The 133,968-nt window shown below is 48.6% G+C and overlaps 37 protein-coding genes across 37 annotated transcripts; 23 read left to right on the top strand and 14 right to left on the bottom strand.

The window, feature by feature from the left end:
• Positions 1-23,042: 23,042 nt before the first annotated feature.
• MYCFIDRAFT_2363 (glycoside hydrolase family 76 protein) lies at positions 23,043-24,405 on the top strand (the record flags this gene model as incomplete). Its single annotated transcript, XM_007929681.1, has 2 exons — positions 23,043-23,136; positions 23,306-24,405. Coding segments are annotated over 2 exons (1,194 nt in total), but the record flags the coding sequence as incomplete, so codon positions are not given.
• Positions 24,406-25,855: 1,450 nt separating this feature from the next.
• Positions 25,856-27,817, bottom strand: MYCFIDRAFT_204223 (uncharacterized protein; the record flags this gene model as incomplete). The annotated part of the gene is made up of 6 exons (XM_007930251.1): positions 27,653-27,817; positions 27,208-27,515; positions 26,727-27,051; positions 26,492-26,639; positions 26,249-26,337; positions 25,856-25,949 (listed from the first exon to the last, which is right to left on the bottom strand). Exons 1-6 carry the CDS (start codon positions 27,736-27,738, stop codon positions 25,856-25,858), a joined length of 1,050 nt encoding a protein of 349 aa, XP_007928442.1. The 5' UTR covers positions 27,739-27,817.
• Positions 27,818-28,678: 861 nt separating this feature from the next.
• MYCFIDRAFT_197978 (uncharacterized protein) lies at positions 28,679-29,395 on the top strand (the record flags this gene model as incomplete). The annotated part of the gene is made up of 2 exons (XM_007930250.1): positions 28,679-28,801; positions 28,859-29,395. The coding sequence occupies 2 exons, from the start codon at positions 28,679-28,681 to the stop codon at positions 29,393-29,395; spliced, it is 660 nt and encodes a 219-aa protein (XP_007928441.1).
• Positions 29,396-29,621: 226 nt separating this feature from the next.
• On the bottom strand, positions 29,622-31,008 carry MYCFIDRAFT_155406 (uncharacterized protein; the record flags this gene model as incomplete). Its single annotated transcript, XM_007930249.1, has 1 exon — positions 29,622-31,008. The coding sequence occupies one exon, from the start codon at positions 31,006-31,008 to the stop codon at positions 29,725-29,727; it is 1,284 nt and encodes a 427-aa protein (XP_007928440.1). The 3' UTR covers positions 29,622-29,724.
• Positions 31,009-31,193: 185 nt separating this feature from the next.
• On the top strand, positions 31,194-34,410 carry MYCFIDRAFT_155403 (uncharacterized protein; the record flags this gene model as incomplete). Its single annotated transcript, XM_007930248.1, has 1 exon — positions 31,194-34,410. The coding sequence occupies exon 1, from the start codon at positions 31,297-31,299 to the stop codon at positions 34,408-34,410; it is 3,114 nt and encodes a 1,037-aa protein (XP_007928439.1). The 5' UTR covers positions 31,194-31,296.
• Positions 34,411-34,956: 546 nt separating this feature from the next.
• Positions 34,957-36,078, top strand: MYCFIDRAFT_77101 (uncharacterized protein; the record flags this gene model as incomplete). The annotated part of the gene is made up of 1 exon (XM_007929903.1): positions 34,957-36,078. One exon carries the CDS (start codon positions 34,957-34,959, stop codon positions 36,076-36,078), a length of 1,122 nt encoding a protein of 373 aa, XP_007928094.1.
• A 3,873-nt stretch (positions 36,079-39,951) lies between these two features.
• MYCFIDRAFT_176482 (uncharacterized protein) lies at positions 39,952-40,338 on the top strand (the record flags this gene model as incomplete). Its single annotated transcript, XM_007930247.1, has 5 exons — positions 39,952-40,009; positions 40,045-40,104; positions 40,140-40,171; positions 40,193-40,269; positions 40,311-40,338. The coding sequence occupies 5 exons, from the start codon at positions 39,952-39,954 to the stop codon at positions 40,336-40,338; spliced, it is 255 nt and encodes an 84-aa protein (XP_007928438.1).
• A 114-nt stretch (positions 40,339-40,452) lies between these two features.
• MYCFIDRAFT_155401 (uncharacterized protein) lies at positions 40,453-42,476 on the top strand (the record flags this gene model as incomplete). The annotated part of the gene is made up of 1 exon (XM_007930246.1): positions 40,453-42,476. The coding sequence occupies one exon, from the start codon at positions 40,453-40,455 to the stop codon at positions 42,178-42,180; it is 1,728 nt and encodes a 575-aa protein (XP_007928437.1). The 3' UTR covers positions 42,181-42,476.
• Positions 42,477-43,566: 1,090 nt separating this feature from the next.
• MYCFIDRAFT_197973 (glycoside hydrolase family 28 protein) lies at positions 43,567-44,729 on the top strand (the record flags this gene model as incomplete). The annotated part of the gene is made up of 3 exons (XM_007930245.1): positions 43,567-44,397; positions 44,452-44,673; positions 44,727-44,729. 3 exons carry the CDS (start codon positions 43,567-43,569, stop codon positions 44,727-44,729), a joined length of 1,056 nt encoding a protein of 351 aa, XP_007928436.1.
• Positions 44,730-47,963: 3,234 nt separating this feature from the next.
• On the bottom strand, positions 47,964-48,677 carry MYCFIDRAFT_140675 (uncharacterized protein; the record flags this gene model as incomplete). The annotated part of the gene is made up of 2 exons (XM_007930244.1): positions 47,964-48,046; positions 48,131-48,677. Coding segments are annotated over 2 exons (630 nt in total), but the record flags the coding sequence as incomplete, so codon positions are not given.
• A 417-nt stretch (positions 48,678-49,094) lies between these two features.
• Positions 49,095-51,822, top strand: MYCFIDRAFT_49286 (uncharacterized protein). Its single transcript, XM_007929799.1, has 5 exons — positions 49,095-49,359; positions 49,426-49,831; positions 49,925-50,185; positions 50,342-51,025; positions 51,155-51,822. Exons 1-5 carry the CDS (start codon positions 49,157-49,159, stop codon positions 51,692-51,694), a joined length of 2,094 nt encoding a protein of 697 aa, XP_007927990.1. The 5' UTR covers positions 49,095-49,156; the 3' UTR covers positions 51,695-51,822.
• MYCFIDRAFT_208278 (uncharacterized protein) lies at positions 51,127-53,677 on the top strand (the record flags this gene model as incomplete). The annotated part of the gene is made up of 10 exons (XM_007930243.1): positions 51,127-51,758; positions 51,790-52,260; positions 52,287-52,300; positions 52,324-52,335; positions 52,377-52,402; positions 52,427-52,508; positions 52,546-53,048; positions 53,086-53,140; positions 53,179-53,249; positions 53,279-53,677. The coding sequence occupies exons 1-10, from the start codon at positions 51,739-51,741 to the stop codon at positions 53,675-53,677; spliced, it is 1,653 nt and encodes a 550-aa protein (XP_007928434.1). The 5' UTR covers positions 51,127-51,738.
• A 925-nt stretch (positions 53,678-54,602) lies between these two features.
• MYCFIDRAFT_49283 (uncharacterized protein) lies at positions 54,603-56,110 on the bottom strand. Its single transcript, XM_007929798.1, has 2 exons — positions 55,376-56,110; positions 54,603-55,329 (listed from the first exon to the last, which is right to left on the bottom strand). The coding sequence occupies exons 1-2, from the start codon at positions 56,102-56,104 to the stop codon at positions 54,790-54,792; spliced, it is 1,269 nt and encodes a 422-aa protein (XP_007927989.1). The 5' UTR covers positions 56,105-56,110; the 3' UTR covers positions 54,603-54,789.
• Positions 56,111-57,502: 1,392 nt separating this feature from the next.
• Positions 57,503-59,763, bottom strand: MYCFIDRAFT_197969 (uncharacterized protein; the record flags this gene model as incomplete). The annotated part of the gene is made up of 4 exons (XM_007930242.1): positions 57,503-57,988; positions 58,147-58,328; positions 58,443-59,604; positions 59,674-59,763. The coding sequence occupies 4 exons, from the start codon at positions 59,761-59,763 to the stop codon at positions 57,503-57,505; spliced, it is 1,920 nt and encodes a 639-aa protein (XP_007928433.1).
• A 628-nt stretch (positions 59,764-60,391) lies between these two features.
• MYCFIDRAFT_189405 (uncharacterized protein) lies at positions 60,392-61,629 on the bottom strand (the record flags this gene model as incomplete). The annotated part of the gene is made up of 2 exons (XM_007930241.1): positions 60,392-61,560; positions 61,617-61,629. The coding sequence occupies 2 exons, from the start codon at positions 61,627-61,629 to the stop codon at positions 60,392-60,394; spliced, it is 1,182 nt and encodes a 393-aa protein (XP_007928432.1).
• A 420-nt stretch (positions 61,630-62,049) lies between these two features.
• On the top strand, positions 62,050-63,879 carry MYCFIDRAFT_86485 (uncharacterized protein). Its single transcript, XM_007930240.1, has 3 exons — positions 62,050-62,277; positions 62,331-63,356; positions 63,419-63,879. Exons 1-3 carry the CDS (start codon positions 62,082-62,084, stop codon positions 63,463-63,465), a joined length of 1,269 nt encoding a protein of 422 aa, XP_007928431.1. The 5' UTR covers positions 62,050-62,081; the 3' UTR covers positions 63,466-63,879.
• Positions 63,841-65,217, top strand: MYCFIDRAFT_86484 (uncharacterized protein). Its single transcript, XM_007930239.1, has 5 exons — positions 63,841-64,142; positions 64,195-64,216; positions 64,277-64,322; positions 64,420-64,633; positions 64,725-65,217. Exons 1-5 carry the CDS (start codon positions 64,121-64,123, stop codon positions 64,862-64,864), a joined length of 444 nt encoding a protein of 147 aa, XP_007928430.1. The 5' UTR covers positions 63,841-64,120; the 3' UTR covers positions 64,865-65,217.
• Positions 65,218-65,974: 757 nt separating this feature from the next.
• On the top strand, positions 65,975-66,711 carry MYCFIDRAFT_211775 (uncharacterized protein). The gene has a single exon (XM_007930238.1). It carries the CDS (start codon positions 65,992-65,994, stop codon positions 66,415-66,417), a length of 426 nt encoding a protein of 141 aa, XP_007928429.1. The 5' UTR covers positions 65,975-65,991; the 3' UTR covers positions 66,418-66,711.
• Positions 66,712-69,017: 2,306 nt separating this feature from the next.
• MYCFIDRAFT_139739 (uncharacterized protein) lies at positions 69,018-70,575 on the top strand (the record flags this gene model as incomplete). Its single annotated transcript, XM_007930237.1, has 4 exons — positions 69,018-69,344; positions 69,405-69,917; positions 69,966-70,208; positions 70,273-70,575. 4 exons carry the CDS (start codon positions 69,018-69,020, stop codon positions 70,573-70,575), a joined length of 1,386 nt encoding a protein of 461 aa, XP_007928428.1.
• A 349-nt stretch (positions 70,576-70,924) lies between these two features.
• MYCFIDRAFT_63138 (uncharacterized protein) lies at positions 70,925-72,982 on the bottom strand (the record flags this gene model as incomplete). Its single annotated transcript, XM_007929857.1, has 1 exon — positions 70,925-72,982. One exon carries the CDS (start codon positions 72,980-72,982, stop codon positions 70,925-70,927), a length of 2,058 nt encoding a protein of 685 aa, XP_007928048.1.
• A 429-nt stretch (positions 72,983-73,411) lies between these two features.
• On the top strand, positions 73,412-75,221 carry MYCFIDRAFT_211774 (calcium-binding EF-hand). Its single transcript, XM_007930236.1, has 4 exons — positions 73,412-73,611; positions 74,192-74,277; positions 74,336-74,748; positions 74,804-75,221. The coding sequence occupies exons 1-4, from the start codon at positions 73,601-73,603 to the stop codon at positions 74,864-74,866; spliced, it is 573 nt and encodes a 190-aa protein (XP_007928427.1). The 5' UTR covers positions 73,412-73,600; the 3' UTR covers positions 74,867-75,221.
• A 1,602-nt stretch (positions 75,222-76,823) lies between these two features.
• MYCFIDRAFT_189399 (uncharacterized protein) lies at positions 76,824-78,509 on the bottom strand (the record flags this gene model as incomplete). Its single annotated transcript, XM_007930235.1, has 2 exons — positions 76,824-78,444; positions 78,496-78,509. The coding sequence occupies 2 exons, from the start codon at positions 78,507-78,509 to the stop codon at positions 76,824-76,826; spliced, it is 1,635 nt and encodes a 544-aa protein (XP_007928426.1).
• A 364-nt stretch (positions 78,510-78,873) lies between these two features.
• On the top strand, positions 78,874-86,634 carry MYCFIDRAFT_204211 (uncharacterized protein; the record flags this gene model as incomplete). The annotated part of the gene is made up of 1 exon (XM_007930234.1): positions 78,874-86,634. The coding sequence occupies one exon, from the start codon at positions 78,874-78,876 to the stop codon at positions 86,482-86,484; it is 7,611 nt and encodes a 2,536-aa protein (XP_007928425.1). The 3' UTR covers positions 86,485-86,634.
• Positions 86,635-86,958: 324 nt separating this feature from the next.
• Positions 86,959-88,544, bottom strand: MYCFIDRAFT_63137 (uncharacterized protein; the record flags this gene model as incomplete). The annotated part of the gene is made up of 3 exons (XM_007929856.1): positions 86,959-87,238; positions 87,289-88,152; positions 88,207-88,544. The coding sequence occupies 3 exons, from the start codon at positions 88,542-88,544 to the stop codon at positions 86,959-86,961; spliced, it is 1,482 nt and encodes a 493-aa protein (XP_007928047.1).
• Positions 88,545-88,739: 195 nt separating this feature from the next.
• Positions 88,740-89,586, top strand: MYCFIDRAFT_56080 (uncharacterized protein). The gene is made up of 2 exons (XM_007929831.1): positions 88,740-89,112; positions 89,167-89,586. Exons 1-2 carry the CDS (start codon positions 88,754-88,756, stop codon positions 89,408-89,410), a joined length of 603 nt encoding a protein of 200 aa, XP_007928022.1. The 5' UTR covers positions 88,740-88,753; the 3' UTR covers positions 89,411-89,586.
• A 534-nt stretch (positions 89,587-90,120) lies between these two features.
• MYCFIDRAFT_197960 (uncharacterized protein) lies at positions 90,121-90,978 on the top strand (the record flags this gene model as incomplete). The annotated part of the gene is made up of 3 exons (XM_007930233.1): positions 90,121-90,182; positions 90,232-90,526; positions 90,619-90,978. 3 exons carry the CDS (start codon positions 90,121-90,123, stop codon positions 90,976-90,978), a joined length of 717 nt encoding a protein of 238 aa, XP_007928424.1.
• Positions 90,979-93,278: 2,300 nt separating this feature from the next.
• On the bottom strand, positions 93,279-94,834 carry MYCFIDRAFT_56076 (uncharacterized protein). The gene is made up of 2 exons (XM_007929830.1): positions 94,511-94,834; positions 93,279-94,417 (listed from the first exon to the last, which is right to left on the bottom strand). Exons 1-2 carry the CDS (start codon positions 94,809-94,811, stop codon positions 93,348-93,350), a joined length of 1,371 nt encoding a protein of 456 aa, XP_007928021.1. The 5' UTR covers positions 94,812-94,834; the 3' UTR covers positions 93,279-93,347.
• Positions 94,835-95,322: 488 nt separating this feature from the next.
• Positions 95,323-96,318, top strand: MYCFIDRAFT_99679 (glycoside hydrolase family 16 protein; the record flags this gene model as incomplete). Its single annotated transcript, XM_007930232.1, has 1 exon — positions 95,323-96,318. A coding segment is annotated over one exon (996 nt), but the record flags the coding sequence as incomplete, so codon positions are not given.
• Positions 96,319-97,292: 974 nt separating this feature from the next.
• Positions 97,293-101,293, top strand: MYCFIDRAFT_56074 (uncharacterized protein). The gene is made up of 4 exons (XM_007929829.1): positions 97,293-97,482; positions 97,692-98,280; positions 98,330-100,910; positions 100,969-101,293. Exons 2-4 carry the CDS (start codon positions 97,814-97,816, stop codon positions 101,107-101,109), a joined length of 3,189 nt encoding a protein of 1,062 aa, XP_007928020.1. The 5' UTR covers positions 97,293-97,482; positions 97,692-97,813; the 3' UTR covers positions 101,110-101,293.
• Positions 101,294-102,282: 989 nt separating this feature from the next.
• MYCFIDRAFT_183253 (uncharacterized protein) lies at positions 102,283-103,993 on the bottom strand (the record flags this gene model as incomplete). The annotated part of the gene is made up of 5 exons (XM_007930231.1): positions 102,283-102,426; positions 102,486-102,597; positions 102,663-103,368; positions 103,425-103,862; positions 103,915-103,993. The coding sequence occupies 5 exons, from the start codon at positions 103,991-103,993 to the stop codon at positions 102,283-102,285; spliced, it is 1,479 nt and encodes a 492-aa protein (XP_007928422.1).
• Positions 103,994-104,660: 667 nt separating this feature from the next.
• Positions 104,661-107,603, bottom strand: MYCFIDRAFT_77075 (uncharacterized protein; the record flags this gene model as incomplete). The annotated part of the gene is made up of 1 exon (XM_007929902.1): positions 104,661-107,603. One exon carries the CDS (start codon positions 107,601-107,603, stop codon positions 104,661-104,663), a length of 2,943 nt encoding a protein of 980 aa, XP_007928093.1.
• Positions 107,604-123,152: 15,549 nt separating this feature from the next.
• On the top strand, positions 123,153-124,064 carry MYCFIDRAFT_77074 (uncharacterized protein; the record flags this gene model as incomplete). Its single annotated transcript, XM_007929901.1, has 1 exon — positions 123,153-124,064. The coding sequence occupies one exon, from the start codon at positions 123,153-123,155 to the stop codon at positions 124,062-124,064; it is 912 nt and encodes a 303-aa protein (XP_007928092.1).
• Positions 124,065-125,187: 1,123 nt separating this feature from the next.
• MYCFIDRAFT_211768 (uncharacterized protein) lies at positions 125,188-128,864 on the top strand. Its single transcript, XM_007930229.1, has 2 exons — positions 125,188-126,946; positions 127,004-128,864. The coding sequence occupies exons 1-2, from the start codon at positions 125,294-125,296 to the stop codon at positions 127,274-127,276; spliced, it is 1,926 nt and encodes a 641-aa protein (XP_007928420.1). The 5' UTR covers positions 125,188-125,293; the 3' UTR covers positions 127,277-128,864.
• On the bottom strand, positions 127,459-128,864 carry MYCFIDRAFT_211767 (uncharacterized protein). The gene has a single exon (XM_007930230.1). The coding sequence runs from the start codon at positions 128,857-128,859 to the stop codon at positions 127,780-127,782; it is 1,080 nt and encodes a 359-aa protein (XP_007928421.1). The 5' UTR covers positions 128,860-128,864; the 3' UTR covers positions 127,459-127,779.
• Positions 128,865-129,159: 295 nt separating this feature from the next.
• Positions 129,160-129,492, bottom strand: MYCFIDRAFT_25868 (uncharacterized protein; the record flags this gene model as incomplete). Its single annotated transcript, XM_007929705.1, has 1 exon — positions 129,160-129,492. A coding segment is annotated over one exon (333 nt), but the record flags the coding sequence as incomplete, so codon positions are not given.
• A 518-nt stretch (positions 129,493-130,010) lies between these two features.
• On the top strand, positions 130,011-132,191 carry MYCFIDRAFT_204204 (uncharacterized protein; the record flags this gene model as incomplete). The annotated part of the gene is made up of 1 exon (XM_007930228.1): positions 130,011-132,191. The coding sequence occupies one exon, from the start codon at positions 130,011-130,013 to the stop codon at positions 131,796-131,798; it is 1,788 nt and encodes a 595-aa protein (XP_007928419.1). The 3' UTR covers positions 131,799-132,191.
• Positions 132,192-132,218: 27 nt separating this feature from the next.
• On the top strand, positions 132,219-133,595 carry MYCFIDRAFT_197951 (uncharacterized protein; the record flags this gene model as incomplete). The annotated part of the gene is made up of 1 exon (XM_007930227.1): positions 132,219-133,595. The coding sequence occupies one exon, from the start codon at positions 132,219-132,221 to the stop codon at positions 133,593-133,595; it is 1,377 nt and encodes a 458-aa protein (XP_007928418.1).
• Between the last annotated feature and the right edge of the window lie 373 nt (positions 133,596-133,968).

Here is a 133,968-nt window from a genome sequence, read left to right as displayed (position 1 = left end):
ACGAAGAGGGAGTTAAGGAGATAGGCCGAGGGGATAGTAATAATCCCGACCCTACTCTAGTTTTAGTCTCTATTAAGGCTGTCCGGTTTACTAGCTAATAAATCGGTCGAGTAGGACCTCCTCGACCTAAGGAACTTTATTCTATCCCTAATAATATAGACCTTTCCGCAGTTACCCGTTCCTTCGCCGTCGTTCCCGCTATCTATATTTAAGTTACTATCGGGAGCTATAGTTAATAGATGCTAGCAATGCTTAATAATAGTTCGGAGTTACTTATTATAAGTAAGCGTTAGGCTAAACAACTTAGGCTGCTAATAAACAGAGACATTTCCCTAAGTATATAGGGAGTAAATAGGGAGGTTGCGCTAGTAGATGCTTGCTATAATATTATAGTAGACGCCTTCGGCATATACTTTTCCTTTACCTTCTAGATTGCCGCCGACCTAAATACGCTAATTATTCTAGGTCGACTATAGTCTCGTATAATCCGAGGTATTTAGCGCAACTGCTACGATAGCTCCTAGGAGGGAACTATTACTAACTAGAAGGGCAACCGAGTCGTATTTACTAGTTATATCGGCAATACTAGCTACAAGTCCTACGAGGATATCCTTACTACTTCTAGACGGTCTTCGGGAAACGCTACGGCGCGGTTATAAGACCGGCAATCTACGCTATAAGTTAGTATAGCTTAAATAGGTTATTTCTAGAAGTGCGCCCCTCCGTACGTTAAGGCAAGTTTCTAGGTTCTATACTAAGAAGGCGAATGCTCGAAGCGATAGCGAGTATAATACAACGACTACCTAATATACGAGTTAAGGTAATAATGCTATCGCAAGTATTACTACTAGACGCGGGTCTACCCGAACTAACTAATTAGAGCGCGAGTCTAATACTACCCCGGGGGTATTATTACGAATCTAACGTTTTCGCCGGCGTTATAAATTAGGACTACTAGCTATATATCTATCGACTTAAGGAAACTTCTAAAGAAGTTTACGCGCTGTTTTATTGCGCTAATCTCTAAGCCTAGCGGCAAAGAGAGCGAGCTCGGGTTCGATAATCGATTAGTATATATACCCTATATAAGAGGGTAGCTAATAAGATTAAGCCCGTAAAGGGTAGCGTATATATTACCGATAGGTCTAATCCTAGCGGAAATCCTAACTAGCGATAAAAGTGCCTTAATTAGAAGGCGATACTACTACCTAGGGATAGTCCGTACGATTAGAAATACATTACTAAAAAGTTTTCTACTATCCCTAGGGGGTTAAGGCTAATAGAGGAGAGGCTTGCGAAAATCAAACCTAGTATCGAGCTTTCGGATCGTAAACTAGAGTTGCTATACGAGCTTCTATACAATCGCGAGGCCGTATTAGTATATAACTTTACTTACCTAGGTAGAATAAATCCGGAGGTTGCCCCTCCGTAGAGGATCCGAACGATCGAATATAAGCCTTAGGCCTACCTAGGTTTTAAGCTAAACCTAAGCCTACGAGGTATAGTTAAGGATATAATACGACAGCGTATAAAGGCTAGCACCTTAGAACCTTCCTATACCTCGTATCGCAATCTATACTTCCTAGTTTAGAAGAAGACAGCTCCTAGGGAACTAAAGAAGTACCGCCTAATTAACGCTATATAAAAGTTTAATATAGTTACGATTAGAGATGCTAACCTTCCTCTAGAGACTAATAGGTTCTCGGAAGCCTTTACTAACTGTATTGTAGCCTTACTAGTTAACGTTTTCTCGGGCTACGACTAAATTCCTCTCTACCTTAATAGTCGGGACCTTACTAGTTTCGAGACACCTCTTAGGCTATATAGACAAACTACCCTTCCCTAAGGGGCAACTAACTCCGTAGCCTAGTTCGTTCGCATTATAAACTAAGTCCTCGCGGCCTATATCTCTTATATAGCGATGCCTTTCCTCGACGACATCGGCATTAAGGGCCCTAAAACTAGGTACGATAATAAAGAAGTAGAGCCTAGTATCCGTAGGTTCTTTCTCGAATATATTTAGAACCTCGATAGTGTCTTCTACGACCTAGAGCGAGCTAACCTAACGGTATATAGGGAGAAGCTTTAGCTCCTATATAAACGAATAAACATTATCGGGTTTATAACTAATAGGAACGGCCGCTATCCTAATAATATACGGGTCCTAAAGATAGTATCCTAGCCGGATCCTACCTATTAGAAGGATGTCCGAACCTAGCTTAGAGTAGTCTCCTACTTCCGTATCTAGGTCGAGAACTTTGTATTAGTATATAAGCCCTTATACGCCTTACTTAAGAAGGATGCTAAATTCGAATAGACCCCTATATACTAAGCGGCTAAGGACAAGGTAACTAAGGCACTCGTTAGCGTACCTATACTAATATCTATTAACTACTTAGAGGGTACGGGTTTAATAATTGTTGCTATTAACTCGAGCGGGGAAGGCTATAGCGAGATACTAATATAGTATAATCGTAAAGAACTATCTTTGCGACACCCTATCCGGTACGACTTAGGGCTATAGAAACCGATCGAGGCCCGGTACGATACTAGCAAGCGAGAATGCCTTAGAGTCTATAAGGCTCTAAAGAAGTTCCGACTATAGCTCTTTAGTGTATTCTTTCGCTTAGAAATCGATACTTAGACGCTAGTCTATTAGCTTAACCGTATAGCCTCTAACCTGCTAAACTCTACGATAGCTCGGTAGGTTGCCTAGATCTATTTGTTTAATTTCGACGTCTTCTACGTTCCTAGCAAGAAGCATACTAGACCGGATAGCCTTTCTAGAAGGCCTGCTATAGAAGAGGATATCGCCGAGATAATAGAAGAAGAGGATATCGATACGGTAATTAACCGCACTTTCTTCGCTACCTTCTATATTAATGCTATACTAGCGATTACTAGGCCTGCTACCGACGACTAACCTAGCGACTAACCTAGTAACTAGCCCGACGAGAGCCCTACTACTAACGATAACGACTAGGCTAAAGCTAAGGCGGATAAACTAGAGAGCGATAATATCCTTAATAGGGTCTACTCCGACGACTCCTATTATATCGCCTACTTCCTAACCTATACGAGGAAAGCGCCTAGCCTATTAAAGAGTTAATACCGTCGGGTTATTCGCTATTCTCGGCGATTCCTAGTTAAAGATCGAATCCTTTAGCGATAAGCGATAGTTAATGTACCTCTCTAGCGTATTATTAACGACCTAGTAGCCCGATAAGAGATCCTTCGTTCTGTTTACGATAAGCTCGGCTACTAGGCGGCGGAGGGTACCTTCGATATCCTTCGTTAGCGCTACTAGTAGGACGGCGTATAGGCTAATATCTCCCGCTACTATAAGAGCTGTCCTAAGTATAACTTTAGGAATAGCTACCGACGTCTAGGAGAGCTACGTATTCCTACTACCTAATTAGTCGGAGAGCGATAGTATAGCGATAGAGTCTATCTTAGTCGTAATAATAGCTTATATATTATTCGAGAGGGTCTTTCTCGATAGCCGGAGGCCTATTATTTCTATAAGGGCTACGGCGCTATTAATACTCGTAATATAGCTACCTTCCTATTTAAGGATCTATTTTGCCGCTAGGGAACACCTTACGAGATTATCTTAGACAACGCTACGAATAATATAGCTAAAGAAGTTTAAGCGCTACTTGTTTCGTATAGGGCGAAAAACGTTCGTATCTCCCCGTACTATTCCTAGTCGAATGCTATTATTAAGCGTAGTTATCGGTCTTTAATTAATGCCCTATCTAAGATAACTAGTAGAGGGGACAGGTCCGTTCCTATCTCTACCCGCGTTCCGGCCCTTCTCTAGGCGGATCGAACTACTATTGTCGATACGACTAGACTTACGCTAGTAGAGCTTATAATTAGGAGGGACGCCGTTCTTCCTATTAAGTTGTCCTATCGTACGCATAGCGTTTACGATTAGGGGTCTGTTCGTACTAGAGTAGATCTCCTTATCCTACGGGCTAAGGCTCTTAAGGATATAACTACGACTTCTTAAGAGGGTCTTACTCGACAACGGCGCCTTCGTAAAGAGGCTAAGCAGTATTTTAATAACTATAACACTATTAATTAGGAGCCTCGAAAGGTTAGCGATATAGTTCTCCTATACCGGTCGGAGCTAGAGTATAGTTACTCCTATAAGCTAGCCTTTAAATAGAAAGGGCCTTATAGAGTATAGGAGGTCCTTTACGATAGTTCTACGTACCGTCTTTAGGAACTTAATAGTACTACCTTAAAGCACTCGTACCCCCGGGCTAACCTAAAGAAGATCGTCGAATTAAGAGAGCCTACCTATCCTCCCCCGACCGAGGAGGAAGTTAATACCTCTATAGACCCTCTGCCGACCTTAGATGCCTATCGAAAGGAGGATCCTACCGCGATTATAGATCCTATTCTACCTAAAAACTATACGTATCCCTAGATACGTCTTAGTAAGCTATTAGGAATAACTTATAAACAAAGGGAGGGTTATATATATATTAATTGCGCGTAGAGCATTTCCGATATTAATTCCGATAGTAAACTAGACTTCTAGCTATCTAACTCTAACTCCGAGGAGAAGCTCGACTAGTCTAGCGACGAAGACCGCCTAGAATTATAGCTAGATCCCGAGACTAAATAATTGCTTGTCTTTCCCTACCTCTACTACGTTACTTTCCTTACCTTCTCCGCGCTGTTAATATAGTGCCGCCCTATAGCTTTAGTCCTTACTACTTGTTCCTACGGTATTAATACTTATAGTTATTGCCCTCTTTTGCTTTTACTTTATCTATTGTTTTGCTCTTTAGCCTTCGAGATATTGCTATAACTTTATTCCTTTACTCTTGTTTCCTTAGATAGAACTATACGAGGCGTGTTTTCCTAATAATACCCCGGGGGTAGTATTAGGAAAATAGCCGAACCTAACCCTCTACCCTTCTAGGACTACTTCCCTCTAGATTCCTAGACTCTAGCGACTACCCTTAAGTAACAACGATAACAAGATACTCTACTAGAGGATGTTCCTACTATAATTAGCACTAGTTACGTAGGATACTAAGAAAGGGAGGATCCCTCTCCCTTCCTAGCTCTTAGATAGATATAGTAACCTAGGCCTATAGCCTCTAAGAATAGGGACCTTAGGCTATTAAGCTTAGTGTTTAGAAGAAGGAAGAAGGAAGAAGGTAAACGTATAGACTACCTTTACGTGCTTGCTAATGTAAAAGGTAATACTATATCTATAACGGTAGTACTATAGGCTAACGTACTAACGAGTTAGCTACGCTAGGCCTAGGCGACTTACTCCTCGTTACCGAGTATCTCTAGAGAGAAGCTAATACTACCCCGAGGGTGTTATTAGTCCCGCTAGCTTTACTACTATAGATTTCTACTAAGGACTCGAACTAACTAGTTATATTTCGAGTGCGCGAGAATCTACGATAGCTAAAGGTTAATAAAGGCGCGTAGTCGCTACTAGCAATTAGCTAGATCGATTGTTAAACTTTAGCCTGCCCTAATAATAAAGAAGTCTCGTATATAGCTTTACTTTTATATATAGCCGTTATCCGTTTGCTTTACTAGCGCGGAATATACGGACTACGTTACCTTCGTACTATATTTAAAGCGAGCTTCCTAAGCTCCTTCTTCTACTCGATTACTAACTAACTCGCCGCCGCCTAACTACCCCCCCTCTTCTACCTAAACCCTTTAATTATTATTATTAAGCAACGAATACACTTGTAAACTCGTTTACAACCTACTTCCGCTTCGGTCGACTATATCTTCTAGCGCCCCGAATCCGTTAGGCGCTAGTAGTAGCAACGACCTACCTACCCCTATTAACCTAAGCCTAGCCGCCCTAGTTCCGATCGAAGCCCTATCCGATAGCGCCTTAGCTACTATAACTAGCCTCAAACACTGCTTCTAGATCGTTACCGCCCTTAAAGACCCTTAAGAGAGGATCTAGAACGCTCGTACCCTACTACGCGTTATTAATAGGAATATTAAGAAGGCTACTGTCTTAGTTACGTACGGTATAAACAACTTGCGTTAGTCTATCGGTAAGCGTATCTTTAAGCGCGAGGTTTTTAACGATATAGATATCGAACAAGCCTTTCCTATCGTCTATAGCCTCGAGACGGCCGGCACCTAGATTCGTTTACGCTTTAAGACCCTCGACTAGGCCTTCGAATATTAGGGAGGACTAAGTAGTCTTCCTAAGAGCCTTATTAACTTCGCCTACGGTAGATAAGAGCGTACTAAGTAGGTCTCTTCGTTCGTTAATAAGTATAAGGTCCGTCGTTAAGGCGCCGAGTATCTTTCCTATACTATAATCTATCGTATATCTACCGCTAGCAAGAAAGTAGGCAAGTAGTTGCTTAATTTGTCCTTTGCGCTTAACGACTTTACGATAGCCTATTAGAAGAAGCACTACGATGCGATTGTCTAGGTCGATCTTAACGTATAGATAACTAAGGATCTACTAAAAGAGAAGGGCTATCGTATTAATAGTATAGGCTTTATTATTAAAGGTTAAGAGGCTCCTATCGTTAATGTCCTTAAACGTAAGGCTCTTCGCCTAGAAACCGAGGCCGATACGGCTACTAGTCTTACGCTCGCTATAGAAATGTAGGCTAAAGATCGTCGCTCGACCCGTAACCGTAAGGTCTCTTAAGAAGTTCAAGACGAGCGCGCTAAGGCCGAAGCAGCGCGTAAGAAGGCATTGTATACTCGCTAGGCCCTCCGTAAGGCTACTAAGAAGTATAGCACTCCTTCTAGTACCGACTATAGTACTAACTATAGTACTAACTATAGTAACTCGGATGTTAATATACTAGATACACTACTAGAAGATGTCTCCTCCGAAGGCTCCTTTAGCGAGCGTAGAGATAGAGGCCTCTCGCCGATCCTATTAACTAAGAATATCTACAGTTCTTATAAGGGCGACTCTATTACGTACCTTATTACTAATATCGATATAGTTCCTAAAGCCGATATAGGTAAAGCTCCTACCGCCCTATCTATCTATTAATAGCTCGACGACCTTAGCAAGCTAGGTAAAGAGCGGTTTACTATATATACTAACTATATTAAGAAGGCTGCTAAGGTCTGTAGTCTCTATACTAGTGCTAAGGCGAGTATCCTCGTCGGTCGCCTATTAAAAATTATTTGCGAGGTTACTAATTAGGATGCCTTTACTGCCCTTAAGACTAGTTGTACTAACTAGTTTCCTAGACGTCCTACTACCGCCCCGACCTCCCTAGGACTCTACGTATTTAACCCTACTAGTACTGTTACTTGCGATCTTACGCTAACTAAGCGTCGGTATAAGTTAATTACTAGCATTCTCGGCTAAGGCACCTCCTTCGACCGCTTTCGTTAGACTAGTAACGCTATCTTCCCTCGGGTCTTCGGTTAGATATAGTCGCCTCGTAGAGCGTACCTTCCTCTTATCGTCGACCTAATATAGGAGGAGTTTCGTGTATTCTTTTAGATATATAAACTGCCTAAGTCTAAGTAGGAAGGCCGTAATGCCTTTTAAACCTATAGAGTAAGCAACTAAATCGTCCGTTAGTATCCCGCCTTATAGCTCTTAGCCGTTACCCTTCGACCTAATTATATATACGAGCTTATCTCTATCCCTAAGCCTGCTAAGTACTTTAAGGTAGGTAATAGCGGTTATAAGAACTGCCCTACTAAGGAGACTTCTCGTCTCGGATAAGATATAGTTAAGCTCGTAGCTAGTAAGGGTGCTAGCTATCTACGTATTAAGGTTTCTCTTATATCTAAAGATAAGACCGCCTATTTAACTATTATCGAGGGCATATACGAACTAGAGGTCTTCGAGAACTAGGTTAAGAAGCTTAATGCCCGTAGCCTAGTTCTACTAAACAAGATTAGCAAGCTTACTAATAAGCACCTTACTAACGACGACCTCGGCTATATGTTCGATAGTTAGCCTAACGAAGGCGAGGTAGCTTAGTAGATCCTTAACCCTCTAAAGGAATACGAAGTCTCTATTTAGATACTATACCTTCCGTATAGCGATCTAAAGCCCGAGAGCGACCGTATATTAATCGACCTAGGCTACTCTCGTATTATCGACAGCACTAAGATTAAGGGCTACGATAACTTAACCGTCGCTAAGGTTGCTAAGGCGCACCGCAATCTAACCGCCCTTCTAGGTTCTAACACCTTCGTACTGTTCGCCTTCCCTACCGCTATCTTAGTCGAAGGCCTTAGTTATATTTCTAATGCCCTAGTCGGTAGAATTCCTTACTTAAGTTACGTTGTTTAGAACGAAGTTAAACAAATCCTCTAGTTTAGTAAGGAGGAGCTTAAGGACTATCTACGAGAGTAGGAGAAGGCTGTATAGGACAAGGCTACTAACCTCCTCGTTAATTAAGCTTACTTCGAGGTAGAGTACTTTAGCGCTAATAGCTTTAATACCTACGGAGGAGTTTAGGAGAATCGACTAGCTAATAAGGTTATTACTAGTAAGGATTATAGTATATTAAAGCAACAGTAAGGCGTAGTAGATTAATTGCTTAGGAAGTTGTTTTTGTATGTTAATAGAATCTAGGAACAATGCTACCCCGGGGGTATTATTACGGAGTCTCTAAAAGATAGCCTTAGCTAAGATGCCTAAGGTTACTGCATAACTGTTTGTTTTAAGCGTACAATGTAAAGCGTGTCTAGTTAGATACGAAGAAAGGGAGGGATATTAGCTAGTAACCGGCCCTATACCTACAGGCTGAGTTTAAGCCTACACAAGAGGCCTCCTTCGGCATAGTAGACAGATTACTAACCTCGTATAGCATATTGTTTATGTTACACTTCTACAATGCCTATATTTCAGGGCTCTAGTTATTAGCCTAAGCAACCGTCTTGTTATCCTATTATACTAAACATGTCTGCCTATATTGCTATAGGTTATGTTACCCTCGGTAGCCTATACTATTACTGCCGGTAGTAGTAGTAGTATTAGTTTCCGTCCTTTACTATATAGGTTTGTATATACTCCTTTATATACCGTTTACTATTTAGCTAGTAGTATATACGCGATAGTAGCTCGTACGACCTCTCTATACTATAGTAACTAGTAAGCTTACCGTTATAGTGTCGCTTTAAAAGCTCTTATCTAATCGATTGTTTAGCGGGGATATAGTATCTGCTCTTGAACTTTAAGTAACCTTTATCGTCGATTAACTAACTATTACTCTTACTAGATCGAGTCGCCTGTCTACTTATAAGCCTATTAATACGTTTAACAGCGAAGGCGTCCCTCTGCTAAGTACGTAATAGCTTATCTATAAACGATTAACTATCCCTATTTATAAGGTTATTTAATAGCACCCTTACTATCGAACGAGGTACGTATTATATATATCTAATAGTACTAGTAGCCGGAACTACTACAACCTCTTCTATAGTGCTGTCGCTATAGATAGCAATATCTTTAATCGAGTCGTTATAGCTCGAGCGATCTACGTCCTTTCTAACGTATACTAGAAGAACGACAACTCCGCTATAGTATTTATTACTACCGCGGGGTCCGGAAGTCCGCTTATCCTACGCTTGCTTATTAACGATACGGGCTATAGCAATCTTATACTATAGGGTTAGAAACAAAGAATTAATGTGTTAGGTCTCGCTATCGTAATTAGGCTGCCTCGATAGGCTATCGGTAGGGTTACTTACGCCTAGCCGGTATAGTATATTAAAATCGAACCTAGCGAGGTAGACGGCCTATCTAGCCTATCGACCTATAACCCTAGTAACCTTAGTAATACTACGGAGGTTATTATAGTCTGTATAGACCTATATTGTATATTAAGCCCTATCGAGGTAGTGCCTCTAATACTTAAAGGCCTCGACGATAGCTAAGAGCTCCTACTCGTAGGTCTCGTAGCGACGCTTAGTATTAATTATCTTCCTTAAAAAGAAGGCAATCGGGTGCTAGTAATAGTTATTATCTAATTGCTATAATATAATAGCCGATATAGCGAACTATAAAGCGTTAGTCTCAATTCGGATCTGCTTACTTAGTACGAAATAGTGCAATAAAGGGACTTTAGTAAAGCGTTGCTTTAGACCGTTAAAAGCGGCTTATGCCCTATTAGTCTATTTAAACTCTCTAGATAGATTAGCCTTAGTTTTAGTAAGCTTAGTTAATAGCATTATATACCTCGAATAGCCCTTAATAAAGCGGCGGTAGAAGTTAGCAAAACCGAGGAATAATTAAAGCTCTTTAATAGACGTAGGAATAGGCTATTCGGTAATTGTTTTAATCCGATTAGGATCGGCCTTAACACTATTAGTTAATACGATAAAGCTAAGGAAGGCCACCTCCTTAGCGGCAAAGGTGCATTTAGAAGGCTTGCAATATAGGCTATAGGCCTATAGGCGATCGAGTACCTTACGTACTATAGCCTAGTATTCTATAATGTTAGGCGAATAGATGTAGACTAGGATGTTATCTAGGTAAACTATATAGAGATAGTCTAATAGGCCCGAAAGGGCCCGATTAATATAGGACTAGAATGTTATAGGGGCATTAGCTAGGCTAAATAGCATAACTAAGTATTCGAAATAGCTATAACGAGTGCGGAAGGCTGTTTTCTATTTATTACCCTTACGGATACGGATACGATAGTACGCATCCTTAATGTCTAGTATAGTATAGTAGTAAGCGCTAGAAAGGCGATTAAGGGTCTCGCTAATAAGCGGAAGTAGATAGCAGTCCTTAATAGTAATAGCATTAAGCCTACGATAATCGATATATAGACGTAGGCTACTATCCTTCTTTAGTACAAATAGGATTAGTGCACTAGCAGGGCTATTACTATACCGAATACGACTATTAGCTAGGTTTTCCTCTAGGTACTTACGCAATATAGCAAGCTCGCGCTTACTAAGGTTATAGAGGGGACTAAAAGGAACCTCTTTGCCTTCTATTATATTAATATTATAATCCGTCTCTTTAAACATAGGCAATATCGATGCTAAGTAGTGTTTAAACACCTTAATATAGGTTTCTTAAATAGGCTAAGGTATACGAGTAAGCTAATCGGGATCTATGCCGTTAGAGGGTACTAGTTTATCGTTATTACTACCGAGTAGGTCGGCAGTCGGGTTAGCTAAGGCGGAGGCTAGTATTAGGTTGCTAATAAATAGGACCCTAATATCGTTAGGGCACTCGCTAGTATTAATGTATTTAATATCCTCTTTCCTAGCGATTCTAAATCGCTATTATTAGCTGCCTAAGTCTATAGCTATAGCGTAGTGTTTAAGGACAGGGTTGCTAATAACAATATCGGATAGAAGGTTGTCTATATCTACTACGTAGGTAGTAAAATCTAGTAAGCGTTCGTTGCCGAGGTCGTCCCTTAGAACTATAGGAATATAGTAAGCTCTATAGGTTAAGTGCCGAGCGTTATTAAACTAAGCAAGGGTTAGCAGGTTAGTTCTAGGCAATTGTCGAAGGTCTAATTGCTTAGCTAGGCGATAGCTAATAAGGGTACTAACTAAATTCCCTAGATCTAGTATAACCTTAGTCTTATAATTAGTGCTATACGAGTCCGATACGAGATAGGTACGTATAATAGCTTGTACAATGTCGATAGTCTTACGCCGTACAAGGCTAATAGTTAGTACGGCGCTTATTCTTTTTTCGACTAATTAGAAGGACCGATAGGGGCGGTATTAGTAGCTAAAAGGTGCTTCTAGTACTTAGTAGTAGTACGGTCGATTCGGGCCTAATCCTTAGGTTTGTCGTATTAGCCTAGTAGATAGCTAGTACTATCGTAGTTAAAGCATTTTAATCCGGTTAGGAGGTTGCTATAGCTACTACTATTATTAGTCGAGCGGTTAGCATTATAGGGATACGAGCCCCTTCTACGATCCCTATCGTAGCCTCCTCTATATAGCCGCCGGCTACGGCCTCTTCTACGGTCGTTGTTACTATTCCCGTTGTTAGTATTATTATCTTAGTAGGAACCTTAGTTTCCTCCGTAGCTACGGTTGCTACGATTAGTACTAGTAGGTCGGATCCTTAATTCTAGTCGTTACTAGAGCTAGACAGCTCGTTTAGCTGTTTCTACCTCGACTATAAATTGAATGCGTATTAGGTTAGCCTATTCAAATATACGGCGGCGGTCTAATTCGAGAATAAGCTCCTACCTAAGCTTAGGGCGTATTTTAGAGATCTATATAGAATTAGTCTTAGCCGGAAGGTTATCCTTAAGGGTCTTTAAATAGGCCTCGAATAAGCGAGCCGATTAATTAGTCTTTTGTTTAGCTCGAAGATATAGGTCCTAAGTATATTATTGCCTTAGTATAGGGTTTCTAAGGGTGTCTAGTATAATTGTTTTATAGGTTTGCTATTAAATAGCGGTCTAATTATCGAGGGAATTAAAATAGTTATCCTAGGTACGCTTTAGGTCTCTATTAATATACTATATAGCATAGACGACTAACAAATAGTCGTTATAAGAACCTAAGCAAGTAAAGTCTCCTATCCTACCTTAGTAATCCTATATAACAATTATATAATATAATTATATATACTACGATACTAGACCGCTAGCGTAGAGCCTACTTAGCGCAGATTTAGAGATGCCCGGCTACTTATATAGATTTGCTCGGTCGACCGGCTTAGCGGATATACTATTCGTACGTAGCCTAGTTAATAGTAGATGCTCGGCCCTATTCTTAGAAAGGCATAGTTTAGTTCTACTTTCTACTATAGCGATTAGTAGAGGGTATTCTATATATTACTATATACCTATTTTCTTATAGTTCTAAACTATCTACCCTTCGTAGCGGCCTATAGAACCCCGAAAGATAAACGCAAGCGATCCGAATACGCCGGGCGCGGGAAACGCGTAGAATAATACTTTAGAAGCGACGATAGCATTAGAAAACGATGTAGCGATATAATAAGACGAAGCCGAATATTAGGCGCGCCGAGAAGCGACTCGCCTATAGCTCGAACGATTTCTAGCTAAGTAGGAAGTGCTTAGGCTAGAAGTATAGGCTTAAGAAGCTAAGCGAGAGAATACGCGTCTTCGTACCCTTAGGGACGCCGGCGATACGCTAGCTCCGAGTAGCGGTACTACCGGCGAGGGTCCTATAAGGACCCTACCTCTAGGCGACGATAAGGACGAGGACGAGGAAGAATTAGCTAACGAGTCGATTTAGAGGCCTAAATCTTAGAGAGCTAAATCTATCTCGTATCGACTACCTCTTTCCGGAAGTGCGCTAAGCGTAGCTACTATACCTAGTATAAGCTATATAGTCGCTAGTCTTGCGGCTATTAAGCCTCGCCTAAAAGAACCTAAGCCCTTTAAAGGCGATACGATTAAGGAGTCGAGGCGATTCCTTCGAGAACTTTCTATTACTTTTATACTATCCGGAGCTACCTATTATACGGACGAAAGCAAGGTGCTTTATAGTATTATATACCTCGTAGGCGATACGTAGAAGCGATAGTATAATAAAAATAGCCTTAAGGACCTATAGAATTATACCTACTAGGACTTTAAAACCTTCTATCGGGACTATATCGGGGACCCTATAAACCGTATACTAGACGTAACTCTCGAGTAAAAGGCGGCTCGTTAGCGTAAGAGACAGTTAGTCTAAAGCTTTGCCCTTAAGCTCGTAGTACTCGAAGATTAACTTAGCGACTATAGCGAGGAGTATAGGATCCGCTATTTCCTCGTTAAACTCTAGCCGGCGATTTGTAGCGCGATTATTAAATACTATATAGTACTAACGACGCGTTACAAACTCGTAGAGCTTGCGACGCGTATCGAGACCCCTAATAAGCCGTCTAGTAAACGCAAGGATCGTAACTACGATAAAACCGGAGGTAGTAAAGGTAAGAAGCGTCGATCTAATAGTTAGGCCTATAAGTAGTAGTTAAATCGCGACCGTAGCGTAGGCGGAAAGTATATAAAGGGCGATAACTCGTAAGGCGGATATAATATTAGTAAGGTCGAATGTTATAGCTATCGCTAGAAAGGCTATTATAAGAACGCGTACCCGAACTGCTATCTCTAGAAAGACGACAATCCTATAGTACGCAAGGTAGCTACTAACGCTAAGGAAAAGAAGAACGACCCGAAGGCTAAGGGAAAAGATAAGGTACCTCCTAAGAGCTAGGGATAGGTACGGAATCTTAACTAAGTAGCTTAGTAGTAGTAGTACCTACGGGACGCGTACGCGGAGCAATCGTTACGTAAGAAGAGGAAGTAGCTATCGAATGCTTATTAGATAATGCCGCTAACATTAATATAGTATCTTAAGAATTCGTTCTACGATACTAGCCTTAGCGGATTGTTAATGCTATACTACCTAGTACCGATAGTTTCTAGGGCAACCGAGAATACTACTATAGAGCGTATTATCTGCGCTTACGGATCGCCGACTCTATAGGCTAAGAACGTATTACTACTAGAGTGTTCTACGCTTTCGAGATGCTACTCCCTAATATTATCCTTAGTAGGCCTTAGAGGCGCGATTAAAAGGTAATCGTCGATAGCTCGATAGATACCTAGACCTATAGGAACGAAGCCGCAGCGTATATAATACGCGTACGGGAACTATAGGAATTCTAGAAGGATATACGTAACGCTCTATACGTATATACGATTAGCGTTCGCTAACTTCGCGATATCGCTAAGGGTTCCTCCTTACTAGAAGAATTTAAAGACTTCGAAGACGTCTTTACTATAACGCCCGAAGCGCGATATAAGCTCCCCGAAGACGTAGAGTATACGATCGACCTAATCCCTAGAACGAAGCCGCCTTATAAACCTCTCTACTATTCTTTAGGAAGAGAGCTTAGCGACCTTCGTAATTACCTAAGCTTAGCTTTAGAGAACGATTAGATCTAGCTTAGTATAAGCGAGGTAGGTACGCCGATCCTATTCGTACTAAAGAAGGATAGTAGTCTAAGACTCTCTATCGATTATAGGGGGCTAAACGAGATTACTATTAAAAATCGTTATCCCCTACCTCTTATTAGCGAAACGCTTAATAGGCTTAAGGACGCCGAATAGTATACGTCCTTAGACCTATAGGATACGTATTATCGTATCTATATTAAGCGAGGCGACGAGTAGAAGACTACGTTCCGTACGCGGTATAGGCACTTCGAGTATAAGGTAATGCCTTTTAGGCTTACTAATGCTTCTACTACGTTCTAAGGATATATTAATAGGGCATTAGCTAGCCTTATTAATATTTGCTATATCGTCTACCTTAACGATATTCTTATCTATAGCAAAACGCGAGAGAACTACGTACGGGAGATACGCGCTATCCTTACGCGGCTCCGGAAGTTCGCCTTATATACGAATAGAAAGAAATGTTCCTTCTAGAAGAAAGAAGTTAAATTCCTCGGGTTTATCGTTAGTACCGAAGGCGTATCGATAGATTAGCGTAGAGTGAACGCTATTACCGAGTAGCCTCGCCTATTAACGCTAAAGGAGGGTTAATCCTTCCTTAGATTCTATAACTTCTATTAGAGGTTTATTCTAAATTACTCCCGAATCGTTATACCGCTAACCGCCCTATTAAAAGGCGCCGTAAATAGCCGTAAGCTAGGGCAGGTCTAGTAGGGCGAAAGCGAGAAGTAAGCTTTCCGCTAGCTAAAGGCTGCCTTTAGCTCGGCCTCGATATTGCGATACTATAATCCTACGAAGCCCCTACGTATCGAAACCGATACCTCTACGTTCGCCTTAGTAGGGATTATATTATAATAGAGCGAAGATAGGAATTAGTACCCTATTACCTTCTAGTTACAGAAAATAGTCCTAGCTAAGATAAATTATAAGACCTATAACTAGGAGCTCCTAGCGGTTGTCGAGTCCTTTAAGTATTAGCGCCTATACCTCGATAGCGCCTAGTATACGACCCGCGTAGTTGTCGACTACGCTAATCTTAAGAGCTTTATAAAGATAAAGCAGCTTGTTAGAAGGTAGGTAAGATAGGCAACCTTTCTTATACCTTTTAACTTTACTATTAAATATCGGGCTAGTAAGCGAAATCTAGCCGATATACCTTCGCGACGTAGCGACTATAAGAGCGAGTCGTAGGCAGCAAACAACCTTCTCCCTATATTATAGTCGAAACTAGCTCTATAGTTAGATCTGCCCGATAATATCGAGCCGATCGTAAATCGCATCTCGATTATATATATTAGGATACGAGACGCTACTATAATACTAGCGGAACGTAAGGGCTTTATTAGCAGTCCCGTAAGAGTAGCGGCTACTATCGTTAGTAACGACGGACCCTACTACGCGACGCCTAATATTATCCTTAGTTTCGTATATACCTTATAATAGTTAGAGTAAGCGAGAGGAAGAGGCTTAGACGAGACAAGCTCGCCGTCGGGTAGCTTAGGCTCTTTAAGTAGTTCTAACCTCCCGCTTAGCTATTTACGTCGTAGTAACCTTATTTACTATAGCGATGCGCTATATATCCCTAAGGACTACGTATTACGTATATAACTAATATATATACACTACGACGACCTCTTAGCTAGACACTTCGGTATAGCTAAAACTATAGACCTAATACGCTAAAAGTACTTCTAGCCGAAAATAGCTAAGGATATTGCGGCCTATATCCGCACCTATAGAATCTATTAATAGTCGAAGGCGAAACGCTATCGTCTATACGGCGAGCTCGCTACTCTACCTATACCGACCCGACCTTAGTAAGAATTAATAATAGACTTTATTACTAATCTCCCGCCGAGTAAGCTCGGTGCCTACGTATATACTACGATCCTCGTAATAGTCGACCGCTATACGAAAATAAGCCTCTTTATTCTAACGACGAAGAAGTATATAGCGGTAGAACTCGTAGATATCCTTTAAAGGGAGGTAATTAGGCGTTTTAGAGTACTATTAGGCATTATTAGCGATCGTAGATTGTTATTTACTAGCTAGTTTTAGAGCGACTTCTGCTTCGAAGCGTATATAAAGCGTAGGCTTAGTACGGCCTTCTATCCTTAGACCGACGGGCAAACTAAACGCGCGAATTAGACCCTCGAGTAATACCTTCGATACTATTGCTTAGAGAATTAGGATAATTAGGCTAAACTGTTGCCTTAGGCGGGAGTCGGCTATAATAATAGCGTATATCCTACGTTACGTATAAGCCCCTTTTAGATGCTCTATAGTTTTAATCCTAATTTAATACTAAGCGTAAATAAGCTACTAGCTCGGGACGAGCTAACTAAGGGAAGGGTACTAGTAGCTATCGACGCTACGGAGCGACTACGACAAGTATATAAAACGCTTATAGAACGCTAGTAGAAAGTAGGAGAATACTAGGCTAAGCAATACAATACATACTATACTACTAAGATATATAGTATAGGTAACCTAGTCTTACTATCGACAAAGAATATTAGCTTAGATGTCCTAAAGAAGAAACTTAGCCCGAAGTATATAGGGCCTTTCTATATTATTAATATAGTCGGAGCGTAGGCGTACCGCCTAGTACTACCGTCGAGTATAAAGATCTATAATGTTTTCTATATTTCCCTCCTTAAGCCTTAGTATAGGCGCGATAGCGAGGAGTATAAGATAAGCATACCCGTCGCTAAAGGCGACAAGTAGTAGGTAGAAACAATCGTAGTAAAGAAGATAAAGAAGCGGAAGGCGTACTACCTTATTAAGTAGCGAGGTTAGCCTAAAGAATATAATACTTAGGAGCTAGCTATTTATATTAAAGATTTTGTAGCATTAGACGAGTTCGAAGCTTAAGCGAAGCGTAAGCGTAGGCAGTAATTATAATAAAAGAAAATAAAACTTAAGAAAAATAGTAGATACGTGCTCGTTTCGCTACTAAAAAAGGCCTATTAGCCTAGTATATATAAAGAAGGCGCCGCGTAGGCGCGGCGACTACGGGCCGCCTACTCTACTCCTTCTTAGACTCCTCCTCTTCTGCCTCGACGCCTATAGCGGCGTCGATAGCAGCGACGGCGTTAGCGCCGACGCACTAAGCGAGGTTCTAGTATAGTTAGTATACGAAGCGTAAGTAAAACGAGGCTATAGGAAAAACTACATCTAACGACTAATCTCGACTAATCTAGCTAAGTTAGCACTAATGTTCTTAAGGGCACCTAATAGGTTAACGTTCGTAAGGGACCCGCTAGCGGCCCCCTTATAGGCTAGGGCTTTGCTACCGAGGGTTACCTTGTTCTTGTTAGTATAGAAAGTAGAGAGTGTAGATAGGATAACTAGTATCGAGGTTAGCAGGCGAAGCGCAAGCGGAGCGTATAGGTAACCTACGTGTAATTAGGGCGTCTAGGTTAGCCTAGAGGGCTACTAAGGCCTCGTCTAATTCCTTCTCGTAATCGCAACTATCTAGGCCGTACGAGTCGCGCGCTACGCGCGCGGTACGAATGCGTAACAGCAGCGACACTAATAAGCGGGCCGTAAGAGGCATATAGAGGTAGTAACTATCGCGGTAGCGATCGTAGTTACGCTTAGTAGTAGGGTCTATATTGCTACCTATATAAACCTTAGTTAGGTCTACTAAGGCGAGTTAGTTACGAAGCGTAAGCGCGTAGCAAAGGGCGAGAATACGTACCGTTAGCTGTAATATACTTAAAGTAGCGGATATAGCCCTCTAGGACTTTTAGTAGGCGCTATATCGGCGTAGTAGGTATCGAGGGCAGTGCGCCTATAGCGCGCTTACCCGAAATACGTAAAGGAGTAGCTATACTAGTAATGTTCTTTTTAATAGATAATTAAAGAAGAAAAAACTTTTAAGTAATACTAGGGAGGCGCAAGATACGAGTAGGTAGGGCATAGGCGGATAGTATTCGGAGCGCTTAGAAAAAGAAGAAGTTATTAAGCGAACTTCGAATGCTTTAAATACTCGCCTCGCTTTCGGACAGCTTACGTTCTCGCGTAGCTACCGCGTTCTTAGAAATTTAGGCAACCTCTAGTTAGTACTAGAAGTAGCCGCGCTTTAAATCTGTAAGACAAATAGCAACTACAAGACAAATATAACGTATATAGCAACCGCAGTACCGTAGTAGGTACGCGAGAGATACGCATATAAAGCGTAGGGCGTAAGAATAGTATAATTTACTATATTGCCCTATAGCTAGGATAGCTATACCGGAGGAAGGAGATAATTATAAGAACCTAAGTAAGTAAAGTCTCCTATCCTACCTTAGCAATCCTATATAACAATTATATAATGTAATTACGTATACTACGATACTAGACCGCTAGCGTAGAGCCTACTTAGCGCAGGTTCGGAGATGCCCGGCTACTCGTATAGATTTGCTCGGTCGACCGGCTTAGCGGATATACTATCTATACATAGCCTAGTTAATAGTAGATGCTCGGCCCTGTTCTTAGAAAGGCATAGTTTAGTTCTACTTTCTACTACGGCGATTAGTAGAGGGTGTTCTATACGTTGCTATATACCTATTTTCTTATAGTCGTTTAAAAGAGCCCTTAGTACGTTCCGCTAGTTAAGCTTATAGTTACAGATATAGTCGTTGTATTGCTTTCGACTAGAGCTATTAAACACGGTATAGTCCTTAAGTTTAGCATCCTTCTTTTAGACTAGTAGTAAGGAAGGCCCTACTACTAGTTTAGTTATCGGGGCTTCCTAAAGGCGGCGAAGTTCGAGGAGGTCGTCCTTTAGCTATTATTCTTAGCGTAGGGCAGTAAGCCTGTTTTAAGTAGCTTCTTAAAGTCTCCCTACTAGTTAAGGCCTAAAGGCTAGTTAGCTATATCGTCGATTAATAATATTATTAAGAATGTCGTTAATAGGCAATTCTAGATCGTTACCTAGAATTATAGGTTCTTTATTAATAGGCTCTATACTACTAGTGTTATTATTACTAGCGCTGCTAGCGGCGCCGCGGGTATTGTTTCGTAATAAACCGGCTATTATAAGGGGCGATACTAATAATATATTATTAGCCCCTAAGATACAGATATAGCGGAATTAGTAGATATCGGTCCGGTGCGGTTAACTCGGTATAATAGGCCGTATAGAAGGCCTTGCTTAATAATTAGTACGGTTGTTTTAATAGAGTAGTACGTATAGGTCCCGTTCTTCGGGCGTAATATAGTTAGATTAGCGATTTTCGTAGCTATACCGCTAAAAGCTTAAAATAAGGACTATCTAGCTACTACCCTTAAAGGGTAGATCGAATACTATATAAGAAGGGTTATATTAGCAGGTAGATAGGGTAGTAGTAAATTAGTATAGTATTCGATAGAGGTCTAAAAGGAGAGGGAGGAAGGCAGGCTAGTTAGCCTAACGCTAAGCGCTAAGCCCTACCTAAGGCACTAAGACCCTAGCTTTACTCGGCCTAGTTATATACTAATTACGTATAACCTCTTTAGTCCTAACATTATCTTATAACTATTATAAAGTCGAGGATTAAGTATTAACTAGCGTTAATATAGGCTCCTTAACTATTATAGAAATAGGCTCCTTAGCTAGCGTAGAAGCGGCTATATTAATTACTCTATAGCCTTAACTAGCTATTAAGCTATTTAGTAAGGGCATTAGACTATATAGTAATAGTAAAGATTAACTATAATAGTCTCTAAAGGCAGCAATTAGTATATATAGACCTAAGCGAGGGTATAGATTACTCTACGAGAAGTCGAAGGCTAGACTTCTAACTAAGATAGGTAGTAGTACTAGGTAGGGTATATAATAGGGTAACTAGAGTCGCTATAATATCTACTAGAAGGTCTAGTTTGCTTATAAATCTAATAGTCTAGGCATCTATAGTACTCTTAGAAGCCTACTATATACCTCTCTTAAGGGATAGACCTAGTTCTAATTATAATCGCTCCCTACCGAGATCTCTATAGCTATTCCTATAACGGCTCTTAGAGTAATTATATATAGGCCCCTAGACCTATATAACCTTTAGTAGCCGCCTAGCGACCTTTACGTTACGAAAACTTTTTTTCCGATCGCGACGATCCTATCGATAGGATCCTTAGGATCCTTAGGATCGCACGTTAAAGATCTTGTCTAATAGGATCGTTAGGATCGAAATTTCGGGACGGGCCGTCCCGAAATTCGAGGCCGAGGGTCGCAAAGGACGCGGGATAAGTTAGGCTACTACTTAGGCTACTCCCGGCCGGATACTACTACTACTACGAGGTATCTAGAGATATTACGCACTATTATAGGTTAAATTTAGCGGTTTGGTAGGTTTTTTTTAAAAATAAATTTTTTTCGTTGAGGTTTCGTTAAATGCAGCCGATATTTCGTTAAGGTTTCTTTCAAAAGCCGACGCTTAATAAGCAGAACTTCGGAAAAAAAAGTATACTCGAAACACTCGAGATTCTTTTCTAGATTCTAAGATAACTACTAGGTATTAAGACTTCAAAATTTATAATACTCTTATTAGTATATAGAACTTTAAGTTCTATTTTTTAGATTTCTAAAAATAGTAAAGTATAACTTAAAAGCTAAAATACTATATTGCTTACTTCTGTTCCCTAGCTTTAGTTTCGTAGAAAATCTATAAATTTTATATTTTTTTCTAATAATATACTAAAAATAGAGTAACTTTCTACTATATTACTAAGCTATAAACCTACTAGAAAAAAAGATAAATTAGAAGTAAAATGTCTAGAAAACGATTTTCTTTCCTTTATATCTTTTTATCTAGAAGGTTTACGGCTTAGTAATATATAACAAAAATATTCTATTTTTAGTATAGTTCTAGGCAGAAGTCTAACTTTTATAAGTTACCTCTTTATCGTTCTAGGATCGCTTAGGATCGCTTAGGATCGCTCGCGATCGCTAGGATCGATAGGATCGTCGCGATCGGTAAAGAAGTTTCCGTAACGTACCTATCTCCTACTAGACTCTCCGTCTTTATATATATAAGGGGTATATAGTAGCTAGTAGGAGATAGCTACTATACTACTAGAAGACTAAATTTAATAGAAGATAGAGATAGTGTTTAGGCTATTTAGCTAAGAATTTAGTATACTCCTTTACTTAACTACTAGCGGCCTAGCGTAGAGTCTAATTAGCGTATTTTCTATTATTCGAGCGGAGCGATAGATCTAATAGGTACCTAGAGTAACCTAAGCGAGCGAAGCGAGTAAATAGTTATAGAAGGTATCTAGTAGATCTAGCGTAGAGCTCGAGAACAAATTAGATTAGTACTATATAACGTATATATATAATACGATTAGTTAGTAAATAGGTAGTCGTAGTATAGGGAGGCTAAATTTTAAAGATACGCCCGTAAAGTTAAGAGCGCGCTATAATTAGTCTAAAATCGAATCTAGGTTACGTATTAGTACCTTAGGCAAGAATAAGTCTGCTTTATATTACTAATAACTAAAATAGTATAAGTATAGATATAAGCGCTCTATAGGCGCTAATCTAACTTTGTTCTTAAGCTCTACGCCGTCGCTCCGCTCGAATAGAATAAGTACTATAGGGCTTAAACGATACTTTATATAAGTATATATAGGTAATAGGTCGAGACTAAGGTATTACCTATACTTTTATTTACTTAATTCTTTACGTACGGATAACTAGCTAGAGCTTATTTATACAATATTGCATTAGCGCGAGCCACTGCCGCGTACACGGAGCGCAACTGCTAATTAAAACCTACTGCGCAAGGTGCCTATTTCTAGCTCACCTGAGCATCGGCATGACTGCATACGTCTGATCGACCACCGGCTTTCCGGGTTCCCCATCCACCAAGTGTTCCTGCATATGGTTGCTTCGGAATACACTTTACCCTCTGCCACACATCTCATATGATGGCCATCATATTGCCTATAGGTCGCCGTGATGGCCTCCTCCTGGCTGCAATCGAGTTCTTTCTCCTCTGCACTGCCTGTGTCGCTCTTTTCATCATGCTTAATTCGTGGCTTGTGGGTACAGTATTGCTCAAAACATCTATAGCGACAACGCAAAATCCTTACTGGACGGCATGGCACGGCAATGGTCCAGCGTGGAAGTGGGCAGGCCCGAATACAACAGGTGGCTTTTGGTTTGAGAAAACGCAAGATGCTATAGCTACATTGCAGAGCACATTCTTTAATGGAACTTACTACCCTGGCACTCTGCAGTGGATCAATGCATTGGTGAGTCACTTGGGCACTTGAAATAACGATGCTGGAACATTGGACCACTGTGTTCCTTGAGTGGCCTTGGTCGGTGGTTTTCGAACAACATCGTTCTGGTCGGCTTTCAATTTGGGTGCATGCTAACGTCGATTCTGTTGGCTTGCAGATAGACACTGTAGTCGCGTCTACAGAAGGCACTTTCACAACCGGACTGGCAACTTACAACGGAAATATTCCAGGAGCACAAACTACAGCTGCGGAGATACAGAACAACATCCAGAAATACTATTCCCAGATAGAAGCATACTACGGTGGCGAGGACACGATACAGATTTTCGACGCGGCATACGATGATGCGCAGTGGGTTGTGCTCGAGTGGCTGGAAGTGATCAGATTTCTCGCACAATACAATGCCGACACACAGTCAAATCTTGGGCAGTCCAACATTGCCAACTACGCCCACAGAGCACATATCTTCTACAACATTGTGCAAGATAAATTCGACACATCGCAGTGCGATGGCGGCCTGACCTGGAACCCAACTCTCGCGACCTACAAAAATGCAATCACGAACGAGTTGTTTGTTTCATCGTCGATTGCCATGTATTTCTTCTTCCCCGGAGACAGCAACACCGATCCATATCCACATCCTGATTACCAGGCTCAGACAAACAACACCTTGCCTCCACTCCCTTACCTTGCACCGCACGACCCATTGCTACTCCAGCACGCCGAAGAAACTTGGACTTGGATGAAGACACATAACTTTACAAATTCGCAAGGCTTGATTGTTGATGGCTTTCATGTCTCGGATGGCCAAAGTAGTTGCGATGAACGCAACGAAATGGTCTATACGTACAATCAAGGTGTCATGCTCTCAGGTCTTCGGTACTTATGGGAAGCCACAGGGGATACAACATATCTTAACGACGGTTACAACCTCATCGACACTGTCATACGCGCGACCGGCTGGAGTGCGCATGGCTATGCCCAAGCAGGGGAATGGGCAGGCCTCGGAAGAAACGGGATTCTAGAGGACTACTGTGACGCTCCAGCAAATTGCTCGCAAGATAATCTGATTTTCAAGGGAGCATACTTCGAGAGCATGGACATCTTCTGTAACGCTTTACCTACAGCAACCCCGATGGTAGCGGGCATCAGTAAGCTCGCCTCTTCCGACCTCGCAGAACAGCACTACACGAAATGTAGCTCTTACAGTCCATGGGTACAGCATAATGCCTGGGCCGCCTTAAGTACCAGGAACAATTCTGGTGTTTTCGGAGAGTGGTGGGGCGCACCTTTCTACAACAAGACCCAGGCACCTTGGCCTCAATACGCTGAACAAAAACCGCAAGGGAGCTCGGATATTTGGAATGATCCTGAATTATTGAGTCAAAGTCCTTGGAAATGTGAGGGAGTGCAGTATGGATGTGATTGTGATGGGCGAGAGAGGAGAAGAAGAATCAGGAAGAGGCAGAGTACTGGTGAGGATGGACAGGTGAGAGATGTGGCTACGCAAGCGCAGGGCTTATCTGTGGTCAAGGCTGCTGCGGATTGGACATTGTTCAAGAGTAGGAAGTAGTATATACACCAAAGGTCAAAGAGCCATGAAGACCTGGTCATGTCATGCGTCAGATCTTCAAGCGTCAAGGTGATGAGTCACAAAAGGCACAAATTCGGCGGCAGTGAGGCAGAAGTCGGGCAAACAGTACGTACCTGCTGCACTTTTTTTTGTGCAATCTTTCATCATGCCATCCTAAGAACTGTCCTGTGGCGTCGCGACACTTGGCCCCGGATGATCCTCTATCATTATTGTCTCTTGTAGGTCCTGTCGTAGCCTGCACGCACAGCGCCTCAATCAAATACGAGGTTGCGAGTGTAATAAAGGCCGTGACCGCCTGCTTTGCTAGAAGAACAACATGATGGTGATGGGCACCACCTCTTCCATCGTGTCGATGTTGTCGCAAGCATCCAATAATCGCCCAAGCCAAGTCTGGACTCTGAGGGAAAGGCCTGTTGAGACGTATTGTACAAGGCTGAACAGTTTTGTTCCTGGTTGCAACGCAGGCTACGCAGCGAATCATCGGTGACCGGATGCGTCACGAGACACCTCGTGCAGCGGCAGCAGCGCAAGGATGCGAGTACTTAATCTTTCAAATATGCTTAATTCCCGTCTTGGGTGTTGCGATCTCTTACAGTAGCGGTAGTCTAGATCCTTTCTTGTCGTTGTTACTACTACCCCTCAGGAATGCACATCTTTCATCATCAACGCTTCATCAATGCCGCTAGAGATCCACAATGTTTGCGGTACCATTGCTGTTAGCAAGTTTGAGTGCGGCCATCGTTGCTGCAGACAATACATTCGCTGTTCTCGGCATGCAAATCCAGTCTTTCCGTGACTCTACGTGTACGACGAAGGTGGCCTCGCAGGACCTGGACAGTTCGTGCCATTCGACTCAGGAGGGATTCAATAGTTACAGTCTGAGCCACGGAGGAGCAGGACGAAGGAGGGATATATCGGCTAGAGGCGAGGGGCTAGAGATCAATGGAAATGGTACGACCCGTGCGGGAGAATTTGAAAGCCCTTTCAGTGCTGACCGATCTCGCAGAGTGCAACATCGAGTTTTGGGCCAACGAAGGATGCTCGGGTGACGCGTTACTTGCTGCAACACCTCTGGAGATGATGTCGAGCTGTAAGGAGGTGAAGCATTCGGAACATCAGGACATCAAACACAGAGGACTTAGTATGGACGATGCGGCAAGGAGCTGGAAGGTCTCATGTACGAAAGCTTGAGCTGGATGTCATCGGGTACATTACACATACATTGATGCGATCTGGATATCGGTCAGTGTTAACGAATCGGGAAATGATGAATGAGGACGTACTTTAGGGCAGAGAAAGGCAGCGGAGTCGCACCCATCGGTTTAAGCTACTGTTACAATTTGCTTACTTTCGAAGGCTCAGCGCACAAAATGCTTGATGCTTTGCTCTGATGCCAACTCCTCATAGGGGTTGCACTCCTTGATCCATAGTGTTTATGGCGAGCTGGTATGTTGGAAGCTTGTCCACCCAGTGGGCACCGAATGATGTCAAGATGGCCTGCATATCTGCATTGGATGGTGATTTGCCAGACCCTACACGCTGGCGTATCATTGCCTGCATTTCGCGCACTTCATCGAGTCTTGCTCTCTCTTGTGGGGTTGCTGGACGCGGAGACCACGTCTGGAAAGGGGGAATCATTAGTAAAAGCTGTAGAGAGAACGCGACGTGCTTCGACAAAACTAGATGCTGTGAGGGCTACGATCACAACGGTCGCGCAATCACAAGGTTGAGGAACGAAACAACTGAGGGCGGAGGGACAGTGCTGTTCACTTACTGGGCCACCAGCATCGAGTTGTGCACTTATGGCGTATGAGGGAGAGCCTCTTGGAGGATTGAGCAGGACTTCGAGACGAATCTCGTCACGGTCTCTCTGTATGCTCTCTTGCCAAGATGGACCGAAAAGCATCGCCATGTTCTCCGCACTGTCGTTGCCGGTCACGATCAGACGCCGCAGTGGTTTGCTGATCCGCGTTAGAAGGTGCCTTGGTAAGCGAGAATTCTTCACTCACCGTGTGCCTTGTCTCTGAGCTGGAGATAGAGAGCTGGGCAAGACGAGATTCAGCGTCCTTGCCAGTGCTTGGGCTTCCGGGATAGTATGCGCTACAGTGTTGAAATAGGTGTGCGCGTCGACAACTTCTCGTGCCTGCGCAGCACTTGCCGAGGAATTAGAGTCGGAACGGTTGGCCAAGCAGTCGGGCTTCTTGTGTCGCTTCCAGTCCGCTTTCTGACAGTCCCGATTGCAATAGTACGCCTTACCACAAGCGGAGCATCTCTTGGGTGATGTGGAAAAGGTCTTGCGGCAGTGGTGGCACTGGGAGGCATCACCAAGCTGCACTGTGCTCGTGGAGGTAGCGGATGACGACGAGACCTCTGTGGTTTGAGCCGCAGCTCGAGCCTTCTTAGTCTTTGCATCCCGGCCCATCAGGGTCATCATCATGCCAACGAGCCTTGACCATTGTTCGTCGACGATGCCCTTCTCCTGCTGCGTACACAAGCCCACGTTACAAAGCGCCTCCTGAACGCCGTGGTCTCTCAGCTTCAGCTGTATTGCCTCTGCCAGCTCCTGGTCGTCGGTTGCCCAGGTCCAAGGTGCGAAAGCTGGAGCTTCCTGCCTGCCAGTGGGATCGCGACTACCCTTGATGAATGCATCCAGGAGCAAGCTCACGATTGCAGTTGCCTTGTCGGGCAGAGAAGGCAGATTCAGGATTTGCGCCGGTCCCGCGTGCAAGGCGAAGGTGCTGGGTGGGTGGACGGCGATCAGAAGGTCACCGGGTGGCTGTAACGGCACATGACGAGTCCTGCCCCAAAGCGTCAGCTGCGGTAGCGCAGATAATCAGCAAGAGCGAATGGCATGTCGTCTGAGGAGACCCGAATCATCGCTTGATTAGGGGAGAATGCTGTATGCAGTGATCGAAAGAGCAGGCAGAAGACCGACCGGAACACCCAATGGTTGGGCAAGCCTGTTGGAGTAGTTTGTGGGCGTGGAAGGCTGTTGAATTCGCGGACCAGATCTTCCATCATCGGCAAGGTGCACAGTATGCGAGGCGAGGATTGTAGAAGACAAACCAACCTCAGGCACCACTGAGTGGAAGTACAAGAGGTAGAAGACAAAGTTGAAAAAGTGGACCACTTTGCAGGAAGCTACGATGCATCGCATTTTCCTATGCTTGGCATCCGATGACTTTCTACACTCTTGTCCCAGGCCCTCAATCAATCTGCGCATGGCAACATCTTACTAAGTAAGTTGTGCCTTTTTTAGGCAAACGCTTTTTAGTCTCCTAGGGTAAATACTTTAATAAAGATATATCCCGGTACTAATACTATTCTTCTAGCGAAGTAGAAGGCATCTAGAATAACTCGAGGAGCTTACGACGAGAGTTATAGAAGGTATCTAGAGCGAGTATAAAATAACGATTAGAATTCTGCCTTAGGTTATATAGGATACTAGGCGAGGGTTTAATTGTTAAAGGGCGCTCTCTAATAAAATCTAGCTCGGCCTCTAATTAGTAGAAATTAAAAAGAAACGTTACGTACTAAGCTACTATTAGTAGAAATTAAAAACACAAATTACGTACCGACTGCGATAATACAACGACGATAGCAAATACGGCGGCGGCACGCCGTACAATATATAGTAGCGATAGAATATATAGCGGCGATAGAATATACGGCGACGCGATAGTAATACTTTAGAGCTACGCGACAATTCGTACTCTTCGCTAGACCTTATAAGTAAATTCTACTAGCTCCAAGAATATCCTTATATACTCAATTCGACATTCTACAAGTATACAATTACGCTTATCTGCGGGTTGGCCTCATCCCCGGCCCTTCACTCACAGCATCTTTCACGTGCCGAATGTTAAAGTGCACGGCCCGCTGCCAGAGCCGCAAGCGTACCTGTAACCTTATTTTGCTTCGATATTGAGTTGAAGCTTAAATTTTTTTGCTACCACTCTTGATGGGAACACCAACCTCCCAGGGCACCGTGCCAAAGCGCAAAGCAGTCAACGCTGCCGACTTACCGCCTTCGATCCGGTCGAGGCGATTGAAAGACAAGATGGGCTGTGTCGAGGAGACCAAAGTATGTAAATTCATCTACCACTGTCGACCTGTTCAGAGTCTGACATTTTTTTTGAAGCGCAAAGGACGTCCGACTTACCCACGCGCCTCTCTCCTTGGTCTCCCAGCAGAGCTACTCAACCGCATCTATCGCGACGTCCTAGTCGAAGATTTCAAGATCGCAATTATTGAGACAAACAAACCGCAATATCCTGGTCTCGTCGCAGTCTGTCGCAAGACCTACATGGAGTCCCGCCTCATCTTCCTCGAGGAGAACACTTTCAGCGTCTACTGCTATGATTTGAAAAATCCATTGCCGCGCCAGCCGACCTCCCACTGGATCTGCCACCCCACAGCGACCCGATTCGGGGTCTACGAGGGTTCGTTGAATTGGAGGAATCTCATGGAGTGGGTCAAGCTGTGGCATGAGGGGAAGGCTATGAGAGCCCCGAAGCCCAGTCTGCTGAGTGGCGGTAGGTTGATGCCGAAATTGGCGTCGGGGAGTTTTAGTACTGTGGAGGCAATGGGCAAGGTCGAGTGGAGTACGATGGAGCGGGTTCTTGAGGGGGTCAGGATGGCATTGGAGGATGTTGGAGTCGCTTTTGGTTACATGTAGTAAGGCCTCGGAAGGGAGATGTAATGATTGGCGACTCTTGGCTGAGGTGCCTCGAACGGAGCCCCTTTGGCGTTGATGTTATCTAGCAGCTAGGCGTACTCTAGAGATACTGTTGCGCACTCGAGTGCTGGATAGTGTGTGCCCTCAGAGATTCCCGAGTCCACTTGAAGAGGTCGCACGAGTTATTCGCATGCACAATGGGAGCAATTGCTGAGAGGAAAGCCGTGGATCATAAATGTAGACTTCGTTTGTAACTGCATCAGACGTTCAGCATGACACAGAATGAACACAGTTTCTATTGCCCTGAACAGGAACAGCTCACTGAATTGCTACGCCTTTTCAGTCTCCGCGACACTCAGCTTGCTCATCGCATCTTCGGTAGTCCTGCCGACGCTTGCCTCGTGTGCACCAGGGCCTTCAATGCTGCCATCCGGCTTCACTTCGATCGCTCCATTCTCCTTCTTTGCGCCGGGAAACCGCGAGCCAAGGTTTTTCTCCTTCTTCTTTTTCTTCTCGGGAGCAGGTGGCGGAGGGTAAGCTTTCTGCTCGATCTCCTGCCACTCTTTGCTTTGAGCGAAGTCCTTCTGGATTGGCTCAAGAATCTCCAAGAGCGCTTCGGTGACGGCAGGCTTGAGTGACTGAGGTTGCAGTACGTCTGCCAGATAGTCATCGTGCATTTGCTTGATGTTGGCGTATTCGAGTGGCTGTGCGTCGCGACGTGGCACAACAAATTTGGGCGTGCCGTTGTTCTTGAGCGCCGATGCTGGAAGGAGCACATACTCGACAAAGCTGAGAACGCCGTTGCCCTCCACTTGCTTTGGTGGACAGAAGGCTTTCTTCAGCTTCTTCTTGACAACTTCTGGTGGGTCGATCAGGTCGATCTTGGAATCTGGATCGGAGCTAGACATCTTGCCGCCTTCTTGCAGACCAGGAATGAGAGGATTCATCAAGTGCGCGCGCTTCGCAAATCCAACACGAGGTAATGCTTCGACTGCAAGCGTGAAGATCTTCCGCTGATCGACGCCGCCAAACTGTGCATCCACACCAAGGTACTCCTCATCGAGTGCCTGCATGAGTGGGTAGATCTGAGATGAAAGCGGAGGAGCCTCGACTTGCTTGACGACTTCTGAGCCAGCTTTGCTGGCGTCGTGGCCAGAAACAGAAGTGCTGAGTCGAAGCAGATCCATGAAGTACTTGGCCCCGCTCTCGCCCGTCGTCTGGTAAGATGAGCCAAGCACGAACTTCAGCCGCGACACATCAATGTTGACGGCCTTGAGGGCGGCGGTGATGCAGTGTCGGTAGTAGTCGGCGCGGAAGTTGACGAGCTCGATTGGTGCCTTGAGGTTGTCGAGGAAGCCATGCACGTCCGCCAAGAGCACCTTCACTTCGCAGCCGGCAGCCAGGAACTCGGCGATCTTGAGCATAGGAACGAAGTAGCCGCAGTGAGGCTTGCCGGTCGTTGCGGTGCCCCAGTAGATGCGGAGAGGGCGCTCATTCTTCGTCAGAACTTCTTCAATGATTTCGGGATTGAGCACTTCTTGCAGATTGTTCTTGATCAATGCAAACTTCTCGTCGGCGGACTGTGCCAATTGGCCGTCTGCGGTTGCCGCCATGGTGTGCCAGACTCTCTCTCGCCGCGGTGGTGGTGCTGTCGTGACCAGACATGGATTGCTTCAGAGTCATTGAAGTCGAAATGTTTACCTCAAACGCCACACCACACCACAGTGGCTGAAGCGTGGCTGGTGCGAACTTCCCACTTCCCACCCACGCATCCGTGCACACAGTCAGTCTGACACGTCTGCTCTTGCTGCTTGTATACCGTAAGCCCGTGAATACGGCTCTGCATGGCGGGACATATGCTACGTATGGGATCATGACCATATACTCAATACTACGCGACAATGGATAGACCAGACTCTGCGGAGGCCGCTGCTAATGAAGCCCCAATGCCCGTCCAGGACGATGCTGCTATTGAGGAGCCGTCCTCTCCCACTTCTGCGCCGTCGAGCCCGCACGAAAGCACAATAGCGTCCACGCTGCAGTCATTCACCGATCGAGCCCTCCACTTCCTATCACATGCAACTAATGAGACTCTTGGCGCATGTTTAGTTGGTCTGGGAGCGACTACGTATCTGGTCCTGGGACGAGTTGGGCTGGTCATTATTGGCGTCGCGGGCGGCGTAGTATTGCATGCGACATGGGAAGGAGTACGAGCTGACCATCGAGACGAAGCCACGAAGAAGATAGACGAAGAACGGAAGCGCGAAGCAAGTATCGAGGTGGCCAGAAGACTGCTCGAATTGCGGTCGAGCAGGCCACATTCGAGGACTGCAGAGGATACCAGAATATTCGCGAGCCACGCGCTTGACTACTCCTCCTTCGGCCCAGAGACTGCAGCGGCTTTGGATGCGTTTACGACTGCAGTCATTAGGGACTATGTTCATTATTGGTACGATACCACGATTCCCGGCGAACAGAGCTTTCCAGCAACATGTCGAAGAACATTCACCGCATTTGTCCTGTCTCTTTCCGGGCACCTTCAGCGTAAGAGGCCTGCCGATGCTTTTCTCGACTTTGTTATGAACGCCAGCTCTATGATCATCGTGTTTCTACAGGAGCTGGCCGCAGCTTTGAACGCGTCGCCGAATGCGACCGCCGAGGAAGCCATTTCGACATACCTGCTTATGAAGCCTGAAAGTCACCTAGCTCATCTCTTGGACCGAGACTCGCAGGCATTAAAGATGGGAGACAGCGCCGAAGACGTCTTGCAGTCATACCTTGATCCGAAGCACACCAACTGTCCGCCTGTATACGTTTTCTTGAAAGAAGTTTTCGCAAAGCTTGTGCTTGGATATACCGTTGACCATTGTTCCCAACCAGCATGGATCAATGACTGGATCGTGTATGGATTGGAAAAGTCGGAAACCGCAAAAGAAGTCATGGATATTGTTGACGCTGGCATGGAAGGCAGGAAGCAGGTCGACGCGCCAAAGGTGGAACAACAGATAGCTCAAAAGCAGCCTCCAAACGATAGTGGATCTGTAGCGGCGAAAGAGCATAGAAGGAGAATGAGTCGAGCGGAAGAAGCTATGGACGAAGCGATGCAGGAAGCACGAAGATTGACTGAGCTCATGATCGCCGAGGACGAGCGACGTGCGGCCGAAGAGCGTGCAAAAGGCACAGAGACTCCTCCAATCGCGGGAGATAGCTCAGATGCAACGACGCAAGGAGCACCTACTCCCACATCAAGCCAGAGCGACCGCGACCGTCAGACTGACGATACATCATCTATCAGCGAAACTGCAGTGGCTTCAGAGGAACAACTTGCTTCGCCCAGTAAACAATTCACCAGTTTCGATCAGATGTTGCCAAGGACCCAAGCAACCGCGCTGTCGATGGACAGTCCCTCGAAGGAGCAACCGGCAGCGGTCTTGACACTGCACAATGCGAATATCTCCATCTTTGATGATAGTGTGCCTGGCGAAAAGGCGTCGCTCAAAGCGAAGCCAACTACAGATTATATGGTTCAGATCGAACCCGTCTCTTCTGCATTTCCCGGCTGGATGATAGTTCGGAAGTATGCTGACTTTGAGACTCTGCACGAAGTGTTGCGTCGGCTCTCCACTATCACTGGCGTGCCCTTCGCAAATGTGCATCCGGAACTGCCAAAGTGGAGGGTTCATACCAAGGCGTCTTTACGCACCGAACTGGAGCGCTACCTGACTGACGCGGTGCGGTACCAACCATTGGCCGAGAGCGAAGGCATGAAACGATTTCTAGAAAAGGAACAGGGCATGAGCAAATCACCAAATGGTCCAGGCAAGGGCTTTGGCTGGCCGACTCCAGATGCATTTGGCAAGATCGGAGACAACATGTTCAATGCCCTCACAAAGGCACCAAAACAAGTCGGCGGTGGCGTTGCTGCAGGTGGCAAAGCTGTTTTCGGAGGAGTTGCGGGACTCGTGGGAGGCACCAAAAAGGCCAGTCAATCCCAGTCCAATCTTGCTAGATCGATAACCAGCTCGAGTGTCGACAGCAATGGTTCCAGGCACAGGTCAAGCATGCAAAGTGCCGGGCAGTCATTCATGACTGACAGCTATCTTGGATCTATGGAAGGTCCTAGGCAAAGTCAGGACTTGCCCAGATCACCCGCTGCCGAGACATTAGAAAGGCGTGGCAGCTCATTCTCATCCAGGAGTGTCGAATCCCTTAGATCTGCCAGGCTTCCACCTAGCAGCTCTCCAAGTCGTCCGACAAGCGTCATTAGCCATCCCGAGCTCGGGCTCACCTCAGAATCTGTCACCGAGCTTCCAGAAGCTGACGAGGAGCCGGAGGAAAGCATCAGTCTGCCTCCACCACCCTCAGAAATGCCAGCGGATTACGATGCACCTCCTTCTCCAGTCCGGAGGAGCACTGAAGTACTACGAGCGCGAGCTACCGATTTTCCTGCACCACCTGCAGAGGAACCTCCGAAGCTACCCAAGCGACCTGTGAAGACAGAGAGCAAGCCTCCTTTGACTGAGCGCGAGACTTCCACAGCCATTGAGCTGATGTTCGCTGTCATAACACAACTGTACACACTCTCGGGTGCTTGGCAGATTAGGCGGACCTTGCTAGGCGCTGCAAAAGCATACCTGCTTCGACCTGGCAACCCACAGTTGTTGACAATCAGAGACCTCCTTCAGAAATCCATGCTTGATTCAAACCTTTCGGATGCCGGTGTAGCTTATCACGTCTACGAGTTACGGAAGAACACTCTGCCCACTGCCGAAGAGATGGAGATCTGGAAGCGCGACTATCCAGAAAAGACAGACGAACAAAAAGAAGAGCTACGCATCAAAGCCAGGAAGCTGCTCGTCACGAAAGGCATGCCACAAGCCCTCACGAGTGTCATGGGTGCTGCGGCAAGCGGAGAAGCCCTTGGCAAGGTGTTTGACTGCCTGCAGATACCCAGCGTCAGCAGAGGCCTCATCTTTGGATTAATGCTCCAGGCGCTGCGTGTAGTGACACATTAGTGCAGCTGAGACATGCAAGTTTTGCTGCTATCAACAGGACTTTTCTGAGTACCATCGACGCAGATTAGGATATGCTCACACCCGCAGGCGCACTGCTGCCGCTGTCCCGACGTAATGGCGAGGCACTGGGAAATGAGATAAAGAACAACTTACGAATGCTCATCCAGGTGGCGTCCAGACTTCTGTGTTCAACAAAGACATCTCATATCTCAGACAAAGACACTCAGGTGAGTCCGACATCCCTTCCGCGTCTGTCTTTGTAAGTCAAATTGACCTCAGTGCATTGTGGTCATGCGTAATTTACCATGCCATTCCTCACCATAGTGCACAATTTCCTGACTTTTTTCACGACTTGATCTCCTCGACGTTGTCGAATTCCGCTCTCTACGCACTATTGACTAGTGTATTGTCAGCACATAGATACAGTTCGCGCAGGATCTTGAACACGGCATCATCAATAGCACGCATTCGAAGCAGGTCTTCGTTCTTACAAAGCGACAACACTATCCTTCTAGGCACGACAAGAAATAAACACCGACCAACAAAATGCCGCGCCAACTTACCATTACCCCAGCATCCTACAAATCTTCCCTCCTCTCCATTCCTCCCACGCCATTCTCGCCTCTTCTTCCGATCACGCCTCCCGCCTCACCACCAAAATACAACCAAGGCACTGGTTCCCGCGCGGCTAAGCTGAAAGCCAGTGCCGAGCTCCTTCCACCGCCACCAGAAAGTCTTCACTGGCTTTGGCAATGCCACAAGTGTAATCGCGTCTATCAACTCGGCGTCACTCGCCGCTGCCTCGATGATGGCCATTTCTTCTGCGCTGGCACCACTGTCGTCAAGCGAGGCAAAAAAGGTAATGGTGGGAAAAGAGTTGTACGTCACGCAGCTTGCGCGAGCGAGTTTGACTACCAAGGCTGGAAAGCGTGGGGCAACTGGAGAAGAGCTGTGGTAGAGCGTGTGGAAGCTGCTGATGCATTGATGGTCGCCGAGGAGATTTTCGAGAGGGAGATGAATGGAAAATTAATGGTACCCGAAGGGAGATGGTTCCAAGGACGCTGGACTACGAAGCGCGAAGCACGAGACGTAGTAGCTGGAGCACAGAAGAAAGATTGCTGGATGAAATGCGACTACCCCAGCGAATGCAGATGGGGCAAGCAATTCGGGGTTCAAAGCACAACTACTCCCAAAGTTGCCAACGCGACTGTCCCCAGCAGTCCGATCAAGGCAGAGGAAGCAAAGCACGAAATCAAAGCCAAAACGTCATTCGAAGAAATCCTAGGAATCTCCCTCGCCTCCTCAGATATCACCGACGAAACGGCCTCCGCAGCGGTCGACTTCCTCGAACCTCTCAGCCCTACCAGATCCTCAAGCCAGAAAGCCGTGGCGGAAGGCGAAACGAAAAGCGTGAGTATGGATGACCTCTTGGAGAGTGCGAAGCGACGCAAGAGAAGGAGTTCGGGACAGATCCCTTCTCCACTTGGTGCTAATCCTCCGGAGGAAGTGAAGGGAGAGATTCGGATTGGGATGAGTGGGAGTGAGATTCTGCAGAAGGCTTTTGATGACATTGAGTTGGATTTGAAGAAAGGGCTGGGATCTTTGTTGGCGCTCGAGGAGAAGGCGGATGCTTTTGTTAAGGGGTTGAATGTTGGGAAGAAGAGGTGATTTATATAAGGGGGTGGCTGCATTGTGTGTGTGGAGTGCTGTGTGTATGTTGTTTGGCGAGTTCAGAAGCTTGACTGTGCTTATTGCTGTATTCATAAGTCCGCGCCATACGCGGAGATCTCGTAACTTCCGCGTACCCTCGGTTTTTCCGTAGACCCACTCTCTCTATATAAAATAGGAGGCAAACTAGGGTCGGAACGAAAGCCTTTCTTACCTCTGCCTACTTAGGTCCTCTAGTAACGATCCGGATTAAGAACGAGGCCTATTCGGAAGCTATTATCGAGCCGTCGATATACTAAGAGCCTCTAAGCGAGCGTAGAAGCCTTCCTCGAAGAAGAAGGAGGCTCTTGCTACGCAATAACTAGCCGCTAATGTTAATCGAGCTACTAAGAGACTACGCCGAGAGCCGACTGTTAAGATAAGTAAAGGATCTAGCGATATAGACGACGAGTTGCTAGCAACTTAGCTAACCTAGCAACCGGGTGTCGACGATAAGGACAATATATCGGCTAAAGAAGAAGATAAAGCTATAGAATAAGAGCGAGAAGTCTTCGAGTACGTCGTATAGTAGACAATTGCTAATTTAGCTAATCTACGGTTGCTACTATCGAGTAAGTGCTATCCTCGCGAGATTAATAGCGATAGCGACTACTACGAAGAGGTCTACGATTAGTACGCTAACTAGCTTATAACTGGCTCTAACAACGACGACTATAAGTTAGCTAGCTTAGAGATTGTTGCCTTAGCGGACAAGATTAAAGCTAAATACTACTTCCGCAGTACTAGTATATAGAAGGGCAATTTCTAACGTACGTACGACATGCTAGCTTCTTAGCACTTGTAGGGCAAGAAGGGCTTAAGATTAGACTTTAAATTAACTATCGAGCGGCGGAAGACAGCAACCGTAGAAGAGCTAGTGTCTCGTAACCTAAGTAGAGCCTCGTAGGGTCGTCGTAACTATAGAACTAGCACCGTTCGTAACATAGCAACTTAATAACAATTAGACGCTTTGCACGCTAGTTAAGCTAAGGTTAAGGGTTAATCTAATAGCTTAGAAGCTAAAGCCGACGACAATAACACTACCTTAATCGGCTCGTTAACTAACGCTCGCTACGAGTTAGCAAAGCGCTAGCCTTGTAAGAACAGGTACTACCTTAATAAGGGCGGGTTGTATTAGTTTAGCGGTCCGGACAGAGGTAAAGATTACTGCAAGATCTACCCTAACGTTGTAAGCCGCTAGATTAAGGGTATTAAAGAAGGGCGCCTAACTATAGGTAATCTAGGCTCTATACTAGCTTTAAAGATATAGAAGAACCGTAGTAGGCAGCTTGCTAATCTATTTAAGACTCTACGGACTGCTAGACTAGCCGCTAATAGCTCTTTAACCCCTATAGTAATCTATAATTACTATAATAACGGCTAGGCTCCGTAGAAGCGTTCTCGTAGGTCTAGTCCGCTAGCGGCTTCTAGTCTAACAGTTGGACTACTATTAAGTCTAATTCTAGGCTTAATCGCTTCCTATTAATCGCATATAGCGGACATAGAATTAATAGGCTTCTTTAGCTAGTTGCGTAAAGAATTAAGTAGTAGCTAGAGTGAACGGCACGCTAATATATCTAATATTAAGCGTATATTCGCTAAAGAGGGTGACTTCTTACTTAAGCAGCTAAGAAGGGTCAAATTGAAGCGCTAGATCGATGCTAGACTTAAAGAAGGGCAATACGATCGATTTGTTACTACAGTAAAGTGATATATATATACTTAAGTCCGTAAGCAGCGTCTTAGTCGCATTAATAAGTCGTCTAACGGCCTGTTCTATAGTTAGCTATAGAAGCGCTGTTTTAGTACGGAAGCGAGTTCTCGGTTATAGATCGGTAGTTTAATAGCTAAACTTTAGCTTAACTGTTGTCGCTTGTTATTCTACTAATACTACGTATTTTTGTATAGTATAAATTAGAGGTGCATTAGATAGATATAGTCTCGGCTCTCTATACTTGTAAGAATAAAAAATAATGCGTTATAGTATTGCGCTAGTATCGAGTTGAAGTCGTTAAATTTAGCTCTTCAAATCCGGACCCGCAAAGCTAAGCCGAAATTTCGGCTATCTCGGCATAGAGTAAGCGCTAGAAAGTCGCGAACTTCTAATATATTACTAGCGCTATATCTTTATAACAACTGCATATTTTTTAAAACGGATAACGGGAGATTGTTTAGCGGCATCGATAGTATTGTTTCCTACCGAAGAGATAATATAGATGTGTTGTAGTAGTGTTATAGTAATGCCCTGTTAGTCGTTATAGATTCGGGCTTTATAAGCGGGTACTCTCCGGATCGCGACTCGATCGCGCTACGAATATAGCGATATACTAACGGCGCCGATTCAAATAGCCTCGAGGTGCCGCTAGCGATCAAAATAATTCCGAAACCACTAAATTCTAGGCTCTTCTATCGCAATAGCTACCCGTAGCGTATTAGAGGTATGCCGATTAGGTATCTTTATAAATTTAACTAATTTCGAGTAGATTGTAGACAGTTAAGGCGACGAGGAGATTGTTACTATACTACCGCCGAGAGGTATAGAAGGGCATATCGACACTTCTACTATATCGCCTTCGTTAGCTTATTCGAGAAGCTTATCGCCGTAGCTAGCATTGCCTAATCTATAGCATATTGAAGCCATTATAAAGGACTATACTACTAATACTGCGCGTACTATAGTAGAAGAAATAAGACAAGAAATAGAAGACTTAAAGAGCCGTATTGCTAAGCTAGAGATAGTCGTTAGTATAAGCGAGTCTTTGAAAACCTAAGAGTGTTATAATTAGTGTCTCTAACCTGCCTTCTAAAACTACGCTTCTGCGTTATATTATATATCTAACTCGCTTACTACGTGTCTTATAAAGTGTCCGAAGTCTAAGAAGCAATTAGCCTCGTATATGTTCTTCTTAACCTATGCCTTTAACGATAAGAACGATAGCTCAATAGGATTGAAGTCTAGTAAGTACGGCGGCAGCATCTTTAAGTAGACACCTACTTGTCGATATGCCTCTTTTACGCCGTCGGTCCGGTAGACTAACGCGTTATCTATTACTAACACTATACCTAGCTCTATTTGCGGAAGCACTGTATGCCTTAACTAGTGCTTAAACATCAATCCGGTAATAGAGCCTTAATGAATAAGCGTGCCTAGAAGGTATCCGTTAACACTAATTGCAGGTAGAATACTCTACCTCTTCGACCGTATAGTACTACCCTCTTCGTAGACAGGACGGTTAACTAGACCGTAGCCATATTTCCGCTATCTAGTGCGCTTATTTGAGGCACTTTCATCGACAGTAACGATCTTGTCCGCCGACATACCTATTTGCTATATTCTAAAGTTATCGCGCAACTCGCTATTCTGCTCCTACGCGATATAGAAGGCCTTCTTTCTCGTCTACCGGCGGTCCTTTAATACACGCGATATCGTCGGTTAGCTTACGATAACGCCAAATTCGTCGTACAGGTACTAGATTACCTTATCTTGGTATGCGGTCGGTCGATCTATAAGGAACTCGAGGATACGCTATAGTAAGAGCCGGATTAGTTACAGGCGCTAGAAAGAGCCGGAAATACACATATCTTAATATATTGGCAATAGCTTCCGTAGACGGCCTTGCGCGACAAGATCTACCATATAGAACACACTAAACAACTCGTAATTGTTATAGAGCTTGTCGACAGTGCGCCTAGCGATATTTATCAAGTCGGAGATAGCATTATTAGACAGATCACCCTTGTCGAAGAGGCGCTTAAGCTTATTAAGTTAATCGTCTAGTAGGCGCGCCATTAACAACACCTCCGAGGGCTCTATACCATTGAAAATGCGACAACATGGTTTACACGGTGTTTGGACATAGTGGTGGAGATCTACGAATGCCAAGAACACCGGGTTGCTAACTAATTATAGTGACACCTGGTGCTGAGCGGAAACTCGGCTCTCCGACCCCATGGCGCGCACTTATGAATACCACAATACCTTTGCGTGTGTTTTTCTTCCAATGGCGCATCACCTTTACCAGCAATGTTGACCCATTCATATCATGATGCCTCTGTCAGCTTGCTTTCCAGATAGCATGCCACTTTTAGTCTGCTTTGTTTTGGTTTCCTTGGCATCGCCAATCTCGAACCTCAATGGATCCCTGCTCCACCGTAACCGTAACCGTAACCGTAACCGTAACCCGAACCACGAGTCCACGACATTGTATTGTCATCTGGTAATCATTGTGTATCTGGGCCACGCCCGCCTTCATGATGCGTTTCCTCACCTGGCTCTCCAAAGCCGGCGACGCGAATTCGTCAGATCGCGGAGAATATCAGCTGGTTGAGAGGAACATGGCTGTCAATCCCCATCAGTATCCGCTGGCTGGAAGCTCGGGTCATGAAGTGGTGTGCAATACAGACTCTGTGGACGGTCGAGAGCACCCGACCGAAGCCGACAGAAAGGTACTGCGGAAAGTGCCTGACACGCTGCCATGGTCTGCCTTCCTGGTCGCAGTCGTCGAGCTGTGTGAACGATTCACTTACTACGGGCTATCTGGGCCGTTTCAGAACTACATCGAGAACTCCTATCACGATATCAATGGACTTCCAGGAGCCATCGGACTTGGTCAGAGCGGTGCTACTGCACTGACCGACTTCTTCCAATTTTGGTGTTATGTCACTCCTGTGCTTGGTGCCATTGTCGCCGATCAGTACTTGGGAAAGTACTGGACTATATTCTATTCCAGCATCATATACATCATCGGCATTCTGGTCCTGTTCCTGACTTCGCTACCGGCCGCCATCGAGAATGGTGCTGCTTTGGGAGGCTTGATCGTCGCCATGATCGTCATTGGCTTGGGAACTGGCGGAATCAAGAGCAATGTGAGTCCTCTTATCGCCGAGCAGTACCAGAATACGAGGCCCTTCGTCAAGATCTTGAAGAGTGGTGAAAGAGTAATCGTGGATCCGGCCGTCACTATTCAGCGCATCTACATGATCTTTTACATGTGCATCAATTTAGGATCGCTCTCGGCCGTAGCAACGACCACGATGGAAGCACATGCTGGTTTCTGGCCTGCCTACCTACTCTGCTTGCTGGCATTCTTTGTCGGCTTTGGATGCCTGGTTGTTGGCAAGAAGAAATACGTTCTTCGACCACCAAAGGGCTCTGTCATCCCCCACGCCTTCAAAGTCTGTCTGATCGGCCTGCGAAAGCGCAATCTGGATGCTGCCAAGCCCGAGTATTATCAGCAGAGCACTGGAAGACGTGAGATGTTACCGTGGGACAGTCTCTTTGTCGAAGAAGTACGTCGAGCGGTAGTCGCGTGCAAAGTCTTCTTGTTCTTCCCGATTTACTGGTTGGTCTACTCGCAAATGTTGAACAACTTCATCAGTCAAGCGGGACAGATGCAGCTCCATGGTATCCCGAACGATATCATGCAAAATATTGATCCCATCACGATCATCACCTTCATCCCGATTGTCGACACATTTCTCTATCCGGGACTGCGAAGATTCGGCATCGAGTTCAAGCCGATCACCAGGATCACCTGGGGCTTCTTGCTCGGCTCTGGTGCTATGGCGTACGCCGCTGGAGTACAGAAATTGATCTACAGTTCCGGACCATGTTACGAAGCGCCCGGAGCCTGCAAGGCTGGACTTCGGCCAGATGGGAGCTATGCTCCAAACAGCGTTCACGTTGCCGTACAAACTCCAGCTTATCTCTTGATTGGATTGTCTGAGATTTTTGCTTCGATCACTGGTCTGGAATATGCATATACAAAAGCACCGCCCAACCTGAAGTCCTTCATCATGTCTCTATTCCTTCTCACAAGTGCGTTCGGATCAGCTTTGGGAGCCGCTCTGAGTCCGGTTGCTGTCGATCCAAAATTGCTCGGGATGTATATTGGGCTAGCTGTGGCTTGCTTGGTCGCTGGAATTGTCTTCTGGATATTGTTCCGCAAATTGAACGATGCAGAGGATAGCATGAATGAGCTTGAGCAGTATAAGGACAAGGAACTGCCAGCAAGTGAGAGGCAGATGATCGATGGAGACCGCAGTACAGAGAGCAAGGCGTAGTCGGCATATTCCACTTGTTGATGTGACGCGACCTTGGAGATCTCGAACCAATGTATTCTCGCGCACAGAGATGGCCGAGAGCGCTGGAGCTTGGCAGCCGATGCGGAAGTGCAGACATGCGAAGCTCCAAATGTCACTATCCGCTCTCCAAACAGCGCATATAACGCGGGTGTAACAGAGATCATGCAGGTAGCCAAGCGCTTTGCAGAGAGCATCGCTCGGCGAAATTGAGCAGCCAAGTCGTCGTCCGCGACCGCCAATCATTGAGGACGAGGGCAAAGACACCGCCGCCTACTTTTCGAGCCTTTTGAGAAGTGAATTAGCGAGTTTTTGGGATGTCTGAAGGAGGATTGGATTGGCCTTCCACAGACCACATGCGGATCCGAAGATCCATCACCACGGCTGCAAGACAAGTTTGGCTGGGGCGAGGAGTCCTTCCGGACCGATTGCGGCCATGATTGCAACTGCAGCCCTTTGGCATGTCAAGAAGTCCGAGTCTGAACGATGGATGGCAGAGAGAAATGATTGTTGTATACCTGACAACAATGGCCGTGGCAGGGTCGAAGAAGATTGAATTTCTTGTTCCAAACCCCCTCCAGGAGTTTCTTGGTCGTGGCTCATTCATTGTACCATGGTAGCAGTACAGTGCGGAAAAGTAGGAATGGGATGGAGGAAACGGCGGCTGCGAAGGTTTCACCGCGCCAACGCAAGCCCCGCCCCCCGCTCCCGCCCCCCGCCCCCCGCCCTCACGTCTCTTCACACCATCTCCACGACAACCATGTCACGGCATGAACCCCCATGACCCTGTTCCCGCATTGCGCAATACCACCACGACTTCTTAATGCCGCTATACACGCAGGCATATATGCCGTGACTTGATCTCTTCGCCCGTCAAGTCGAACAGTCTCTCTTTACGACGGCACTGCAGACGACATGTCTCGTCTATTTGCAAGCGCACTCGCCCTCTCTCATGTGCAGCAAGTGCCCCTAAAATCAGTACGATATGAGAGCCGTTGTTGGAGGAACTTAGCAAACTGACTGCTGCTGAGCTAGAGCTTAAATGGTCTGTCCTCGTCAGTAAATCCGACGGTCGCTCCAGAAACAGTGCTGCCCGTACAAACGCCAAGCCCTCAATGGGAACCAGATCGATATGACCCATATGTCTGTGAATATCTGGGCCAGAATGGGTGCTGGTTTCCATCCGAGATCCAGGAAGGTCCACCATATATGGGAAGCGAATTTCCGAAAAGGTCCAAGACCTGCATCGTTCCGGCAGGAGGAGATCCTAATGGCGACGATGCTCCCCAGATCCTGGAGGCCTTCAGAGTTTGTGGCAACGATGGCCACATCGTTTTCGAGAATATCACTTATTATATTGGCACTATAATGAACACCACCGGACTTAAAGATGTTGATGTGGAGGTCAAAGGGACTCTGCTCTGGGATACGAACATTCCCTACTGGCTCGCAAACTCGATGCCGATCGGATTTCAGAACCAAACTGCAGCTTGGCACCTCGGTGGCGAGAATCTTCACTTCTACGGCCATGGCTATGGCACTCTGAACGGGAATGGTGATACATGGTACAAATTCAACGATGGCGTCAGTAACCGACACGGCAGACCCCACGCATTGCTCATCACCAATACCAAGAACGCCGTGATCGAAGGCTTGAGATTCATCAAATCGCAAATGTGGACCATGACAGTGGCTCGATCGGAGAAAGTCTTGCTTCAAGACATTTATGTCAATAACTCGGCGCCTGATTCTTCGCCTAGATCAAATGTGAACACAGACGCAGCCGATACTGTCTACGCAAACAACATCACATTCCTCCGCTGGACGACGGATAACGGAGACGATGCCATAAGTCCCAAGCAGAATAGTACCAACATCTACATCGCCAACTGCACATTCGTTAATGGTATGGGTATTGCTGTTGGCAGTATCGGACAATATCCGGGTCAGATCGAGGTCATCGAGAATATCACTGCTGTTGATATTCGATGCATCAACAGTGGCTATGGTGCAAGAATCAAGACGTGGACAGGGGAGACTAAAGGCTATCCACCAAATGGAGGCGGCGGCGGCATCGGTCACGCCAAGAATCTCACGTTCAAGAATTTCGACCTTGACAATGTCAACGTCGCTTGGGCTCTTGCCCAATGCACGAATTACGAAGGCCAGTCAGGTAGTTGCGATACTAGCAAGTTCCAAGTGAGTGCTTTTGAGTGCATGCATCATGAAGCTCAATTCTGACATACGAACCAGATTTCCGATATCCATTGGGGCAATGCGCATGGTTCACTCAAAGGAGACCGTGTGGCAACGCTCCAATGCTCCGCGGCAGCGCCTTGCTACAACATCGAGCTTTTCAATAATAATCTGTGGGCGCTCGATCAGGATGTTCAGGCAACTTCGTATCTTTGCGAGGCAGTTGAAAACACGATCGGTTTCAACTGCACGGGCGCCTGCAATGGACAATGTCCACATGTATGTGCCGCTTGCGCACCAATCGAACGAACTGCCGATGCTGACTTTGGTAGTAGGATTAAATGATCTGATGTATATGCTAATGACCGTAATGCAAGGGAAGTGTAAGGAGTTCACGACTAGAATTGCATGATGTGAAACGACATCTCGGGTGCGGCAAAGCTGCAGCATACCGCTTCCCAGGACGAATCTGCGGACTACCAAAATCAGTCTGCTATGCACTCCCAGGTCGAGTTCATTTGTACGGGACTTTGCAGGACCCGCAATATTTCCAGATGCAGAAATGGATCGTCACAGCACTTCAGTCCTTCGCGAAATGATCGAGCACCTGTGCTCGTCACGTCGATACCGGGTCGTGAGCTTTTTGGAAAGCAGTTATAGAACGCATCAAGGTCTTGAAAGTAGTACCTAGTCCGAGAGTATCTGATATGCATATTCTGCCTTGTATGCCAAAAAGACTACGTTTCGCCCTCAGGGCGCCGAGGCAGTCTTAAGACCGCCAACCATACCTGATCCTTGCCGCTCGTATGTTTACATCTCACGGAAGGAAGCCGATCTGATATCAATTGCTCTGGCAGTTTCAAGCTGAGATGTGCGCTCTCGGCTGATACGTTTGACAGCGATGCCGAAGATCTGAAGTTGCCTTTCTCCGAGACTGCATGAGGGTGTGATGTCGGAGCCATGTTTTAAGGCGTTCGTCGTTGGATGATGTTGGGTCAGGATCGTGAGATTGTTGTGTGGCGCGCAATTCCTCTCCTTCTCGAACGATGTTACAGTGCTAGTGAAGAAGATGTCCTTTTAAATGCCCAGTTGGCTGCGCGTGCTAGCAGCGGGCGGGTGAAGTTCGGCGACAAGTGAATGTACGCTACCCGCATTGACCTGTCACTTCTTTGCGCATGGACCAGCACCTGCAGCCCACGTATTTAAAGTCGCCTTTTGGAAATTCTTCTTTCTTGTTCTTCTTCCCACCCCATCTCGCCAGCATCACAATCACAACACTTCACACCACTTACCATCATGCTGTGCCAAATGTCCGCCCACCAGCCACGGCACACCTCATCGCTCGGTCAGCAGCATGTCGTTCGGTCAACTGCGCTTTCGCCTCGAGACGTACATCAGTTCCCCTTGCGACCCGGCAAGGCATTGCTCTGAGTACGCGACTCTCGAGATCACGTCCGCAGTCCTGCAAACCGCTTGCTGGCGCTGGAGAGATGCGAGGTACAACATCCGGAGGTTTCCTCTGCCTTGTCCAACCTGCGCTTACGCTGGAGAGATGCGAGGTACAACCTTCTTGGTGTTTCCTTTGCCTTGTCCAACCAGCCCTGACCCTTCATCAACCCGCATCGCTGGATAGAGTTGGTTCGCCTGGGAATGTTCTGTAGCTCTTGAAGATCGGGCCGAAGCAGCAGAGAGATGCCATTGGTCCTGAATACCAGTGTATGAAGCCTTCCTGAGATTTTGGCAGGCCGTGAGGGCGGCCTGCTCTATCATGCTAACATTCGCAGGCCATCAGACCTTCGGCATTCATGCTGGGATCTGGAGGCCACAATCAATCCTCGAGTCTGATCCACTAAACGCCACGATCAAACTCTTGCATCGATCCCAGGGGCAGGTGCCGAGCCATGCGCCTGATTCATGCTACGAATCCAGCCTTCGTGGACTTGCTCATCACCTTCTGTCACGCCTCCCAACGTCTGTGGTAGAGCGCGTGACCCTTAAACTTCGACCACTTGTAGCTATCGCAGGATGTGACATATACACTCCCCGTGTCGTCATGAAGCGCCCATCGGCTCCATGACGGAGAGGACTGTGGTTGAGCGGTCTGTGGAACTGGTTTGATAGCCAATTGGGCCGTGGATGGGGCATCTCGTGTGCCTTTCATTTGGGTCGTAGTAAAATGGCCCAGCAAACGAGCGTACTGGCAAGGTATCCGCCATAGCCACAAAGCCAGTCTGCGTGCGATTCCGCAACCATGCAGCCTTTTCTTCGAGCCGTCCAGGCGTCCTAGTAGCACTGCCAAAGGCACAGGCAACGTGCATGGCGTGATATGCTTGAAACTCTGTACAATTCGTCACCATTCGAGCTCCGCAGGCTGAGGAGAGGGTCACAGCTGTTGTTAGACGGCGGAAACGTGCTTCGATGCAGAGCTTCCTTCCGACATGACGAGGCTTTCTTGGTTCGATACCCCCAATCCATGCTTCTTTGCCAGTGAGGTAGTCCTGTGCTGCGAGGATTACCATGTCTTCTGCCGTGAGTGTAAGCTCAAATATTGGTCCTGATGGCATTGGAAAATGTGTCGGCTGTGAGGCTTGTGTTGCCTCTGCAATTTCTGAGAAAGTGGGTAGCTCGATATCAGGTTCGTAATGAGCAAAGATTAAAGCTTGGCCGATGACCTCGCAGGCTTCAGTAGGTTTGCAATGTCGTAAGACTACGTAGACCTGTGCGACACGCTCAGCAGCTGCTTGCCACGCGGCCCAGGGATATAGGTAATCTCCAGGTCGTGCACCATTGCAAGCTATGCCGGCAATCTCTTGGTTAGCGAATAGACGCTGAGGCAATCGATCCTGGAAAAAGTCATTAAAAGGTCTAGAATCGGAGTGAGCATTTTCCAGCATGCAAAGCATGTCTGTTGCCTCTTCTGAATGATCGTCTCGAACTTGGTGATATGCCACAGCCAGCTCGCCATTTTGGCCGCTTTCTATGCATGCGAAAGAGTATGAATACTCCTTTTTCAAATCTGAATTTTCACCAACAGTTTCTTCCATCCTGCTTGACTGCAGCGAACGCCTAGAGCTTACACCAGAGCGCACCTGAGGAAGCGATGAGGTGATCTCCAAAGCTGTTAGCACGCCGTATTGTACCATTTCACCAAGACTTTCAAAGTCTTGGAATGATGGATTCGGGTCTTGCTCGTCCTTTCTGATATGTTTGATGGCCTGGACCAGTACGTCGAAGTTCGATTTATCGTAATTTGGCTTGAGACGTGGCTGGCCTGGTCCCCAATTGATCATTGCATTAAGCGCGTAGACACGATCACGAGCATGCCGACATTCTAGGTTCTTCATCTTATTGAGGATGTTGCCAAAAGGCCGCTTCGTTTCAGCACTTGTCGTGAAAGCGTTGCTCATAGCGCCCTCATCATAGCGGGCCCAAGAAGCCTCAATGCTGTAGCGCCAATCCCGTGGCAAAGGATGTTCCAGCAGCTCTTCAAATGCTGCCTCAAATTGCATAAGGAAGACCATGTCAAAAGTATAGCGCCCACAATGAACCTGGATGTTCTCTCCCATACAGATCTCCTGCACGATCCACATGCGGCCCCAGTACGAGCGATGGGCCAGGTTCGCGAACGCCTCGCACATGGCGACGATGTCGTCTTCACCCCTAGACAATAGCCACTCCGTAGCGATCGCGTTGCCGGCTTCACAAGCAGGCAGCTCGCAGTGTTGGTCAGGTCTACGTATTGCGAAGCTATAGCTTCTAGCTTCGTCCAAAGCTGAGCATGCTTCGAGGAGCATCTCGATATCATCCTCTGCAGGACCTATACATGCATATACCAGTGATGCTGCGCGGTAAATGTCCGCCATCATTTCCACTTGCGCGCTCTTTTCCTCCAAGTCTTCCTGGTTGATACAGATCGAGTCCATCCAAATGTACCATTCCAGGTCGTCTCGACATGTCTGCTGGAGTGCTTCACGAGCATTGCTACGGACGTCGAAGTATTTTTCGTTGATCACAATTTTATGCCGTTCGCTATCTGGGCCCCAGGCGTAAGAGATGGCAGTGTATGGTGGCAGATCATCGATCGGGTGCTCCGCCAGTTCGAATACCAGAACATCTGCATCATGTCTTGACCTTGCTCGCAGAAGCCGAATGTACTTCGCAGCATGGGGCAACGGAGTATGAGTGAATTGCTCGGCTGGTAGGGATAGGGAAATGGTACACGTCTCTCCTTGCTCTTGTGCGCATCTATAATGCTCGTGCAGGCAGTGAGGATCCCTACACATTGTCATCTTACTCTATTGCTGAAGCGGACGTCTGAGCGCGGCTGAAGACGTGGAGCGATGCATCGAGAACGAGCAGGAGTCGACGCTGGTCGACGACTGCTAGCCGGTATCTTCGATCGATCTTTCCTCAGTTGATTAGACTTTTGATAGCGCGTGTCTGTCGCGATGGACAAGGGTGTCACGGCCCCGCCCCCAAGTCCAGCCCCGCACTCCCGCTGCAGGAACAAGTCAGGCCGTGCAGCGCAGTACAACTCTCATGCGCATGCGACCTTGAACGAGATGAGATGCGAGTCTCGTGACTGGTCGGACAACGAACGTAGCCAGCGTGACTAGGGATATGAGTCGGACGTCCTTGCAACAACATCTCCTATACTCCCACTCCACCTCCGTCGTCTCATTGTAGCCTCTTACGAACAACAACAACCCCTCACCCAGCGCACTCCATTCCATCCTGCTTGCCCTGACCGAGCTCCATCACGATGCTGCAAGCGCTGCAGTATGCGCCGTGGACCTCCGACATCGAGCTCGCCTTCTACTCGGCCTTGGCATCGCTGAAGATCAATCATGACAAGCTCGACTCGTCCGCGCGTAAGGTGCGCGGCCTCTACGAGATCAACCACAAGGATGCTCCAGAACGATCGATGCGCATGCAGATTCACGGCACTGCGCTGACCACAGATGAGTAAGTAGGAGTAGACATTGTTTCCTGCTCATCCATCTCTTTGTGTATTGACTCGCGCCTGCTCAGAACACCACAGAATTACTACCGCGCAGAGGGAACGATCAAGAACTTCAACACCATCGAGGAGTTCAGGCAGGTCGACAAGAGCGCGCATATCGAGAAGGCGGGGCGTATGATATGGGACGCCATATGCGACGGCACCATCTACTCGTGTCCCTCCTTGCTTGCCCACTTCTCCGCCGTCTGCTATGCAGACCTCAAGAAGTACAAGTTCACCTACCACTTTGCCTACCCCGCAGTACATTCAGATCCACCATGGAGGTTGCTTGCGCCGTACAACAACCCGGACGCGGCTATCAAGAAGCTGGAAAGCAAAGAAACGACATTACTCGTGGATGCTGTGCAGACTTGGAGATACGGCGTCGATGCACGTCAGCACGGCTTCTTCCTTGCGAAGAGGTTGCGAAAGGAGGTGCTGGAGGCAGAATGGAAGAAGGCACCTTTCATGGGTGAGATTGAGGAAGAAGAGGAGGACGGCAATCTGTGCTCCAAGAACAAGCCGAAGCAGACCCGCTCATCCAGTCTCAGTGAGCTGGGCTTCCTCTGGTGGGTAGGCTCGCTTTCTAGCTACGAGACAGGCTTCTTCGACAATGCGCGACCCGAAGATCGGTTCGTGTGCTTTGCCGATCCTTCAACCTTTCCTTCAAATCCTGGCTGGATGCTGCGGAATCTGCTGGTGCTTGTACGGCAGCGATGGCATTTGGACAGCGTACAGGTCATCTGTTATCGGGACACGCATATCCGAAGAGACACTCCAACTTCTCTGGTCATGCAATTGCAGTCAGCGGAGCCAGTGTACGACTTTTCGGCACAGACTGCACTCGAAGACACGGTCAAGATGAGCGAATCAGCTGCTCTTACCCCCGGGCAAGTGGACGCTTTTGGTGAGCTCATAATACCTAAAGCCCCTGAACAGAAGAAGGACTTGCCCATACGGCCGCCACCTGCGAAAGCATTACAATTTCCAAAAGTCACGGGGTGGGAAAGAGGCGAGCAGAACAAGGTCACATCAAGAACAGTCGACCTGGCTGCATATATGGATCCATCTAGACTTGCCGACCAAGCCGTGGATCTCAATTTGAAGCTCATCAAGTGGCGGATATCACCTTCAATAGATCTCGACACAATCAAGAACACCAAGTGCCTTCTTCTGGGAGCTGGTACACTGGGCGCATACGTGGCGCGAAACCTGATGGGCTGGGGCGTGCGAAAGATCACGTTTGTCGACAACGGTCGCGTCAGCTACTCCAATCCCGTGCGGCAACCTCTATACGACTTCAAGGACTGCCAGAATGGGGGAGTATGGAAAGCGCAGCGAGCGGCAGACGTTTTGTCAGAAATCTATCCTGGCGTCGACTCGGAAGGCGTAGTGATCAACGTCCCTATGGCTGGTCATCCAATTGTGGGAGACGAATCGAAGATCGAGCGGCAATATGAGCACTTGAAGCGACTGATCAATGCACATGATGCAATATTTCTGCTCATGGACAGCAGAGAGTCAAGATGGCTACCGACAGTCATGGGCAAGGCAACCGGCAAGATCGTCATCAACGCAGCGCTCGGCTTCGACACTTATATGGTAATGCGACATGGCATGCGAGCGCCGGTGCCTGCACGGCCACGATCGCAAGAGACACGAGAGGCAAGCATCGTGGTGCACCCTAAGGATGAAAAGGACCCCTTGAAGCGAGCTGCCGAGATGCCTATACCGAACGGTGATGGCACAAAGACCGAGCCGGAAGAGCTCAGCTGCTATTTCTGCTCAGATGTCGTCGCACCTGCAGATAGTCAGAAGTCAGCGACGCTGGATCAGCAATGTACGGTCACAAGACCTGGCGCTGCACCCATCGCATCTGCATTGGCGGTAGAGATGCTGGTCTCAATAACGCAGCATAAATTGAAAGGCCGCGCCCCTGCACCACAGCCGCCAACATCAACAGCAATCGCTCCCGCCCCGCCAACAGATCCGACGGTGCCCAACTCACATCCTCTTGGCACTGTTCCACATCAACTGCGCGGTTACATGTCGACATGGCAGACACTGCAGATCAAGGGTAGAGCATATGACTGCTGTTCTGCTTGCTCGCCGAAAGTGCTGCACGCATATGAACGTGATGGGTGGGACTTTGTCAGGAAGGCACTCAATGAAAAGGGCTTCGTGGAGGAGATATCAGGTCTGGCAGAAGTGCAAAGACAAGCTGAAGCTGCCGCACAAGCGATGCAAGATGAGGAAGGTGACTGGCCTGATGAAGATGAAGAAGGCGAGCTGATATGATATGATGGGAGCGGTACATCAATAGTAGACCCCCAGTCCACTCCATGCAAAGCATCCGAGAGCTGTATCCGGCTAGGCATCTGCTTCCAAGCAAGCACACCGGTCTCCATCATTCACGTCTCCTCTTCCTCGTTGCGCCATTCTCTATTCAGAACTCGCCGCATTCACTGCAGCTTCCATCCTCGTACTATTGCTCACGCCTCTCGAGCCTCTCAATCCTCGCTTGCTCCATCGCCTCAATATCATGATCATCTTCACCCATATCAATCCAACCTCCATCTACGGGCCTGTATTCAATCCGAAACACATTCTCCACGACCCCATAACCCTCCAATCCCAACTCCGCGAACACTTTCGACTTATTCAAAACAAAACCTAATGCGAAGCTCGATACCATTAGTTTCGATTTCGCGTCCTCCCGATAATAACATTGCGTTAATTGCCATTCTTGGGGAGAACAAGTTCACCGCAATATCTAGGACGCTGGAAGCCTGCAATTTCAGCAAGATTCTTTTGATTTGGGATGCGGGCTTCTTTGCCACTGTGATCGAGGAAAAAGCTCTTGAGTCGTTTGATTTCCGGTAGTGTGGAGAATTTCTGACATCTGTATGCTGTTTCGATGATGAAAGTCTTCGTACTGAGTGCAGCTTCGTTTCGGATTTGGCGACATAGGAGGAGCTAGTTGATGTTGGCTTTGGGAGGGCCACTGTGGGCGCGCGTGTGCTGGGCTAGGAGATGGTCTATGGAGTCTCTCGTCTTGCGAGTTTGATCTGGCCGCTTTCTTCGCGGCTTCGTGAGTGGGACTTTGTGATTCGTGCTCCGAGGACGAGGTGGTAGATCTTGTCTCTTAGCTCGCGCGGTAGAGTGGGTGACTTGCATACCACGGGAGCACTGTCGAATTCAAGGTGAAGTGGAAGTGGAAATGGAGGCGGAAGTGAAAAATGACGCCAGCAGAGAGAGCAGGAGCGTGAACACAATAACTGATAAATTTCTCAGAGAAAAAGAAAAAGCCATGATCGCCTCCCACGACAGCATCCCAGCCGTACAAGGTCCGTTCATGGCATTGCTGCCATCGACTTTCTTCTATTCTAGTGCACCTGCTGCTCATTCGACTCTCGAGAGAACAAAGAAAAATGACCGCGCAAACCCACCACGCATACGTTCCAGGCTACAAGCCCGAGCACATCAGACCTCACGCATTGGCGGACAGTGGAGAACAGTGCAGCCTACTTATCTCCTGCCCAAAATACAAGAAATCTCAAGCAAGAAACCCGACATAAAGCGACTCGATTGCGGCGCAGGACCAGGCCTACTCTCAGCATCCTTGGCCAAACTCATCCCCCAAGGAACAGTCGTTGCAATAGACTTGTCCGAAGAAATAATCCGCAGAGCCAAAAATTTTCGCCTCGTCAGAAGGAATTTCCAATATGAAATTCCAGGCCGCAAGTATTTACGAGTTGCCTTTTGACGACAACACGTTCGAGATGGTGCACGCACATCAAGTCCTCCTCCACCTGGACGAACCATCAGCGGCTCTCAAAAAAAAATGCCGAGAGTTTGCAAGCCAGGCGGCATTGTCGCTAGTCGCGATTTCACAGGTTCGACAACCTACGATCCCCCAAGTCAGACTTGATCGAGGAATATCTAAAGTTGAGCAAAGCCGTCGCGAAATCTTCTGGTCGACTCGAGGGTTTGGGTGTGAGACTCGTATCTCTTGCGATGGAAGCTGGGGTCCCTCGCGCACATATTCAGGCCTCGATGAGTAGTTGGTGTTACTCGACTCCAGAAGAACGAGATATGTGGGGAGGCAGTACGCGAGATCGGTTGAGGTCGGGCGGTATTCGAGAGACTGTGCTTGAGCGGAAACTTGGATGGACGGAGAAGGATATGGATGATATGGCGGATGCTTGGCAGGAGTGGATTAAAGCAGAGGATGGCGTTTGGGGTCTTATGAATGGCGAGGTGATTATCACGAAACCTTGATGTTTTAAGCGTGGGAAGCTTTGATTCTTCTGGTGCCATCGTAGACTATTCCGTCAAGACGACATGCTCAGGAAAACACACTTCTCCTTTCTGCATCACTCGTGCTTTTGTCCAGGGTTCAATCATCCAAGCAGCTTGATGCACATCGAGTGTGGGCAGATCATAGCGCTCAACAAACTGCATCACGGCGTTCTAGTCGCAGAAGTCACGCTTCTCGATCCTCTTTCGGGACTGCTGATCCCAAGGGGGAACAAAGAACTTGAGCTCCTTGATCATACCCGCTTGATGCGCACCGATTGCGCCGACATATGATTTAAGCAGCCGTTGCGTGGGTTCATCGGGTCTCAACATGGAAAATCCTTGAGAGCTGATAAAGTAAAAGCCCAGTGTGGTGCTGTAGTAGATCGAAAGCGCTTCAGATGGTACCTTCCTGCTTACAGGTAGTAGAGCAGGGCGGCGGCCAGAGACTGAACGGTATTGCAGCCATTTGGCATCGTAGGGCTTGAAGCGTGGGTGCGTGGTGGCTTCCATAGTCAGAGCCAGTTCGTAGATAGCATTACGAAGCTCGGCGGACAAGGAGAAGAACCAGACGCGTGATTTCGTGCGGCGATGCTCAGGCTTCTTCAAATATCAGCTTCAATCCATCATAGCTAGAACACGAGTAGCACTCACTGGTCCAGCAGCCCTTGCTTGCAGTCTGCTTCGAGCTTACCGAGCAGCTGCTCCATCGTTCGCGTCTTCGTCCAGGGTTATGCGATTCGAAGTTTCTGCACAGCATGTTGCCGAATGTCGCGTACCGCTTCGAGAGCGGACTTGGGAAGCCGGTCTAACATGAGAGCGTGTACGGTCGCTGACCGTTGTCGCGAAGAGTCGAGTCGAAGAAATTTCAAAGTAGAAATACTTCTGCTTGAGGAGCTTGGGCGCGCTCGAAAGCAAAGCTCGGATATCATGGGAAGTATGAAGTCTGCATCTTTCGCAAGCTCGCCCGCCTCCTGAGAAAGCAGCAACAAAGGGCACGTCATCCGAGAGGAACCCGGTGCTGAAACAGTGGTCATGCCAAAAGTCTTTTCCTCGATAATGTGCTTCGATCGGTCACAAGCCATGAATGAAGTCTAGATTCGACCCTTCGGATCCCAGCCGACCAATGACACTCTGGTTGCCACCAGTAAAGTGGCGCCTGTGAAGAAGCTGATTCCTCCCCATAGCTGTGCTCCTAGATAGTTTCCTCCCATCTGCTGCACAATTGCTCCAGCAAGGGGTGGTCCTGTAAGACTCGCAAAGCTGACGACAGTGAATGCCATGCCCATCCTCACTCCCGCCTTCTTCAGGTCCGGTACTTTGTTCAGACTGCCTATCACAGCCGGCCAAAGAGCCTGTATGCAGGCAGACCCAGATCCGTAGATGGCTGCAAACACGAAGAGGCCGGCTTCCGAATGGATTCCGATCCAGCCGAACATCATAATACCGCAGAGGTAGGCAAACGGTATGAGGGTGTTGAGAGAACCAATCTTATCAGCGAAGTAATTAGGCACAAGTCGAAAGACGAATCCAACCGAAACCACGGTCAGAAGAAGGTTGATGGACTGCTGATAGCTTACGCCGAGAACGTTTCGACCATACGCACCGATGTAGAAGAAGACAAAGTACAGTCCCTGCAAGTCATGAGCGAAAATTCAGCGAGCAGGAGTTGAGGCATACCCAGAAATTGAAGAACATTGCCACGCAATACAGGACAAAGGGCGTCTCCTTGAATGACGCCCAGTCAACCAGAGGCCCGGACTTTCTCGGTGGTAAGCGTGTCTTGAGCAGAGAGATAGTAATAATATTGATGGCGACCATAATGAAGCCAATCACTCTGATAGTCCAAGCATAACCGACCTTTGGAAGCAGCTGCTGAACAACGACAGGAAAGATGACTCCTCCCGTGCAAGAGCCGACGGCAGTAATGCCCACAGCGAGCGCTCGCTTCTTGGCAAAGTATGTGGTGATCAAAGACATAACCGGACAGAATTGAAGGCCATTCGCGATACCGATACACAAAGCTTGAGCAAGAAAGAGTTGCCAAAACGTCTTGCATTGCGCTTGACAAAATATCCCAACGATCTGGAACACAGCGCCGGAGATGTATACGGGCCTGAAGAGTCCAGCATCAGTAGCTCGGCCAGTAAAGGTGCCAATTCCGAAGAGAAGGAAAATCTGGATGGATCCAATCCAGGATATGGCGGATGGGCTTACACCGAGAGTGTTCTGATAGTACGTCTGGAATACGCCAAAACTGGTGATGTAGCCAAAGGTGGAGAAGATGGTGAGATGCACACATGCACATTGAACCCATGCTTGCAGACCTCCATCGGGCGGTGGTCCTGGATCTTGGCAGGAAGATGCGGCAGATGTTCTTGATATCGCTCTTGCCAAGGTGGTTCCCATTCCGGAGGGCTTTCCTGCGTGGAATTGATGAGGTGGCTGTTCGGCTTCTTCGATTGCTCGTTCCATATCGTCGTCGTCTGGATTCGGCCACGCGCGCATGCCTGGCTCTTCAGCTTGTGCGGATTGGCCGCAGTCATATTTTCCCGACTCGTTGTCAATAGTTCGTGCCATGGTCGGTCATTGAGCAAACAGCTCAGAACGAACGAACGTGACTGTCAGGAATGTGTTGAAATATCAGGAATGGGGATGAGATGTCGAAAAGATTATGTAAAAAGAACACAAGGCCGCAATGGCAAATACATTAGTGATGAGGAGTTTGCGGTGACAAAGCGATTCAATGGCAACACAGCACATCCTGGACTCTACCTCGGGCTGGGGCGAATCAGAATCCTTCGAATTATCAGATAGAAGGAAATGTGCTGTGCTTTGGCATGATGCAGCAGCACACCGACATCGCTGTCACGACATCTGCAGCTGCTTGGTCTCCTCCGTCGCTCTTGCCTTGCCTTGCCTTGCCTTGTCTTGCCTTCTGGCTGCAGCGAACATCTCCTACTCAAAAGTTCCCCGGGCTCTTGCAACACCCGCAGCGCTATTCACACGACTCTTCCGGCACGCGTCTGATGGAAGGTGCTGTCGTCCATCTCGTCGAGTGTCTCGCCGCTCGTGACATCTCCGAGTCGTCCGAGGAGGGCAGTTCCATGTGCTCTGCCTGGATCGTGATGTTGTGCGTTGGTATGATAGAATTTCCCCTCTGACAGCTCCAGAAAGAGACGGCGGAGGATGTTCTCAAGTCTCTCGCAGAACTATAGAGTAGTAGAATACACGAACTTCTCACGCCTGCTGAGGACTGACTCGCGCCTGCCCCGGCCCCTGAACCTGTCTAAACCTTATTGGTGACAGCAGCAACCACCTGCCTTGTGTATTTTCCTCTTCCTCATCATCATCGCACTTCGTGTGTTTCCCGTGAGAATGTCTACGGCACGAGGAAGCACACTGATTACAAGCACAGTACATACTCGCGACACCTGCTCGCCCATCGATTGCCCTACCACAACCCATATCGCTACCCGCATCTCGTCACCATGATTCCTTGTCGGCGTCTGTTCGAAATATGCGGGGATACCAGATTGCTCTGCTCTGGCTATCTCTCCCGCCACATGAGGAGAACCTCATGACCTCGGATCCGCATATCAGACAAGTCACTCATGAGCTTTCGGGTACTCTTGGGCTGGATGCATGGGTTACGCTTGCTTCTATTTCCCATCCGACTCGCCTCACCCTACCTTTGCGTGGAGCTTCCTCCAAGTTCGAAGATGTGGCAGCTTAGCTTTCAGCTAGCGTAGATGGCAAATTGATTGAAAAAGACGTATCTTCATCGGAGTTGCTCGTCCATCAATTTCACGTATCAGCCAGCACGCTTGTGTCGAGCATGCCGTGACCATCGAAAAGTGCCCAATCAATTTCAGGCGTTAGGAAAGACGCTGGGTCTTGATCCATATCCATGACCCAGTTTTCTTCCAAGATCGGAGTGTTGCCACGATCAAGGTCGAGCTCGCTGTGCACCGAGAGCCCAGGGATTTGTTGTTCGGGTGTGACAACATCTTGTGGACGCTCTGATTGTCCACTTTCGGAGTCTTTGGGCGAATCACGAAGGTCGGAGCTGGCTTTGGTCTTCGGTAGAGAATGCGAGTGGCAAGCCGCTGAAGGCTGCATTTTAGCGAAGGGTCGTAGGTCGCCTGCTTCCTTGGTGGCGTGCTGGACCTGAAGCAGCCACCAGCGTTCCATGCGTCGGATGATAGCCCAGAATTTGGAAGGAGTCCTTCGAGCCTCACTGTCGGTCGCTCCTTGAAGCATTTGATGGAAGGCCTGGAAGTAGTACGAGACCTTTAAGGTGTTTTCATCAAGTATCTTACCGATCTCGTTCTTGGGCCGCCGTGATGCCATATCGAGCATAAGAAGAATAGTGAAAGAATGCAATGTGCGAATGTAGTACACCTTTTGCACATCAGTAAACGATTCTGATGGGGTTTGAATGTACCTACAATTGGTGCTGCCAACAAGTTCACAGCATCGAACTGCAGAAATGCCTCGAGTGCGGAGTGGACGGTCTCAACCAGCGCCATGAATGTACGGGTCACGAATGGAGTCAGTCTTGCGGAGGGAGGTGCTGGAGCGTCAAGCGGGCGAACACGAAATGGTGGCCGAAAGTCTTCCAGGTCGTGGTCTACGTATAGTACAACGCAAAGTACCATTGCTCGCGAATAATGGTAGTGAATCTCCAAAGCACCTGGCGCTCGTTAGTTTGACTGATCAAGACCCACACGAACATGACACAAACCATTTAGGTGCAATCCATGATCATCTCTCCAGAAATCGAGCTTTTTGCAGAAATCGTTCACGAGGATCTGATTCTTGGGATCTGAGAGATCCATGGCCTTAGTGAAGAAAATGTCAGCGCCAACCTCCGAAATCCTCTGAAGTTCGACCCATGCGATGAACCACCTATCTTGGTACGATAGGTCTCTCCGAGCTTTGAATAGGTCAATGCACTTCTGTTTGTACGGGGTGAACCTCAGCATCTTTGGTCTCCCTGTTGTAACAGAAATACCGGTGCATAAATGATATATGCCCAGAAGCGTTCTCCTTCGATCCCAACCTTCTTCGTCAATGTCTTCCTCCCCACTGTCTTGGCTCTCGTCACCCAAGCCAATGTCCATGGCGATGGTTGCTGCCAAATGCGCAAATTGATAATGGCGAAGACTTTCAAACTTGTCAAGCGGCGCATACCAGATGGTGACCACAGTAATGGCCTGGACCAGGTCAAGCGTATGTTCTCCGTCTAGCATGATGCGCCGAGCCAGAAGAGCCAACAACTCATGGTTCAATGCGGTATTCAAGTCATGTCCTGCTGTGACACTCGCTGCAGCCAATATCGCCAGGAAGGTAACAGGTCGTTCAGTTCGAAGCTTTTCTGTAGATCTGTACGCCGGCAAAGTAACAAAGGGATAGTGAATAGCCAAGCCGTCGAAATAGACCTCCACCAGTCGATCAGCTTCTTCCCAGCTTAAAACGTGTCTTTCGACAACATCATCGCTGCTAGCAGCTATACTTCTCACGACCCGCTCTGGGTTCGGTGATGCTCGGGTAGGACTGTGGCCTACTGCCTCAACATGAAGAATGAGGTCCTCGTTCACAGTAGCGCTTTTCCGTGGCCAAGATGCCGGGGTGACTGGGGCTTCAAACCTTAGACCACCAGCATCAGGTGGTGTCAAGGACGAGATATTCGTGGGACCAGAGTGCTGGGCCTGGTGCAACTGCATTCGAAGCGCTCGCAGTTGCCGCTCTAGCTCCGCCACTCGAGCATCGACATGGAGTTTGCGTCTTTGCCTGACACGCGGAGCCTTGAAGACGCACAATCGACTCGTATCTCGACATCGTTTACAGATTCCGTCTGGCGAGTCTTCCTCCACTATGCACCTCAGCTTACTGCTTCGGCAAGTCTATACAACGAAGGTATCAGTTCTCGCGGCAAGCCGCATCTTCCGTATATCTATCCGTCGGGTACTGACCTCGCAAGCTTTGTTGATCTTGTCGTTCCCTTGCGGCTGCTCATTTGCCTCCGAGGCGATCTCGTTTGGCGGCGAGGAATGCTCCGTCATGATAGCATCGGATCTGGAATAATAATGTCGGAGTTTGGTGTCGATCCTGTTTTGTTGGTGAACGTCTGACAAGGCGTGCGTGCTTGCGTGCGTCTCCAGCTCGGTCTCGGATTACTACTTGCTAGGGTAGGGATTTCGGCATGTGCACGTTCCGAAACCCTCAACTCGGGAAAGGCGGACCGGTTTATGTACAGCGTCTACGCACATCGGAGTGAAAGTGCTAAATTCCCCAATCCTGGACTTCATGGTTCGTAACAAATCAGAAATCTCACATTCTACGGGCCGCTGGTATCCCATTTCACTCTGCGTCAAGACGCTGGCTCCAACCCTTCCCCTTCTTTTCATCAACATGGCAGCGAACATTCTTAGTCTCTCGCTTGAAGGATGAGCACCAGTCACGGGCCCGTTTCTGGAGCAGATACTCATGTCACGCCATGTCCGGAGTCGTCCAATGTACTTGGTCTTGCAAGCACAGCAGACGCCGACAGAAGCATTGAGAGCAGTTCCGCGAAGGATGTCGGGGACAAATGCTGATCTGGGACGTGGCAGCAAACTCATTCACATACTTCAGCAAGAACTCCAGACCAACGCCTTCGCTTGTCCCAATCAACCCACTTTTGCAGTGCATTTACGAATTCATCTTCGGTTTCGCTTTTGCGTCCTTCTTAGCCTTGGCCTCCTCCTTTTTCTTCTTCTTGTTGGCCTCCAGCTTCTCCTCGTTTTTCCTCTTCAGACTCGCCTTCTCCTCTTCTGTCTTGGGTACAGCCTTGAAGAAGCCCTCTAGTCTGGACTGCTGACTCGACTTGAGGTTCTTCTGCAAGCGTGCTGCACCACTTCGTACACGGTCTTCGGAGAAGCCCTTCTCCTCAACCAAGAATTTGACTAGTCCATCAACGTCTGGGTTCTCCCACTTGAAGTCGCATTCGGGATGGTCTGCTTGACGGACATCTGGCTCCTGGAAGAGCACACGGGCATCTTGATACGGCCAGTCCTCTGGTAGCGTGTATTTGCCAGTCTTTTCGATCATTGCGACCACTCCTTCCAGGTTCTTGTGCTCCTTGATGAGGGCAAGAGCATTCTTTGGACCGATCCCCTTGACCGGATCCAGGTAATCGCAGCCCAGTAGAATGCACAGATCGATGAATTGGTTCTGGTCCATGTCCAAGCCTTCAAGCACGCGGTCAAGATGGATTTCCTGAATGGGCTCTTTCCTCTGCTCGGAGAATGTTAGCTTTCGCAGCAAGACCGGCGAAGCGAATGTCAGCGTATCCATATCCTCGCTCGCAGCTGCGTACACTTTTCCAGCTCGTGCGATCACTGCACACTGTGCCTCGGCTTCCGTTGGCGCAATGATATACGGCACACCCATGAGCTTCAGCAGTCTCTGTGCCTCTTGATTGTGCTCTCTCGTCACTCGGACCGTTCTCCGACTGAATTTCTCGACTTCCTCTGCTGTGCCAATTTCCTTCGCATCCTCGTGCGCCTCTTGTGCTTCCGATTTGCGCTGGAATCGCTTAGCCAGCTCGCCAGATTTGAGCTTTGGCGGAGCCCCGTCGAAAACATAGACAGGCTTGATGCCATTATCTACGATTCGTAATGTGCGGTAGAACATGCCCATGAGATGTGATGTTGTCTCGCCCGATTCGTTCATGAGCTGCTCGCCACCGCTTCGGACTGCGACGAGGAAGGAGTATAGTGACATAGATGCATCGATGGCGACTTTACGGCCGAATTGGTTCTTGATCTCGCCTTCTTTGATCGCGTCGGGACAGTTCTCCTTGATAACTTGGTAAAGGTCTATACATGTCAGCGAGCGAGCTCACGTATGAATGATCAATTGAGACGCGGCTCACTTTTGATACCCATCTTGGCGGTTGCTGGTATATTATGTCGTCGCTACCAGAAGTGGATGCTCATGTGAGAGAAACGCGACATGTCGGAATACCGCGTTTCGCGTCAGGATGATGACGTAATAGTCCGTGCGCCGTGCGGATCCATTCACCTACCTTGCTACCTTCTCCCTGGCCGTGTTCTCGCACTTGTCGGCCTAGAGTTCATCGCTGTTACGGCTCTCTATCTGCTATGCCGAATGTTGCCAGCATTCTTATGGTGAAGCCGACTCCAATACCTTCCCGTTTGGTCTTGTCAGCGGCGAAGTGAATCTTGACGCCGGCCTCGGCATGCGGCTCGCGGCCAATCTCCCCTGATTCTCCCGAGGTCTTTGACGTCTCGACTTGCATGTATATACAGCTAAATAGATCTGCAACCCTCATCTTCTGGTGACACAAGATTTCTTATTGTCTGCCATATCTGTCAAGATGTTCAAGTCATTAACAACGCGTGCCGCCAGGCAATACACAGCATCAGTCATTGGCCGCCGCTATGCATCAACGCCCACCGCATTCGATTGGAAGGATCCGCTCAACTCGGCCATAAATTTCACAGAGGAAGAGCTTGCGATTGCAGAGACTGCAGAGTCATATTGCCAAGAGCGGATGCTTCCTAGAGTACTTGGTGTGCGAGCGTGAACTACCTCATTCTCCAACCATTACTGACCTTTTGCATAGAGGCATATCGAAATGAAGACTACGATAGGAAGATCTTAGAAGAGATGGGCGAGCTTGGCCTGCTTGGGGCCACAATAAAAGGATATGGGTGCGCTGGCGTGTCCTCGGTAGCTTCTGGCTTGATCACGCGTGCCGTAGAAAGAGTCGACTCTGGATACCGATCAGGAATGAGCGTGCAATCGTCACTGGCTATGGGCGGTATCGAAGAATTTGGCACGCAGGAACAGAAGGACATGTTCTTGCCCGAGATGGCCAGGGGCAAGATGTTGGGCTGCTTTGGCCTGACAGAGCCCAACCACGGCTCAGATCCTGGAAGCATGGAAAGTGTGGCGAAGCCGCATCCAACCAAGGAAGGATACTACAGCTTGTCGGGTGCAAAGACTTGGATCACCAACTCACCGATTGCAGATGTATTCCTTGTCTGGGCGAAGCTGCAGGAGACTGGCAAGATTCGAGGCTTTACGATCAAACGATCAGACTGTCCACCTGGTACCTTGGAGACTCCTCCTTTGAAGCACAAGAATGGTCTTCGAGCATCGATCACCGGTATGATCCAGATGGATGATCTGCCAGTGCCGAAGGAGATGATGTTCCCAGAAGTTGAGGGCTTGCGAGGACCATTTTCCTGCTTGAACAGTGCACGATATGGTATTGCGTGGGGTGTTATGGGTGCACTAGAAGACTGCATTGCTCGAGCACGAGAATATGCTCTCGAGCGGAAGCAGTTTAAGGGCAATCCTATCGCAAAATATCAGCTTGTGCAGAAGAAGCTCGCAGATGCCACAACTGATGCCGCATACGGCATTCTCGCAGCATATCAGGTCGGTAGACTGAAGGACGAGGGCAAGGCCGCACCAGAGATGATCTCTATGATCAAGCGACAGAATTGTGATCGAGCACTTATCGGAGCACGAAATCTGCAGGAAATATTTGGCGGCAACGCTGCTTCAGATGAGTACCATATTGGACGACATGTTTCCAATCTGTTCGTGACACAGACGTACGAGGGACAAAGTGATATTCACTGTAAGTTGCACCAGATCGCGTCAGCATGCATGTGGAACTGATCGCTGACCATGCTCCGCCAGCATTGATTCTAGGTCGGGCTATTACCGGCATTCAAGCCTTTGTTTAGAACCGTCGGACGTTTCGGCCAGGTCTCACTTGGCAGGCTTCCGTCATCATGCAGCATTGTTCGTGCTTGGTGGTTTATACAAAATAGGAGAGGGCTGCAGACAGACCTTATACAGTACTGTCGGGAGGCAAATTCGCGGACAGGCAAGCGACCACAGCGGTGTGTTCCAGCCGCAGAGGCTCTAACTAGTGTATGTTGCATCGAAAGGAGGCTGTGGTTGCCGCGCGCCTGCAGCAGAGTCGAAGACTCGAAGTCTAAAAGCGCAACCCTGCATTGCATTTGGCCGCTGAGAATATGTCGTGGAACCGGACCGCCACCTGATGTGTTGCCATTCCTGTCCATGTCCCTTGTTCTCTACACTTCCAACCCGCTTCTAAAGATTCTCCTTCACTGAAACAAGAACATTTTTAACTCAGACATTCACGAGCGGCGTGGTCTTGCGACTTCGAGTGCCTGTGACGTTTCTCAACTAAGCGGGATTAGCCTTAAAACGGCTTAGTGACGCTTGGCTTGGCTGAACAACGGCGACTGCAGCGCCCAAAGTCGTCACTCTTCTTCGTGCAATAACTCTCTCTGCCAACAAAACCACACCCCACGACCACCGACACTCGACTGAACACGGAACAACACCGGACACACACATCACACAGCTGCCATGGCTCTCAAGCGAATCAACAGTACGTATCGCGTTTGCAGTTATCCTGCATGACTCTCACTGACGCCGCGCAGAGGAACTCACAGACTTGGGCCGGTACGATGGCAACCTGCGCTCCGATAAGTCTCCAACGGCGATATACTGATTGCGATACAGTGACCCTCCCTCATCATGCAGCGCTGGCCCCATCGGTGACGACCTGGTATGTCCGCTACCGCTCCGCCCGCACCCCGCGGCACTGCCACTTTTGCGAGGCAAGGCAAGGCTGAGGGACATCTACGGCTAACACACCTACACAGTTCCACTGGCAAGCGACCATCATGGGCCCTGGCGACTCTCCATACTCCGGCGGCGTCTTCTTCCTCGCGATCCATTTCCCCACAGACTACCCATTCAAGCCACCGAAGGTCAACTTCACCACCCGTATCTACCACCCGAACATCAACAGCAACGGCAGCATTTGCTTGGACATTCTCAGAGATCAGTGGAGCCCAGCTCTGACCATCTCGAAAGGTTCGTTGATATGGACGAGTCCTCGAGGGAATATGAACCTTGATGGACGAGGTGGAATAAGATATGAACAAAGCTGACAGTACAACTACAGTCCTGCTCTCGATCTGCTCCATGCTCACAGACCCGAACCCAGACGACCCGCTGGTGCCCGAAATCGCACACGTCTACAAGACCGACCGTTCTCGATACGAGGCTACCGCGAGGGAGTGGACTAGGAAGTACGCCATCTAGGGGTCGATGTTAGAAAGGGCGATTGTTCTGGGCTTTCAGACACACGACCGATTTTGACTTCGGCGTAGAGGAACCCGGGATGGCATGAAAAAATCCTCGAGGTCAGCATCATATTGGACTTCGACGAGCGGGCCAGATTCGCAGGTGTGTGCGATTACTGCTGCGGAGTGGGCTTCTCGGTTGTGCTTTACAGCGAGTAGCTTAGGCGGCATTATGCTATGCGGAAGTGGTTGATGAGACACTACTATTGCATCAGGACTTGACTTTGTTGCTGCGTTCTGGGTGTGTGCTTTCTTCATACATGGGCTGCGCGTTAGGGAGATAAATGCTACTGCTGGTTTTCGGATGATCCTAGTCAATCAGTAAGTGCCGGTCGCTCTTGCCTTGTTAGTCGTGATAGGCTACTGTACTGCAGAATACCGCTGTAGCTCCCTCTCGCTCGCTCTGCGTGTGAGTCTCGGGTCGAACTCCTGAAGTGAACCTTTGGTGGCGTGCCGCGTTTGCACGTGAAACCGGGCCGCAATCTTCCTTCGCGATCAGCTTCGCATCTGTAGTTGCACTCAAGCAACGGCCGACTTCCACACAGCACCACCGAAGATCCAGAATAGCGACATTATGTCGACTTCGGCTCCAGCTTCTGGCGACCAGATCGGCCATGGTGCCGACAACATCAAGGTAAAGCCGCAACGCTTGAGCCGCCTACGAGATGAGCAAACGCTGATTCTCTATAGTCATACATCGCTTGTCACCACACCCTCGACACTCCTGAGCTGCTCGAGAACATTCTACTGCACCTGCCGATGCGCGACTTGCTCCTCGATCAACGAGTGTGCAAGACGTGGAAGGCATGCGTTGACAGTAGCATCAAGCTGCAGAGAGGCCTCTTCTTCAAGCCGGCTGGCAAGATCATTGCGCTCCCAAGTTTGCCAGACGGGGTCATCGTCAAATGGTCGCCACCTGATGACCTCTTCATCAATCCACTTCTTCTGAACTCCTTCGGCAGCTTCAACATGGCACGGGAGATTCTTCAACTGGAAACAAAGCCACGACCAGAGGACAGATTCATGCGCGCAGACGCTTCGTGGCGCAGAATGCTGTTTACGCAGCCACCTCAAGCAAGCATCGACATGAGGAGCCGGATTTTGCAAGCACAGGATGAGTTGATTCAAGACGACTCGCCTGAAATCACAGCTATGAGAGAGGCTCTCGACCCAGGTGCGGACATGCCTGCCAGTAAGAGATCTGAAGCTATTCTGGAGGCCATTCGTGATCACAAAGCACGATTCTTCAGCATACTTCCACTGCATATCCAGCAACCAATAAGGCAGGCCTTCGAAGAGGATGAGGACGAACACTATGAAAATCACCGGCAAATCTTGATCCAAATGCTTCAAGGGACGCCGGTGAATCAGGTGCTTGACATTCTGCTGCAGTTATCGCAATTCATGATCTTCTGGGTTACAATTCATGATGCCATCATGCCAGCAATGCTCAGCGCTACTCTGCTCAGGTTGCCTCGCTACAAGTCGGCGAAACAGCTGGAAGGCGTGTGAGCCATTCGATCCAGGACGAAGTCTCCTATAGTTGATTCTAGGCTCCCTAATTCTCTCAGCTTTGAAGATTCATGTGGATCAGATTGACGAGGATTGGTGAGCAGCAGTGCTTCGGGAGCAATTGAAATTGAAGCGTTCCTTTCCTTCACATGAGGAGCGGGTGTCCCGATCGAGCGATGGGAAGTCACATTAGATTTGCTTCCTAGAAAAGCGTTTCGACCTTTTCGCGGGAAAGATGACTCTATAATCACAAGTCCAAACGGTCATGCAGATGAAGTCCGTGCGTCAGTCGCGCCTTTTCTTTCTCTTTCCTCACAATTGAGCTTTCACCATCACATCGACATGCCAACATAACAACAACAATGGCAGATTCAGCCTGCGATGCAGTACTGAGCACCGTTGAGTTGCTGGAACACATTCTTCTTGGCCTCCCCATCAAAGATCTCCTATTCGCCCAGGCAGTCTGCAAGTCGTGGAAGGACATGATCGAGACATCACCCAATCTCCAAAAAGCGCTCTTCTTCCGACCAGCGGGGGCTATCATCGCGTGCGAGGAACCTGTGGATTTGGAGAAGGAGAAGAAACCATACGTGAGCTCGTCCGCGTCATCATAACACAACACGCTGACGAGGTCCAGCCGATACCATTCCGTCGTTGGGATGCTGATCTAGCCACCCCCAAGCCAGTACCGATGTTGAATCCACTATTGTACAAAATCTTTGGACGGGCGGGCATGGCGGCGTGCATTTCCACCGGTGAGGATATTACTGCCTGGCCTAAGGAGCGTCGCATTCCGTGCTATATCCAAGATATACCTGCCGCGGCTTCGAAGCCAGAAGCTTCGTGGCGTAGAATGCTGTTGAGTCAACCGCCATGGCCTGTGTGGTGGACGTCCCCAGCTGGTACACATCCGCTCGATAATGAGTACTGCCGGCGTGCTTTCCGGTGTACTGTGTATGCTCTGGGGAAGTTTGAGGAATGTGAGATGGCGGAGGAGATCATGAAGCTTTGAGCGCAGGATGGCTACTGGAGCCCTTGGACTATGACACGGCGGTTTAGGGAATGCGTGTGGCTGTTCTCTCGTTCTGTGTGCTTGAACGTAGTATTGTGAAATGAAGTGCTGCTTCATCGTCAGCTTCTGCTTCAGATCTTTCTCCTTGACGCTCACCTGGTCAACCACGCCACTTCTGCGCACAGCCCTGGCAATTGCACTCACCACACGTCGCGCCCTTGACTACCGCCTTACACAAACGTCCATTGTGTGTCGCAAAAATGGCAGACATGGTGTCACCGCCTTCCCGCGCGGAACATTACGAGCAGACGCAAGCGCGGAAGGCGAGCACCAAGACATGCACAGGCATCGGCAGCAGCTGACATTCTGTGTAGCCGGCATTCAAAGCCTGCCACCAGACGCTCGAAACAATCGAGCTCCTCGAGGAGATTCTATCGCATCTTCCAATGAAGGACCTGCTCTTTGCTCAGAAGATCTCTCGCACCTGGCAGAACTGCATCAAAAGCTCAAAGCGTCTCCAACAAGGCTTGTTCTTTCGCGCCCCTGGCGCTCAGCCCACGGTGGATTTAGTGGGACAGCTGTTCGACGCAATGATGCGAAATGACTCGAAGGCCAGTAATGCATGCAAGGCCAAATTCGTGCGAAGCGCAGTGATCAATCCTCTCCTCCGCAAAGCCTCCTCACCAAAGCAGATGGCGACCTGTCTGCTTGGGTCTGATCGGCTCTCTCGTGAGAAAGCATTCGCCAGATCCGAAGCATCGTGGAGGAGCATGCTCTGGAATTACCCAGAATTGAAGAGAATTGATGCCGAGTGCTTCGCCCTGAGATCGAACGAGGCCTTGATCGCATCTCGTGGCCATTTCCGTCCTCCCGTGAAGCCCAGGGCTCGTGCAATGTGGGATGCACGTATTCGGGCATGGTTTGAGCATCAATTCATCGCAATTTTCCTTGGGACGGAAGAGCCGGAGACAACGGCAGAGCTCGAGGCTCGCTTCTCAGCCGTGATTGAAGCTGAAGCTGTCCCGAAAGAGGTCAATCCTGCTTCTCTGTAATAGAGGAATTATGCTGGGTCTCGTCGAGAAGAACGAGGACCTCTGAGAGTGATATGATGGTTGCTCTAGTGTCGCAGGAGACTTGACGAGGACTCTCCACCAGGCCTTACAGCATCCCACACTCAACACAGCAGAGCGATCTAGCGTCACCAGAAAGCGAGTCTTCCATATCTTCCTCGCCTAAATGCCTCGTCATTTCCCACATAGCGAGGGTACGCCCTGAAGTTCGTTCTAGGCCGATACATCGTCGGTATGAGGCGCTGGTGCTTGAAAACAATTCGTGCGCGCGGGATGTCAATCCCCTGCAGCCATAGCGTGCTCTTATGTCGTCTGGATTCTGAAGTGAGAATTGTGAAAGAGTTACAGGGGCGGCAATGGTGTTACGTAAGCAGTTGCTTGGCGGACAACGACGCCTTGATCGCGACTTTTCCTTCCATGTCAATGCTCTTCACCTGCATTATTGTGGTATCATCTGCTCGGTTCTCAACAACTTCTTGAGACAGACTGGATTCGAATCTCTACCTTACTATCAAGCTATGGCCTCAACGAACGGCAGCGACTATACCGATTATCGTAGTGTTCAAGAGCCAGGGATCCCATATTTCACGCCCAAGCAGTCAACGCCTGTTGGTGCTGCTCTTCTTGATAAGAATGGATCTCCAGAAAATGCAATCAGTCCCGTATTCCGGCCGCTAACCATTCGTGGGGTCACCTTCTGCAACAGGATCTTCGTCTCGCCGATGTGCATGTATAGTTGCTCAAGCGACGGCATGATGACTGACTTCCATTTGGTCAATGCCGGGCAGTTCGCTCTGCGAGGTGCTGCTCTGGTGACCCTGGAAGCGACCGCTGTGCTGCCATCGGTAGGCCGCTACGTGTTCGCGAGCAGGTCAAACAGCTTACCAGTGCCGATGTACTGATAGGGTCTCAATTCTGTGCAAGATGCCGGCCTATGGTCTGATGCACAAATAGCGCCAGTCAAACGTGTGGTAGACTTCATACACTCACAGAGCAAGCACGCCGCTATCCAGATTCAGCACGCGGGCCGAAAAGCCAGCATCTGTCCCCCATGGCTCGGCCTTCGAACAGTACCGGAGCAGTACGGTGGCTTCCCTGATAGAGTGCTTGCACCGACTGCAGAGTCGTGGAATGACAATTACCCTCTACCGAAAGAGATGACTGCAAACGAGATATGGGAAGTGATAGAAGCATTTGGACAAGCTGCGAAAAGAGCAGTGGAAGCTGGATGTCGTATCGTAGCTGTACACGGTGCTCATGGATACCTGATACACTCCTTCGCAAGTCCTGCGAGTAATAAGCGTACTGATGAATGGGGAGGCAGTTTTGAAAATCGCATCAAGTTCGCGGTCGAGATCATTCGAAAGATTCGCCGTAATGTGCCTCCGGAGACACTACTGTTCTGGAAGATCTCCGCGGTAAGTCAGCAATGCAGTAGCTGAGGCGAGAGTTAATCGAATGCTCAGGTGGACTGGCTGCCTCCTGGCGAGGGCTGGGAATTGGAAGACACGCTGCGATTTGCACCAATTCTCGCCGCTGAAGGCGTTGACATGCTAGACGTCTCGAGCGGAGGCACAGATCGCAGGCAGAAAGTAGAAATGGGTCCTCAGTATCAGGTCAAGTTTGCAAAAGCAGTAAAAGATCTCGGTATTCCCGGTCTCTACGTAGGTGCAGTGGGCTGGATCAGAGATGGCGCTACAGTAGCAGATGTGAGGCTCCCTGCATGCAATTTCGTGCGATAACTAGGAGCACAGTGCTGATACTCTGTCATAGATCATCGAGAATGGCAAGGCAGACTTCTGCTCAGTGGCACGCGAGTTCTTGCGAGATCCGAACTTTGTCCATCGCGTAGCAATGGAAGTCGGCACCAAGATCGCTTGGCCAGATCAATATCATCGTGCCTCTTGTGAGTATTTCCCCTGCATCTGGTTCATCAGTCGATTCTCATTGGCTTCTAGATGGAGGCAGCTACGTCGAATCGACGACCAGCATTTCCACAGGTGCCAAGGCTCATGTCCATATCACGAGAGACAATACCTTGGACCAGGCAAAGCCACCATCTGCGATAGATATTAGTGAGCCTGCAGACACATCCACAGATTGACGAATTGTATGTTTAGCTTGATTGCAGAGTCGTCTTGCGCTTGAGTCACTGAGTAGGAAGTGCCTGTGTGCGAGCATAGCCCCATGCAGGCCCAAAATCGTCTTGTCCGGGTTGCGTGTTGATATTGCAGAGATGAAGTCTGTTCGCCCGGCAGTGACTTCAGCTGTTCTCCGAGCTGACCGATCGGGGTGATTGAAGTGTTTCGATGGATGTGAAGCAAGAACGTAAGGTATCCGTTCAGCTTCGGAAGACCCGAAATGGTTGAAAACTTCATCATGGGGTAGTGTTGTGAAAGCTTTCATAATCGAAGATAACGAGTGATCAACTTAGCAGCACCCGAATTTCGTCCTGCGTTCTGGGAAACACTTCTCTCAGCCACACTTCCTCCTCAAAATCACCATTGACCTGCTTGGCATGAAGCTCGTCGGACTGGATAATCATGGCCTCGATTTCTTCAAAATCCTCGCAAAATTGCTCAGCGGCCTGCTCAATGACGCGCCTGGCCAACGATCTGTTCTCAAGCTGCCCGAGGTATCCTCGAGCATCTTCCGTCGCAGTCGGCAAGAATGCATCGAGCTGCTGTGCAATGGAGATGAGCTGACTTGGATCTTTATATGATGACGAGAGGTCATCCAACGAATTGATGTTATCCACAAGATGCTTGAGCCCGGATTCGCGCAGGAACCAGATGTGCATCGCGTCTGCCAACTGCTGCTCATGAGCCTCGATGCCCGGTTGTAGCTCTTCTGATCGATCCGCAAAGCTGTATGAGCTTAAAACATCTTTCGTAGCAAAGAGGCAGTTGAGGGCGAAGATGTGGCTGCTTGGTGCACGCAGACGTTTTGTGATGTTCTCGCAGCCCGCGAGGAATGGGTCTAATGATTCTTGCAACACAGGCTGGAAATCTTCGACGCGCTGAGCTCTGTTGGCGTGTACGTTGGACGTGTCGTAACTCTTCATAAGCACCTTCAATGTCTCCAGAGCACCGATCAGGAAGTCGGGGGGCGCAAGATCGTCGGTCGTAGAAATGGCGAAGTCTGTCTGCAAATTTGCGACATGGTCGCGCATGATCGAGCGGAAGGCCCTCATAGCTGTGTCTGCGATGGGGCGCAGTGCACTGAGTAGCGTAGAGTCTGGGGTCAAGAGCTTCGCGAAAATGCTCGAGTAAAAAGTGACAAGATTGGATATTTTGTAGGCCAGAGTGGCATCCTCATGGCTCTGGATGACCTGTTCTGTACGTTGCCTGAGCTGCCGGAAGACTCCAGCCAGATCACGTTCAACGAGCTCGTTGAGTGCCTTGCGCCCATCAAATGGCTGGGTAGTATCTTCTTCGGCAACAGCTTTTGACCAAGGCTCACTCTCGATTCCCGCTTGGATGCTTTTGGCTATCTCGTCTCCTTCTGAGATGAAGAAGACTTCCAGTACCTCTCGCTCTGACACAGTAGCGGCGTGTGCCCATGCCAGCATGTCACTGATGTATCGTAGAGGATCATGGGCCGATAATTCGATGGCCTTGCCCATGACGGGATGCTCGTGGTCGACAGGCGCGCCAGTCAGGGCGGCATAGAAGTTGTTCGACAATATATCCTCTCGAGCCTCGGCGAAGAAATCCAAGCAGTTTTGGAACAGAGTTGGTCTCTCCGCCAGCACCCTTAAAGCTCGCCGGATCGCAGCACTGATTTGAGGATTCTCCAAGTCTAAGGATTTGAACTCTTTCTGAAGCCAGCGGTAGAGCTTTTGATATGCGGCATTCAGTTGCCGTGAGCTCTGTTCGAGGATGTCAAGTCCCAGGCGCTGGTTCTCGGTGCCGAGCAGAAGCTGGCAGTCTTGGTGAATCTTCTTGACCCTCGTCAGAATGCGGAAGAAGTCATCGTTCACAGGTTCGGCGGTTGAGGTCAACGATGACAGATCGGGATCCGACAGCACGAAATGAGCCTTGCATGCATGCAGAAGCTGCTGCTTGGTTTCGACGTGTCTCCGGTCCGCCAGAACTGTCTTGGCTTCGTCCACCACGGGCCCAATGTCGCGAGTTGAAGCGGCAATATGTTTCCGCATTTCAGCAGCGCTGTTGTTGAGATTGGCAATGGCAAGTCCAATACGCCTGAGCTGCTCGGAAAGCGTGCCGAAGTCGTGCACAATATCTCCATTGCACTGGATCAGCTCTTCCTGCACGTCCAAGCGAAGGTTCCTCCTGGTGTCTGCTGTATTCTGAAGTCCTCTCTCGTGCAGGATGGAAAGGGCATCGCGGATGTCCAGGTCGGCGTAGGATGCCGACAGCACGCTTGTGATGCGATTCTGAAGAGCGTTCGACCGCGGTGCTGCGCTCGGGGCATTCTCTGTGGCCGGGGATGACAGGTGCTCCGAGTGAGAGGTCGACATGCTTGCCGAGATCCTTCAATGTGCTTCCTGTTCCTGAAGACTGAAGACCAGCTGTCACGTGTCGCGGTCGTTCTCTGCTGTCGGAGCTCAGGGCCGCCTCCGCCTCCGCCTCCGCCTCCGCCTCGGAAAAGTTCCCGGACTGGCACGGACTTGACTTTCACCGAGCTCCGCTCACTCCTGCAGCATCGTCACACTCCAACACCTTCTGCTATCGATATCGCTTAATTTACAGCAAAGCTCCGAAACGCCATCCATGCTGTCACGCGACGGAAGGGCTGGCCCGCTCGATTTTTGCACTGCCACCTTCTCAAAGATCGGGTCGAGACAGTCCGATCAAAGCGTGAGCGTGCCGTGCCCCTCTACCAACTCCCTCACTCGTATCGAAATGCTCCTCGAGACACCTCAACCCTCAACGCCTCCAGGGACCTTGCGCACAACCACCACCAACACCAGAATCTATCCATTAACTCCTCTACTCCTATGCATAGCTCTGCGACAGTCTCAGGCTCGCCATCGACTCCGTGAAACCTGCCACCACCCACATCCCACACCTCTGTCGCAACTACCCAACACAGGACCCGTATACACTTCGCCACTCCTCCATAGCGCTGCTTGACAATGGGCAAGAGGTGAGTGACCATTCCCCGTATGTCGTGTGCCATCGCTTGGTAGGAATGACGTCTGGGCACACCACTGCAACCTGGGAATCTCCACCCGCTTCACAATCCTGCTTCTGGTCCTGCCCAGCAAACAGGAATTTCGCGAGCCAGACACACACGTCACGGCACTGCAGGAGAGCAATCACTGCACGCCCGCAGTCTGCGCAGAAGCGGATCTGCTCCTGTGCCTGTGCCTGTGCCTGCCACTACCACTGATCCACCGCGACACGGCCAAAGCAAAAATGGCCGACACCCCCCAGGTCGAGAAGCCAGTGTTCGATATCATCCCAGACTCCACGCAAGCAACAGCCGACCATGCAACGCAGCGAGAGGAAAGGCGGACAAGCATCGCTGACCTCAACCACTATGCTCGCCCACGACCATACCACATCCCCCGCAACATCTCCCACAGCTATCCTGCCTTCAAGGCGAAACAAGAGTGTGCCTTGAAAATTGGCATGCAGGACTTTCAGAAAGAGATGAAGAAGAGCACCGGCATATCGCATCTAGACATGATCAAAGACAAGCTAACCATTCATCGGAACGGCAGTCAAAGTAAGCTCAGCCAGCAGGAGCTGGCAGACCTGCAAAAAGCCACACATTTCGACAAGAAAGAGCTGCAGCAGTGGTATAAGGGTATGCATCGCTTCCTGTTCAGCTTATGTGTGCTGTTGCAGACGCTTACATCGCTCAGGCTTCCTGAAGGATTGCCCATCCGGCATGCTCACCAAGTCCGAGTTCCAAAAGATATACAAGCAGTTCTTTCCCTTCGGCGATCCTTCGTCATTCGCAGATTATGTATTCAACGTCTTCGACGCCGACAAGTCAGGCAGTATAGACTTCAAAGAGTTCATCTGCGCGCTCTCCGTTACTAGTAGAGGGAAGATGGAGGACAAACTGGACTGGGCCTTCCAGCTATACGACATTGACGGAGATGGCAAGATCAGCTACGATGAAATGTTGTCCATTGTAGAAGCAATCTACAAAATGGTGGGCAGCATGGTGAAGTTGCCGGAGGATGAGGACACCCCCGAGAAACGAGTGAAGAAGATATTCAGGATGATGGACAAGGATGAGAACGGAAGTTTGGACATGGCAGAGTTCAAGGTAGGCCCATCCTGACAGCCAAACGCGCGTGCTCATGACGCTGACCTTGTCGCAGGAGGGTAGCAAGCGGGACGAAACCATTGTGTCAGCACTGTCACTGTATGATGGTCTGGTGTGATGAGCGCCTGAGTAGTGTGATATGCACATGAACTGCACGATTCCCAAGAAGCTACGAACCTGCACGAATACCGAGAAGTAGAGACCTGAGATTTGCATGGCGCCTGGAGAAGCAGGACCTGTGGTACAGGATACCATGAAATAGCCCCAAGAGCTTATCAGGATAACAGCATCTATGCATTGATGTCTTTGTGGAGTAGAGGCGAAGTATGAAACTCGCGCCTCGCCTCGCGTCATTGTATGCAGACGTGGAATGGCAAGGCAAGCCGGAAGCTCGAATCATGTACTTTACCTCGCGCGAAGTGATCTTGGACTCCACTGATGTGGCCCATAGCTTCCAACCCAAGTTTACATTCATGCGATGGTCGTCCACGTTCTTGCACTATTCGCTGGCCTGAAGAGCTTTCAAGTATTCTGTCGAAAATTGACAAAAGATTCTTCACTGCTGCATACATTTTACTGGAGTGGAGGGAAATGTATCCCCAAGCCACCGCGAACGCCAGAAATGAAGTAACGCCTCTGCCTAGCTATCCTTGCGATGCGTAAGCCTGGTACTCGTCCTCGGCCAACCTCTGCTTCAATAGTGGAAAACCAGGTCCGCATCTCATCGGTGACCACTCAGAACGCCCAATGTTAACAACACACAAGTCGAATTCCACCTCGATGCCGAACTCATGCCATCGTTTCGCTGCCGTCTTCTTCTAGCCTACAGCAGCTCTCCGTTCCTGCTCCACTGCTGCTTCTCGGTGTCCCAAACATATTCACGTTTGGACGGGATCAACTTGTTAGGATTCTTCTCCGGCAGAGTCTCGACCTTCTCGGTTGGTAGCCGCTTCGGCGGAAACACCAGCTCACCGGTGTACTCAAACGGGAAAGTTCTGAAGCCGAGGATGGCCTTCTGGGAGTATTCTTGTGTCCTGATGACGCTCGCCAGCTCTCTCCCTTGAACGATGACTCTTCCCCCCGCAGATGCTACCGTCGGCGGTTGAGTGAGGAACATATTCTGCCAGGATGCCCGAAGTCCCGTCCAGCTTGAGGAGACGTTGTCACCGCCACGCCATCGTCCGTTCAAGAAATCGAACAACGGCTTGAGCATTGGGTTGATGGTAATCGACGGAGGAAGAGTGATGCTTGGGCTGGTGTGGCCGTCCGAGACCTCCCGAGAGACTCGTGTGTGGTGAGGAACTGCAGTTCAGTTAGAGAGATTCGTGTCTTGACGCCATTGGCATTTGCGACTTACAACCAAACCTGACGAACTCTGGGCCCGATTTGCGAATCTTCTTCAGTGTTCTGCCATTGGCTTCCAGCTCAAGGCCTTTTGCATCCTCTGGTGCGAGGAAGAGAGAGCGCTGGACGGCAGGACTCTTTTCCACGGCTTTGCGCCAGGTCTTGCTGACGCGCTGGTAGATGATGACGTCCAGAGGTGGCAACTCGAGAAGGATGGCTTCGAGGAGCTCGGCGGTGTTGAAGACCGCCTGCGCCGTAGCGATCATGGTCATGTTGATGCGCTTCCTTACGAGTCCGCCGATGTGGAAGTGTGGGAGACAAGTTCGAGTCAAGCTGAAGCTAAATCTTTGAGGTCCGCGTGTTTGCATGTGATGATGTCCGTGCTCAAGTGGGTCCAAGATACGCGAGGAACTCGTCTGGTGGAGGTAGGAGGAGACCCGGCCTCACCCAGATCTGGGCCCTAGAAGTCGATTGAAGAGCTCCAGGAGTCTTGAGTCGAAAAAGGCCTAAGATATGAGCCAGGCTATGTAGGAAACGACTAGGCTGGGCACTGAGCTTGAGGATATGGAATATGGAATATGGACCTGAACTGAGATGAATTCAAGACCATATCCCGGTTTTTGGTATCTCGCCTTCCTGTACCGCGTCATGTCCTAAGCGCCTACCTGCCGCAGCAAGGTATAGTCGTATCAGCAGCCCCTTCTAGGCTCAATCACCCATCGAACACCCCGCTACTCGTACTTGAACTGCGCAAACGCCTCCTCAAACTTTTGCTTATCCGCCATCTCGTCCTCCTTCGTCTGAACCACATCCTTCCAATGACTCCGACTTTCTAGTCCCAACAACTTCCCGAGTACCCGTCTCGCAAACTGCAGATCGAAATTAAACTCCTCACTCAAAGGGAGCAACATCTCCGTCTCGTATCCTTCCGACCAAATCATAGCTCGAAAGTAATGACCCTCTCGCGCTTCTTCGATCTGAGAAGGCTCTGTGAGAAATTTCGGATACTTCCGATTCTCGGCCTCGGCCTCGAAAGCGGCCTCGACGAGTCTCTTCTTCACCATGTCGAGTGGTACAGGAAGAAATTGCCAGTGAAGATGCACGCCGCCGCCTCGAGAGATTTCCCATGTGACCGCGCCGAGTTGTGCTTCGCCTGATTCTCCTCGCGTAGATTTTGCAGAGATCATGTTGTGAAGAGCGGTACGGTAGCGTTTCATTTCGGTGTGGGTTGCTTCGCGGTTTTCTGGGTCGAAGGAGTTGATTGTCGGGGCGTGTTGGAGAGGGATGATGAGCATGTGGCAGGGCATCTCTAAACCTGGGAAGGTGTCGGGTGTTGTGAGAGGGCCTTTGGCAACTGTCAGGTAGACTTCTGTACCAATGTCGGCTACCATGTGTGCTTCATTCTCGTTGTTGGAGATACAGAAGTAGCATGCCATGGGGTCTTTCCGCGCCGGGGCATTTCGGCGGTGACGCTTCATGCGGCGGTCGTGGCCGTTGTATTGTTGCTGGGAGCCGTCTCCATTCGAGTAGCGGAAGCCATTGAAGCTTTCTTCTTGGGAGTCGAGCTTGCGCTTCTTTTGCGTGAGGGCGAAGGGGGAAGCGGTAGCGTCGGTGGGCAGCTGGGGTGGAGGTGGTGCAGAGGCTTCGAGTTGGAAGGCATAGAGAGCTTTCTGCTTGGCTTCATTGCCGAAAGCTGCGAAGCTGAGGAATCGCGTGATTGGTTGTGGGGGTGGGACGTTATGAAAGAACGGCTCTCGCTCGAAGAATGCTATTGACGTCGAGAAGTGATATCGTGGCTTCAGAGCTGTGACGAGGTCGCCGAGGCTTTGCACGCCCGATGGAGGCTGAGCTGCATATTTCGAGTGTGATCCGTCGACTACTCCAGCAGGCCACTCGCTCGTGACGAGAATGTCTGCGTGCTTGAAGTGCTTGGCGCTTTCGATGTCTCTATCTGTATAGACGGGCGCATACTCGTCCATGATTTCGTCCTCGGCCCGGGGGGAGTGCTTTCCGCCGATTGCGACAATCTTCAGGCCATCTGCAGTCTTGATCGAGACTTTGCGTCCGAGAATGCTGAGGTTCGGACACACTTCGCCTCCATCGTGCGTGACCTTCTGGATCACCGCAGGTGGCAAAGGGCGATTGCCCAGCGCAAAGTATGTCGGCACAGGAAATTCGATCTCGCCCTTGACAAGCCTGGCGACTTGGTCTTTCTCGGTAACGGTGGCTTTGTCCGGATCGGCAAATAGATTGCCAGCGATGATGCATATCGAGAAGTGGTGCTTCTCATTCAGGGCGGCCAGCTTGTCGACGAGCGACCACAGAGCACCATTCACGCACCCGATGACCACGCTGTATGGGGTTAGCTGGTGTTGCAACTGCTTGGGCTGTGGTGAGATTTGCATCTTGGAGGCCATGATGGCGATGATGATGGTGTGTGGAAGAAGGGAAGGCACGTTGTGCAGGGCTTAGACTCAGTTTGGGTATTGATGCTCATGAAGTGAGCTGTGCCTCATGGCGGACATGTGTTGACAGTGTAATCACCAGGTGAACAGGATTTCCTCACGTGCAGTACTTCCCTTCGTTCATTGATCATCACATGAAAGTCGCGTCGAAGAAAAGTAAGAGTAGAGTCTCGCCCGGCATCCCAGCTGGTCGGTAGCGCTCAGGGCTGCGCTGCCGAACTCCGAGATCTTCAAACCTTGGCCAAAATTCTACGCTGAGCATCAATTCTGCGTCTGCCATACCACCCATGCCCATGCGACACTGGACGATGTAGCCATGTCGTCCATGTCGAGAGGGAAAGCCGGCAAGGCTGCGAAGGCGTACAGAGTCGTCAAGCCGAAAAAGAGCAGCAAGCATACGACGCAGCACCATCGAAACCACCGATTCCAGTCCTTCAACGACCTCATCGAGAACACCAACATCCATCCCATCCGCCGAAAACGCTTTGTTGAGGGAGAAGAGACGGAGGTGGCGAGCTCGCACTCGTTCTTCGGAGAGTCGCTGCAAGAATGGAGAGACACCAATTTGTCCGCGACGTTCACGGCGTTCGCGAAAGAAGTTGCGCCGCTTTGCGACAATCTCGCGGGCGTGCTGCACAACGAGGATCGCATCATGGACTCGCTCGTCAGCTACATTGAACGCGGCGATGCTTTGGCCATGGATGCGCTGTTGAGTCTGCTCTCGCATTTGGCGCATGATCTAGATGCACGATTCGAGAAGCACTTCCAACGTGCTGTGGCCACGATTACAGCCCTCGCAGCGAAGCACGACGACCACGCTGTCATCGAGCAGAGCTTCACGTGCCTCGCGTGGCTGCTGAAATACCTGTCGCGACTGCTGACACCCGATCTGCGACCGCTGTATGACCTGGTGGCACCATATCTGGGTAAGGAACGTCAAAACCCTTTCATTGTACGCTTCACTGCAGAGTCCTTGAGCTTTTTGCTGCGGAAAACCGCCGCGACATACGAGAGAGATTCAACGCCTCTGGACAGCATCATGCAACATATGCTGCAAGATTGCGAAACCTGCAAAGATGAGCCTTCTGCAGACCTGCAGCAACAAGGTATCATGGCGCTTCTGACTGAGGCTGTTCGCGGTGTGCAGAACGGCATTCATACTAGTGGCAAAGCGGTATTGCAGTGTCTCCTCAAGTGTGCAGGCGGCATTGCTAAGAAAAATGAAGAAGTCGTGGAGCGCCTCACCACTGGCATAGTGACTAGTCTGATACACTATTGCAATAAAGAAGGCTTCGAGCCGGTACTGGACGTCTTGCTCGACTTCGCCCACGCCGCACTTAGCCCTCCCTTGTCCTCCAGCATTCACTTCGCCAGCTCGCTCCTGTTCACCGCCATGTCCGTGCGAAAGGGAAGTCGGATCATGGCCTGGAACAAAGTCGCAACTGCTACTCGGGATCTGATCGGTGCTTGCGATAGTCTTACGAGCATCTCAGAACACATCGCTGAAGCTGTTCTTGCTTCGTTAGCTATCTACCTCACTACTTCGACCACTCTAGACTCGGTTGCCGAGACCACGCGCATGCTGGAGCTTTTGAGGAGTAAGAAATGGGAGTCACACTTTCCACATTTTTGCGACATCTACTTCAGACTAAGCATCAATGGAACGTTCGACCACCTTGTCTTGGCCCAGCTGAAGCAATTCGTCTCTCAGCAGAAAGGCAAGCTGCACCCAGAACTACTTGCTCTGATTCCTCGAGCCGGAAGCCAGCACCCGAAGGACCTTTTCACGATTCCCAATGATGTTTTTGATCGATTCATCGCCCTCCTGACCAGGGTTGGAGGCCAAAGCGAAGATGTGGACTCAAACGAGCTTGCAGAAGCAAATGCTCATCTATCTATTACTCCATATCTGCTACTGGATGACTCTCAGAGGCAGGATCTACAAGCAGCACTACGGGCTTTAGTAGAGAAAGGTCTCACAGACAGAAGAGGTCGCTCGAGAGAAGTTCGAGACTTCAGCCTTGGGCCTGCATTCCATCACTTACTCCAGTTGGGACTACAGACCACGAAAGCCGATAATCTTTGGGTATTGCTATGCGAGGCCTGTCGCCATGTCTCTGGCCTTCCCGTGTTCTGGTCAAACTTACTGCAATTCCTTAAGCTCTGGAAGCCGACCAATGCTGGGGCTCAAGTGGAACAGCTTGAAGAAGTGCTAATCTCCTGCTTAGCAATGCCATCTGACTCTATTCGAAGTGATGTGCTTGATCTGATCCAACAGCTGTATCGACTGAAGGGGCTTGAGGAGCCAGAGATCCTAGCGACTGCTATCACGATAGAATCAACGCCAATCAAACTCGAAACAGCTCGATCAATTTCGATGAACATTCGAAGATTGGCCAAGCAGTATAGCACGCTGAACGAGAACGACCCGATGGTTCGAGCTATCCCAACGTACTGTTTTGGCTTGTTGCACGTCAGATTATCGCAAGCTTGGGAGGATGCTAGTAACACACTTGCATCGATTTGCGAGACCAAAGCTGGCGAAGAAGTGGTGATTAGTCTCATTCAGACTTGGATAGATCAATCCGCGGCTGCAGCGGATCAGGAGGTGTCCGAACCCAGCCTCCTTGACAGCAGTTCTGAGGGCTTCAAGGTCTTCTCTGATTTTGAATGTCCCAATCTGGCGAAAATGTTGGCCATACGGCAACAGGTTTTTCGCGAGCCTCAGAGCGGTGCCTTGTCTTCCAAAGGACAGCTGCAAGCCGATATCAGACATCTCGACTCCATCACAACGACTTCTCGTGGCCAGGCGCTAAAAGTGCTCAGCAAGATCCCAAAAGTTGCTGAAAGACGTTCACGGATCCTCGTTCCTATCCTCCTTCGATGGGCTGGGCCACAGGGTGAGGAAGATTGTGATCAAGAGACTCATGCGCGCTGGGCGAGAAAGGATCAAAAGGCACTGCTTGCTATTTTCGCGCAATTTGTCAATCCCAAAGTTCTCTTCAGAGCGGATGAAGTCTTCCAAGCTCTACTTGCTCTTTGCGCGAACGGCGACGTCGAGATTCAGAAATCTGCCCTCACAGCATTGCTTGCCTGGAAAAATCCTTCGGTGGCTCGTTACAAGGAGCATCTCAACAACTTGCTGGATGAGGAGAGATTCCGTGAAGAACTTTCCGTCTTCCTGCAAGAGCATGCTGATGACGATGAAGAGTCTGAAGGGATTCGGCCGGAAGACCATAGCAGCCTCATGCCTGTCTTGCTACGCCTTCTCTACGGAAGAGCTATCGCTGGCGGCAAAGAGGGCCAGTCTGGTCGTCGCAAAGCTCTGTTCGTCGCGCTCTCTAGATTTGGTGAGGCAACGATGCAAGAATTTCTCAACATTGCATTCAGGTCGCTATCAGGTCCGGGTGACAAAATTGAGATTCCACCAAGAGCGCCGCTGCGTCAGCAGCTTGGTCTTGTCAACATGATCAACGACATGCTTCAAGTCCTAGGAAGTGAGCTAAAACCTTTCGTTTCGAAGATCCTGGATGGTGTCTTGGCGTGCACTGTTGGCGCGGAGCAAGAACTCTCCAAAGAAGATACCACAGACCAATCACTTCTACGAGCACTTAGACAATCTGGTGTTCAATGCCTGGTCAAAGTCTTCGCCAATGTTGGCGACTTCCAGAACTCGTGGTCATACGCCGAGACGATCGCTCATGACATTGTCCGGCCACGTCTAGAGTCTTTCGCGGGTGAGAATGCACAGTCGATCTCAGGTGTCCTGCGTCTACTCGCAGCCTGGACTGCTTCTTCGGACACTGTATCTGTCTTTCGAATCGAAGACGTTGTGATGCTGGAGTCAGTGGCTCAGCTCTTGCAAACCGAGCATACAAAAGATGAAGTCCGATTATTCATTCTGCAGGAGCTTCTGGACAATTTGACCACGCCAGAAATATCAGCTCAGATACTGCAGCCTCACATCTCCGACTTTGTGAAGGCCATTGGTATCGTGCTTGAACAGCAGCCCAGCAAGGCGGTCCTCGACGCATGTGTCAGATCATTCTCGCACCTAGCGGGCAGGATCACATCCCAAGAGGAGGCAGTGAATGTGATTGGAGTCTGCGCCGTTCTTCTGAAGAGACCTAGTCACGCCGTCTCGTCGGCAACCAAGATATACCTGCTGCGGACAATCTTGCCTCTCATTGGCAACTTCAAGACAGATGCCAAGGACGACCTCTACTCAGCTTTATGTGCTTTGTACTCGCGCTTGCCGGATAATGATAGCAGGTCGTTGCTGTCCCAAGTGCTCGCGGCTCTGGTTCGAGACGATCAGCGACTCCTCGGCGCAGCTAAGATTTGCGCGGACATGAATGCCATGGGTTCCAGGTTGGATGAGCCTGATCATGGCCGTAGAGATGCCGCGTATGCGAGCGTCTTCAAGGAGGCCAACAACTTCTCATTAGAGCAGTGGCTGCCTTTGGTGCACAACTTTCTGTATTACATCAGAGATAATGACGATAGTGTTGCCAGGAAAAACGCCTCCCAGGCCCTCCGATTCTTTGTCAGCGCTGTTGCTGTGCACTTCGAAGAGCAGCATTGGCAGGGGTTGCTGGATGACGCTGTCTTCCAAGGCATTGAGCGTGGAATTCGAGACAGCAGATCGACTGAACTGGTCCGCGCTGAGTACTTAGCTGTCCTGGGACACATTGTGGAAAAGTTGCCTGACTGGCAGAAAGTGTCAGACATGCAGATACTTCTGGTCGGAGGTGACGAGGAAGCGTCATTCTTTGCGAATGCGCTCTACATCCAGCAGCACCGGCGACTTCGAGCACTCAGGCGACTGGGCGATGAAGCTACAAAGTTGGCATCTCACAACATCTCGAAGATCTTCTTGCCCCTGCTCGAGCATTTCATCTTCGATCAGGCAGAAGGCGATGCTGGACGGGTGTTAGCCGACCAAGCAGTGCAAACAATTGGCTCTCTTGCAAAGGGCTTGAACAAATCCGCCTTCCGTGCAGTGTTTCAGCGATACATGGGACATCTAAAGGCCAAGAAACAGGACGAAGATGAAGACGTTGAGAAGAAAGCTTTGCGTTTGTGCAATGCCATGGTTGATGGTTTGCAACGCGATTCTGATCAAGTGTCGGCACCTATCGTGCGAGAGCTTCTTCCTCCCCTCACGCAGTATCTTCAGCACAAGGATGAATCGACTGTCGATCGTCGCATTGCAGTGGCTGTCACAATCGTAAAGCTTATGCATGCAGCTCTGCCAGAGGACGATTTTGCGTTGCGATTGCCGGGAGTGCTGCTGGAGGTCTGCCACGTCTTACGCTCCAGAAGCCAAGAGGCGCGCGATCAAACGAGAAAAGCCTTGACGTCCATATCCGCTTTGATCGGACCACACTACTTCGGCTTTATTGTTAAGGAGCTTCGCAGCGCACTGAAGAGAGGTTACCAGTTACATGTCCTGTCCTACACTGTGCACTCACTGCTGGTGCAGACCACGCTGTCTTCAGGCGATCTGGACGAGGTCCTGTCTGACATAATGCTTGTCATCATGGATGACATCTTCGGCATCACGGGCCAAGAAAAGGATGCCGAGGAGTACAAGAGCGGCATGAAGGAGGTGAAGAGTAGCAAGAGCTTCGACACCATGGAGCTCTTGGCCAAGATCACTCCCATTCGCAAGCTCGGAGAGCTGATTCGACCTATTCGCTCTCTCCTGTCGGAGCGTGTTGACCTGAAAGTGGTTAAGAAGATGGACGAGCTGCTTACGAGGCTGCGCAAAGGCCTGGACCAGAATCCCGAGTCGGAGAGCCGGGATTTGCTCATTTTCTGCTACGAAATTGTGAAGCAAGTGTATGCCGATGATCAAGCCATCACAAATGCACGACCCGAACTCGATGAGCGAAGGAAGCGATATATTGTGCAACCGGAACCTGAGCAGAAGAAGAAGACGGCAAAGGGCTCCACTACATCTTACCGGTTCAAGCTCACGGCCTTTGCACTCAATCTTCTGCGCAAGGTACTGCGTCGGCACGAAGATTTGCAGACACCTCAAAACATGGCTGGCTTCCTTGGTATGGCCGGAGATGGCCTCATTCAAGGTCAAGAGGAGGTCAAGCTTTCTGCCGTACGCTTTTTGTCAACCATTATGCGAGTGCCACTTCCGCAACTTGAGGAAAATGCGCCAGTCTATGTCAAGGAAGCTGTGCTCATGATTAAGAGCGCTCCTGACATGACGACTGAATCCGCCAAGGCCGCTCTGGAGTTGATCACATCCGTCCTTCGTGAGCAGCGCTCAGTCTCGATCAAAGAGAAGGATATGGCACTTGTTCTCAAGCGTGTCAAGGCTGGCATTGACGAGCCCGATCGCCAGACTGTGATTTATAAGTTTTTAAAGGCTGTCATTGGTCGGAAAATCGTGATCACAGAAGTCTACGAGGTGATGGACGAGGTCAGCAAAGCGATGGTCATCAACCCTGATCGTGCCATTCGAGAAAGTGCACGCAGTGCTTACAGTGCCTTCATTATGGACTACCCGCAAGGAAAAGACCGATGGAAGAAGCAGACGTCATTCCTGGTCGGAAATCTTCAGTACGAGCACGCTGAAGGTCGAAAGAGTGTCATGGAATTCATCCACCAGATCTTGAGCAAGATTGGAGACGATGTCTTCGAGAAGGAAGTCGGTAATAGGTTATTCGTGTCCTTGCTTCCAGTCCTTGTGAGCGACTCGAGCAGTGAGTGTCGAGAAATGGCACGACTTCTAGTCGCCAAGCTGTTCGAGAGGGCCTCAACAGAGCAGCTGAAGAAGTTCCTTGGCATGATGGAGACATGGACACAAAGCGAGAAGAAGCCTGCTGTGAGAGCCGGCGCACTTCAGTGCTGGTCAGTGCTTCTGAAGGCGAAGCAGCTACCTGAGAAGCAACTTGTTGGCATCCGCGATAAGCTCGAAGACATCATATCTGACTGCTCAGCTGAGGATGCCGTGGTTGACCCACAGCTTGCTTTGGATGCGCTGAAGACGCTCGGTACTCTTGTTGAGACAGCGCCTTTTGTTGCTTTCTCCAGCAGCTCGTCTGGAGTATGGGATGGCTTGCAAACACTGGAGATCACGGGAGACGCAGAGATTGATGAATTGGTCGCATCACTGCTAGGCAGCTTCTTCACCGACTTCGCAAGCACAAGTTCGAAGACCACAGATGGGCTAGCTGGTCTGCCTCTACGTGGCTCAGGCGGTATGGAACTTGGCGCAGGACAAATGCGCAGGCTGGCAACCATTGCTCTTCGTACACTCAGAAATATCCAGCTTGGCACAAGCGAGACTCTCATCGCACAGATTGCAAGGAATCTCGTCTTTCTTGGCCGCTGCTTTGCCTCTAATGAAATGCCTTGGAACCAGACCAGCGACGCCACCCCAGCGGGATCTGAGGAGGAGAACGAAGATGACGACGAAGAAGAGACGGACGATGCGACGAGCCGCTCTGCTCTCTCCCGTCTCCTTCAACGTCTCTCATCCATGCTCATGGCCGACAAATTTTCCGTCGTCTCCCGTACGGCAGCGCTCCAGACTCTTACCTCTCTCATCAATGCCATCCCAACAATCCCGGCCTTGCCAGCAATCCTCCGGCCCCTTTACGCTTTGACGGACCCTTCAGTCCCCAAGCCACCTGGCGAACTGCATGCGAATCTCACAGCCAAAGCACACGAGACGCTAGACCTGATTCAGAAGAAGGTGGGATCTGACAGGTATTTGAAGGTTCTTGGACAAGTCAGAACTGAGGCAAAGGCTAGACGCGAAGAGAGAAGACAGAAGAGACGCATTGAGGCTGTGTCGAAGCCTGAAATTTGGGCTGAGCAGAAGAGGAGGAAGCATGAAGTGAAGAAGATCAAGATTAAAGAGAAGGGTGCCGAGGCACGAGGACGGAGGAGAGGATGGTAGAAAAGTTTGTCCAGGTTGTTCGAGTTGGGAGAAGCATAGCGATGGCGTTCGGCTGACTGTGACTGAACCACGAATGGTGAGGTCTGGCATGATGCATGGCGTTTGATACCCTAGAGCAAAAGTTTGATGTATAATTACTGTTCATCGAAGCCCGCGGACCCGTCTTAGTTGCTCTCTCGGAAGGTATTTTTGACTGGTAGCAAAGAGTGTAGGTTGACGGAGAAAAATTATCACATCAGAGGTAGGTTTGGAGATGCTGTCAGGCTTGAGGACGGCCGTGGCGAACAACCACATTCGCTGCCTCGCAGGGGCGGCGGCATCGCTCACATTGGACAAGTCCACCATTTAGACAACAGTATGCCCAGATGCTGATGGCATTCTGGAGGTGCTTGGGGGAAAGGGAGTCCTTCGCGTTCGTGTGCAGGATTGTCTGAACTATATTTCTACATCGGCATGATCTACATGTCATTTCGTCTAGCTGCTCTTTTGCTTCTTTCCTATGCTGACGTCTAGGTTGCCAATCACCCATGCAGTCACAAATACCACCGCAAAGCCAGCCGTGATGGTGAGTGGTTTCCTGAATCGCGCTGAGAATGGGTAGTCGTATGTGACGATGAGGTCACGATCGCGAAGCTCATCAACGATATTGATGGCGGTGAGCGTGAGCGTGGTGCGGCCGATGGTGTCCATGAAAGTCCGGTGGAAACTGGTGCTGTTATCGACGAGCGGCACTGTGGTCTCGAAGTTCACGTTGCTGCGAGATGTTAGGTTTTTGTTTCAGGGGATGGTCTTGGCAAGACTTACGTAGCTCCTTCTGGCAAAATGACGCGGGTGACGATGCGCTCATACTCAAGACCCTCGGCCTGCTTTGGACCTTCGAAAAATGGAACCTTGAGAACGAAAGTCTCTGAGCCTGCCTTTGTCCTCCTGAGGAAGTTCGGCAGATTACCATTCCAGCCGACCTTGAAGCTGTAGTTCCAGCCTCCGAAGACTGGGTAACGAGGCTTGATCTCCAAGTTAGACTCGCGCTTGTTGGTCCTGAACCTAGACGTGGAAACATTGCCAATGTCGTCAATGAAGTATGCATCAACGCTTCCCACGGTCAATGGGTAGCGCATTTCCTTGAGTGCGCTGGTCGGTGGGTTGTAGTAATTTGATTGAGCATATTGCACACGCGAGAAGTGATTCTTGAGTGTTGCAGCACGGTTTGTGAGCCAATGCCGCTCCTCCGTGGCGATGTTGCCGCCCCAGTGGCTGACTTCGATATCCCGCTCCAACAGTTTGCTGTGAGTGAGAGGCTTGGTGAACTCGTATCTCACGCTAGCCTCTTGGGTAGCTCCTGCCTCACGCTCATCGTAAGGACCGTATGTCCATGTCGTGCCCTGCTTCTGTGGGTCGGCATTTCCCTCTGCGTTCAGCTCGGCTGGCAGGTTCGTGTAGTCTGGAGCTTTGGTAGTTGGTAGCTTCAGCTTCGTCTTCTGCTTGGACGTGGTGTATGCGCTGGGGGCGTAGGCGGAGAATTTGTGCAGCACATACTGCTCGGCATTCTGCTCGATCTGTGATGGAAGTGGTTCAAGGGCTGAGAGGACGTAATATGTAATCGCGAGCGTTTGTTGCTCTTTTGGCGCGAGAGCCTTGGGTAGTGTGATCTTGTAGTATTCCGTCGTGCTTTACAAGAGTCAATTCTCAGTCAATACTCTATCGATGCAAGTATATCCTCACCTAAATGGATCAATACCAACCACCTCGACCGGGAGGTTTCCCTTCGCGGGCTCTTTCTTGTCCTTCGCTTCCAGCCCACCAATCCGTCCCAAAAGTCCTTGCTCGAATGGCAGATAGTATTCTGATTGCTCCTTTGAATCAATGTTTTCAATCACAACGTTGATGGTCTCGCGCGGATAGCTCTTCTCCAAGTTGATATTGCGCACCAGATTGACATTGCGGAAGTGCTTCGGCGGAGCAAATGCTGAGGGGAGAATGTTTTTCGACTCGTGCGTCAAATTCGATTCGGCAGCGGCGATGCTCGTAAGGCCTAATGCGGCCCATTGTATCAACCTCATCGTGTTGATGGCATTGATGTGAGTGCCTTGGCATGAAACTGGCTGGCTGTATAGAGCTCGCGACCACGCAAGCTGTCCCTTCCCACTTTAGAGTTTACACGCCAAGCATCACCGCTTCACATGCAACGCTACAACCACTTGTCCCTTGATCAGAACGACGAATACTCCAAGCCTCCCGCCTGACGCTTCAGAACTCCAATACCGTCATCATGGCTCCCAACATGTCACTGTTCTCGGTCAATGCGATCCTCATCCTCAGCACCGACGACAGCTCCCGCATTCTCGCCAAATACTACTCCCCTCCGCACATCCCACAAGGAGCTCAGGGCAACAACTATCCCGGCGCACAACCTTATACAACTGTCAAGGACCAGAAAGCATTCGAGAAGGGGCTACTAGAGAAGACAGCCAAGCAGACCAGCGATGTCATACTCTACGACAACCGAGTAGTGGTCTTTAAAATGGAGGCGGATATTATGCTCTACGTGGTTGGAGGCGCGGACGAGAATGAGATCATGCTTTACAATGTGATATTGGCTTTGAGGGATAGCTTGAACATTTTGCTCAAGTATGTGCAGCCTTGCGACTGCTCTACATAACTTTACTGACTTCATGTCCCCAGGAACTCTGTCGACAAGCGGACATTGATCGAGAACTACGACCTTGCTTCTCTTTGCATCGATGAGATTGTGGACGATGGTATCATCCTCGAGACAGACCCAGTAATCATTGCCAGCAGAGTCAGCAGACCGCCTCAGCAAGATATCCCGAATATGCAGGGCATTGATCTGAGCGAGGAGGGATTGCTCAAGATTTACCAGTTTGGAAAGCAAAAGTTGGGAGAAAGATTACGACAAGGACTGTAGGAGATTGATTACGACTGCGGGCATAGCGTCGGAGTCTGGAGTTCGAGGTGGGAAAACGTGGACTAGATCGGATAGCAGGTTTGACTTGGAGCTGGAATTCAATTGGTCGAATTTCATCTCGACCATATGATACAGTCAGCAAATAGATGCTTACCGAACTCACTCTGCAAGCTTGGCATGTGTCACATGCCGCGTTGATACCTGGACTGAAGGATGTTCTGGATCTGCTTTGCATTCGCCCACTGATTCTACGCATCGCGACGTGCTGACTATACCACGAGCACACAGCGAGTTTCACAAACATGGCACACGTCAGCGGAGAGGCTGTATTGGAGAGGTATTGTGGCGCTCGACTGCAATCTTCGAACGCAGAGAAGTCACAGCTAAGTTATCAAACAAATTCTCTACTCCCTGCGCGACGACTACCATGACCTAGAATCCGCAAATATTATCGAGAAGAGTGGCAACAGCTCTTGCCCAACAAAATTGACAAGCCAAGAAACGGCCTTTCAACGCATATGCATAATAGCCGAATACATTTCACCTTCTATTCTGCTCATTCGAGTCCATACTCACAGAAACATAGCTGCAGAATGGCGCTCGACGACTCATCAATGCCCATTTCGTCCGGGGAGTCAATCTCGAACTCGCTCGATAGGCCACCAATCGCGAGAGTGATCGATCCGCAATTAGTATCAAGCTCACCCAACATGTCGGCGATGTCCAGCTGTAAGGAAACATCCGACGCCCCATTCAAGAATATGGTACAGCGGTCAGTCTCATATATGTCACTACAAATGCTTTGCTGAAAATGGTTACAGGATGTGGAAAACCAGAGAGTTTTCCGACCTTACAATCATGGCCGAAGACCGCGAATTCAGTGTACACAAAAATATTGTCTGCCCAGCTTCTCCCTCCTTCAAGGCAGTCTGCTCCGAGGATCTCAACGTAAGGACATGCCTTCTACTGCGAGCGATTGAAGTTGACCCACAACAGGATATACCGACAAACAGTATCGGCGTTTCGGAGCCCGCCTCTGTGATAGAGGAGCTGCTGCAAAACATTTACGGACACAGTCCAGATATACCGAAGTTGCTGGAAGATCCCATTGCTGCCGTTCGTCATCTGTTCGAGGTTCTCACTGCCCTCAAGAAGGCGAGTCCTCATTCCGCCGAAATGTATTCAATTTGATGGCTGACAATCCACAGTACCAGATCACGGGCATAGCTGGTCAGATCTATGAAGCTATAATAGCCATGGCATGCGAGGAACGCGAATATCCTCATGCACCTCGACTCTTCGTCGCCATCGGGCAGATTATCTTTGAATACCGCAAGATAGTAAATACTGCGATACTGGAATGCTATGTCGAAGTTACCTATGATTTGTTCAGGTATATCCTCGCTGATGATGTCGCGTGGGGACTTCTTATTTTATCGCCGGACTATTACGAGGAGGTGATACGCAAGGCGTACGAAGAGTATCTCGAGCTCGAAGGCGAGCATGCTCCCTCATACAATGAGATGGGAGAGATCCGTAGTGCAAAGCACAGCATTTCGGGGCAGTAATCATGAAGGCAGACTTGAAAGAAACAGATCAGCCCAGGGAGTGGCGTCGATGGGTGACAGCGGAGGTCTTGCAGCATATCGAGCAGAAGAGGCGTATCGCCAGTTACCTAGGTAGGGCCAACAATTAGTGTGGTCACATTAAAGTAAGTTCTGTCTTCTTTCCTCTTCACCGTTGATGTGAAACATGAGTGGCGGCGCTGCAGGCTTGGCATTTGACCACTTATGACTGCTTACTTCTAGCTTCAACTCCATTACGAATTCAGCCGCCGCTCCTACTGCTTCAAATTATGAACATGGTCGCAAACGAGACACCACCCTCCGCTGTCTACGGGAAGCTTTTCGCCACCGGCGAATGGAGTGATCTGCAGATTGCGACGCCACCGAAGACATTCAAAGTGCACAAGAACATTGTCTGCACCGTGTGTCCTTTCTTTGAAGCGGCTTGCAAGCGGGACTGGGATGTACGATATCGAGCAATCCGTCATTCATCAAGGCAGCTAACCTAACTTAGGGGAAGTACGTACAGGTATCATCAAACTTCCGGAGGACGAAAAGGTGGTTTATTGTTTGCTTCGGTACATGTATGGTGTGGCGTATAATTTGGTGGACGAGTACTTTATTTGTCATGCGCGTCGTTGCAAGCGGCTCGTGCAAGTGTCGAAGCAAGGGTGATGAGTTTGAGGAGCTAGATTAGCTTCGCGAAGCGGAGGCCGGGAACAAACAAGAGATGAACGATTCCTGAGGCAAGATCTTGATTGCGTGTCAGGATTGCGGGAATATGGCTTTGAGGAAGCGGAAATCCTTGTATCCCCAGTAAATATTCGTACGTTGTCGGCGTTCGTCGGCAAAACTAGGACTTAGGGGGATTCCTTATACAAAATACGTCTGTGCCAACTTATGCAAAGCGGATTCGACCAACCAGATCTCCCAGATCTTATACAGCAGTTCGGCGGACTTAACCACGGCCTTCGTTTAGGGGATGTCTTCATCTCAGGCACCTAGTAGCATATACGCGTCAAGGTCTGTGGCTATGGTCCGTGTGCGACACCTGAGATGCAGCGTAATACTGCCTGCTTTTTATAAGATCCTATGAGTCTCCTCTGATCCCGACTCCTCACTTTTCGACGCACTTCATCACATGCCATTAGGTGAGCCGCGTGGTGATGGTTATGGATTGATCCAGGCTATCTGAAGCTCGCGGATCACGAGGTGGAACGATGGGGATGCTGGGTCTTTGGTGGGAGAGATGGATGAGTTGGAATGGCGCTTCGCTCGAGGACCACGCTGGAGTACATCTGACTTGAGAGTCTTGATCCACTGTCTTTCACGAAGAAGTCTCGTTAAAGTTTGGCCAGTCCGCCAAGACTCGTGATCCCTGCGCACTACCTTCCTGCCCTGCCTCCTCATCTTCATCGACACCCATCAAACAAGATATCATTAGCTAGTGGCAAGAGCCGGGCGAAACAAAGGCCAAGATTTCTGCTTGCAAAGCATGAGCAGAAAGGTGCATTGCAAAAAGACATCTCCATGGCAAGACGTCCTCTGGCGATGTTTCTCGAGCCAAGAGCTCCTCTGATTGCTTGAGCCCAGAGGGAGTGAACAAGACCTGAACTTGATTTATCTCGAAATCGCGAAAATACGAGCTCCGGATAACCTGCTATCTGACCCCTCAGGCATTCATAACTCTCAGAGAAGAAACAGCAAGCAAAAAGGTCTTTACACAATTTCGCTCTACTGTTTATCAGCAACTCTCTTCAATCAACATTGCCTATTAGACGACATCACATACCAGTGAAGGACTCGAACCTCCATCGTCGACGTTCCGTTTTACTTTTCACACGAGGATTTGTGATCGCTTACATCCTGACCACTGCATTACATTAGCACGTCTCCGAGCACTAAGGACGACTTGACTGTACTGACTTGGGCGAACCGAGCTGGATCAATGGATGATTTCTGGTTGGTGAATGGGGCATGAAATTTGTGACTTATGTATGTTGATTGGATGTTAATCTTCTGTCCGTTGGGAGTTCCCGATGTATAGCTACACTACTTGATCAGTGAAAGGCAGCACGAGAATCTGATGGCGGGTTCATTTACAGGTCAATGTCGGTCTGTAGAGGCACACTGCTCTGGGTTCTGCCAGGTTGACAAGAATCGGTGATCAATCAGCGATCTTTTTTTTTCGAAGAGCTGGCAGAGATAGACATGATGGAGTTCTTGGCGGCCGGTCGACGTGATTTTGACTTTTGATGCTGCTAAACGGAACCTTGTTGGTCCGTTGAAGTGTCGAATGCTTTCGATGTTGCAACACGCCATCTGTGCAATTCTAGAAGCTATTGCCCTCGCAATGACTCCACGTACTACGCCTAGACGCCATTCGACAGCGGCAGCCTTGCGTGCTTGTACTTTCTGCCTCCGCTGCCAGAGTATGAGGCAGCACATTGACCATTACCTGATATCCGATACTCGTGGATAGTCAAGCCTTCAAGGCCGACAGGGCCACGAGCATGTACTTTGTTGGTGCTGATGCCAACCTCTGTACCGAAGCCAAACCTCATACCGTCACAAAACCTTGTTGAGGCGTTCCAGAATTTACAAGCAGCGTCGACTCCGTTACAGAATCGATCGGCGATCTCTTTTGACGATGTCAGAATCGCATCTGTATGATGAGAGCCGTATGTATTAATGTGCTCGACAGCTGCATCCACAGCTTTGGTCGCGTCGTCCGAACTAGCAGGAATTGTTTTGACCGCAAGGATGAGGTCGAGGAATTCTGTTTGATAATCTGCGCCGGTGGCATCCTGCACATGCGATGGGTCCACAGAAGAGACAGCGGCCTTTGATTGTGCATCACAGCGGAGAGTGACGCCTTTCGAGACCAATGCCGATGCGATTGTTGGGAGAATGGTTTGGAGGGCGTCTTCGTGTACCAAAAGGGTTTCTACAGCGTTGCAAGCGGCAGGGTAGTCTGTCTTGGAGTCCACTATGACATCTGCTGCCATTTTTGGGTCGGCGTCTGGGTGGACATAGATCGAACAAAGGCCATCCGCATGGCCAAGGACTGGCATATGTGCCTTTCGCTGGCAATGTCGGACCAGGTCATTCGAGCCTCGTGGGATGCAAAGATCAATGTATTGGCCTTGCTCAAGCAGTGAGTCAATGGCATCGCGGGTAGCCACCAACTGAATGGAGTCATTCGGGACTTCCGTGCTGTCGAGTGCCTTGCCGATGATGGAGGCAATGATCTTGAACGACTCTGTGGATTCTTTGCCGCCCTTTAAGATCGCAGCATTGGCAGATTTGATAGCAAGAGAAGCGATGTTGGCTATGACTTCTGGCCTGGCTTCAAATATGATCAGGAGAACACCGATTGGGCATGTTTGTCGCTGAAGTATCAGTCCGTCATCGAGCTCGGTGCGAAGGTCCACCCTGCCGACTGAGAAAGTCAGCAGGGCTGTTTAGAGAAAGGCTAAGGAGGACATAGGAGAGGTCTTTGAGACAGTATATGGTATCATTGGGCATGACCTACTTGGATCTGGTAGTGACCGAACATCACGAATGCCCTGCAGCATATCGTCAAATTTGCCTTTCCGAGACAAGTCCAGCCGCTTGTATATGCTCGGATTGAGCTGGCCATCGCTGGTCGCAATCGTTGCCTTCTCAAGGTCTACAGCATTCGCCGCCAAAATGTCATCCCGCGCAGCAGAGAGAGCATCGTAAATGGCATCCAAGGCTTTGTTCCTCGCGTCATTGGAGAGCACCGCAAGAGTTCTTGACGACAATTTCGCAGCGCGAGCAGCTTCATCTGGGTTGGCGTTTGTCAAAGACATGGTGGTATATCTGGGCAGTTGTTGCCTCGTTGTTGCGTGGCGGAAGGCAGGACAATTTCAATTGACTCGAAAGGGGAGGTGGGAGGTGGCCGAAGCCGGGTTAAGCTAGCTAGCGAGTAGGGTTCTATCGGCTGACCGGGCCGAGCCAGCAAAATCCCAGTCGGCTTTCCGGCGCTTTTCTTCCCAGCCTCTCCAGCCTCTCACATCATCATCACCGACCACTTCTGCATCGCGCATAGGTAACGAGGCACCTTAGACATCGTCAGAAATGGCTGGGACGACAGCACAGAGCACAGAACCAGCAGAATAAGTATACATTCGAAGGCTAGGTCGTTGACTTTTTTTACCACTCGCACGCAGCCATCCTTCCTCACCTGTACAGCACCCAGAGGACAGGGTGATTGCTGCACTCACTATCAACAACGACAGCATAGATTGCTAGAGCATGTTGACACTATCGCATATCCTCAACATGCGGTCATCGCTGCGCCTGGCAGCAATCGCGACCATCGCTACACTCGCCTTTACAAGCCCAGTCTCCGCACAGACATACTCGACATGCAACCCGACGACGCAATCGGGCTGCCCAGCAGATGCAGCACTCGGCAAATCAATCACTGTCAATTTCGCAGACGGTGCTTCAGACCAATTTACAGCACAAGGCGAGCCCACATACGATTCGAACGGCGTAGCATTCACAGTGGCACAATCTGGCCAGGCGCCAACACTTGTATCAAAATGGTACATCATGTTTGGCAAATACTCAGTGACGATGAAAGCCGCACCTGGCACCGGCATAGTCAGCTCTCTGGTGTTACAATCAGATGATCTTGACGAGATCGATTGGGAGTGGCTGGGCGGTGCCAATGATCAAGTGCAGAGCAATTACTTTGGCAAAGGCGCTTCCACAACCTACGACCGAGCTGCGATTCACAAGGTCAAGAACACGCAGGGCGAATGGCACACATACACTGTCGAGTGGACTGAGAGTCAAATCGTATGGACTATCGATGACTCGACCGTCCGCGTTCTCAATGCCAATGAAGCGAAGGGTCAATACCCACAGACACCCATGCAGCTCAAGCTTGGTTCATGGGCAGGCGGTGATCCGGGCAATTCCGCAGGCACCATCGCGTGGGCAGGCGGTCATGTGGACTACTCTGCCGGTCCATTTTCGATGTACGTGAGCCAAATCGCAATCGTCGACTACTCGACAGGCTCAAAGTACACGTATGGCGACCAGAGCGGCACATGGGAGAGCATCGAATCAGAAGGTGGACAGGTCAATGGAAACTCCGGTGGTAGTGTCACCGTGACAGATGCACCACAGATCACCACGACGACCAGCGGTTACGAAGGATGGAGCGGTACCCACGACACTCACACAGCCACTGTCTCTTACACGACGCTTCCTGGCCTCCCTTCAGGTTGGACTATCAGTGGTTCCGGCAAGGTCGTGCCGCCGTCGGCGGCCCCTGTGAGTAAGCACCATCCCAGTGCTTCATTGAATACTGAACGATATGCTGACAATTCTGCAGAGTCCATCCCTATCGGCTTCGTCCTCGCCCTCGCAACCTGTCTCTGCAGCGGCAGCCTCCTGCACGGGCTCTGGATATAAGGTGGTGACGAGTTACAACCAGCAAGGCTTTATGACTACCGCGACGGTTCCAGCTGCCGCATCAGTTGGCTGGGATGACAAAGGTTTTCCGACCACAGTCTATCCCGCGAATTGCATGGTCTCGAAGCCTGCGATCGCTGCGGGCGAGGTTCTCAAAGTTGTGGCCACAACTCGGACCGGACTGGTGACATTGTCGACGGCCGATTCGACTGCGCTCATCACTGCGCACGTGTCCAAACACAGCGGTGCCTCACGGATGCCTCTGTCGTGGGTCGCGGCATCTTGTACAGCGTTTGTTGCATTAGCGACTGGATTTCTTCTGCTTTGATTCTTGCATAGCGATTGGAACTTCAACGACAGGGTTCGATAATAAACAGGACGAACGAGGGCAAAAGGTTTATAATGATCAGGATTGGGAAGTGGGAAGATGCATAAGACGCCGGGTAGCGCAGCCGGGCTGTGGTTTTGGCATGACGAGAAAAATGTCCATAGAGTCACGAGATACGGATGAATGCTTGCACATTGTCTCCACGATAGGCTCTCGCTTCCGTAGATGTCCATCGTGGTCGACGCTGAGCGCTCGTGACGCCGGCACCCTTGAAATCTGGGGTCATTAGCGGTGTGCGAACATCGTTGACGAACAAGGAGGCGAATAACTTGCTGTCATCATGCACGCCACGCCACGGTGAAAGGTGAAAAGTGAAAAGTCTGCCCCGCAGCCCCGGACGGATCAGCAGGTCCAGTGGTCCACACAGGTGTGTGTAGGCCTAGTCAGGTACCGTAACTGTGCTCAGCAAAGGCCGCGTTTTGCCGTAGACTGTGCATGATTTTTTACCAAATAATTACTTGAGAAGCAGATGGATGTGGCATTGCGTCTTTTAATGCCTACCGAGCGTGCTCAGCAGTTGCTGTGCAGTCGTGACCACGTAGCAGGAAGCCATATCAGGAAGCTATATCAGCCCGTGCTGCCGTCTGATCGTTCCGGAGGGACGAGCGCGCGCGCAAGCAGCCAGGAACCACTGCTTACTCCGATACCAGCAACAGTCAGCGAGGGTAAGTTTCGGAGAGGCTGAGGCTGAGACTGAGACGGGCCATTTGGCGTCCCATGATCCCGTGGACCATAAGCCATAACAAGGCATCAGGCATGAGCTTAGATACCAGAGATGACGGGCAACTGATAAGACCTGCTCTGTGCTCTCTTTGTCGCGCCTACTTGCTTCTCTCTTTGCCGCCTGACAGCGACCTCTGACAATCCTCCACAGATCAAGCGAACTCGACCCGATCCTTCAAAAGCCCTCCCCTCCCCGCTATACAAGATTCAGCTGCTCCGAAAGAGCAGTCTTTCCCGTGCGACGCACACTCGTTTTGATACAATCTCCCCAAGATGGCTTCTCCAGAGGCCAATGGCACCGCCAACGGTGTCGCAAATGGAGTTGCTCCCAAGAACAAGCTCCTAGACCAGGTGGTGCGAACCCCGGGCAGACAGCCTTCGCCGCAGCCTACCCATCTTTCGGTGCCAGGAGCGATCCCCCATCGTGTACTACACGAGAAAGGATCTGGCTATGTCGCTCCCAAATTCGAGGGCAAAGAGCAGCAGATGGAGCAGGTTATGGATGTGGTGGAAGAGAAAGGCTTCATTCCCGCCGATCTCGTAGAGACCGAGACTAAGTGGTTCTACAACGAGCTGGGCATCGACGACATGTACTTTAGCACCGAGACCACCGAGGCGATTGTGAGCCACATCCACTCTCTGTACGCAGCCAAGATCGCTGCATTCGCCAGAGACGACAAGAGGCTCGAAATTCACCTCGACAAGGAGGCCACGGATCATGCAGTCTACATCGATACTAGGTAAGTCAAGACGGAGCGCTCATAAGAGGAATCCGCTAATAAGCGGCAGCGTTCCAGGAATCTCGGCAATCAATGGCTCTGGCTTCGAGCAGAGGATGGAGACCAAGTACCTCGACGGTAGTAGAGGCCTTAACAGCTATCGCATAGAGTCCTTCCGATCGCCCAGCAAGATTCCCGGCGGCAACGATCAAACGCTACGATGCTACTTCGTCTACCAATCCAGCTTCAAGAACAAATCGCCGAAGCCCGATGAGACGCGCGTGGAAGAGCTTGGGGATGAAAGATTCTTGCAGAAGACCACAACCAATACGAGAGAGATCTACCAGAGCGTCATGGATGCTGTCGTCCTTAGAACGGGCCCAGTCATCGACATGTACGATGTAGAGGGAACTCGGGAGAAGCGTCTGGTCGTTGGCTTCAAGCAAGGCTCGGCTTTGGGCATGTTCGCTGCTCTGAGCGACTTGTACCACTACTACGGCTTGACATCAACCAGGAAGTACGTGGAGCAGTTCAGCAACGGCATCACCATCATGTCCATCTACCTGAAGCCCGCACCGAATGTCTCCTCGAAACACCCACCGATTGAGGCCAGCATTCACCAGGTCATGAAGGAGGTGTCATTACTATACTGCATACCGCAGAACAGATTCCAGGTACATTTCAGCAGTGGTCGCTTGTCTCTGCAAGAATCGATCTATGCACACTGCGTTTGGGTCTTCGTTCAGCACTTCTTGAACAGACTTGGCAATGAGTACAATACGCTCAAGTCAGTCCTGGACACAAGCAATAGTGTACACGCAGAGTTGCTGTCGAAACTCAAGAAGCGTCTGCGCACCGAAACCTTCACGGCCGACTACATCCTCGAGATCATCAATCAATATCCGGAACTCGTCAGAGCTCTATACCTGGCCTTTGCAAGCACCCACTACGTGCAAACGAGAGGCGAGCAAGATGATTTCCTGCCTACGCTCTCATACCTGCGATTGAAGGTCGAGCGCGTGCTCAGTGACGACGAACTCAAGGATTTGATTGCCAAGACTGCCATCAACGAGCATCACCTCATGGTCATGACGGCCTTCCGCATCTTCAACAGCTCAGTCCTGAAGACCAACTTCTACACACCCACAAAGGTCGCAATCAGCTTCCGATTGAACCCAAGCTTCCTGCCTGAAGAGGAATACCCACAGCCTCTCTTCGGCATGTTCTTGGTCATTGGATCGGAATTTAGAGGCTTCCATCTTCGATTCCGAGATATCGCGCGTGGTGGCATTCGCATTGTCAAATCTAGGAGCAGAGAAGCGTATGCCATTAATGCCAGGTCTCTGTTTGACGAAAACTACAATCTTGCAAACACTCAGCAACGCAAGAACAAGGACATTCCGGAAGGTGGAAGCAAAGGTGTCGTGCTACTCGACATGGCCCATCAGGAAAGCGCTACTATCGCGTTCGAAAAGTACATTGACAGCATCATGGATCTGCTTCTGCCTCCAACAAGTCCTGGCATCAAGGATCCCATTGTCGACCTACATGGCAAGGAGGAAATCATCTTCATGGGTCCAGATGAGAACACGGCAGATCTTGTCAATTGGGCCACACAGCATGCCAAGGATCGTGGTGCTCCATGGTGGAAGTCGTTCTTCACCGGCAAGTCACCGAAACTCGGTGGCATTCCCCACGACGCCTATGGTATGACGACTTTGTCGGTGCGAGAGTACGTCAAGGGAATCTATCGCAAGCTCAATTTAGACGAGACGCAAGTGCGCAAGCTCCAGACTGGTGGGCCGGATGGCGACCTTGGCTCGAATGAGATCCTGCTGGGCAATGAGAAGTACTGCGCCATCGTGGACGGCTCTGGCGTGCTTGCCGACCCCAACGGACTTGACCGAGCAGAGCTGAGACGTCTCGCAAAGGAGCGCAAGATGATTGTGCACTTCGATGTGTCGAAGCTCTCAAAGCATGGCTACCGCGTGCTTGTCGAGGACAACAACGTCACCCTTCCAACTGGCGAGGTGGTCAACAATGGCACCACTTTCCGAAACACCTTCCACCTGCGCAATCAGGAGCAATTCGACGTGTTCGTGCCTTGCGGGGGTCGGCCAGAATCAATTGACTTCACCAGCGCCAGCAAGCTGATTTCCCAAGGCAAGAGCACCATCCCATACATTGTGGAGGGTGCCAATCTCTTCATCACTCAAGAGGCGAAGTTGCGCCTGGAGAAGGCCGGCTGCGTCGTCTTCAAGGACGCCTCCGCCAACAAGGGTGGTGTGACAAGCTCGTCCTTGGAAGTGCTTGCATCGCTTTCCTTCGACGACGCAGGCTTCTTGGAGAACATGTGCGTGCATGCTGATGGCACTGTGCCGCAGTTCTACCAAGACTATGTGCGTCAAGTGCAGGCAGTAATCCAGCAGAACGCTGCTCTCGAATTCGAGGCCATCTGGCGCGAACACGAGCAGACACGTGTCGCAAGGAGTATCTTGTCTGATCAGCTCAGTCTTGCCATCACGAAGATGGACGAAGAGCTCCAAGGTACAGAGCTGTGGAACAATATCGCTTTGCGGACTAGTGTTCTCCAAGACGCTCTTCCGAACCTGTTGCTGCAGAAGATTGGTCTGGAGAAGATCTTGGAGCGGGTAAGTCGCAGTGGTCCTAAAGCACTGCATCATCTCAATGCTAATCTTTTCGCCGCAGGTTCCGGATTCCTATCTCCGTGCCATCTTCGGTAGCTACTTGGCGAGTCGATTCATCTACACAATGGGCATTTCGGCCTCGCCCGTCAGCTTCTTTGCTTTCATGAACCAGCGCATGGCGAAGGTCAACGGTGTACACTAGAGGAGCTATCATGCATACACAGTGTTTATTTGCGGAAATTAAGGAAAAGCTGTCACGAGGAATGAAAATGGAATGAGGCAAAAAGTTGGCGCTCGAGGCGCATTCCTTGTGGAAGCATTTTGTAAACAAGAACGCACGCGTCAGGCTATGACATAGATTGCAAAACATCGAGTTCGGCTTCGTCACTCTCTTTGCAGTATTGAATACCTCTTCTTCGCGTTACATTTGCCTGTCATCAACAGCTTGCGAAGGTGCATTCAACATCTCGTCAAATTAACGCGAGGCAACTCCTACTGATCAATCGAGCGAGCAGAAATCGTCATCAAGATGGCAAAGACCAGCGGCAAGTCACAGAAGGACCCAGGCTACGATCGTGGAAGGAGCACACGTATTAGAGAGGCAGCCGAGAAAAAGACCGCCGAACTCGCCAAAGAAGCCAAGAAGGCCTCGGAGCGGGCAAACATCTCCAAACCACGCAAGCCTGCTACGAAGAAGACTACGGCCAAGACTGCTGCGAAACCTTCTGGCATCGAGAAGAAGAAGAAGAAAGCTCCAGCCAAGAAGACCACCGCCAAACCCGCGACCAAGAAGCCTGCTGCTCCCAAGAAGACGGCACCAAAAAAGGCAGCGCCAAAGAAGGCAGCACCAAAGAAAGCAGCACCAAAGAAGGCCGCACCAAAGAAAACTTCCTCCGAAAACTCCTCTTCAGGATCCTCTCTGAGCTCAACGACATCATCAAAGGCTTCGGCGAAGAAAGCCTCCCCACCAGCAGCAAAGAAGAACAGCCCAGTCAAAGCCCCGTCGTCGCCAAGGAAGAAGAGTCCCGCTGGCGTGAGCAAGTCGACCCCCTCTCCCAAGAAATCTCCGGCCAAGGCCAAGTCTCCTGCGAAAAGTGCATCGCCAAAGAAGTCTGCCGGTGAGCTCGTCGCGGATGGGGCGGAGTTCTTGAGAAAGAATGTTGCTAATCCTGTTGCGAAGGGCATTGAGAAGACGGCTAGGGAGGTTAAGGAGGCCACTATGTGAGTACAGTGGTTGATGGAGCGTGAGGGTGTGGAGATTTTTTTTTATTTTGGTAGTCGCTATGTGTGGCGTTAGTCTCGTATGTAATGTCTTTGATGAGAGAGAATTCGAATGTTGTGTGTGGTAAAAGTTCATTCCAAGCGTGTCTATTTTTCATGCCGCATCTTTCACATCTTCGACCTGATCAGCATGAGAGGGATTGATCTTTTCCCTCAAATCCGTATTCTCAGCAGCACCTTCAGGTAACGTGTTTGCGATCTTTGGTGGTTGTAAAGGATTGGTGGCTTTGAGGAAGAACTGTAATGACGATTGGTCAGCGCTGCGTGCTTCATCTCAGTCGAATATTATAAACATACCGCATCAACATCTTCCAAAGTCCGATTCTTGGTTTCCGGCAGGAACAAGTAGAACGTCGTGACTGATAGCAGGTTGGTACAGACGTAGACCACGTAGTACTTCCAAGAAATGCTATTGAAGCAATCGGCGTGACTTCCGCGACCAAGAAATTGAAAAGCCAGTTCGAGCATCCCGACATGGCTGTGACCTGAGCACGGATTCTGAGAGGTGCGATTTCCGAGGAATACATGAATGGAATCAAGAAGAGACCGATGGGGAAAGCTGCTAGTGCCAGGAAATAGAAGATCAGAGAACATCCCGCCGCGGTCTTGTTGTCGACATGCGCCTGGAGACCTGCTAGACCTGCGTTGGCGATGCACATCAGGAAAGCGCCGGTGATCAGAAGTCTACGTCGACCGAAACGATCGATGAGGAAGACTGCCGACGTTGCTGCCAGGAATTGCCAGGTCTGGAGACAGCTGGATATGATCCTGGAAAGTACTGCTGAGTAGCCGAGTGTGTGTTCGAGGATGGTATTGGAGTAGAAGGTGATGACGTTCACGCCGCTCATTTGAGCGAGAATGTTGACACCGATTGCGATGAGGGTTCGGTTTAGATGTCGGTTGGGTGTTCTTGCGAATGGATTGCTGGAGTGTCCTTGTCCTGAGAGTTCGATGGAGTTGTGGATCACTCGAAGTCGTTCTGCGACGACTTCTGAGTCTTCGTCCTCGTCTTCGAGCTTTGAGAGGACGACTTTTGCTTCTTCCATTCGATCTTTTGAGACGAGCCAGCGAGGTGATTCTTGGAGCATGGGAACCATGATGAGCACAATTAGTGGAAAGAATGCTTGGAACGCGATAGGGAAACGAAAGCTGACGGGGTTGTTTTTCACGAAATAGAAGCCTGGATCGAAGTCAGCGTGTCTTGTGTATGTAGCTTGCATCTCGTCAATATCTCACCAAATTCCAGCCAACCAACGAACATCACGCCGAAAATGGCAGCAGATCCCTCAATCATGATCAAACTCCCTCTTTGATGAGCTTCAGAGCTCTCACCGACCCATGTTGGGATCGTAGCAGTGAAAGACCCGACGCCAAGACCTGTGACTATCCTGGCTACGATGAGTTGTGCGAGCGAGTATGAGGTTGATTGAAGAATGACGCCAATCAGAACGACCACTGCGCCGGAGAAGGTCGTCCATTTGCGTCCATATTTCTCACCGATGAAGAAGCATGACAAGGCGCCAAAGGCTGCTCCGACTTCGTACAGAGCCACAGCTGTACCTTGTAAAGTCGAGTGTTCGGCTTCGAGCTCCGGCGTCGCGGTGCTAATGGCAGGAAATTGTCGTTCGAATTGAGGTAATGTGAGAAGGCCATTCATAAGAGCCTGGTCATATCCTACAGATATTCAGCTGGATGTAAGAGGACTCCGGCTTCTCGACTCACTTACCTTGAAGAATCCATGCTGCTGCACCTGTCAATGCCAGCGCGTAGCGCAACGATCTGCCACGAAGTCTGAGACCCGCCATATCGCCAATGAGCGCGTCGCCGAGATGGAGGAAAGTGAGCGAGAAAGACAGACGGGAGGAGAGGTGCTTACGCTGGAGACTACTTATGTGCAACTAGAATATATCTCGGACTTAGCGAGGACGCAATACGCGCAACGTCAGTTTCCGTAGCCGCAGCTTGTGGGAAGGTTGAAGGAAGCGCAAGCTGGGGCAAGTATGCAGGCACTACTCGGCGAGTAGCGGATCGGACAAAGGTTGAAAAGTGTAAGCAGCTGTGCGTGCGTCGGACGTATCAGGGCCAGAGAATTCGTGTTGGGGGCTGTTGATCCTTCCTGGACGGAATGCCGCAAAGCGCATACCGTCCTCGGGGCTCCATACCTCAGTGATGACGACGTTGGGTGGGCGGTCTTTGCAGATGCTAGAAGCAATGTGAGGCTTGTGCACATGATGAGGGAAATTGAGAGTTGGCATGCAGAAAAGTCTTGGAAATGGGAAGACTCGGTTCCTGCAGGCTGAATGATGCGGTGCCGAGCTTTGTCAGAGAGAAGGAGTTGGACGTGATGTTGCTGGCGTGAAGTCAAAATGTAAGCGTTTACCAAGCCTCCGGATCCCGGCAGTGGCGGCTCGGCGTTTGACTGGGATATGATCATGAGGACTTCATTGTTCAAGCCATAGCCCACCGAAACCCTCACTTTTGCATGTACCAGTTGTTCCACTCGCTGAAGAGGTCGCTGCTGAGCTTTGATTTCGCATCCGTACGCCATTCCCATGAGAGGTCTCCATACATGGCGAAGATGCGCTTATATGACTCCCCGTCATCCATACTCACCAGCATCTTGGCCAAGAAGAGACTTGAGCGACTGCAAGCTCTTGCGTGAAGCTTGCTGCCTCCCATACGGGCCTCTTCATGGATCGCAGTCAGGACACGAAACAGATCCTCTTCATCATCCACCTCGGGAGTCTCCTTGTTCTTCTTGGCTGTGTCGAAAAGAAGCTCCAATACATCAAGTGCCTTGCGTGCTGTTGGCTGGCTGCTGGTCGTCCGTGTCAACGTGACGAGAGGATGGAGCAAGTCGAGAGCAATCGGGTTTGCATATTGTGATTTCACAAAGACCAGCAGAAGGTCCAGGATTCGATTCTTGAGATTGACGACATTCTCCTTGGCTTCCTTGTTCTGATGTTTTTTGTTGTTGCCCAGCTTTTGTTCTTTGAATATGTGGGTCAGTTTCTCATCAACAGCAGCCATCTCCTCATCGTCCATGTCGGAGCCGTCATCGTCAGATGCCATTCCTTGCGTCCCAAGGGCCTCCGTAAGCTTACGTTCAAACTCAGTAAGCTCGTCATCTCCACTAGCAGCGGCCTCACTGTCGGAGTCGGAGCTTTTGTTGCCAGAATCGTCCTCATTGCCATTTACGAGCTCCACGTCGGAGCCTAGCTCGATATCGGATGCATCCTCAATGTCCTGGACGTCGTCAGAGGCCATCTCTTCGTCGTCGTCTTCGGCGTCGCCTCCGGCACTCGCATCTTGTTCTTCCTCCCCGAAGAGCTCTTGCTGACCAGCCATAGTCTCCTTCTGGGACAGAATATCTATCATCGCTTCGAGGCCTTCTGCTGTGACTTCCGGTGCAAAGGCAGTGAACGTCTGTTCGGCGAGTTTACGAAACAGCGCAGATTGTTGGGACACAAATTTAATCAGGAGTTCCACCAGCATAGTCGACGAATCTTCTGAGTCTTCTGGACTCTGGCAGCATGCGGTGATGTCTTCCAGGACAAGGATGCTGCCTGGTTGCTGCAAGTAGACCTGCAACGTGCCCAAACCAAGCAGCAATTGAAAAGCCAAGGACACGGCCTGTGGATTTTGCCCGTCCATCTTCTCCTCTTCGTCTTTCATACACTTGCGAGCGTCTTTGATGGCCGTCTTGGACTTTTCGTCAAGCTCAATGGCGAGCGACTTGCGGAATGAGTGGAGTCGTCCACAAACCACAAGAGGACCGCGAACAGCTTGCACCAATGGCAAGCTCACGAGATGTCCGAGAGCAGACTGCAGTCGTTCTCGAAATACATTCTGGCTACTTTCCGCGATAGATGGCGATGCTTTCTCGCCCACGTCCACGAAGCCTAGGTCGGTAAGGCTATGCAGAAGTAATTTAAGCCACTGCGCAGTTGTGTTATCCTTATTGAACAGCTGAGCAGGATCGCTTCTGCGTGATCGCACAGTGGTCAAGAGCGCATCCGCTAGGAGACGTCGCTTTTTGTCGGCTTCACCAGGCTCCAAGACCCCTGGTGCCAAAATCAGCTCATTCAGAACCTTCACCACCTGAATTAGATTTTCTTGATCCGCTGATGCAATAAGGCTGTCGATGGTGAGCTTCGTCTGCTTATCCAAGTGAGGAGGGATGACTTCAAGCATTTTGGTGACCATCTCAGCAGCTGCCCAGGGATCGTCCTTGGCCCGTGTTGTCATCTGGTTCAAGGGCACCTTTGCAGCCTCAAACAGGTATCGATCTGGTTTTGCGCGCTGATCTACAATGCATCGGATGATGTTCGTGTGCACAATATCGCCGAGTAATTCAGCAGGCGCCGAAGCAATTGCCTTTGAATAGATCTGAAGGCCAAGGAACTTCCTTTCTGTAGAGGAAGAGGCCGAGAACATTGGCTTCGCTACGCAATCTTCCCAAAATGACTTCAGATCTTTGCCTTCGTTTTTCTCGTACACATGCGCCAGTATCACGTTCCATGCAAAACTTGGCATCGCTTGACGTGTTCCCGACCCAGTTTTCTTCTTCTTGTCTTTGGCATTGTTTGGTGCTGCTCCTTCCTCCACCACAATCGCAGCGTTCTTAAGCAAAACGTTTGTAAGAGTTGTCCTCTCTTGTGCATGTAGTGGATTGCTGTGGTGCCATTGGCCCTTTGGCAATTTAACATCCGGGAATTGCTTCTTCGCGGTGAGCCAGAGTGCCACGCCTTCTGGTGACTTTGAAATGCCTTTTGAACACCAGGATTCGATTAGAGGCTTCACTTGATCTGCCTTCGCCTCTTTGCCTTTGAGGAACTCATGCAGAATGACGCCACACTCGTTGCGTACCCAGTCCTTCTCACAGGCCAGCTCCGCAATCACGCCAAATACTTTCTCGAGATCGTTCTCCGCTGCGTGTCTCAGAAGGCCGCTCTGCAAAACCGCTTGGTATGAATAGACACGGCCCAACAGGTATTCCCTTTTCTTGTCATCTTTGCTTTCAGGAGTTGTAAGGGCATTGATGTGATCGATGACATTGATCACTGGGAGTTTTGTGTTTCCTGTACCAGCCAGTCGAAGGACTTCTGTGAGGGCAAGGGAAAATCCAAGCCTTGATGCTTTGGCGCCACTGCAGACACCTTTGATGAGTCGAGTATTAACATAAGTGAGTCGATCTCTTTGGTCACCCGATTCCGATGACAGAGCCTTCAGCAGTCCGCGCGTAGCTTCAAGTCGGTTCTCCAGGATTGGATCTCCAAGACCATTGAAGTGTGGACTCAGGAGCTTCGCATATTCCGCCTTTGAGTCTCCATTCTCAAGGCGTCGTTTCCGGGACGGATGTATATTAGCATCTTGAGGCTCGTCCTCGTCGAATGGCCGCTTCACGCTTGACATGCTGATCTGTCAATGGGAGTTCGCATGGATGAGATGATCTTGATTACGAACTAATACGAAGATACCTTCTTCAAGCACATACAAAAGTTGCAATCGCGCTTGGAAAATTTAAGTCGCGACGATTGCCAAAAGTCGACGACGTTCCTTGGCAAAATCTGTCATTGCTCTACCACCACATCACCATTGTCTCCTCTCGACACAGCCCATTTAGTATTGGAGAGGCCAGCGATGATTAGGTCTCTCGAGGAAGACATCTCGCAGAGATTACAGCTCTGATAAAGTGTTTCTTAATGCATCTCGCTCGATCTCCGTTCCTTCTATCCTCTTCCCCCGCTCTCCTTTCTTAGCGCTTAGTTTGTTATAAAGTTGTAATTAATAATAATTATATAGAGGAGGAAGGCTAATTACAAAGGTAGGCCGTCGCCCTATTAGTTAGCTAGCCCCTAGACCGTTACTTCCTTATTCCGTAATAGTCTGCCCTAAATAAAAGAAAAGGCACGCCCTCGTACCGTTGCTCTAACTCTCTCGTCTCGTTGCCTAGATGCTAATTATCTAGTAGGCTGTCTACTACTTAGGCTAGTCTCGTTGCCTAGATGCTAATTATCTAGTAGGCCGTCTACTACTTAGGTATAATTCTATTCTTATTTCTACTTATATCTACTTAAAGGCATACTAGTACCTTAGCCTTCCTCTCTGCAAATTCCGCTCGTTTCTTGTTAGCCTTAGCTTCTATAGCTACCTTCTCGCGTTCTAACTAGGCCTAGACTTGCGCTCGTCGCGTTTCCTTCTTAGCTGCTATCTATCGGTTAGTATATCGCTTTATAGATAGGTCGGTTAGGTCGGTCTATACTCCTATATAGCGGTAGAGCACCTATCCTTAGTTGCTTCCGAATTCGGCGCTAAGGTCGTTTATTAGCTAGGTAGCCTTAGTCGTTGCTACTAATAAACCTTCCTCTCTAGGCTTCTATTTAGGCGGGTTTAGATTGTTATTACCTCTATTATTAGTAGCCTTCCTAGTCGCGCGGCGGTTATCTCCCTTTTCGAGTACCTCGAAGTTAGCTAATAATACTCTAGGGTCTATAAGGTCTGCGGAGTGTTCGTTATTAGCGACTATTTACCTTACCCTATACTATTGCCTAATAAACGCAACTCGTACGGCCTTAGGGTCGTAACGTACTATAAACTGTTACTAGATAAGTTCCTATAATAGCTAGTTATACTCGGACTATAGCTTCTTCGTTAAGTTCTTAACCTTCTTAGGTACTCGCTTAGTGCCGTCGTCGGCTATATTTCTCTATATAATTAGGTCGATATTAAGTATCTTATTCGGCGCTAGGTAGAGTATATTAACCTCGATGTCTCGTATTATATCTCTCCGCTCTCTAAGTATCTTGTTACGTTTGTCCTTTTTCTTAGGTAATAGTTTAGCTAGCTCTGCCCTCGAAGTCCGATCCTTAGTAGGCTAAGCTATTAAGGCTCTAGCTAGGGCTCTCTTCTTATCCGACGACGTCGTCTTTATTATAGGCGATTCCTTTAAAGTAATAGGTATCGCCTTCTTAGCCTTCTTCGTTAGCTAAGGAGTTAGAGTTACCTCGTCTTCGTCGATAAGTCGGCCCTTACCCTTATTCTTTCTCTTCTTAGTACTAGATTTCGATAGCGTCTCCTTGTTAGCGTTAAATAGCGTAAACGATAGATAGGCATTAACTAGCGTCTATAAGATAGGTTCTAGGTCGTCGATAGCCTTATTATTTCCCTTATTCTCGTTATTAGAGATAGGTTCCGTTACTAATCCTACCTCGCTTCGGAATTGATCGATTCTCTATTCTACCGTTATATTACTCTCTTACGGTTGCAGTCTCTAAAAAGGGAAGAAGGTATTAGGCTCGTCGGAGTCGGGCTTATTAAGAAGGTTATAGGCGTCGCTCTTACAAGCTAGGCGATAGTCGTTAAGGTCGATGTCTAAGAGGTTATTAAGAGCGCTATTACCTATAGAACTGTCCTTACTATTACCCTCGCTAGCGTTGCCTAGCAAATTAGTAGCGGTAGTGTCGTTAGTAGCGGCTGTCTCGCCGTTAGCCTTAGTAGTATACGCGAGGAGATCGTTAGGTAGTATCGTATTATTAGTATTAGCCTTACTAGTATCGGCGGTCTACGCGAGGAGGTCGTTAGGTAAAGCTATATCGCGTACGTTAGGCATCTCGTATAGTGGCGTTTTCTACTTTATATCGTATTCTATTACTTTACGTAGCTAGAAACGGTATCGAATATCGCGAGAAAGCTCTCGTATTAGCGATAGCTATATGTTCGCAGAAAGTTGTTATTATAGTAAAGTTACTATATTAAAATAAAGTAAACTTAGTATACGCGCAAGCTTAGTATACGCGCTCCTACCTATTGCAGAAGTAAAGCGAACTATATAGAAGCTACGCGAGAGGAAATGTATATAAGATAAGTCTATTATATAATACTCCGTTGCTATCCTAGTAGTAGCGACGATCGTAGGCCTTTACTATCGTTAGTAGAATGCCTTCCGTTCGTACCTACTTATTAGCTCTAGCTCCTACGTTCTTCTATCTAACTAGATATTCTATAACCTCCTTCCTATACCGACCGACTCGTCGGACTCGTTAGTCTCTTAGCGCTTCTATTTCCGGTAGGGCGTCTCCCTATTCGATACGCATCCTTAAGGGTTGCCTCGTTACTCGCTTATACGGATCCTTAGTATTAGAGTACGGCTCGAGTTCCGTAATCGAGACTACTAGGTGTATCTTCTACGTCTTTAGTAGGTTAATCTAGTAGGCTAGTCTAGTGCTTATAACCTTCGTTACCTTATATAGCCCGATTCTTAGAGGTATAAGCTTTCGGTTACTAACTCTAGGGATAGCGTAATTTTTAAGCCGTAAATAGACTATATCGCCTACTATAGGTTTCTAGGCTACGTACTAAAAGTCGTAGCGTTGCTTTATAGCGGCCTATATATAGGCGATGTTGTTCTCTACCTTAGCTCGGTAGACGTCCTATTCCTTTGCTAAATCCGTCGCGCTAGTCGTTACTATTTAGGCTAGTTCCCTAGGGTTGAAACCTATTAACACCTAGTTCGGTAACATACTAGTCGAGGCGTTAATAGAGTTATTAAAAACTAATTATATATACGGTGTCGCGTATTCTAATTCTAAATCCCTATTAGGATATTAGGCAAGGAAGTACCGTAGGGCAATCTCGACGGTCTAGTTCGTTCTCTTAGACTAGCTATTAGCCTATAGGTAATAGGCAGTCGTTATTAGAAGCTTGACGTTTATCCGCTTAAAGATAGCCTTCTATATCTCGGACGTGAATTTCGGGTCTCTATCGGAGATAATTACGGTTAGTAGGCCCTAATTGCATCGGAACAATTCGTCGAGTAGGCGGTTAGCCTAAGCCTCTATAGAGTACGCATCGTTGCTAGTAACTAGGAGTACCTACTTTGTATACTTATCCGTTGCTATAAGTATAGCGTTAGTTTCCTAAGCGGAAAGGGATACTATAAAGTTAATCGTAATCGTATAGAAGGGTACTAGTAGGGATAGTATAGGATTTAAGGACCTATACGGCTTATATCGCTTAGTCTATAACTCTAAGCAGTCCTAATAGTAACTTAGATACTTTTTTAGTCTCTTAGCTAGTTTCTAGATATAGTACTAGTTATTTACTCGGGCATAGGCACGATAAAAACCGATATAGTACTAGTTATCGTATATGCTACTAAAAATGTCGCCCTCTAATATCTTTAGAATACATAGTCGCCGGTCGCTAGAGTGTAGCTTATCGAGCTATACTAGACCCTCGTCGTCGACTAAGAAGCTTATAGAACCTAGTTCCGCGTTCTATACTATTGCCTTAATATTGCTCTAGTATTTATCTTCCTCGTATACTTCGATAAGCTATTGCTTAAATACGTCGTCTATTTCTAGTATTATTACTCCGTATACTAGTTCCTCGAACACGTCGCCCTCCGGGAGATAGTTATCTGTCGTTTCTAGGCGCGATAAGGCGTCCGGTACGATATATTCTCGCCCTAGCTTATAGACTACCTTTAGTAGAAAAAGGGAAAGATATTGCGACGATCTCGTTAGTCGGTTATTAAGCTTATTAACTAATAAGGAAGTTAAGGCAGTCTAGCTTACGATTCCTAGCGTTACCGTATAATCCGTAAGTATAGTTACTACTAACTTGCATACCTCGACTATCTATTATATATATTTAATCGTCTATACTAGGTAGGCGACCTCTAATTCGGTTAGCTAGTACCGTCGCTCTGTACTAGAAAGAGTTTTTAATAAAAACAAAATCAGTTACGTCTTTGTCCTGCTAGGGTTTTTAGTAATAGCGTCGCCCTCGACGTAGGCTACTATTACGCCGAAGCCTCGTTTCTTAGATACGTCGATATAGATATATAGCGGCCGGTGTCTCGCGAAATGATATAGCATCGTTAGCTTAGCAAATGCCTCTTATAGGGCTTAGAACGCCGCTAGTCGTTCCTCTATTTCTTCGATTAGTATCGTTACTATATAATATCGACGTACCTAGCTAGTAGTAGGTACGCCTTTTAATCTCTCGGTCTTTATCTTCTAGAGCGGTTCCGCTAGTTAAGCGTAGTACTTAATATATATTCTTAGCTATCTAGTTAGTCTAAGATAGTACTTTAGGTCCTTTAGCGTTCGTAGGAACTTAAGCTTAGTAATAGCCGCTAATTTGTCGGCTAGTATTGCGGTACCTAAGGCGTCGACTTGTTGCCCTAGTAGCTAGATCGATAGGTACCCGATAAAGGCCTTTTTAGGTGCTATAGTTAGCTAGTAACGGTTTAAGGCATCGAATACCTTATTAAGATAGTATAGATATTCCTCTAGCGTCTTACTATAGATAACGATGTCGTTAATAAAAGCCTTAGCGAATCCGTTAAGTCCTTCCGTTCGTAGGATCCTATCGATCTATTGCTATACGTAGGGCGGCGCGTTCTTATAGCCTATTATAGCGACGTTGTACATTTCCTAGCCTCTATAGGAGACTATAAATAGCTTATATCGGTCTTCCGCTTTTACTAACTATTAGTAGAAGAAGGACTTTATATCGATCGTAGAGATGTATTTAGCGCCTTAGATAGCGGCTAAAACGTCGCCCTATAGCGGTATCGGGTAGGCGTCTGTTATCGTAATACGGTTAAGTCTACGGATATCGACAACCGCTCTGCCTTTACGGCTGTTCTTTAATTCCTTCTAGACTACGAATATAGGGAACCTAAAAAGTGTTAGTTCCTTCGTCTAAGACATCCGTCCTTAGTTATATAGCTTGTCGTTATTAGAGGCTATACGTAATTAGTATGTAACTAGCTCGAGTAAAGCTAGGGTCTTAGTGCCTTAGGCAGGGCTTAGCGCTTAGCGTTAGGCTAACTAGCCTGCCTTCCTCCTTCTCCTCCTAGCTCCTTATCGAATACTACTTGTACCTACTACTACCCTATCTACCTGCTAATATAACCCTTCTTATATAGTATTCGATCTACCCTTTAAGGGCAGTAGCTAGATAGTCCTTATTTCAAGCTTTTAGCGGTACAGCTACGAATAAGACTAATCTAACTATATTACGCCCGAAGAATAGGACCTATACGTACTATCCTATCGAAACAACCGTACTAATTATTAAGCAAAGCCTTCTATACGGCCTATTACACTAAGTTAAGCACACTAGACCGATACCTACTAATTCCGCTATATCCGCACTATAAGGGGCTATAATATATTATTAGTACTACCCCTTATTATAATAGCTAGTTTATTACGAAACAACAACCGCGGCGCCGCTAGCAGCGCTAGCAATAACAACACTAGTAGCATAGTGCCTACCGAAGTACCTACTAAATTGCCTACTAAAGCACCTGCTAAAGTACCTACTAAGGGACCTGCTACTAGGCCTACCGAAGAACCTATAGTTCTAGGTAACGACCTAGAGTTGCCTATTAACGACATACTTAACAACATTGTTAATCGACGATATAGCTAACCAGCCTTTAGCCCCTAGCTAGTAGCGAGACTTTAAGAAGCTACCTAAAACAGGCTCGCTGCTCTACGTTAAGAACAATAGCTAAAGGACAACCTCCTCGAAATTCGCCGCCTTTAGGAGGCTCTAATAACTAATACTAAGCCGATAGTAGGGCCTTCCTTACTATTAGTCCTAGTCTAGAAGAAGGATACTAAACTTAAGGACTATACCGTATTTAATAGCTCTAGCCGAAAGCAGTACAACGACTATATTCGTAACTATAAGCTTAACTAGCGCAACGTACTAAGAGCGCTACTAGACGACTATTCCTTAGTCGTACACGCTATATAGTACATTAATAGCGACTCTAAGCGTACATAGGATGACTATTTTAATTCCCTTTACGACTAGACCGCTATTTAATAGCAAGACTATAAGACCGTTATGCTAAACACCCTTAGAAACCCTATACTAAGGCAATAATATGCTTAGGATTAGTACCTTCGAGCTAAACAAAAAACTAATTAATCGGCTCGCTTATTTGAAGCCTATTTAAAGACCCTCGAAGACGACCTCCCGGCTAAGACCGACTCTATATAGATCTCCGAAATACGCCCTAAATTAAGGTAGGAGCTTATCCTTAAATTGGACCGCCGCCGTGTGTTCGAATAGGCTAATCTTACGCGAATTCAATTTATAATCGAAGTAGAAACTGCAGAACGTATAGTATAGCTATAGTAACGGTTAGAATCTAAGATACGACTATCTACTAACCGTAGCCGCGGTAGAAACTAGGGAGGAAGTACTCCCTAAACGAACACTGCTAACAATAGAAACAGTAACGACTACTAACGTAGGAGAGGTAGGGGCTAATACCGCGGTAGAAACCCCTAGCGAGAAAGAGGGCAAGGAAGGGGCTTATTTCTATATACCCCTAATCGTTCCTCTAATTCTAGCGCCAATCCGAGTAGATATAGCAACAATCTCCTAACCGGGTTAAAGTGCTTTAACTGTAATAGTACTACTTATTTACTAGGCTAATATAATAGACCTCGAGACTAGGCCCGAGTCGACCGTACTACCGCTAAGCACCGAAAGCACCTCTTAGTAGCTAACGCTACCCCTATAGGCTAACCTTCGAAAAAAGAGTAAGCGCCGCACTAACTGTTAGCCTCGTACGGCGTAAGACTATCGACATTATACTAGCTATTATCCGTACCTATCTTATATCTAGGCGCGATACTAACTATAAGGCAAAGGTTATACTAGACCCCGGAAATTTAGTTAGCGCCCTTATTAACTATCGCTTAGCTAAGCAATTAGACCTCCGACAATTGCCTAGGACTAATATACTAGTCCTTGCTTAGTTTAATAACGCTCGGCACTTAACCTATAGGGCCTACTATGTTCCTATAGTTCTAAAAGACGACCTCGGAAATAAACGCCTACTAAACTTTACTGCCTACGCGGTAGACATAGACAGCCTCCTATCCGATATTGTTATTAGTAACCCTGTTCTTAAGTACTATACTATAGTTATAGACTTAGGCAGTTAACAATAGCGATTTAGAATCGCTAGAAAAGAGGACATTAAACATATCGACATTAGCGAGTGTCCTAATAATATTAGGGTCCTATTTATTAGCAACCTAACACCTGCCTTAGCTAATCCGACTACCGACCTGCTCGGTAGTAATAACGATAAACTAGTGCCCCCTAATAGTATAGATCCTAAACAACTTAAGCGTATACTAGAACCTATTCGGGAGACCTATATTAATATATTCAAACACTACCTAGCATCGACATTGCCTATATTTAAAGAGACGGATTATAAGATTAATATTATAGAGGGCAAGGAGGTTCCTTTTAGCCCCCTTTACAACCTTAGTAAACGAGAGCTTGCTATATTATATAAGTATCTAGAGGAAAACCTAGCTAACGGCTAGATACGATATAGTAACAGCCCTGCTAGCGCCCCTATCCTATTTGTACTAAAGAAGGATAGTAGCCTGCGCCTATGTGTTAATTACCGCGGACTTAATGCTGTTACTATTAAAGACTGCTGTCTACTTCCGCTTATTAATAAGACTCTCGACCGCCTTTCTAGTACCTACTACTATACTATATTAGACATTAAGGATGTATACTATCGTATCCGCATCCGCAAGGGCGATAAATAGAAGACAGCCTTTCGCACTTGTTATAGCTATTTTAAGTACTTAGTTATGCTATTTAGGCTAGCTAATGCCCCTACTATATTCTAGTCCTATATTAATCGGGCCCTATTAGGCCTATTAGATTACCTCTATATAGTTTACCTAGATAACATCCTAGTTTACACACACTTACCTAACATTGCGGAGTACTAGGCTATAGTCCGCAAGGTGCTCGATCGGCTAAGAACCTATAGCTTATATTGCAAGCCTTCTAAATGCACCTTTGCTACTAAAGAGGTATTATTCCTTAGCTTCCTTATATTAACTAAGGGTGTTAAGGCTAATCCTAATCGGATTAAAACTATTACTAAATAGCCTATTCCTACGTTAATTAAGGAACTATAGTCGTTCCTCGGCTTCGCTAATTTCTATCGTCGCTTTATTAAGAGCTATTTACGGCATGTAATGCCCCTAACTAAGCTTACCAAAACTAAGGCTAACCTAACTAGAGAGTTTAAATAGACTAATAGAGCACAAGCCGCTTTTGACGGCCTAAAGCAACGCTTTACTAATGTCCCCTTGTTGCACTATTTCGTGCTAAGCAAGCAGATCCGTATTAAGACTAACGCCTTATAGTTTGCTATATTAGCTATTATATTACAACAATCGGACAAGGACTACTATTAGTACCCGATTGCCTTCTTCTCGAGGAAGATAATTAATACTAAGCGTCGCTACGAGACCTACGAGCAAGAGCTACTAGCTATTGTCGAGGCCTTTAAGTATTAGAGGCACTACCTCGATAGGGCTTAATATATAATATAGGTCTATACAGACTATAACAACCTCCGTAGCATTACTAAGGTTACTAGGGTTATAGGTCGATAGGCTAGATAGGCCGTCTACCTCGCCGGGTTCGATTTTAATATATTATATTAGCTAGGCGTAAGTAACCCTACTAATAGCCTATCGAGGCGACCTAATTATAATAGCGAGACTTAGCAATCTATTAATTCTTTGTTTCCAACCCTATAGTATAAGATTACTATAGCCTGTATTATTAATAAGCACGCGAAGGATAAGCGGCTTACCGGACTCTGCGACGGCTTAAAGCATATTAATGCTCTTACTATATTAATAGTGCGTATTAAGGCAAGGGCTAAGGACACAGATAGGAGAAGTTATAATAACTCCCTAGTCGATATCGCTATATACAGTAATAGCGATTAAAGCACTAATGCAGTTAATCTAGCTACTAGTGCTATTAGATGCATATAATACATACCTCGTTTAATAGCGAGGGTGCTATTAAATAACCTTGCAAATAGGGATAGTTAATCGTTTATAGACGAGCTGTTACGTACTTAGTAGAGGGACGCCTTTGCTACTAAACGTATCGATAGGCTTATAAGTAGGCAAAAGACTCGATCTAGTAAGAGTAATAATTAGTCGATCGATAACAAAGGTTATTTAAAGTTTAAGGGTAGATACTATATCTCCGCTAAACATTCGATCCGACAAGAACTTCTTAAGCGATACTATAATAGTAAGCTTGCTAGTTACTATAGTATAGAGAGGTCGCACGAGCTACTATCGCGTATATACTACTAGCTAAATAGTAAGCGGGATATAAAGGACTACGTAGACACGTGTACTATATGCTAACGAGTTAAAGCACCGAAGCACTTGCTATTCGGCGAGTTGTCTTTACTCCCTATTCTAAGGAAGCTATTTACAGAGCTTATAATAGACTTTATTATAGGACTTCCGCCTGCTAAGCGTAGGGGTAGCAAGGACGTATATAATGCTATCCTTGTTATAGTAGACCGATTTACTAAGGGCGCTCGATATATCCCGGCGCGCAAGGATTAGACTGCTATTAATATAGTAGAGGCGCTATAGACTAACATCTTCTATACCTATTAGGGAACCCCTAAGGGGATAGTCTCCGATAGGGGCTCGATATTCATATCGCACTATTAGAGCGAAATATGCCTATAGCTAAGACTAAAGCATCGGCTATTAACAGCCTTCTATCTATAGACTAACGGTTAAACAGAGAGACAGAATGCCACCCTACAGTAGTATCTGCGCAGTTACATTAACGAGAATCCTAAGGATTGGGTTAATCTCCTACAGCCTATAGAATTCGTATATAACAATAGTATATACTTATTAACTAAGGTTTTACTATATATAGCTATAATAGGTCAAAACGCCGCGTTACTATAAGATCTATTTACCTCGCTCGAGGCCGAGCGTAAGGAAAAGGAAGCGCGTTAAGTACTAGAGACACTAGCGGCAATAGAACGTGTCTAGAAGATGCGAGAAATTCATACTAAGATAGCTAAGAAGTTAATAAAGGCTTAAGAATACTAAAAGGCCTACTACGATAAGCATTATACACTAATAACCTTTAAACAAGGCGATATAGTTATACTTAGCACTAAGAACCTCCGCATCCGCAAACACCTATCGCCTAATAGTAAAACAAGGCCTAAGCTCGTACTAAGATACATTAGCCTATTTCGTATCCGAGAACCGAAGGGCAATAGCTAGGCCTACTAGTTATAGCTTCTACCCTATTACACTATCTATAACACCTTCTATATCTCCCTCCTTAAACTATACTACTAGCGCGAAAGCGATAAAGCGCCTGCTAAGTTAGAAGAAGTCTTAGCTAATAGTAAAGAGCTATAGTCTATAGAACGTATCCTAAAGTATCGGACTAGGTAGGGCAAGAAGGAGTACCTATTAAGATAGCAAGGCTATCTACCTAAATAGGACTTATAGGAAGCTAAAGCCTCTTTTAAAGACATAACTAAGTTATTAGATAAGTATTAGACTAGCGTAAAGAACAAGAAGAAGGCTAAAAGCTCGTAATATTACTAAGGCCTAGAACTAATGCTACCCCCGGGGTGCTATTAGCTAACTAATTAGAGGCCGGCAAACTAGGACAATAAGACTATACTACTATAGTAAACGCGCACCGAGCATTAACAAACGCGCTATAATGCGTTAACTAATCGCCTACTCTTTTAAGGACTCTACCTCTTTACTAACGCACCCTGTAGGTCCCCCTCTTATTCCTTTATTCTATCGGGGCCTCGAGGCCTAGGCAATCGGCGCGGCCGGCGCGGCTATATTAGTAACGGTATTGCGGAGTGTATTGTTAGTAGAAGAAGAAGATTAGAAGCGAGGTAAAGTTGGCGCTAAGACGACTAGCGTCGCTATTATTAGTATTACTTACTATTGTCGCTATACTTACGAAGACAATCTTACCTATACTACGGCCTAAGGCTAGAAGCGCGCTATACTAATTAAGTTAAGAGAATGGCTATATTAAGGTTTAATTAAAACTTTAAGGCTAAGTTAAAACTTTAAGCCGCTTAAAAGATTAAGCGACTAATAGACTAACTAAGGGCAAAACTATAGAGCTAAGCTAGCTAGGGTCGATCTTATAGACAATAGGTTACTCCTCGATCTTTCTAACCCTTTAAGCGAGGCGAACCTTAACTACTGCACTTATAATAGCCTTTACCTATAGAAACTAGACGAGCTGTGTTTTTTCTAAAAAGTAAATAATAGCCCTCGTAACAATAAGAACAAACCCTCGGAAGCGGACAACCCTCGGAAGCGGACATTACTAGGTCTTTTAAGAGTAGACGCAAAGAACTCGGTACGATATTACTTAGAGCGGAGGCAGTGCTACAATACCCCGTATACCTACCTATTGCAGTAGGGAAGGTACGCTTATATTATAATTAGTCGATAGTCCTTAATTTTTATAGCCTTATGCCTCTTTACTTTATTATATACAAGGATAGCGTAGTTAGAGTTAGACATTATGTTATATTAGAGGTAAGGTTTAATATAGTTATATAATTAGGTAGTTAAGCGTTTAATTTAGCGCGGGCTAAGCAGCTTATTAGACTTGCTAAGTTAGCGGTAATAGAGGTTATAGAACGTAGATAGGCTACGAGGGCGCGGCCTTTAGAAGGGAAGCGTGTGTTAGAGGCTATACGTAATTAGTATATAACTAGCTTAAGTAAAGCTAGGGTCTTAGTACCTTAGGCAGGGCTTAGCGCTTAGCGTTAGGCTAACTAGCCTGCCTTCCTCCTTCTCCCCCTAGCTCCTTATTAAATACTACTTATACCTACTACTACCCTATCTACCTGCTAATATAACCCTTCTTATAGTCGTAAACGCCGTCGATAATCTCTCGTTCCTTTAGGCCTATAGGATATACCTTGTACGCTAATTTAGCGCTAGCAGCCTTCTAGTCGCTAACTAAAGGGATAGTTATTTAGTCCTCTTTAGGAACCTTCGCAAAACGGCTGTTATCGATAAACAGCTGCTTATGTTTTTCTAGTAAGGCGTTATATTTAGCCCTCGTTTCGTCGTCGCTATATAGTATAGCGCCTATTAGGCCTAGCTTTTCCTTCGCTCCCGGTTGCGCTAGCGGTAGCGACTCGTCGTCTTCCTCTCGCTCGGTAGTTACTATAAAGCATAGCAACACTTAGGCTCGTCCCTTCTAAGTAATATTTATCGATACTGCGGTACTATTTAGGAAATACATTTGTCTATCGGCAAAAGATAGTACTAACTTTTCCTTCTCTATTAGGCGCGTTCCTAATAGCACTCTAGCCGGTAGCCTATCGATTAAATATACTCTTATTAATATCGTAACCCTATTATTAAAAACTATATTAATAGGCATCTTGTTAGACAGGCTTGTAATCTTGTTACCTACTCCTTAGATTCGTCGTAGGCACGTTACCTTTATAGGAACTCTATTAGGGTACCGCTACTAGGCTAATATTCGATCTATAAGAGTAATTAGGTTACCGCTATCTAGGTATATCTCTATTGCTACATTATTTATCTAAGCTAATATAGTTGCGTATCTAACAGTTATGCCTATTTGCTTATCGGATCTAGTAGCTACTAGGATTTTTGTCCTCGTCCTTTATAGTACTCTATTCTAAGATACGAATATAGGCGGTTAGAAGTCTTAAACTCCTAGCGGTATATAGTATAGGTATACTTGTTATATACTAGACTTAGATGTCCTATGTTAAGAACATCTACCGCGTTAGTATTAGCGTCGTCGTCGCCTTTTTTATTAGATAAGTATTTGTTAGAGTCGACGTAGTTAGTATTTTACTATTCCTCGCCCTCTAACTCTTCTAAGTCCTTATCGACCTAATAAGAGTCCTACTTCTTACGCTAAGCGAAGGGCTTTATAGGCTAAGGCTTAGCCTTATCGAAGGTCTTCTTAGCGCCCTTTAATTAGACTATTACGGAATAAGGAAGTAATAGTCTAGGGGCTAGCTAACTAATAGGGCGACGGCCTACCTTTGTAATTAGCCTTCCTCCTCTATATAATTATTATTAATTACAACTTTATAATAATTAGTAGCTTCGCTCGTACTAAACCCTTATACTACTAGGAGTTATTCGAGATACTACTAGGACGAGGCAACTACTAGATTAGGGCTAATCCGACTAAGAGCCTAACTACTTCCCTCTACTACTTCTTTGCGACTATATATACGGAACGCGTATTTATATAAATCCTATAGACGACGACCGCGCTTTCGCTATATATACGCGAACTAACTAGATTACTAACGTAGAGGTTAGGTCTTATCTAGGACGCTTTTTATAGGACTTTTAAGCGATAGAGACCTATTCCCCTAAGTAGCTCGACTTACCGGTATACTAATAGCCTATATAGAACTCGTTCCTATAGTTCTATAGAAGAAGATATAGGCTAAATTTACTATCGGCGACTACTATAGCAAGTAGGTCTAGAAGGTACTTACCCGTAAAGAGGAAGTTACTTTCTAAGCTAAGGGTAGCTGCCTCTAGATCGCAATAGTAGTTATAATAGCCTTAATAGCCTCTACGGCAATCGCCTAATATAACAATAATAATAGCGACCTCTACTATAAGTATATAACCTTCGACTATATCGACGGCTTAACCTATAATAGCAACTATATAGGCAACGAGCGTCTAGCCTCCTACTATAGCGGAATAAGAGGACGCTATCTCGGCGGAAATAATAGCCGCTATTTAGGTAGCAGTTGCCTAGGTACTAGTAGGCTAGGCTCCTACGGTAGGTAACGGAAATAGAAATAGTACGCTTATCTTTAATAAGGCTAGTAACCTAGACTAAATGCGGGACTAGGAAATTAGTTTCTTCTAACTAGACCTACTAAAGGGAGAGGACGACCCGATAGTCGTAGGATCTAATACCTTCTTCCGAGATATTAATATCTTTATTAAACGACTTAAGGATATTATAGCGTATCGTAGTAACGATCGCGTTAAGTCTAGAATCCCCGTACTACTACGAGAAACGGCCTTAACCTAGTATACTAATACGCTTAATAACCTAGCGAAATAGGGCCTTCGCTACGTACTAGGTCTAGACTATTAGTTTACGACGCTACGAGAGAACTTCTAGATACTACTATCGGAGTCGCTAAACGAGCTAACGCGGCTTAAATATACGTTGTTAGACGTAGGCAACCGACGTAGTATAGATGCCTACCTTAGCGAGGTAATACGCTATATACGTAACGCCGGCCTAGTTAATAAGAGCTAGTAGCTAACGTATATATAGAACGGCATCGATATAGAGCTGCGACGTGGCATTCGGCTACCGAGAGAAGAGGACACTATTATATCATTTGGATAGAGGCTTAAGGAAGAGCAACCGGCGTAGGCTGAACTGGTACGACGATTGAACCGACGCAATACCGCTATTGCCGGTTCTTCATCGAGACCTTTCCCTACCCGCTTAGCGGGTAAGCAACCACAGCGTGATCGAGACCGGGACTTCCGATCGAGCCGTCAGCAGACGGACCGATAGGAAGGCTCCAGGAAGCCTTAGACTAATAACGTACGTACCTCACAGCAGCCGCCGCCTCGCCGCGACCAAGGTCGAAGCGACCAACGCTTTCGGAAGCCTCAAGACCGTCAAGAATCAGCAAGCGACAAGTCGCAATCAAGGGGCGCTGAGAATCGATCAATTCCGAAGCGAGGCAGGATTGGCAACGGAACCTGTCTCTGACAACGAGAACGAGGGAAACAACGAGGCTGTCGACGACCCGGAACCTATCTCATAGACGCTAGTCAACGCCTATCCATCGTTTACGCCATTCAACGCCAACGAGGAGACGCCATCGAAATCTGGCACCAAGAAGAGAAAGAACAAGGGCAAGGGCATTGTTATGAAGTTGTGATTGATGATGATTATGTAGAGGAGGAAGGCTAATTACAAAGGTAGGCCGTCGCCCCATTAGTCAGCCAGCCCCTGGACCGTTACTTCCTTGTTCCGTAACATGGTTACATTGATATTGCCAAAATGGCGAAGATAGCTATCATTGGCGCAGGCACTATCGGACTATCATTTGCGGCTCTGCACCTCGCGAAGGATCCCGGGTGTTCGGTGGCGATTTACGATACTCGAACAGATCTCCAAGAATACGTCTCCCAGCATTTGCCCGGATACCTGGTTGATGCGGATGAGATATCTTGCATACGTCGATTGTCCTTCTCGCAGAGTCTGAAGAGCGCAGTTGAGGACGCGGCGGTCGTTCAAGAGCAAGGTCCCGAGAATGGAGATTTCAAGAGATCGATATGGCCACAAATTGAACAGCATGCCCCGGCAGACGCTCTGTTCTGGTCAAGCACGTCGGGCATACCAGCAAGTGAGCAGAATCAGGATATGAAGGATAGGTCCAGACTGGTGGTTTGCCATCCTTATAACCCACCACATATCATGCCTTTACTCGAAGTCGTGCGATCACCTCAGACATCTGATGATGTAGTGGAGAGAACATTGCAATACTGGCGAGGCTTAGGCAGGACTCCGGTGGTGGTGAAGAAAGAGTGCGTCGGCTTCGTCGCCAACCGATTGGCTTTTGCACTGTTCAGAGAGGCATGTAGTCTGGTCTCACAAGGTGTGGTTGAAGTAGAAGATCTGGACGAGATTGTGAGAGCTTCAATGGGACCGAGATGGACAGTAGCAGGCCCTTTCAAGGCATATCATGCTGGTGGAGGGCAAGGAGGCCTGCGAAGCTTCTTGGACAAGATCGGAGGCACGGTTGACAGCTGCTGGAATGCGAGCGATGAAGATTTGCGGCAAGGGAAGATCAAGATTGGTGAAGCTTGGCAAGAAAGTATATGTCGACAGGCACAGGATGTCTATGGCGTTGCAGACACTGCTGAGCGAGATCAGAAGACTAGACGTGTTCTTGAAGCAGTGAATGAATAGATCGACGGAGCCTATGGCATCTCTTTGCATGCCAATACATCGGCGTTTGAGAGGTATCGCTCCGAATCCCGAGCGCGCGGTGTCTCGATCGAGGTTGCCCAGTGAAACTCGCATAACAAACACTTGAACACATCTCAAGCTCAACTTCACGTCCCCGTCTAAGCCGGCAGCATAGCTTTGTGATAGCTCTTCTGAAATGAATGATGAAGCTGATCGAATAGGAAGGTGGCTAGGACTCATCAGCTCGCGTGCCTCAGCTCGACGCCTGCAGCGCCAGCGACAGCGACAGCCAGCCAGCACGCGAACAACGCCTTTCGAAGGCTCGAGATGCATAGCAGCACGGAGTCTGGTCGGCACCGCACCGACATGATAAGGAGACGGTCCATACGAACTGCTTACCCGCCACTTATCTCCACCCATACCTATACCTAATCTACCACCATGTTCGATCTGCTGGGGCTGGCCCACGCGACAAGATTCCCTGCGCGACACTGCATGATTTACTGCACTGCTTCAGCCGCTTCCAACCACACACGGCTTCGCTTGCCATTCGCTGAAGCGGCAATGTTGCAGGGTCCTTGACGCCCTGCCGGAGCCTTCGATGAGTGCTGAGCTTCACATTCGCATGTGCTATCGCGCGACAGCGATATGACAGCAGAACACGATGGATGAGGAGGCGATGTCCGCGGATGAAGGATTGCATATATGGCCAGAAATGCTTCGGAGGCTCGGAGCACGCGGTGTCCAGGTTACAAGCCAAGGCTGTTATCGCATAGCCAAGGCCTTTGCTGGAGCTTGAATCTCTCCACTTACGCAACAGGAAACGTGCCCCGCCGAGGGAGGTTCAAGGTTTTTCTTCGCTGTGCGACGTCGTTCGCCAGACCACATGGCGCTGTCCAGGATCAGCACATTATTCCAACCAAAGAGACCGGCTCCAAAGGCATGCCAAGCTTTAGGAGCTCCATGCAATGCTACAGTGTCACTTCGAGAGGCAATACCTCCGCCGCCGTCGCGGTCGCCGCCGCGGTCCAATGCACCACCCTAGACGCTCTCGCAGTTCTGCGTGCCCAGCAAGCGCAGATAAGGTACCACGCTACACGATGTCCCCGTGTCTGAGCTGGAACTGAGATTTAACTCTTGGAGACTGCGCGTGCAGCATTTCAATCGTGCGCTGTGCCCGTCCAGTCACGCCCGTGGATCTTCTCACTCGACAACAATTCCTCCTCGGCATGGACGCCCATCGGGACCCGGCGCTTGACCCAGCGCATCAGCACGAGCACGGCCATCTCCATCACAGCGAACATGCAGTGCATAGCGGAGATGACGTGCCTTCGTACACCGTTGGCACCACGACCGACCGAAGCGTAATTCCAGATCCTAGTCCTCACGATCACATCCACACCCATGCTCATCCGGGTGCTGGACACCTCGACCATACTGCTACAAAAGAGTTGGAGAACAAATCCGATGACTATGGCGAGAAGCAACATTATACCATAGATCTTGAGCAGGGCAAAGCTTCGCCAATCTCGGGTTCTGCAGTGTCGCCAGACGAAGAGAAGCCATTGCGAGGCATATATCGCAAATACCGGCCAGTATGGCATGCTGCTATGTGGCTGCTCATTACTGGCTGGTGGATAGCAGGTCTGGTTCTACATCATGCGGACATGAACTGGGTGATACCATTTCTGCTCTGGCTTGCCTTCACCATCAGATTCGTCACTTTCTACGTGCCAATCTCGTACGTCACGAGACCAATGCACTTCGTATGGAACAACACTGGCGTTCGTGTCAACAAGATGATCCCTGAGAAATTCAGGCTTTACGTTGGAGCCGCAATCACTGTCGCGGTCATCTTGGTCGGAACTTTCGTCAGTGAAGAGTCTGCAGACAACACTCGAGAGAACCGTGCAATTTCGCTTTTCGGCATGGTCGTTCTGATCTTTGCTCTCTGGGCGACCTCAAGAAACCGCAAGGCTATTAACTGGCACACTGTCATTTCTGGCTTCCTCATCCAGTATGTGATTGCGCTTTTCGTGCTCCGCACAGGAACCGGATACGACATCTTTAACTTCATTTCTGGCCTTGCGCGTGACCTGCTCGGATTCGCAGGCGACGGTGTGGCTTTCCTAACTACTCCACAAATCGTAGCCACCATCCACTGGTTCTTGCTCAGCGTGCTGCCAGCCATCATCTTCTTCGTATCGATCGTACAGCTGCTGTACTACGTCGGACTCCTCCAATGGTTTATCGGCAAATTCGCAGTGTTCTTCTTCTGGACCATGCGCGTATCCGGTGCCGAAGCTGTCGTCGCCGCAGCCAGTCCTTTCATCGGACAAGGAGAATCTGCTATGCTCATCAAACCATTCGTTCCACACCTGACAATGTGCGAACTGCACCAAGTCATGACTTCAGGTTTCGCCACAATCGCCGGATCCGTTCTGGTAGCATATATCGGCATGGGGATCAACCCACAAGCTTTAATCAGCTCCTGCGTGATGTCCATCCCAGCCTCCCTCGCAGCATCCAAACTCCGCTATCCAGAGGAAGAGGAATCCCTCACCGCAGGAAAAGTCGTCGTCCCAGACGATGATGACCACAAAGCCGCTAACGCCCTCCACGCTTTCGCAAACGGTGCTTGGCTGGGTCTCAAGATCGCAGGCATGATTCTCACAACTTTACTCTGTATCATCGCCTTCGTAGCCCTCATCAACGGCATCCTGACCTGGATCGGCCACTATATCAACCTGACTGGAAAGTACGACCTCACCATCGAACTCGTCCTAGGCTACATTTGCTACCCCATAGCTTTCCTCCTCGGTGTCCCTCGCGGTCCAGACCTCATAAAGGTCGCTCGCCTCATCGGCATGAAAGTTATCACCGTAAGTCCCATTCAAATCCACCCTTGCTAAACCCCCTATCTAATCCTCTGTATCTAGAACGAATTCGTCGCTTACAACGCCCTCACAACCGACCCCGCCTACGCCAACCTAAGTTCGCGATCCAAACTCATTGCAACATATTCGCTCTGCGGTTTCGGAAACATCGGATCCTTGGGAACACAGATCGGTGTACTTTCACAAATCGCTCCAGGAAGATCGGGAGATGTGAGTAGATTGGCCATTTCTGCTTTGATTACCGGTGTGCTATCTACGCTGAGTTCGGCGAGTATTGCGGGACTTGTGATTCAGCATCAGGAGAATTTTACGTAGACAGAGAGCGGAAGTGGTGATGGTGACGATGTAGTACGGTGGAATACGAAACGATGAATTCAAATCGATCGCTTTCACAACCCTCTGCCTCCTTCCGCGTCTGGCGCACTAATTTTACATGTGTCACGATGTGTGTGAGAGAGAGGTGAGAGAAAAAAAATTGGTATGCAAGAAAGTGTGTTCCGTCCAGCGCCAACGTTTTCGTCAGTTCAGCGCGTGTATCCCTCTTGCATTCGCATCAACGCTACACGTATTCTGGTCCTTTGCGGCCGAATCTGATGATAGTACATTCATCATGTCTCCTCTATGTCTGCCTAAACGTCCTCTTCCTCAGGACAGCAGCAGCAGCAACAGCAGCAGCTTCTACTCCCACATCAAATTCTCTGCTTCAGTGCATCCAAATCCATATGCCCTTTATCGTCACCAGCTCATCGCACATGAAGTTCTCGAGCGAGCGCGCGTATCGGATCATCGTTCTTAGGAGGATTCCTTCGATCGTCCTCCTAAGTCACGATCTGCGTCTCCATCTGAGAATCTGCCGGCTGTGCCAACGCGTTGCCGTTCTCCTGTCCTGGCAATATGAGCTCTTCACCGTTCGCTGTCTGCTCCTCCAAGCCTGCGAATCGATCTGCCTTACTTGAGTCCTCCGCCGTCCACACCTTGTCTTCGAACTTGCCTCGTTTCTGGCCCTCCGCATGTTTGAACGTGCAGTTGGCATTCAGACAAGGGTTGTACCGGCACATGATCTTGCTGTGGCCGAATGTGCATCCAGGTGTCGTACAATCGGCGCCGTTCCGGCATGGTGGCGCATTTGGATGGCGGAAGGGGCAGGCAGGATTTGTGCAGTTGGGGAAGAATTTGCAATCTTGCTGCTTGTTGAATGCATTCTTCTTCGCTGGTGATGGGTGTCGGGCTACGCAGTTGTGATTCGTGCATGCCGCGCCGTGAGGGCACGTGGACTCCATATCAATGCTTCCCTTGCCGTTCGTTGCTGGTCCGTGGTGTGCAAATCCGCAATCTGGCATGTTGCAAGAGAGATCAAAGCGGCACGCAGTCGAGAACTTCGATCCCTTGTCATCAGAATCGACCTCCATGCCATCGGCGTGCGATCCTCCACCAGGTCCAGCAGGTAGTGCAACATCAGGCAGCTTGCCATTCACGGCCTTGAGCTTGGGTTCTTGAGTGTGTCCACCGCGGCCTCCCCGGTGACCTCCTCTGCCACCACGTCCAGCATGGTTGCCGTTTTGGAATCCGCCGTTCTGGTTGTTCATCATCTGTGTCAGGAGATTGGCTTGCATCTCCATCATTTGCATGAACTGCATTTGCTGCTGACTGCTCATGTTGCCGTTCATGCCTTGCATCATTGGGTTCATGTTGCCGCCCATATTGTTGTGGTGACCAGTACGGCCGCCATTCATCATGCGCTGAACCCCATTGGCGATGTTCTGTTGACTCTTGGGTCCGCGCGGAGGACCGTCGCGAGCAGAATGTGCGTTGATTCGGCCACTTTGACCACCGGCTGCACCTTTTATTCTTCTGAGATTGTCAGGGAGATCGGTAGAGCGGTCCATACTTCGGTTCATCTGGCCGAGCATGCGGCCGCCACGTCCTCGTTGTAGGCCGTTGCCGTTTCGCATGGACTTGGGACCTGTCGGACTATAGCCGTGTTGAGTCAGTTGCTGCTGCTGCACGTGAAATTGTCGACGTGGGGGGTGCACAAAGTCTCTGCCGCACTCGAAGTACTGCGAAGGCTTGTAGCATTGGGGGGAGGGGTGCGACATGTCTCCGGTGAAGTGCACCGGATGCATGTCGCGAGGGTGGTTGGAGTAAGAAAAGGTGACATACGGTGCGTCGGCGGATGCTGGAGTGTCTTCCATAGCTGCATCCTGTAGCGTTGGGATTGGTTGCGGCTGCTGATCTTGCTGCTCTGGCTGTGCTTGCTGAGTGTGCTGCGGTTGAGATATGTTGCGCACTTGGTCGAACAGCCACTGCGCGAACTCGCGCACAGTCGGATCGTCGTCGGTCAGGCCCAGCAAGTCGCTGCCGAGCTCTGACTGCACGCCTTGGATGTCCTTGCCGTTGACGATCATCATGGTCACGTATTCGGCGAGGGTGGTGTCGGTCTCTTCGGCCACCCATCCATTTTCCATCAGCTTCGGCTGCACTGCGAGCTGGATCTGCTGCGCGAGCGCGCTGCCTGTATCGACGCCAGACATGTTGGCGGTGTGTGATGAGTGAGCGGTGGTGGTGGTGTCGTCAAAGAATGAGCGGTTTGGGTGCTGCGACGATAGGAGAATGTCGCGGAAGGCTTCGAGCCTCAGTCGGTCGCGCTGGATGCCACTCGCGCGGTGTGTCAGCGATGAATAGTGCGTGCGGATAGGCTGTGGTAGTGATTGCAAGTGCGCCCTTCACGGCTGGATGCAGTGTTGGATTGTTCTTTGTTGTCGAGTCGAGAAAGGAGCGGAGGTCGCGTGTCGCTGTGCTTGTGCTTGCCCTCAGCGTCTCTTTGCTGCTGACTCGCCAAGAAACGTCAGTGCGGCGCCACCCGCCCTAAGCTGCAGCTTGCCTTAGTAAGCACAAAAAGTCATGGAAATTCGCATGTGATGCGCCCATCAATGTGCTGCAGATAGTGCAGAAGGAGAAGACGCCGACAATGGCCAGGTCCAAGCAGGCAAAGGCTGCAGGGCGGCAGGCAGTCGTGCAGCAGCCGACTCCGCCTGTACACGACGAGGAAATGGAGGACGATTCCGATGTCGAGATCGTGGTCGACGGCGAATTGGAGAAGGACGAGACGGAAGAAGAGCTGGCGAGATTGGTCTTTGGCGACAGCGCTGGATTCAGAGAGGGGCTGAAAGACGTTGTCGTTGACGAAGAAGAGGTTGAAGAACAAGAAGAAGACGCAATTGGCCTAGAAGGTCTAGACGATGCGCAAGTAGGTCTGAGCATACGACAATTACTAGGGGCTCTATTGTTGACACTTGAACAGCTATTCTTCACCGATACTGGCGATAATACGCTAGCCCCGCCACCCGATACCGCGTCAGACGACGAAAGCGAAGACGGGACATTGCGGTCGAAACAGCCACCTGCATGGGAGGACAGCGATGATGAACGAACGTTGGTCTCGCTGGCTTCAGTGTCGCGATTGCGGAAGTTACGAAGAACCGAAGCTGAAGATGTAGTCACTGGCAAAGAGTATGGAAGACGGCTGCGAAAGCAGTTTGAGCTGCTAAATCCAGCACCAGCGTGGGCGAGGACTGCATTGCACAAACCCGCAAGGAAGAAGCGACGCACTTCTGAAGCTGCGTCTGATGAAGATACGTCGGAAAACGAGATGGACATCGATGAGGACCTGCCCTCGACCGCGCCTCTCTCGCAGTTATTACAAGATGCCGAATCTCTTGTTCGTCAAGCAGGCCCAGGAGCAGGGAAGAAACGAAAGATTCGACCCGAAGTCGTGGACATCCAACGGCAGAAGGATGTGCCTGGTGTGCAGCCAAGTGCCATCACATCGCTCTCCTTCCACCCCAACCTGCCGCTTTTGCTCTCCTCCGGACCATCCTCGACACTCTATCTGCATCAGCTAGCACAATCGCCGCCAGCTCCCACTCCCAATCCACTTCTGACGAGCTTGCACGTTCGCGGGTCTCAGCTCACAACCACAGCATTCCACCCGACAGATTCGCGCATCTTTCTTTCTGCACGACGACGATACTTTCATATCTGGAATCTATCCACTGGCCGCGTAGAGAAGATCACTCGTGTCTATGGCCAACAGCACGAGCAGAAAAGCATGGAAAATTTCAAGCTTTCGCCAACAGGACGATACATGGCACTTCAAGGATCTACCAGGAAAGGCGGCGGTATCATCAACATTCTTGACGCCTCAACTTTGCAATGGGTGGCGCAAGCTCGTATCGAGTCCCGGGGTGGCATAGCAGATTTCGCATGGTGGCGTGATGGCAGAGGTCTGACTGTCGCGGGCAAAGGCGGCGAAATCACAGAATGGGACGTTGCTGAGCAAAAGGTGGTGGCAAGGTGGCAAGATGAGGGAGCGGTGGGCACGACAACTCTAGCTCTCGGTGGACAACACGAAGTCACTAGAGGTCCCATCGGCAACGATCGATGGATCGCAGTTGGAAGCAGCTCGGGCATCGTCAACATCTACGACAGGCGAGCCTGGCTTGGCAACAACCCCAAATCCGCGTCAGGAAGCGACGTGCCTCCGCAACCTAAACCCACGCGAACACTCGACCACATCACAACACCCACATCTCACTTGGCATTTTCGCACGATGGTCAAATCCTGGCCATGGCCTCAAAGTGGAAGCGAGATGCGATGAGACTGGTCCACCTGCCTAGTTGTACTGTCTTCAAGAATTGGCCCACAAGCTCGACTCCTCTCGGACGAATCACCGGCGTTGCATTTGCATCTGGCGACACTGGGTCTGGTAGCGATGCCCACAGTATACTTGCGGTCGCCAATGAGCAGGGCAAGATCAGGCTTTGGGAGATCAGATAGCAAGACAGCTGTCGGCAACGTGGACTTTCGCAAACCAACTTTAGTACGCGAATCTTGCTAATAATTTCCAAGATCGTCTCGCGTGAGCTTTCATTGTCGCTGGTGTTTTGAAACTTCGCACGACTCTAGCTTCCCTACCAGATATGGACCGCACCGGCGAGAACCATTCGGCTCCGGAAAAGAAATGGATTGGTCATGGCCCTGAGGACATACTACTTCACAGCTTTTTTAGGGATAGAGACTTCCTGAGGACGTGAAGGACATGAGGACATGAGGACGTGAAGGACAACAATCCCTATAAGTACTACCCAACTACCCTTCTACAATTTTTCCTTCCCTCATCAAGACTTCTCGAATGCATCGATAGCGCAATAAGAGACACTGTCATCGTCCATCACAGTCCAACAAATCCTTATCAAAATGGAAAAACAAGAGACACCGAAAGCGACCATCAACCAAACCACGGCTGATGCCGTGAGTTCGGGTATCATCTCAACCATGCTCAGTGCCCTGAATACTCCAGATGTCCAAAAGCTCCTCGCTCTGGTATGCGGCTTCACGCTGTCCAAAGTCTTGCCAAAACACTCGATCGACAGCAAAGCCTTCTCGAGAGCTTCCACAGGCTTCTCATCGGGTGTAGCTTGTGCAACGATCGCGCTTACCTGTGGCCTCTTACCAGACTCAGCAAAAGCCCCAACAATGCTGGTCATGGTCATAGCTGGAGCGACTTTTGGATGTGCGAATCTCGTATGGGATTTCTTGCCAAGGGAAGAAGACACCCAGACCGAGACCAAAGAACATCTGCGCATCGAAGCTCTAGAAGATCAAAATCAGGAACTCATCCTTCTCCTCAACCAGGCCAACAACGAGATCCTCGCAGAGAAGGAAGAGAAAAGAGACTTACAACAACTCATCACCGATATCCAAGAAGAAGCTCTCAATCGCCAAAATGACGACGAACTCGAGCTAGAACATCGACCCATCACGACACACGAATCTTCCCAGGTCGAAATTCTCCAAACCAAGCTCAGGAGCCAGGATCAAGAAATCTCCGAAATCAAAGAATACTATGAAGACCTCCTTGTCCTCGACGAAAAACATATCACAGCCCTGCGTCAAGGTTCACAAGATGACAAAGTCCACTTCACAACCCAAATCTCAAATCTCAAGACCGAAATCCAAGGATACCGAGATCGTGAAGAGAGACATAATGAGGAGATGAAGTCATCGTCTGATTTGATCGACAGCAAAGAGAAAACGCTACAAAAACTCATCAGTCAAGTGAAAGGTGCAGAGTCGTTGAAGAAGCAGAAAGATCACTGGAAACGTGAAGCAGAGATCCTGGGCAAACAAATCGAGGATATCTACTGGTTTACTGAAGAAGGGGAAGGTGCTGTGGAGTTATATTATCGATGTAAAGAGGCCAAGGTGGCTTTGAGGGCTGCTGATGATGAGATTGGAAGCCTGAGGAGTCAACGTGACGCTGCGAGAGAGCGAGTGGTTCAGCTTGAGAAGAAGCTTCATGACCTGAAAGATGTGTGCTGTTCGCAACACGAGTTGAAATTGGATATGTTTGCTGCGCTTGTGGAGAAAGCTGCAGAGATTGAGAGGTTGGAGGAGGACATTGTGAGTTTGAAGGAAGAAGTTGAGGGTCAGCAGAGAGCGAGGGGTGAGTTGGAGACGGTGGGACGAGGGCGGGAGGAAATTCGGATCAGTGGGTCTATGACCGAGGTGGAGGTGGAGGTGGAGATGGAGGCGCACATGGATGATGAATTATATGATTTGTGTCTGTTTTGAATTGGTAATGATTAATGCTATTGGGCGTCAGGGGCGGCGACAATGCTGCCCTTGGCAGGTATAGGGAGAGAAGTGTCAGCCAGCAAATGATCAAATACCCCCAACCTCCGCAATTGATTATTTTTCTTCTAATTTGTCACGACGCTGTGTAAAGTGGACAGCCGAGCGGAATCACGCGATGACCCCAGGTAAGACTTTTGTGGAGTTCAAGATAGGTGTCAGCAAGGCTGTGTGATATCGAACTTTGCCAAGACTTTGGCGTAGATCAGGCTGTGGGTGGTTGAGGCTAGCTGGCCAGCAAAGACAGAGCGAGACATTGACATTACGAGACAGCTCGTTGGTCGAAGCCTGAATCAAGACTTGATTCGGCGCA

The sequence above is a fragment of the Pseudocercospora fijiensis genome (assembly GCF_000340215.1).
Source record: "Pseudocercospora fijiensis CIRAD86 unplaced genomic scaffold MYCFIscaffold_6, whole genome shotgun sequence".
Classification (NCBI taxonomy): Eukaryota; Fungi; Ascomycota; class Dothideomycetes; order Mycosphaerellales; family Mycosphaerellaceae; genus Pseudocercospora; species Pseudocercospora fijiensis.
Note: the sequence above shows the minus strand (reverse complement) of the source record. Positions and strands in the feature narration are given on the sequence as shown.

Excerpts from the sequence above, each read along its gene's own strand:
- MYCFIDRAFT_49283 (XM_007929798.1), bottom strand. The coding sequence starts at position 56,104 with ATGGGAACCACCTTGGCAAGAGCGATATCAAGAACATCTGCCGCATCT. Across the intron at positions 55,330-55,375 it reads CAATGTTCTTCAATTTCTGG|GGACTGTACTTTGTCTTCTT; the intron begins GTATGCCTCAAC and ends CATGACTTGCAG.
- MYCFIDRAFT_211768 (XM_007930229.1), top strand. The coding sequence starts at position 125,294 with ATGGACGCCCATCGGGACCCGGCGCTTGACCCAGCGCATCAGCACGAG. Across the intron at positions 126,947-127,003 it reads TCGGCATGAAAGTTATCACC|AACGAATTCGTCGCTTACAA; the intron begins GTAAGTCCCATT and ends CTCTGTATCTAG.
- MYCFIDRAFT_56080 (XM_007929831.1), top strand. The coding sequence starts at position 88,754 with ATGGCTCCCAACATGTCACTGTTCTCGGTCAATGCGATCCTCATCCTC. Across the intron at positions 89,113-89,166 it reads AGCTTGAACATTTTGCTCAA|GAACTCTGTCGACAAGCGGA; the intron begins GTATGTGCAGCC and ends TCATGTCCCCAG.
- MYCFIDRAFT_211767 (XM_007930230.1), bottom strand. The coding sequence starts at position 128,859 with ATGAACCGAAGTATGGACCGCTCTACCGATCTCCCTGACAATCTCAGA.
- MYCFIDRAFT_86484 (XM_007930239.1), top strand. The coding sequence starts at position 64,121 with ATGGCTCTCAAGCGAATCAACA. Across the intron at positions 64,143-64,194 it reads GGCTCTCAAGCGAATCAACA|AGGAACTCACAGACTTGGGC; the intron begins GTACGTATCGCG and ends GACGCCGCGCAG. Across the intron at positions 64,634-64,724 it reads AGCTCTGACCATCTCGAAAG|TCCTGCTCTCGATCTGCTCC; the intron begins GTTCGTTGATAT and ends GTACAACTACAG.
- MYCFIDRAFT_56074 (XM_007929829.1), top strand. The coding sequence starts at position 97,814 with ATGGCTTCTCCAGAGGCCAATGGCACCGCCAACGGTGTCGCAAATGGA. Across the intron at positions 98,281-98,329 it reads GCAGTCTACATCGATACTAG|CGTTCCAGGAATCTCGGCAA; the intron begins GTAAGTCAAGAC and ends AATAAGCGGCAG. Across the intron at positions 100,911-100,968 it reads TGGAGAAGATCTTGGAGCGG|GTTCCGGATTCCTATCTCCG; the intron begins GTAAGTCGCAGT and ends TTTTCGCCGCAG.
- MYCFIDRAFT_211775 (XM_007930238.1), top strand. The coding sequence starts at position 65,992 with ATGAGGAGCCGGATTTTGCAAGCACAGGATGAGTTGATTCAAGACGAC.
- MYCFIDRAFT_49286 (XM_007929799.1), top strand. The coding sequence starts at position 49,157 with ATGCTGCAAGCGCTGCAGTATGCGCCGTGGACCTCCGACATCGAGCTC. Across the intron at positions 49,832-49,924 it reads CGAAGAGGTTGCGAAAGGAG|CAGACCCGCTCATCCAGTCT; the intron begins GTGCTGGAGGCA and ends AACAAGCCGAAG. Across the intron at positions 51,026-51,154 it reads GACATGGCATGCGAGCGCCG|CCGGAAGAGCTCAGCTGCTA; the intron begins GTGCCTGCACGG and ends ACAAAGACCGAG.
- MYCFIDRAFT_86485 (XM_007930240.1), top strand. The coding sequence starts at position 62,082 with ATGTTCAAGTCATTAACAACGCGTGCCGCCAGGCAATACACAGCATCA. Across the intron at positions 62,278-62,330 it reads GATGCTTCCTAGAGTACTTG|AGGCATATCGAAATGAAGAC; the intron begins GTGTGCGAGCGT and ends CCTTTTGCATAG. Across the intron at positions 63,357-63,418 it reads GGGACAAAGTGATATTCACT|CATTGATTCTAGGTCGGGCT; the intron begins GTAAGTTGCACC and ends ATGCTCCGCCAG.
- MYCFIDRAFT_56076 (XM_007929830.1), bottom strand. The coding sequence starts at position 94,811 with ATGTCTTTGACAAACGCCAACCCAGATGAAGCTGCTCGCGCTGCGAAA. Across the intron at positions 94,418-94,510 it reads TCGGTCACTACCAGATCCAA|TCGGCAGGGTGGACCTTCGC; the intron begins GTAGGTCATGCC and ends TGACTTTCTCAG.
- MYCFIDRAFT_211774 (XM_007930236.1), top strand. Across the intron at positions 74,278-74,335 it reads GCTGCAGCAGTGGTATAAGG|GCTTCCTGAAGGATTGCCCA; the intron begins GTATGCATCGCT and ends TACATCGCTCAG. Across the intron at positions 74,749-74,803 it reads TGGACATGGCAGAGTTCAAG|GAGGGTAGCAAGCGGGACGA; the intron begins GTAGGCCCATCC and ends ACCTTGTCGCAG.